Source organism: Mustela lutreola, chromosome 6 (assembly GCF_030435805.1).
Source record: "Mustela lutreola isolate mMusLut2 chromosome 6, mMusLut2.pri, whole genome shotgun sequence".
Lineage (NCBI taxonomy): Eukaryota > Metazoa > Chordata > Mammalia > Carnivora > Mustelidae > Mustela > Mustela lutreola.
Genome location: NC_081295.1, coordinates 9332223 through 9443200, shown reverse-complemented (window position 1 = coordinate 9443200; position 110978 = coordinate 9332223). Strand labels below are relative to the sequence as shown.

At 51.3% G+C, this 110978-nt stretch overlaps 1 protein-coding gene and 1 long non-coding RNA gene across 8 annotated transcripts; one reads left to right on the top strand and one right to left on the bottom strand.

Moving 5' to 3' along the window:
* Positions 1-268: 268 nt before the first annotated feature.
* Positions 269-5874, bottom strand: LOC131833424 (uncharacterized). 2 transcript variants are annotated; one of them, XR_009354456.1, is made up of 3 exons: positions 5603-5874; positions 3746-3970; positions 269-3268 (listed from the first exon to the last, which is right to left on the bottom strand). It is a non-coding gene; the product is annotated as an uncharacterized LOC131833424 (long non-coding RNA). The 2 variants fall into 2 exon arrangements; XR_009354457.1 differs by lacking the exon at positions 269-3268 and having other exon boundaries at positions 3712-3970.
* On the top strand, positions 4948-98962 carry SYNJ2 (synaptojanin 2). 6 transcript variants are annotated; one of them, XM_059176663.1, is made up of 28 exons: positions 4948-5166; positions 31111-31197; positions 39066-39336; positions 43933-44158; positions 51094-51177; positions 57611-57672; positions 61730-61826; positions 64299-64471; positions 65914-65995; positions 66728-66877; positions 66953-67118; positions 74151-74342; positions 75676-75757; positions 76512-76652; positions 78207-78399; positions 80565-80723; positions 82307-82463; positions 83455-83572; positions 87318-87536; positions 87652-87730; positions 88282-88450; positions 88894-89067; positions 91426-91560; positions 93325-93437; positions 94543-94651; positions 96455-96606; positions 96976-97126; positions 98095-98224. In XM_059176663.1, exons 1-27 carry the CDS (start codon positions 5040-5042, stop codon positions 97096-97098), a joined length of 3840 nt encoding a protein of 1279 aa, XP_059032646.1. In that variant the 5' UTR covers positions 4948-5039; the 3' UTR covers positions 97099-97126; positions 98095-98224. The 6 variants fall into 6 exon arrangements, with proteins under 6 accessions (XP_059032646.1, XP_059032644.1, XP_059032645.1 ...); XM_059176661.1 differs by lacking the exon at positions 96976-97126 and having other exon boundaries at positions 4953-5166; positions 98095-98962; XM_059176662.1 differs by lacking the exons at positions 91426-91560; positions 96976-97126 and having other exon boundaries at positions 4953-5166; positions 98095-98962.
* The last annotated feature ends 12016 nt before the right edge of the window (positions 98963-110978 follow it).

Below are 110978 nucleotides of genomic sequence, written 5' to 3'. Positions count from 1 at the left end.
GAGGCGCCCCAAACACGTGACCCAGCCACCTGCTCCTCCCTGTGCCGCCTCCATCCCACGCCAATGCCGTCCTTCCAATCGCTCTGGCCAAAAGCATAGGGTTGTCCAAACTCCTGTCTTTCCCCCATATTCTTATCTGCTCTAACAGCAAAACCCATTGGCGCCCCCCTCAAAAGCCTACACAGAATAAAACCGTTTCTCTCCAGCCCCCTCCCACCCTCGCTGCGGCACCCTGGCCACAGCAGCCTCCCTCTCTGCTCCCTGCTCTCCCTCCCTCTGCCCTGCGCTCAGGTTTCAGTATCCCAGACCTTGGGACGGTCTGATGAAAACCGCATCTGAGCTCGGCTCTGCTCTGCTCCCATCTCTCAGAGCAAAAGTCAGTGTAGCGAGGGCTCGCGCCTCCTCCAGCCCCTCCTCAGGGATTTGCACTGGCTGTTCCCGGCACCAGAAATGCCCTTCCCTGAGACACCCACGGGGCTCTTTCCCTCCATTGCTTCAGTTCCTAACTCAGACGTCACTTCTCAACGAGGCCCTCCCTGACCCCCGTTTAAAATTGTCCCTCCTCCCAGCATTCTCCTGTGCCCCGCAGCACTGTCACCATCTACCATGTTAATGGATTTTGTTTGTGGGATGTCCCCTCTGTGGCAGGGACGACTTTCCTCTGTTTTGTGTGCTGCTCTTTCCCCAGCGTCTAGAACAATCCTGGGCACACAGCAGGTGCTCAGAAAATATCTGTTCCCTAAATTCATCAGCCGGGGTCAGAATCACTGCCACGGGTGACCACAGAAGTTGTGACTCCTCTGCTCTCACGGGACGAGATGGAACTAAGGGGACTCATTTATTCACTGGGCAGGCTCTCTGGTTGCCACTAGGAATCAGCATTCCTGCTCCGTGAGCTTATAATACAGAAGGAGGAGGGTGACAGAGAAATAAGGAAATAAACAAAGGATTTCTTCTGTTGGAGAGGGAAGCATGCGAAGGAGAAAATCGGAGAAGGGAAGAAGACAGGACATGGCGAGCTGGTCTGCTCCAGGCCACTCGAACAAAGTTCCGCAGACAGCGGGCTTCAACAACAGAAGTTTATTTCTCACAGTTCTGGAGACTGGAGGTCAGAGAACCCTGCGCTGGCAAGTTGGAGTCTCCAAAGGCCTTTTTCCTTGGTCTATAGGCGACCAGCCGTCTTCTCTCTGGGGTTTCACCAGTCTTCCCTCTGCACCTGTTTGGGTCCTGATCTCTGCTTCTTACAGGGACATAGATTGGATGAGGGTCCATCCACGTGGCCTCCTTTTAGCCCAATCGCTTCTTTATAGGGCCTGACCCTAAACACAGCCACATGCTGAGTGTGAATTTGGAGAGACACAATTTAGCCCATAACCGGGGGTGAGGTGGGTGGAGAAAATTGAGGCAGAGACTGGCCAATGCTTTGAGGACACCTCCAGGGGCCACCCCACTCTAGAGGTCCTAGGGGTCAGCAAGGCCCACAGGGCAGTTCAACTTCATTCTCTCTTCCCCTGGCCCGAGAGCCCCCCCAGTCCACCTCCCACTCGCAGCTCCCCGTGAGCTCCGAGTGTATCAGAGAGAACCAAACTCAGCCCATGGGGAATCTAACACTGGTCAGACCCTGGATATATTTTTAAGGCATTGCTGACAGGATTGAGACATTCTACTCCTTTGGCAAAGAGCCCAAGAGAAGACCAGCTGAGGCTGTCCCCGGTTTTAGGATCCCAAGATCTCCTCAAGCCCAGGGGACTTGGAACACACTTTCTAGGGACAACTGTGCTACAGCAAATGTTCTGGGCCTTTCTCGCTTTCCTCAGTTCCCGTTCCCAACCCCCTTTTTTGCTTATTGTGGGTTCAGCCGGGTCCAGGTCCTTGAAAGGATGAGGTCTCTCACCCTCCTCCTCGACCCTGCCCTCCCACTGTCCTCTCTCTCCCTGCAAAGGGCCCATCATTCCACCTGCCCTGGGGGCCTGACCATCCTTTTCATCTCTCGAGGGAAGGGATGCATCCTCTCCACACAGGGGCTCTAATTCCCCCCCCACCTCCTGTCTGCTGCCTGCAAAGGCCTGGCCCGTCTCAGAAAGCCTCTACTTTCCCCGCGGGCTGCATCGCATCGGTGTTTCTCGCAGCTGAGCTCCTAGAGCCTGCCACTACCCTTCCTGCCTGCATTTCTTCCTTAATTCTTCGCAAGCTGACTTTTTCCCAGCCCTCTAATAAAACTAAGCACTCGAAGGTCATCAAGCCAAGGGTCTCTTCTGAGTCCTCATTCTTGAATTTTTTTAAAAGTTCTTAAAGTACGATCCACAACCCCAGGGCTTGGACAGATGACCCTGAGATCAAAAGTCAGATGCTTAACCGAATGAGCCACCCAGGCGCCCCTGAATCCCTCTTCATACAGACCCTTCCGAGGTTTACAACCACTGGCCACTCCCGCCTTCCTCCGCTCCTCTCTAATCTCTCGGGCTGCTGCGTTGGGGCTTTCCTCCATCCCTCCCAGGCTCAGAAGCCCGTCTCCACTCCCCTCCAGAGACAGCCTCTCCACCACCTCCACTGCTCATGTCTGGCCTTTTCTACTGGCTGACCTTGCTCATCTTGAGCTCAGCTCAACCCCAACCACCCCCACCAGCCGGCTCCCTGGTTCTCCTGTCTCTGTCGATGGTGCTGCTCTGTCCCTGGCTTCCTTTCTGCCTCCTCGCTGCCTTTTCGCCTCTCATGCCATCAGGCCCCACGGACACAGACGTTTATTTCTTCCAAAGCTCTTCCCTCTTTCTCACTCTACTTTGAGATTTCCCTGGACTCCAGACTCCCCAGGTCCTGCTTGCCTCCCCCCAGCACAGCCAGCATGAATTTCCTACAGGGGAGTTGGGGAGGACCCATGGCCCAGCAAGGCAGTGTGCATGTAAGACTGACTGTTTGTCCCCTATCCCTGTAGATGGCGCACTCCAAACCTGGGGGGAGTGACCTGAAAACCCAGCAGGCTCCTGGCTCATTCAGCCACTTGTCAGAGATGAGGGGGGCGGCCACTATAGTTCACTGAGTCTAAGATGCACACAGTACCATTGCTGCAGTCTGGGCACAGCCAACAATTTACACAGGTGAGCAGGCAGCATTGCTCCTTTCTTAGTGGTTCCTAAAACCATGGTTCGTCTTACCCCTGATCATGTCTTAGATTCTATAAGCTGTAAAGCTCAGGTGCTGGACTTCACGGTGGGAAAGTTTCTACAATATGTACAGCATGGCGCTAGGCAGAGCTTCGAATGATGTGATGCTAGAGAAGGAACAAAAGAGCGTGAGAGTTAAAATTTTAAAAGCCTGGTCCTCCCTGAGATCTTACCCCTAAATTGTGAAACAGAGCTAAGAGGAAAGAAATATAAAAACAAGTCTCAAACAACCCATGAGCGCATGAGAGCTGAAATGTACATCTGTGAATCTGAGGACCTACATATAAACACTACTTCCTGGGACCTCATCATTCCAGGAGGGCTTCCTGGAGGAAGCGAGCTTCAAATTTAAAAGAAAAGGAAAGTGGGCCGGAGGGCACTTTGTATCATTTCGTGGGTACACTGTTCTCAGGAGGATTATATCTCCATTTCACAGAGGAAGAAATTATGTGGGCAGATTCTGAGCATCCTACCTGGGACAGCCACACTTCATAACTGAATTTGTGAGCAAAAGGACAAAAGCCCAAGGAATGATATGAGTCTCTGCCAGTTGTTTGCATTTACTTTATTCCCCGGTTCATCACCTGGGGGGTTGTCCACAGTGGATTGAATATCTGGTCATTCCCAGTCTTTCATGAATGTCTGTAAGGGGCACCACAGTGTCCCGCTGGCCACTGGGGACGACTCCTTCCAGAACATGCTCCAGAGACAGCCTGACCCATAGCCTTCTCAAGGTGAGCAGGTTGGGGTGAGAAGAGTCGGGTTGGTTTGGGAGCCTGATGGAGGTCTCCGGGGTTGTGCATACACACCTGTGACAGGAGAAGGAAACAAAACCTTCAACCCCACCCAAGGCTCCATTCTGGGTAAGCCGTCCCCCCAACTCCCCTCTCCAGTGGAGGAAGCAGGGATATGTGCTGGGGGCCATATGTTGTGAGTACAAACAGGCTAACTGCAGTGTCTGCCCTGATGTCAAGGACTATACCCCAAAATGGGGGGAGGGGCCGCAAGCTGGAGGGGAGAAGGCAGCTGCCTCCACCAGCACCTGACAGCCGCCCTGACCCCTGACTCAGCATCGGTAAGCGGGTGGGACAGGTACTGCCTCTATCTGACAGGTGAGGCAAGCTGGTTCTGAGAGTCAAGGTCACATAAGGGGCCCGCGTCATAGTCTCCGTTCTCTCCGGGGCATCACGCCTTGGATCCCCCCAGATTCCCCCGGTGTGGAAGTGGGCCACAATATCCTCACGTATAGAAAGCTAATAAAAGGCTGAGCCCCTTTGGGGAGTTAACTCGATGCTCAGTGCCTCCTTAAACCCGCTACACCCGCAGGGCAACTGAGGCACAGAGCGTTGAAGTGACCGGCCCAGGGTCGGGCACCGCCCGGGCGGGGACTGGGGGGAGGCAGGCGGCGGACTCCCGCCTCGCGGCCCCGCGGGCCAGGCCCGGGCTGCCCATATAAGGCCGCGGCGCCCTGCAGCGTTTCCAGGCCCCAGGGGGCACCCCGCGCCCCCGGCCTCCTGCGCGTCCAGGAATGTGTGGAATCTTCCTCCCCGGCTGCCGCCCTCCGCAGGGAGGGCTTCCCCTCCCGCGCGGGGCCCGCGATCAGCCCCCGAGCCAAGCCCCGCGCCCGCCCGGCCGCCCGCAGCAGCCGCCTGGCCGCTGGGGGGAGCGCGGCGCCTTCGGCAGCGGGACGCGGGGGCGGGCGGCGGGGCGCCCTCACCTGCCCCGGGCCGGGCCGGGCGGGGAAGGCCGGGGAGGAGGCGGGGGAGGAGCTTGCGCGGGGCCGGCAGTCCCGGCCCAAAGTGAAACTCCCGGCACTTGCGGGAGCGCGGGGAGCGGGGACGGGCTGCGCGCCCTCGGGCCGGACGCGCCCCGGCGCCCATGGCGCTGAGCAAAGGGCTGCGGCTCCTCGGGCGGCTGGACGCCTCGGGGGAGTGCAGCGTCCTGCTGGAGGCGCGCGGCCGCGGGGACTGCCTGCTCTTCGAGGCCGGCACGGTGGCCACGCTCGGTGAGTACGACCCCGCCGCCGACCCGCGGCTGGGGCTGCGCTCCCCTGCTCTCCCGTCCCGGGGGAGCGACGCCCGAGGCGAGGGCGCCTGCCGCGCCCAGAGAAAGGGGCACCTCCCGTCCCCGAGGTGTCCAGCCCCGGCGGCGTGGGGGGCGCGCCGAGACAGCTGGGGCGTGGGGGGCGCGCGCGGGCTGCGGGAAGCCTGTTTGAGTGAGGTGACCCCTGGGGACGCCGGAGTGGCCCTCGGGCTCGGCCCAGGGCGCGGCGGTCCCCAGCTCCTCCTGGGGGGCTGCCCTCGCCGCGCCCGCGGGTCGTTGGGTTCTTGGAGAGCGGGTGTGGCCCTTAACGCCCCGCGCTCCGCGGGGACACATTCGAGATTCACCGCGATCCCAGGGGATTGACTTAACCCCCGCCCCCCCCCCCCCCGACCCTGTACCTGGTGCTCGTTTTCCTTTGCATCTGTAGATAAAACCACTGATCGCCTGATTGCCGGTTGGTTTGTGCTGGCTAGCTTCTGTTCCGGAGGGACTGGGGGACACAAACACGGGAACATAGACGCCGGAGAAACCTCTGATCGTAGATATTTGGGCGAGAAGCGTCAGTTCTGCAAAGTGCGGAACTCGTAAGCAAACGTGCTAGCCGGTGACCCTACCTTTATGCTGGATGTATTTGACGTTAGACGACACCAAGCCAGTACATTTCATGTCGGAGCTTCAGGAAGTGTGGATACAGGCCTTGTGCCAAGGACTTTAGTGATGATCTCATTTAACTTTCACAATTGCGCCAAAGAGCTACTATTATCCGCATGTTATAGATGAGTAGACTGGGGCCTGGAGAGACCGTGAGACTTGCTTGCCCCAAGGTGACACACCTCTACCTGAGTCCTGTGCTGCGTTTTCAAAGATTTATTTATGGGGGCCGGGGCAGAAGGGGAGAGAGAGAATCTCAAGTCGACTCCCAACCCCTGGTGGGACTTGTTCTCACACCCGGGGATCATGACCTGAGCTGAAACCAAGAACCAGGGGCTTAACCCGCTGAGTATGTTGTGTTTCATACAATGCATGGCTTCCTTGGTGTCACCAACCAGTCACCCTAACCCCTGTTTTGTGGCTAACTTCACCGGGAAGGCCAAAGTGAGCAAAAGCAGGTGAGATTGTTAGAACTTTGAACTTGAACTTGAACTTAAACAAACTTAAGTGAGGAAGGTCACTGTCCTTTAGGTTCTGGATGACCAGTGCCCTCACTCCCACAACACTTAACAAATATTTCCAAGTCTTTTTGCGCCCGGCATCGGTATGCATGGATTCTTCAATTAGGATATACATCCTGGAAGAAGCCTCTCTTCTACTGCAGTTTCCCTATAATCATTTCATTAGCATATAGTTATCGGGCTTGTTTTCAGTGGCCTGGTTACCGAAACAATGTCTCCAGTATTGTCAGTACCATAGTGTGCCTCTGATCCTTGATTAAATTATTATCAGATTTCTCTGGTGTGTGCTCTGTCCTGAAAAAATCCAAGTTTGGTCATTTGCTAAGGTCTTGAAAGAAAACCACAGAAATTTCCATTCCATTTTAGATGTCTACTTCATACCACATTTATCAGAACCGAGAGATTCATTTCATGGTACAAAAATACTCCTTCATCAAAGAGATTAAAATGTCCATCACTTGGATTACGGCGATGCGAAACAAGGTTCCTGCACATTTAAGAGTTCTTTTGAAGTCACTTGGAGAAAAAGACTTTATTTTTTCAGAAGAGGAGATTTTAAAATGATGGATGAAAAGAATAAAATGCACATTTTCCATTTGGAAATTCAGTTCGGGCTGCGGATGCGTGTATTTCTGGGGGGTTTTCAGAGCCCTGGATTCCAGTAGAGGGTAGCATGGAAGGCGTTGGCTGGTCTTCAACTCATGTGCAGCTCACATTTGTCACTTAACCTTGCATTCATTTTTCGGTAGAACTTAGGCTCGGATACTTAATTCTTCAAGTCTGCTTTTCTTCAGTGAAGTGAAACTATTTTTAAAAAGCAGCTGTCCTGCCCTTGGTGGCGTTGCTATCCCGGTGGGGGCGGGGCGGGGATTATCCAAGCCTCCTGTTACTAGAAAGTTGTTGTTTGAGGCTTTTCAAGTATCCGAAATGCGCTGCATTTGGACAGAATGGTGCTGAATTTGAAATCCCGTCTGTGCTTCAGAGGGCTGGCTTCTTGGCTTGCCTTCCTTGACAAGGAAAAGTGGACTTTCATTTTTTCCCCCCAGAAGATTCTAGTGTCTGCTCTTGCCAGCGGCCAGATATCTGTGGAAGCCAGCGTAGCTGGTGTGGGGATCCTGACCGCTCACCCTTTCCATGAGGTTCGAGGAGAGGGGTGGGGATGGGGGGGGGCGGCTTCCTCTCCCTTGAGCTGCCGTCTCCTCTGATGGATGTCCCCCGGAGGAATGAGAGGCCAGGGTCACTTACGTGGACTGTTTATGACCATGTGGGTGGGGTGGTTCCCCCCAGCCCGGGAATGTTCCTCCCTCTCCGTCCTGCTCTGAGGCTGATTTATGCTGCTGCTTTTAGGGGGAGCCACGGGAGAACGGCTGCAGGACAGCTCTTCAAGGGACACGTTAGCCCATAAGGATCCACACTTGCAAGGGCCTCTCCCAGCTGGTCGGGGGCTCACAAACAACGGCTTTGCCTGGCTTTGCATTTGCAGGCGGTGCTCAGAGAGGCTTGAGCTGGGCTGTGAGTTCAGCAGAAGCTGGTGATGCTTGGCTGGGCTGTGGCTGGGCGCGGTCCCTCTGTTGGTTCTGCGGTGACTCTGGGGACCATCTCCACGCCATGCCATGGAGCCTGCCAGCGGGAAGGTTGCTGAGGGGATACTTCTAAATTCCTGCTCCTGAAGGAATTAGGTTGAGAGTCTATCTTCAGAGTAGTTCAGTGAGAACAGGGATTCGGAAACAGAAAAGCCAAACACGGTGGCACCAATTACAAAAGGTTTGTTACGTTTTCTCGTTTTCTCGGAGACTTGATTCCAAGGCAGGAGGCTTCCCAAGCACAGGTGTAAAGAAAGCCATGGCATAGCATAGCTGGGGAACAGCTCCCCGTGGCCGGCAACCCACAGTTAGCGCAGATGTTCTTTTATTTGCACATCTGGAGGAAAAGTGCCTGCTGGCTTTCCTTTCGTCTCTCTCGGACTCGGTGTGGACCAGGGGACGGGAACTGTGCCTGTTGTCCACGGGTTTCATTTTCAGAACCGAGCACGGGTCGTCCAAGTCCAGGCCTCTCCCAGCAGCCCCCAGGGCGGGCGTGCGTTGGCGCAGGTGTTTGAGAGCGAGGGCAGCCCGAGCGAGGGCAGCCCGGCCTCTTTCCCCAACTGCACGTGCTGTTGCGCAGGGAGCCGGGGCCATGGCGGGGCAGGGTGGGAAGGAGGCCTGGGAGACTTAATTAACTTAATTAGTGAGTGTCCCTAAATTACGCTGAGCTTCTGGGGGGAAAGTTTCTGTGTAAACACCGGGCCTGGGCTTTCCCAGCCGATGTTTATATAAAGGCCACAATATCCTGCTTTGTTTGATTTGCTGACATGGCCACGGAGCCCAGCAAGGCTTCTCGCTGTGGCCTTGCTCACTTTCCCTGGTTTTGCGGCCCAGAATCAGCAGTCGGGGTCATCACGTGTGACCTGCTTCAGGGCACCTGAGAGAATCCGAGAGTGGCCAGGTTATCTGCTCTTCTGGGTGGAGACTGCAGAGACACGTGGCGCCTGGCAGAGGCTCCGGGCTGCTGACTTGGGACACCTGGGCAGCCCCCGCATGTCGGCCTCCACGGCTCATGCACGGGTCCTTCTTCCTACTTGGGGGTAAGCTCGGCAAGGGAGTCACGAAAACGCACACGGGGTTACTGTGTACTTCTGCCTGTCGTTTGCGTACCCCGCCGGTGGGAGTGCCATGGCCTGTCTTGCCAGGCTCCTGTGACTCAGACACCTTTCCCGTAACCCTTAAGTGTGAACATTTCCCAGTGTAGGAAACTAGAAGGAAAAAAGAATTCCCCCGTACCTGTCATTCAACATTGGTATCTGTCAATAGATTTCAATTCTGTGGCACTTGTCCCTGTATTTTTTAAAGATTTTTAAAAATTTTTTATTTGAGAGAGAGAGAGAGAACATGGGTGGACAGGGGAGGGGCAGAGGGAGAGGGAGAAGCAGGCGCCCAGCTGAGCAGGGAATCCTATATGGGGCTTGATCCCAGGACCCTGGGATCATGACCTGAGCCAAAGGCAGATGCTTAACCAGCTGAGCCACCCGGGCACCTCTGTTCCTGTATTTTTTATGAGAAATGAATCTCCTAAAATTTAGTTGGTTCAATGCCAAGCAAGATTTTAATGTATTTGACTTGCCCCCCCCCCCCCCCCCCCCCACCGATTGCATTTGTGTCTATGTGTTTAAGTTCAAAGTTTACTTGACAGACTGAGATGTGGCCAGCAACCGAGATGGTGGTGTGAATTGATTCTGAGATTCTGGCCAAGATACTTTTTTTTTTTTTTTAAGATTTATTATTTATTTGTTTATTTATTTTGGAGAGGGGCAGGGGCAGCAGAAGCGGAGGGAGAGAAGCAGACCCCACTGAGCACAGAGCCTGATCCCACAATCCTGAGTTCCAGAGATCGTGACCTGAGGTCATGACCTGAGCCAAATCAAGAATTCCCAGGGTAACCAAATGTGCACGCAGATGCCCCCACTGGCCAGGCACATTTTTAAAAACAAAATGACCACATGGGATCAGTAAACCTTTGGCTGGAAGAGCCGGATGTCCCCACCTTGGGATGGCCCTGATGGGCTCATAAGGAGACAGTCTGAGCTCTTTGGTGGCACTGCCCTAGATCATGGCCGGAGGGGGCCTTGCCCTGTGCCTCTCATTTAAATGAGGAGTTGGGCTAAGGGGCCAGGTCTTCCTGTCATCTGCAGTCCCCTTTCTGGACCTCACTGCAGGTACCCAGGGCCCTAGAATCTCCTACCCAAGCAGTGCCCAGACTGCTTCCATCCTGCTCGTGTCTCTTCCCAGGGTCTGTGACAGACTGCAGCGCCCATGTCCCCTCTGTGTCCCGGGGAAGGGGGTGTGGCCGGGTTGCACCGTATGGAGCTGGACACAGGACACACTGGCTGGGGTGTCCCCAGGTGTGCGCATGAGGCCCCTGGCAGAGTGGCACGAAGCCCAGAGGCGGGAGGAGAGGGGGGTGGTGTCTGTGGAAAGAGAAGGGCCCAGGCTAAGGGCAGCCGCCACCACTGGCCACATTCTGGACTGATCTTCCAGTTAGCAGCAGGGGAGAACTTCCCAAGCTAAGAGGGTAGAACGTATTTTGTTGAACAGAACTGTGGCAAGGGTCCAGGGCACTGGGTCTCAACTCTGGGGTGTTCCTCGGGTACCCAGGTCCCACTTTGGGATTTTTTGGCTGCTCAGCATCTGTCGCGAGACTGGGTCAGCCTTTCTATCTGAGATGAGGAATATTTTCTGTTGTTGCTGGGTTTTCTGCCCACACCTGAAGTGTCCTTAAAGCCCTGGGAAACTGTCCCCGGCTCAAACTTGGGAATTAGATGGGGGTCCCCAAGCATTTCTGGGCACCACGAGTGGTGTGGTCACCAGCTGCCTCAATCTGAAAATCAGATCCATTTTGCAGGGTTGTCTGCTCCTGACCAAGCCGAGGGCTTGCAAGCAAAGCCCCCAGAGCTGCACTAGCATTTCCAGGCCGCATCTACAGCGGGCATCGCTTTCGTTTTCCATGCACTGGCGGGTATTGTGCAGATACTGGTAGATTTGTCTGGGCGCTGGTGGATGGGGGCTCTCAGTGGGCCGGCAAGGGTTCACCCTCGAGGCCAAGGCAAAACAGTCCAGTTATGGGCACTTCCTAACTGTGTTCAAGGAACGCTGGAAGGAGGCTTCGGGTACTGTTTTGTACATTAAGTCATTCTTGGGGACGATTTAATGCATACCTTGAGAAATACACATGTCCTTGGGGCGCCTGGGTGGCTCAGTCAGTTAAGTGTCAGACTCTTGGTTTTAGCTCAAGTCTGAGCTAAAGCCCTGCTGGGCTGTGAGCTCAGCGGGGAGTCTGCTTTCCTTCTGGCCCTCCTCCCACACTTGCTCAGGGGCACATGCACACATGCACAAGCTTTCTCAAGGAAATAAATAAATCTTAAAAAAAAAAAAAAAGAGGGGCGCCTGGGTGGCTCAGTGGGTTAAGCCGCTGCCTTCGGCTCAGGTCATGATCTCAGGGTCCTGGGATCGAGTCCCACATCGGGCTCTCTGCTCGGCGGGGAGCCTGCTTCCCTCTCTCTCTCTCTCTCTCTGGCTGCCTCTCCGTCTACTTGTGATTTCTCTCTGTCAAATTAATAAATAAAATCTTTAAAAAAAAAAAAAAAAAAAAAGAAATATGCATTAATCCTGTATTAAATGGATAGAAATTTATTTCAGGATATGTTCATATATCATATTCATATAACATTTTGCTTTGAGGATGTTCATTGCAAGCTGCTTTGAATTTTTAGCTGATCACACAAACCCTGGTCCAACTCGATAATTAATAGTGAACATTTAGGGGGAAAAAAGGGCTGACGTTTTTAGAGTACTTACCAGGTACCCGGCGTTGTTCTAAGTGGTTTACATGTATTGATTTATTTAATCCTCACTCCGAGGTCGGTATTAATTATCCATTTTACATCCAGAGAAAGTGAGGCACAGACCAGTATAAGAGCTCACATCGGGCTCCCAAGCTCCTAGGATCGAGCCCCACATCGGGCTCCCTGCTCAGTGGGAGGCCCGCTTCTCCCTTTGCCCAAGCTCATGCTCTCTTTCTCTCAAATAAATAAATAAAATCTTAAAAATCTTAAAAAAAAAAAAAGTTCAGTGTGTGTATGAAAAAGACTAGGTGTGTCCTGTTGTCTCTGTGAGTATTTTGAGCTTCAAAACACATGTGTCGGGGCGCCTGGGTGGCTCAGTGGGTTAAGCCTCTGCCTTCAGCTCAGGTCATGATCTCAGGGTCCTGGGATCGAGTCCCATATCAGGCTCACTGCTCAGGGGGGAGCCTGCTTCCTCCTCTCTCTCTCTCTCTCTCTCTGCCCGCCTCTCTGCCTACTTGTGATCTCTCTCTCTCAAATAAATAAATAAAATCTTTAAAAAAAGAAAAAAACATATATGTCATCAGTCGGTGAACATCAGGGGTGCTGGGGAGTTGAAGTAGGCAGAGCCTCCCCTTGGGGACTAGATTTTGACTCGATCCTTACATCAACAGGTGGGGTCAGGCTGGGGGAAGCATTTGCCTACTTTCCGCGCAGCGTGTGGTTATCAGGAAGGGGGCATCTTGCAGAGAAATGTGGGCTTTGGTCCTGCGTTCCAGCGAGCTGAGGCTTTGCGCTGGGTAGTGACCTTCCAAGAGGATGGCCCAGCACCTCCAACAGAACCTGATTAGGACTCCAAGCTCTGAAGAAACTGCTAGGGCCATAGGCGCAGCCACGAGCCATAAGGTTCCCTGAGGACATGCTTCTGGATGTGAGGCGTGTCAAACCGATGTCCTGTTGGACTGTTGTCTTCCGGAAGATGTTCTCAGAAGATGTCCTCAGTTGAGCGGAGAGAGATGCCTGAGGGCGTGACTGTGTCTTCCTGTCCCAAGTTCTCTCGTCCTGGAAGACTGGGGGTGGGGGACAGGAGGGTCTGGCAGCTGGGTGGACAGAGCTGCATTTTGCACCCAAGGTGGGCACCGGGCATTTGTCGTGGGCCTGGTGCTCAGCAAAGGGCCTGTCCAGGAAAGCTGGATGTGCCTGGCCAGGTCCTGGGGGAGCAGCTGTCCGCATGTACACGGTGGGAAGCGGGACAGTTGCCACCTGCTTGTAATGCTTCCTGGTTCAGAAAATGACTCTAGTGGGAGGAGTCACTTCGAGCGCATTAGCTAAGGAGGGCAGGCAGAGCAGCTCCTGGTGACCCAGTTCTTGGGAGCAGTTCCAAAGTATGAGTACGAAAGCCTGAACTTAATTTCATGACCGCATTTTGAGGTTCAGGGACTGTCCTGGAGAGCCTTCTGTGATACCACGGGAGCTGGTGCTTCCTTCTGTTCCTTCTGTTCCTGCATTCCTGTGCCTTTCTGGCACTTCTGTGAGACCCGGCCTGATGGGGCCCCCCTCCCCAACTTCCCTGTCCAGCACGACCACAAGCCACCGTGCCGGACACGTCCGCTCTTCGAGAACAGGCCTCATCTTCTGCAGCTTCTGCTCCTTGACAAGGTCTGAGGCGGCGCTCAGGGCAAAGCCAGTGATAAGAAATGGGTGGGGAGGGGACCTGGGTGGCTGGGGGGGGGGGGGGGTTCAGCGTCTGCCTTCTGCTTGGGTTGTGATCCCAGAGCCCTGCATCGGGCTCCCGGCTCCGCGGGGAGTCTGCTTCTCCCTCTGCCTCTGTGATGGCTTTCCCTCTCTCCCAGATAAATAAATAAAATCTTAAAAAAAAAAAAAAAAAGAAAGAAAGAAAGAAAAGAAATGGAAGGGTGACCTTCCTCTGTCCTTTAGAGCAGCGTAAGTTCTCAGAAAATGAATTTGGGCCACCAGAGCGCTCCTAGTTTTGAAATGGATGAGGGATTTGGGGGGTGAGGCGGGGAGAGGGCAGGGTGGTCACAGTGACGCTCAGACCAGCATGGAACTGGGGTGGTCTGGACACCCACCAAGCGCTAGGAAAACGGCCAGATTTAAGCAGGGCGTGAGGTACATTTCTTATCTCTGCTGGCCAGCTGCCTTTTTGTATTCAGCTTGTGTTGACTGTGTTACAGATTGATGGTGGTAATCTCTACTCAGAAAAAGCAAAAAGCAAATTACTTCCCTTTCCTCACCCTAGAATGTTCCAGTGAGACCTCCACTACACGCTTTACCTGTTTCCTCTGCAGCCTACCTGTGGGAGAGACAAGACCTGAATTCTAGCCCTGGCTCCTTCTGCGAGTCCTTATCTGTTCTTATCTGAGGGAACTAACCTCACAGGCCTCAGGGTCCACATCTGAAAACCAACAAATGACAAGCAGTGCTGCCTTTCCTGCTCTGGAATTCATGTGTCTTTTTTTTGATAGTGAGACAGATCACAAGTAGGCAGAGAGGCAGGCCGAGGGGGGGGCGGGCGGCGGGGGTGGGGAGCAGGCTCCCTGCTGAGCAGAGAGCCTATGCGCTATTGGATTCCAGGACCCTGAGATCCAATGACCTGAGTTGAAGGCAGAGGCTTAACCCACTGAGCCACCCAGGTGCCTTTCCATGTGTCTTAAAAAAAAAAAAAAAAAATCAAGCACTAAGCATGAGCAAATAAGCAACACCTTTGCCTTACACACCTAGTAAAAATAATAAACCACCCAGAAATTTGAGTCTTAGGAGAAATGATCCGGCAAGGTAAAATTGAAGATGGTTCAGATCTGAGCTAAGAATCTAATGCTACACTTTCTTTTTTTATTACAGACTTATGAATTAACTAAAAGGCATAAGATTCGTTCTCCTTGGTTCTGCCCCTTTCCCAATAGGCAGAGAAGATTTTCAAAAGGCGATAATAATTTAGCTTCAGTTAGGGACACAAAGTAAGGTATTTCTTAAAATACCATAAAATGTGCCAAAGTAGTAGCTCCTTTAGTTAGTTCTTACTAGCATCCCTTAACATTCCGAAGCTCCTGCTTTCAGTCATAATCATAACTTTGCTTTTCTAACCATCTGCTCTGCAAGGAGGAGTTTGTATGTCTGGGAGTGTGTGGTCTTCTTTCAGCGGCTTTACTGACTGTGGCGTGAACTTAGCTTTGCCTCAAACCTTATCCTGGCTGACAATCCAGTATGTGGGGAAAAAGCTCATCAAGCGGAGGAGACCGTTTTCTGCAGCTCCTGCTTCCCTGTTAGGCCACTCCGAGGTCGGGTGGAGCCAAGCCAGATCCTGCTGGCAGAAGGAGTGACAGAACGTGGTCCAATGTGGCAGTCCCCGGGCTCTGGCCCAGCGGAGCTGTGGCACTCCCATCCTGGCCTGCTTCAGTCATGGGCTCATTTTTATGTAAATGATGTAGATGAAGAAAGGAATATTGGAAAGCTTGGGCTAGAAATAACTTGCCAGCAGCCCAGGCCTGAGCCAAGCCCTTGTGATAAGGTCGATCATAGGGGTATCTGCTTCTCTTCTACGGGGACCACCAGCAGGGGTGAAGGTGGGTGCTGGGGTCCAGAGGGGCGGGGCCTGCGGCTCAGGAAGTGGGGGTGGCAGACCAGTCTCTGATACATTGCGCTCTGTTCCTCCACCACCTCCCTTGCTTTCCAAGCTGACCTGTCTAGAGGGGACACTTTTTCCCAATTAACAGAGAGGCACCCAGTGGGCTCTAGGCTGCCTTGGAGAAAGCAGACCAGAAAGGCCTTTTTCTAACTTGCATGGCGGTGATGAAATTTTAATCCAACCGTGGAGCTGGTATTTGCATCTCACCCCTGCGACACAGGGCGCATCGCATAGGAGCACACACCGGAAGGGAGGTATTGTACTGAAATGCCATTGCCTGCGGGCGCTGGCTGCGGACCTGGCAGGTTTCGGCGGTGCGTCTGGCTTCAGCACTCTCGGCTGTAGGTTTCTGGTTCGGCCTTGGTGTTAGGAAATTGAGGTTGCTAAGAGCTTATTAGAATTTTGTCTTAAAAAGAGAAAATAGACCCAGATCCGAGACCGGGGAGTGATCCTGGAAGAGAAGTTGTGAGCTTGAGAGGCCGAGTTTCGTGACTTTAGTTCGCCACCAGCTTTCTCCGGGCCTTGTAGGAGGGGCCTCAGTTTCGCGGCCTCTGTGTGCTCCCCTCCTGCGCACCCTTAAGTCTTTGGGGTGCAGAGGATACGATTGTGCCCTTAGAAGATTCAGGAGACAGAGCCTGAAGGATCTGTCAGTGGAATGGCAAAACTGAGGGAGGGGGACGGACGGACACGCGCAGGGGAGGAGAGGGAAGAGGAGGAATGAGACTGGGAAAATGTTGGTAGCACCTGGGGCTGGGTGATAGGTATGTGGAGGTTCGTGAGACTTAGTGAGTTAATACGCCGGCTGCTTTTCAAGCTCGGTAGATTAAAATTGATCGCTTTGCAATACACTATCATGAGTCAAATAGAAATTAGAGTATCACATGGGAAAAAAAAAAAAAAGATTCCACTCCCAGGGACAACAGTTTCCAAGAATAAACATCATAAAATATGCAACGCCTAAAAGAAGAAAGCTATAAAACTTCACTAAAGCACCAAATAATTGAAAAGGTTTACTGTGTTCTTTGATAGGAACATCGACATTGTAAAGATGTTCTTCTCCAAGTAATCTATAAATGCAAGTATCTGTGAGTAAAACCAATTAAATTCCAATAGGAGTTTGATGTAAAACATAGGGGACTGACTAAGAATATCTGGGACTCCCCCCATACTTAAATGGCAGCCCCATATGGGTAGGGTAGGGGCTTGGGGACAATCATGTCTGACTCACCCTGGTCCCGCTATCTTCCTCCGCTCCGCCCAATCCCCCAGCAAGTCCAGGCTTCTCTACCCCCACACTTCACAAGGATCTGGATGCCATACGGTGCTCCTCCAACCAGTCCCTCCTTCATTCGGACTCGAGGCCGCCACCTAACTGGTGTCCTAGCCACCACTCCCAGGGCTTCCCCAGCCCCCACGCAGGGAGGGACCTGCTTAAGCCTGCACTTCCTAAGGCCTCTGCCCTGGCCTCACCATTTCCTAAGCTCACTCCATTTGAGCAACCCTGGCTGGCTCCTGCCTTGGCAGCTTTTACGTGCTGTGCCTTCTGCCCGCAGTTCTCTCCCCCTCCCCCCAACTCTGGACCTCTGCCTGGCTGTGTCCTCCCCATGTGGCGCTATCTGGATGATTTGGGCGAGAATTTCCTGGCCACTCTAGCTGATCTGGCCCACGGCATCCACCCTCCCCACGCCCCCATTGTCACCGGTCTATCATCTGCTTTCTCTCTTTGTCTTACCAAAAGCACCTTTGTTGTTTGCTCGCCTGTGTCCTGTGTAATATTCATCTCAAGTGTGCAGGCTTTCTGGGAGCAAGAGGTTGCAGGTTACACCGTGTCCCGCAAAAAGATCTGTCCAAGTCCTACAGTACCATGATAACGGAATGTGACCTTATATGGAAATCAGGTCTTTACAGCCATAATTAAGTTGTAAACTAAGGTGAAGTCATATGGGAGTAGGGTGGGCCCTTAATCCAGTAGGACTTAGTGTCCGTAGAAAAAGAGAAGACACAGAAACAAACACACACACAGGGAAGATGGCCATGCGAAGACAGAGGCAGAGATCAGAGTGATGTGGCCACCGGCCAAGAACCCTGGGGGCCCCCAGAAGCTGGAAGAGCCAAGGAAAGATCCTACTCTGGAGGCTTCAGAGGGAGCATGGCCCTGCCAACACCTGAGTCTGGACTTCCAGCCTCCAGAACTGTGCGTAAAGTGTGGTTATTTCCAGCACCCCCCGTCTGTGGTACTTGGTCTTACGGCAGCCCCAGGAGACCACAACAAGGGGCATTTTCTGTCTTGCTCAGTTCTGTCTTCTCAGACCTGTCCGGGGTGAGGAGCAGCTCCAGAAACACTGCATAATGCTGAAGGAATGGCAAAAATAGCCAAGAAGATTTTGAAAAAGATCAGTGAAGATGCACTTGATCTAGCCGATAGTAAAGCATACTATAAAGCCGTAGGAATGTTATAATAGAGGGCGCCTGGGAGGCTCAGTCCACTAAGCGTCTGCCTTCTGCTCAGGTCATGATCCCCGGCTTGTGGGATCAGCCCCGCATCTGGCTGCCTGCTCAGTGGGGAGCCTGCCTCTCCTTCTTCCTCTGCCTGCTGCTCCCCCTGCTTGTGCACGCTCTCTGTCAAATAAATAAATAAGTCTTCAAGAAAAGAAGAATGATATAATAGACAAAAATCAATAGATTAGAAGAGAGGGCTCAGAAGAGACTTAGGTAAATGGATTTAGTTTATTATAATGGTGATGATTTAATGAGCCAGGGGAAGGGTGAAGGGTGACTCTTCAACAAATTGTCTTGATACAATTGACCAGTGCTGTGTTGGGGCGGGGGGGGGGGGGCGGGGGGCCCCTCCTTTACTCAGCCGGATATTCAGACCGGGACTGTCTAGTCTGAAAAGGAGGAGGGCAGAAAGCTCAGCTTGCCCCCGGGACCGTGCTGGCTGTCCCTGTCCAGGAGACCGAGTGTTCTTTGTAGGAGTTCTGGCAGGTGACTGCATAGCCACCCGGCTGGTAACTAGCTTTTCCTTTGTGTCCTGTTGGAAACTGCATCTCTTTAAAAAAAAAAAAAAAATTATTTATTTGAGAGGGAGAGAGAAAGAGAGAGCGAGCAAGCACAAGAGCAGGGAGAGCGGGGGGAAAGCAGACCCTCCGCTGAGCAGGGAGCCCAACGCAGGGCTTGATCCCAGGACCTGGGGTCATGACCTCAGCATAGGCAGACACTTAACTGACTGAGCCCCCAGGCGCCCCCGAGCCAGTATCTCTTATCAAACCCCCGGAAGTATAGATTCCAGGCTTCACCCAAGCCCAAGCCTGGTGTCCTCATCAGCAGGTGTCTTCCGTGTCCAGGAGCAATGGGTCACTCATGGTCATTTTTACCACAAGCAGTGTTCTCTAGTCACATAGTTGATGACTGACCGTTATGGGGTTCCTAGGTTTTGTTAAGCCCCTGGGGGTGCTAATTAAATTAGAGCCCTACATTATACCATGTATTAAAGCAAATTACAGAGGCCTTTATGGTGAACTCTAAAGAGCCCCACTTTTAAAGTATTAGAAGAACATAGAAGAGAAACTTTCACAGTTTTATGGTGTAGAAAGCCTTTCTAAACAAAGCATAAAACTCAGAAGTCAAAAAGATAAAGAAACCTGATAGACTTAAAGAAATATCTCTTTATTGAAGTACGACACACATAGAACAATGAGCAAACCCCACCGCCCAGCTCCTGAGTTGTCACAGAGCGAACACACCCCCATGACCAGGGAGAGATCTGGAAACAGAGCCCAGGTGGCACCCTGGGAACCCCTGCACAGCCTTTGCCCTGTGTCCGATCGATAGATGGGACTATATGAATATGTAAATCTCCAGGATATCAAAAGGCACCGTAAAAGTGCTTTAGAGATGAGCAACAGCCTGGAAAGAAATCCTGTACGCCGTGTGCAGCATATAAAAGGGTCAAAGACTGACAATCATGGGATGTGAGAGGGCGCTGTAGATCGTAAAGAAGGACAAATAGTTCACCAGGAAAGATGGCAAAGGATACCTAGGTCGTTCCCAAGAGGAAAACTGCAAGCGGCCCACGGAGCCGGCGCGGCCCACTCTGCTCTAGGCCAGAAGCCATCTCCTCCATTCTTCTCGCCCTCTGCCTCCCGTGACTCAGACGTAGAAGGCCCAGGACAGACACTGCGTTCCACCCAGGGTGACTCCTCCCTGCTGCTCGCCCAACCCCCTCTCACGCCCCCGCGGTGCCCCCCCACCTGTCTCTCCCTTAGGCCTTGACCCGTTTCCCAGGAGACATTGGGTTCTCTCCTGCACTGGCTCCCGGGCCTCCAGACAAGCCCAGATCTGACTTGTCCTCTAGGGACACACCTGCTCAGGTCCCCGCCAACCTCCGTGCGGGGAACATCAGGGCGGGGCTCAGGTGCTTGACACAGGAACAACAGCTGTGGCAAAAGGTAGGAGGGGGCCGTCATTGCTGGAGGTTGGGGCAGGCGGTAGGTTTGGCCTCCCATTTTTAAAGGCTAGCGTCGGGGGGGACCAGATCGGCCCCCAGAAAGGAGTGTGGGACAGGTACCAGCAGCAGCAAAGTGTTCGTTCCGTAAAGGTGAACTTCCTCAGGGAGAAGCTGCTGAACGAAGGGACATCACAGGAAAATGACTGGGGGAATCTAGACCTGGCCCCCCGAGGAAATGTGCAACTCAGGCCGTGGGGTCCGTTCAGCTCAGGGATCCCGGGTATGTTTGACCTCTGTTCGCAGAGTACACATCAGCCTCCTAGGGGACCCTGGGGTCTGTTGGGGACTCGCTGCTATGAAGTGATTAAGATTCTAAGGCCAGGTTCTGACCCTTCCACAGACTTTCCTGTTTCCAAGGCTGGAGCTAATTCCAGGTACAGAAAGCTTTTGGCCGGTTGGTAAGTCAGAGGAGGCAGTCCCCAGATTGAGGAAATGGGGTAGTAGGGCCCTTTGAGAAGGCCTTTTTGTAAAAATAGTGTGAATATCTTCCCTTTTGTTGTGTGGGGCCTCTGTGAGAAGCAGCCGTGTTTAATTAATAGACTAGACGCGTGTGGAGGGAGAGCCCAAACTTGTCACAAAAGATGCCCCCAGGTATTCCCTACATGTGGGGATGCGAATAACAAAGCACCATTCACAGAGTTGAACTTCCTTCATCTTCCGGGGCCTGTGCATCCTGTTTGCCCAAGGTCAGGGCCAGCCCTGCTACAGCGCTGTGTCTCTGTGGTCCGTCCAACACCAGTGACCACACTGGAGTTCTAATCACATCTCTAATGCCAGCTTTCCTGCTAAACAGCAACAGTAATTTTTTGTAACAATCAAAGAAGGCTGAGAAATGAATTATAGCCAGTTTTCTGGACTCTGGATTAAAATACAGAGTTGGAATTGGCTTTTGGTGAATGGAAGAAGTCTTACCTCAGATTTCTGGAACCGTGTCCTGTCCTCAACAAGTCCCTCCTGCACCAACCTCTGTGAACCCCGCCTTCCCCCGCATGCCCTCCCCCAACCTGAGGCTTGCTGGGAGTGGGGCAGGTGACCCCTGTTCACAGCCCCTCCCTCCCCCTGGCCAGGGTTCCTCCTTCTCCCCCAGAAGGACCGGTCCTGGGGACCCACACCCGTCCTCACTGAGATCTCTCTTCCTCCTGGCCACGCTCTGCATTCACAGAGGAGCTGCGTTCCTGGCTCCCTGGGTCCTTTCGCCACAACGCCTGTCCCCATCCTCGGTGAGCTCCTGGCCATCAGCACAAGCCACCTGCTCTGCGGGCCTCCCTCTGCCCTCACTGGCTCACTGCCAAGCCTTGCCTTCCCTTCACCCCGCTAGACCTTCTACTCACCAGGTACTAGGTGGTACTAGGCCACCCTGCAAGTTCAGCTCCGGGCACCCACTACTACCCCGACCCAGACAGCTCTGCAGCGACCAGGCCTTCGGTGTCTGAGCTCTGAAACCTTCCCGCCACCCTCACTGCCCGCCGCACACCCTCCTCCCTCGCCCTCCTCTGGCCGACAACGCACCCCATGCACTGACCACTCCTGCACGCACTGCCCCCCCACCCCCGCAAGCCCGGCAGCCCCCCAGCCCGGGACAAGGCCACACGCCCCCTTGCCCCACGCATGCACCCTGGTTGTCGGGTGTGGCAGGACACGGACTTCTCAGGGCAACTCCTCAAGGGGTTTTTGTGCTGGTCCGTAGTTTCATCACATTTTCCTTTTTTTAAGATTTTATTCATTTATTAGACAGAGGGAGAGTGCATAAGCAGGGGGAGGGGCAGAGGGAGAGGGAGAAGCAAAGTACCCACTTGAGCAGGCAGCCCCAAGCAGGGCTCCATCCCAGGGCCCCAGGATGGATCATGACCTGAGCTGAAGGCAGACAGTAGCTCCACCGACTGAGCCACCCAGGCACCCCGCCCCGCGTTTTCGTACTCTGGTTGCTCTTCTGCTCTCCAGGATGGCTGTTTCACACCTTCTCAGCCTTCAGCACCTTGGGCCTCTCAGCGAATGTTTTGCTTCCTATTGTCCCGACAAAATAAAAGGAATTTAAAGGAGAATTTCATGAGCCCCACCGGCTGACCTGTTTGCCCTGTGCACACGCTCTCACCACCTTCCCTCTGTTACAACGATGACACTGGTGTCCCTGGGGGTCCCCCTTTCCTTCCTAGCCCGGTGATTTCCACCATTAAACCCACAGACGGTCAGATCTCATTTTAAGGAACCTACTCCCGCCTGGGTGGCTCAGTGGGTTAAGCCTCTGCCTTCGGCTCAGGTCATGATCCCAGGGTCCTGGGATCGAGCCCCATATCCGGCTCTCTGCTCGTCAGGGAGCCTGCTTCTCCCTCTCTCTCTGCCTGCCTCTCTGCTTACTTGTGATCTCTGTCAAATAAATGAATAAAATCTTTAAAAAAAAAAAAAAAAGGAACCTACTCCCGGCCCCAGCCCCTCACCTCCTTCCTCCATTCGTGTGCATGAGGGGGTGGTGCACACACGTGCCATCTCCGCTCTCCCTCCCCCCATCCTCCCCGGCCAGGCTTTGGAACTCGCTGCTCCTCTGAAGCCCTTCATCAAGGCCACCATGACTTCCGGGTCCCGGGATCCCGCAAACGTCCCCGTCCAGCAGCACCAGCCCCCCAGCCCATCCCACCCTCCTGAAGCGCTGCGCCTTCCCAGGTCGCGTTCCTCGCTGCCGTCCTCTCCCTGCTGCTCCAAGCACCGCCCTCCCGCCCCCCACGGCAGAGGTGCGCATCTGGATCCCTTGCGGAGCAATGGAGTTGAAGCAGGACAGGGTGTGACTTTGCCCTGTTCTTCCCATGCCGGCGGGGCCTCTCGCGCAGCCCAAGAAGATAAACGTGGATGACACTACATGGCTTCTAAAGGGGTGCGTGTGTGCTTGCACGTGTGCACACGCACGTGCCCACACCCTTGCATGCAAATAGGGCTTCTCTGCAAGGGGGGAGGCTCTGAGGAGGGGCGGTTCAGCTGGACGGATAACTGAGGAAGGAAGAAGAAAGAGGGATGTTCGGGGGAGCTGGTTTGGCTTGTCCGAGACGAAACTGGGAAGGTGGCTCTCAGTAGAGCCTCCAGTGCCAGGCCAGGCCCGTGGACCTAATTTGTGAGTCACAGGAAGCAAAATGAAGGGCTTGCGGTAGGAGGAAGTGACACATCAGGACCCGCTCCAGGAGGAGAGCTTGGGGGAGGGGAGGGCAGGACCTCGGGAGAGTCTGGAGGCCCAGGATTGAGATCTGCGGTCGGGCCAGGAACACTGCCCCCGGGGAGCGGGCCTACGGGATCAGCCCCGCGTATACAGTGAATAGGCACAGATTTGGAGAGAAGTAGGTATCGTCAGGCTTTGCTCTGCCTCCCCTCCCGGTGCAGCGCCCCGCTGCCCCCCATCAGAAGCCTGCTCAGCGTGGGCGGAAGACTCCCCCTAAAGTCTCAGTGTCCAGCCCTGTGCTCCCGCCCCCTTGTCTGAGGAGCCGGCCTCCTCCTCCAGCTTGGTCACAGCCACGGCTGACCTCCGTGCAGGGAGCAGGGTGGGGAGGACCCACCCCAGCCCGCAGATGTTTTTCCAGCTGTGGCTGCAGGAGATCATACATTTCCCTTTTATTTTCTCTGGTCGGTTTGCACAAGCTAGCACAGCCTTGGTGGGAGGCCGTGCACTTGCTTAGGTCATGCGTTTCTGCGTGCCCGCCCCCGCTCGCCTCCCCTTCCCCCACTGGCTCTTTGGTGTGGTCTGGACTTTTGTGGTGAGAGAGAGAAGCAGTGGGGAGTACAGGAAAGTTTCTTCTTGGGGCTGACCTGGGTCTGCCCATTTGGCTTTCATCACGGCTCACAGGCTTCTGTTACAGACCGATGTTTTTGATTTGCACTTGGCTCAGCAGCCCTCCTGTGCCTTCCTCCGCTGGCCCCAGGAAAAGTCATTGTCTTTCGAAAGAGCGGCTCTGGCTCTAAGCTGGTGACTTTGGAAGAAACAGCCATAAGCCAGTCTGAACGGAACTCGCAAAGGCCAGGCTGACCTTGATCTGGCTTAGGCTGTCCGCTCCAGAGCCTGAAACACGAGGAGAGGGTTTGAAATCCTGCTCAAGAATATGCAGCTGCAAGTGGTACCTCGGTCTTGGGCTGTCTGCCGCGTTAAATTGACCTACTTGTGTTTGTGACATGTGGGCTGGGCTTCCCTGGAATTTCCCGATGGCGTGTTATTGTGGATTAGATTATGAAAGAAAGAAACGTGTGTGGTTGGTTTGATGACTGACCCGGACTGGCTGAGTGTGGCCCGGGAACACAGCCTGCGTGGCCTGGGTTTTAAGGAGCAGAGCGCGCTCGGGCTCCACGCGTGACTCTGACCCCTGGTGACACCAGCCCCACCTGCGGGACATTAGGCCAAGTTCGCGCTGCTTTAGGGCAAGCCGCCCCCTCCCTGGCAGCCTAAGTGGCGGCTGTTTCTCTTCCACTCCCTTGGCCCACTAGTCCTGGGGTGGGATGTGGGTCCCCTAGGCCCTCTTTGCCACCTCCGGACCCTCCTTCCCTTCTTCATAAAAGCACTCAACTCTGAACCGCCTAATGGGATCTTCCAAGGTCATCCAAACTTCTAGACTGTCAAGAGCCCCCTGGGGATTTAGGACAGGAGCCATAGCTCACCACCACAGGGTGGTGTGGGGTGTTCCCCGGAACCTTGACCCAGCCGTCAGGAGACCCCAGGCCCATTTCTCTCGCCGGGTGTGCGCGCCAGGGCTGTTTGCAAGCAAGGCTCACCCACAGGGTCCAGTGTTAGGTGGCTGAACTTCCAGGGTCCCCTCAAAGGACAGGCTCGTTTGTTCCAAGAGTGTCCACATGGCCCCGTCATAGTTCTTAGGTCACGCGTGGTTCCTCGCAACCCAGATGCCTTCTACCAGTCAGGACGATTTTGAATTGCAAGCCATGCTGCCTAGTAACATGGATAACTGACATCAGGTTACCAGGGACACAGAACTGGATGCTAACCCAAGGTCAGTTCTCTTGCAGGCTCTGTTAACCCTTTGCCCACACACACCAGGGACCCTGTCACCCGTTGCCCTGTGTTGGGATTACCTGGTGATTCTACCTTGTTTTCTGCCAATGTTGCTGGTGCGGAGGTTTGCCCTTGTTTTTGGTACCTTCTGCATCATGGTGAGCCTCCTGAAGCCCTTGGCCTTGGGCTCCTGTCCCTCTTTGCTTGGTCCTGCTCGCTTGGTAATACACCAGTGGGATCCTCTCCTCCTTGCCTGAATCCTTCTCTGTGTGGCTGGAAGTTTCCAGAAACCCACTGCCATGCTGATAGGGATCATGGCCACTTCTTGACCCCTAAGTGTGGGGGGTGGGGTCCTGCGGTGACTGTCCCAGTGGGCTCTGCCCACCTTCCCGCCTTCCAGCTCTGCCGCTCCCCCACCTCCTCCTCTTCCTCACTCTTAGCTGATGGACTTGCCTCTCACTGCACGGAAGCCCTGAAGCATTTGGGGGGGACGTCTGCACACTGCCTGCGCCCCAGTGGCCTGCCCACCCCCTTCCGCCTCTGTTCCCGCTGTCTGCTCCCGCGTCTCCTGGTAACTATTGGGCTGATGGACTGTTTTTGAGGGTGGTCCCCACTTAGACATCGGATTCCACTGACCTCCGGGGCCTCCCTCCAGCAGCTCCCCCCTCCTAGTACATGGTTTTTACTGTCCCAGAGTGTTTCCACCAGCACATGTGTGTGGGTGCATACGCACACACACACATGCACGTGTGTATGCACACATGTATGCACACAGTCATATATACATGCATATATACACTCACATACATACACATGTACAATATACACATACCTGTACACACATGTGCACACATACAGGCACACATACATGTGTATATACATACATGTATGTATGCACACAGCTGCATGTACATATACAGACACATACCTGCTTATACAGATATACACATGTGTGTATACATACATGCATGTACATGCATACACACGTGCACATAAATATATGTGCATGCATGCACACACACATACTCACATACACGGACATATACACACATGCATGAACACACACGCACATGCACACGCGCGCACACACACACACACACACACACAGAGTTCCTTGAAGAACCATCTGTTTCTCCCTCTGCAGTCAGCTGCCTGCCCCTCCTCTCCACCGACACTGCTCCTTGCTGGGCCCCAGTGCCTAACTGGGAGGACGGACACTCTGTCCTCATGTCACGGAACAGAGAGCAGCACCTGAACTTGCTGACCCTCCTGCCTCCTTCAAACACTTTCTTCTCCGACCTCCAGGACGCCACGCGTTTCACATTTCTGGTTTTCCTTACATCCTCTGGGATATTTCTCTTCATTCTCCTTGATTTCTGAAAAAGCTGTTTCCAGTACTCCAATCTCCAGGCTGTAAATACCTTCTGTTTGCTGGGACCCTGTTCGCACCTCCGGCTGGGCTTCTCTGCCGGACTCCAGGCTGGTACAGCGCCGCCCCCGATGTCTGTGCCGGGCCGCCCATGGGCACCGCAGGCTCGTCCTGAGCTCCTGATGCTCCAGCCAGGCCTGGCCCGTCAGTTTCCGCACCCCCGGGGCCAACTACTCCAGCCCTCCCGCTGTCCAGGAGGAAGACTTGGCCTCATGCTTAAACCCTGTCTTTCTCTCATATCCCACATCGAGTCTGTCCACAAATCCTTTTGGTCTGACCTTCCAAATATATGCAGATAACTTGTGATGTTAAGGAATTATGGTCAAGTTTTTTTAGATGGGATCATCGTATTGTGGCTATATTTTTATTTTATTTTATTTTAAATATTTTTATTTATTCATTTATTTGACAGAGAAAGAGAGAGAGCACAAGCAGGGGGAGTGGCAGGCAGAAGGAGAGGGAGAAGCAGGCTTCCCGCTGAGCAGGGAGCCTGCTGTAGGACTCAGTCCCAGGACTCTGGGATCATGACCTGAGCCAAAGGTCACCAACTTTGAGCCACCCAGGTGCCCTGTGGTTATTTTTTTAAAAGGAGCCTTTATCTTTGAGAGAGTCTTACAGTTTACATTTCTTTACATGCTAAGAAGGTTGGAATTTACTCATGGTAATCTAGGGCAATGATTTTCACTTGGAGGACTCGTTAAAACAGATTTCTGTCTGGAGGCCAGAGGTTCTGACTTTATAGGCTGCAGAGGACCCGATCATTTGTATTTCTAGTGCAGGTTGATGCCTATTATCTGAGACCCACTGAGGGAAGGTAGAGGAGAGTGGTGGGGAGTCTGAGTGGGCAGGGGTGTAGGAGAGCTGATAGCAGGGGAGTCGGTGGGATGTGGAAGTGTGCGTCCATAGTGTTGTTCCAGTACTCTGCTTTTCTCTGGAAGTGTCTGTAGTAAAAAAGTGTGTGTGTGTGTGTGTGTGTGTGTCCAGAATGACTATTTCTCACCACCTCCCCTGTTACCACCTTGGCCCAAGGTGGAATCATCTCTTGCCTGGATTGTTGTAGGGGTCTCCTTGATTTTCCCCTTGACCCTATGGGATCCGTTTTCAACAGAGCAGCCAGAACTATCCCCAAAACCCTGCAGTAAATCCCTGTCACTCAAAGTGAAACCCCAGGACTTTCTATGACCTACAAAGCTCTCTACAACATGTTCTCCACTCTGTTTTCTCTGTCAGACACGGAGCTCCTCGCTGGTCCTTAGAGATGTCAGGAATGCTTCTGCCTCAGGACCTTTACACATGATCTCCTGAGCCTATAGTGCCCTCCTCCCACCACCAAACTTCAGCTATCCCTGTCATTTCCTTCAAGCCTGTGTTTGAAGGTCACACTTGCAGTGAGGTATTTTACAGTATGTAAAATTTCACAGACACACAGACACACACACCCCCCACACACACACTTCACACCCCTTTCCCTGATCACTTTTTCTCCTTGGCTCCTCTCACTGTCTGTATCGTGCTTTTTTTTTTTTTTTAAAGATTTTATTTATTTATTTGACAGACAGAGATCACAAGTAGGCAGAGAGGCAGGCAGAGAGAGAGGAGGAAGCAGGCTCCCCGATGAGCAGAAAGCCTGATGTGGGGCTCGATCCCAGGACCCTGGGATCATGACCTGAGCTGAAGGCAGTGGCTTAACCCACTAAGCCACCCAGGCGCCCCCTGTATCGTGCTTATTGGTTTTGTCTGTCCCTCTTGGCAGGAAGCTTGCACGGTGGGTACCTGGCACTGAGTAGGGCCCTCCACTCCGCCTCTGTGGCTGTGCCTTGGCCGTGCCACGCTGTTCCCGGCTCCCACTCCCTCCCGACTCGGCCTCTGCCGTCATCTCACATCCATTCATGACACACGTTCCTTTTTTGCCACTGCCGAACGCCTGCCTTGGCCAGCTCTGCTGAAGACGGGTTTTTGTCGGTTCGGCTCACCCCTGTATTTGTGTCCGGGACCGTGCCAGGCGTGGCGGGCTCTCAGCACGGGCTCGCTGGGCACGTGGCTGCATCCCAGGGGCGAGAGGGGGACGAGGAAGAGGGTGGGAGAGCAAATGAGGGGACTTTCCCTAAAGGTCGGAAATCTGCGGCCAGCGGGAGGGAGGAGAAGCAAAGGCATTCTAACATGGAAAAACCTACAGGAAATGCAACAAAAGTGTGAGAGACAGGAATAGTCTATTTTCGGAGCATTAAGGAAGGGACGACAGAAGTTGCAAATGGGCAGGCCGAATGCAGTCTGCAGAGGTGTGTGCTCAGCCCACACGATGCTTAAAATAAATTTGGATTGGTTGCCAACGCTGAAAAATCAGGAGTGTCCTATTTCTCTCGAAAAACTGGAGAATCTCGCTGGCACCGGGCTGGCCTGGGACTGACCCTCGGTCCCCCGTCAGAGGGGGTGTGTGTCCTCGGGTCAGCTGTGCCCCCTCCAGCAGCTTCATTCATTCGTCACCTACCTGGTGCTTGGAGACATTCCATCTGCGAGCTCCCTTCTGAAGAGCAAAATGGATTTCTTCTTCCTTCACACCTAACTGAGGAGGTATCGTTGTCGGGGGCAAGCAGGGGGGTCGGGTGACCGGGGAACGGGCTGCTCGAGAGGCCAGGAGGAGGCAGGGAAGGACCATCCCCCAGAGCCTGCAGAGGGGGCTGGGCCCCGAGGACACCCGCTGCAGACTTCTGGACTTCCGCCGTATGACATGGTCGTGTGCTGTTTGAGGCCAGTAAGGTGGCGACTTGCTGGGGGCCCCCATGTGTCTGGCAGAAGGCGTTTCCACTTGGAAAGCGGTCAGTCGCTGGCTTCGAGGGGGACCTGGTGGCCCTGGGGTCTTGGGTTCGTTTGCTACATAAGAAGAGCCTTTCGTTGCTCATATTGGCCCCATGTTCCTGGGGACAGGCTGGGACATGCGCCCTTGTCACCTGTCCCCCATCAGGGCAAGTGGACAGTTGCGTTTCCAGAACTTCCCCTCGTGGGCACGTTCCCACCTCTGCGGCATGGGTCAGACCACATCACTTCAGAGAGCCGTTTCCCAGCGTCTTGCTTTGTTGGCTCAGGATGGTCGTGCGGAGGTAAAGGGACACACGAAGGCCTCCTTGCTGACTGAACACGGGCTGACGCTGAGGCTTACGGATTCTGTGTGAAGACTTTTGTAAAGCTCCGAGGGTCGGAATATATATTTCTGGGGTCAGAATCATTCTCGTGCTTTATCAGCTCGTGTCCTGAGAGGAGGGCCAGGATCCTGCTTCGGCTGCACGGGTCCCGGGTGCCGCCGCGCTGGCCGTGCCTGCGGTCCACGGGGGTGGAATTTCACAGGGTTTAGCTGTCCTCGATCAGGGCGCAGGCCCATTTCCCAGAGGGCTCTGTAGGCAGAGGACACTGCGCCTGGCCCTCAGCAGTGGGCTTGCCTTCGCCTCTGGAGGGGCCGGGGGATGTTGTTCCTCTCGGCCAGGAGCAGATGCAGGGAACAGTGAGGCTACCTCGCCCCCCTCACCCATCATCAACACGGGAGCGGGAAGCCTGTGGCCTCTGAGAAATGTGGGCCCTTAAGAGGATGGCAGCCTAGTCCTCAGCCCCTGTGACACCTTGCATGGCAAAAGGGACTTTGCAGATTTGATTAAGCTAAGGGCTTTGACATGGGGCAATTGTCCTGGGTTATCTGGGTGGGCCTAGCACACTCACAAAGGCCCTTCAAAGAAGGAAGAGGGGGCGCCTGGGTGGCTTATTTGGTTAAACGTCTGCCTTCAGCTCAGGTCGTGATCTCAGGGTCCTGGGATTGAGCCCCGTGCCGGGCTCCCTGCTCAGTGGGGAGCCTGCTTCCTCCTCTCCTGCCCCATGCCCCACTCATTCTCTCTCTCTCTCTCTCAAATAAATAAATAAAATTTATTTATTTATTTTTTTTTTTTTTAAAGATTTTATTTATTTATTTGACAGAGAGAAATTACAAGTAAGCAGAGAGGCAGGCAGAGAGAGGAGGAAGCAGGCTCCCTGCTGAGCAGAGCGCCCGATGCGGGACTCGATCCCAGGACCCTGAGATCATGACCCGAGCCGAAGGCAGCGGCTTAACCCACTGAGCCACCCAGGCGCCCAATATTTAAAAAAAAAAAAAAAAGAGGGAGGAGGGAAGCAGGAAAGGGAAAGAGAAGTAAAGTGGGAGGAGAGAGCCGAGTGTGGCTGTTGTGGGCTTTGAAAAGGGGGTGGGCAGGGGCCAGGAGGCCCGGAGCACGGAGCACCACCGGGCTCGAGATGCTGCGAAAGGCCAGGAAACAGGTTCTTTCCCAGAGTACCTGGGGTGCGTGGGCTTTCTGCACAGCCTCCTCGTCTGTTACTCAGCAGGTCCCCGCGGGCAGGTGGGCACTCGCGGGATGAGCCTGCAGGGGACCTCATTTAGGGAGGACGGTCCTTCCCACTGGGTCACAAGGACTCGAGCCTGTTCCTGAGCCTGCGGATGGGGCTGGGCCCCAGACACCTGTTCCTGCTCAAACCCCAGCACCTCCTCGCAGCCAGCCGGGGACTCTCCTCACCCTCCCCAGCCCCCCCCCTCCCCAGGGAGCTGTGGGCGCTCCCAGAGAGCAAGCTGTTTGTGGGAAGGTCTAAATGTGCAGCTCAGTGATTCGCTAGTCCTAAAACCTCCACCCGCATCCCTTGAGGCCGGGCTATTGTCTCTGCGTTTTCTTTTTCCAGTGGGTGGGGACCCAGATGGGAAGGCAGCCGTGAATGAACTCCGGCAGGCCGGAGACCCAGGCTGATGTTGTCTGTGATGTGTTTCTCTCCCAGCTCCGGAAGAGAAGGAGGTCATTAAAGGCCAGTATGGGAAGCTCACGGACGCTTACGGCTGCTTGGGGGAGCTCAGGTTAAGATCCGGTAAGTACCCGTTCAGACAGAACAGCAGCTGTCAGAGCGTCTCCTCCTGCATTCGTTTGGAAGGACTGCCGGGTTTAGACATTTTATTTTATCATCTTTTAAACTGTGTCTCTATTTGCCTGAGCCGCTGCTCCGTGCCGGGGAGGAGGTGAACGCAGCCTGATGCTCACCTGTCTGTGCCGGTGGCAGAGGAGGTGTGTGTGAAGGATGCTCACCTTCATGGTTTGCCCTCCAGGACCTGAGTTTTTCCAAAGTCGGGTGTAAGGGGGGGGGGTGGTCCCCCCCAGGGGGCTGTATGTTGTTGACAAGGGCTCCGTATCCAGAAGGCGTGGATGCAGAGAGTCTGACAACCCCGGACTCACGGGGTGGCTTGAAGAAGAGCAGGGACTGGGCGTGCGTGTCAGCGAGGAGAGAAGAGCCCCCCGCACCTGGGGCCATCCGATGCCGGCGGTGGGGGGCTGGGGAGAGGAAAAGAAAGTGCATCTGGAAAATGGAAAAGGCTGAGAACTCCCAGGAACCAGCCGGCATCCTTGTCCGTGTGAGACCCTCGGGGCTGAGCTGTCAGCTGGGCTGTTCCTGGAGGTCGCAGCCTTCCCCTGCATTGTCACCTCTGTGGCCCTGGACCTCACTTTGGGGTCTGCAGCCACCATGTCCCTCCTCCTCTCTCAGTCACCTCATTTATGCCGGCCCCACCCACAGGTCTCCAGGGATGTTTGGGGCCCCGGCCAGAGCACAGGTGACATCTCTCCTTCTCAGTCCAGCACCCCAGGATGAGAGTGGCTGGGAGTGGGTCAGATTGGGGCACACTCTTCCCCCGAGCCGAGCATGTTCCCTCGTTTCCCGCAGCAGCTGCGTTCACAGACGGGGAATTTTTTTTAAGGCAACAGAATGGCACGTTGTCTGTCACTACTTTTCTGGGTCTTTTCTTTCGGGGACGGGTTCTCCTGAGTTCGATTCCACCAGTCATTTCCAAATCGTGTGTAGGGAAAGTGCTCCGTAGCCCCACGACAACATGCATGCCTCTGATGTCTCTTTTGTTCCCTGGGGCTAGATGTGCGTTAACTTACTGAGTCCTAAAAATAAGCCAATATGATATTGCGTCTCTTCCACTATTCCCAGTCATGGAAACAGGCTCAGAGGGTTAGAGTGATTGCCTCGGGTGAGAAGTGTACCTGGGATTCAAACCCAGACGGAGTTGCCTCCAAACACTTGGGTTTTCCCTGAAAATGTGCTGCCTACTCCAGGTTTTCAGTGGGACTTTTCCCCTTAGTGATTTTAATGAGGTCACAAAAAAGTCCAGGGGCCCTTGCCTCCGCGACGGTGATGTGAGGACACCAGCTAACCTTCCATAGCGCACACTCCGTGCCGGGCACTGTTGTAATGTATTAACTCTGTTCTCCCAACACGCGAGGCGGGTGCCTGTTCCTGTCCTGCTTTACCCAGACAGAGAGGCTTGGAAAACTTAAGTGCTGTTTTTTTGTCTCTTCTGTGACTTTTTTTTTTTTTTTTTTTTAAACATATTAGAGCGTCTTGGCTCTTAGGATGTGTTAACCGTTGTTGACATCTTACAGTTATAACCGGCAGTGGTTTTCCGCTACATGAATCAGTGATCCGTTTTGCATCTGAGCCAGACCTGGATTTTGCACAGGGCTGTAACTTGGCCAAGGTCAGGCAGTTCTCCAGGGGTGACCTGGGTTTTAAACATGTGCCTTCTGGCGCCCGGGGCTGTTGTCAACCACCTGGGGCTGTTGTCAACCACCTGGGGCTGTTGTCAACCTACCGGGCTGTTTTGTCTTGAAAGGGGGCAGAGAAGGTTGCACTTCCAAGGTCAGAAGGAGCAGTACCTTTCCTTCATCCCAGAGGAGGGCGTCTTTTCCCTGGACTAGGATCTGAGATCGGCTACAGGGAGTTGCTCTCAACAGCCCCCACTCTGAATCCTGGCTGCACTTCTTGCCTGAAGCGATGACTTTAACCCTGAGAAATATTGTCAGAGTGGGCCAGGGTGTCTGTGGGGCTCCTGGCCCAGGGTCTGGACAGGCTTCTGTGGAATCACCCCAGGGCAAGGAAGTGGAGGGACAAGACCACCTGCTGGGGAGACCCCCCCCCCATCTTGCCCTTGCCTGAGGCAAGGCCCTGCTCCCTTCGAGCAGCCTGTGCTCCCCACCCGGCCCTCCCCCAGGAGTGAGTTTGCAGAGACCCTGGGGGCCTGGCATGAAGGTGGCTAAGATCCCCAGCACCTCCCCCCCCCCCACCCCGTTCTCCTGTCCTCTGTCCTCTGAATACCCCCAGCCCTTCCTGCCAGAGTTGCCCTCCTAGGTGGGCTGCCAAAGCTCTCTCCAAGGGGGTAAGAATGACTTCCAAGTTTTGGAATGTCAGCGTTCTTTGGCCTGTTTTCAACACATTCCTGAAAGGGCCCTCGGATATCTTTAGGATAGATAGAAGGATTGGGCCTTATTGTCCAGTGTTTAAAAATCCCCTTGGATTTCCTGAAGGAGACCGTGGCTTTAACTTGATTTTCTTTTCCTCCTGCAAGTCCCCAGCCCAGAGCTCTCCTGTTTTCTTCTCATCTGTTGAGGGTGTTGGGCAGTGCAGAGTGAAATCCCAGTTTGGGGTTGCCACCGAGACAACCAGCCCAAGCTGGGGATCGGCCTCCCTTTTGACTGACTTTTTTAGGCCAAGGGTCTCTGTACAAAAAAAGAGACTTCCTCTCAGGCTTATAACAGGGGGCAAGTTGTTGAATTTCAATCTGCCTCAGTGAAGATAGCTTTGTTCTGTTAGAAACTAAGAAATGTGCACAAAAATTGCTAAAAGCTTTATTCCAGGTTCCTAGGTTTTCATGGAGATGGTAAGTTCCTCCTTCTTCCCAGAAATGCCAGCAGGAAGGGGGCGGAGCCCCCACAATTAGTTGGAGAGTCAGGCTTCCTGATGTAGACATGATACAAAGCAAAGAAAGTGAGAGTACAGCAGCTGAAAGAATTGATCCCAACGATTACAGGATTTAACTCCCTTTTAACCTAAGCTCTCACAGCCTGCCTGTTTCATAGCCTCGAGGGTTGAATACAGTGAGATCTTTAACGAGCTCTGCAGTTGTGCAGTGCACAGCCTGTGAAACCCTACCGGACAGCCCTCCCAGATTCTAGTTCCAGCTTCACAACACACTCACCTTCTGTATTTATTCATCTCTCTAGGACTGTAGTCTGCAAAACCAGGAAAACTGCCTCACCTCTGTATTACATAATTGCTAAGAGATTTATAGGGGAGAGTAAACCTGGTTTGGAAATGGGTACTGAGCAGGAGGGAGCTGGCGTGCAGAAGGGTCCCTCTGGGAGAAGGGGGTGCGGGGTAGAGGTCAGGGCACTGAGTCCTGGTGGGTGGTTAGCCTGCAGAGGCTAGCGGAGGGCTCACTGCGGGGCAGTCACTACAAAAGGCAAAGTCTCTGGGGAGGGAAATGGGATCGTCTTTAGACTGGAGATTCGGCGTACACGGTGTTCTCTGGAAAGTCCTGAAATGATACGGCCTTTATCAGTCTTAGGATCATTTATGACCTACATCCAGTGGAGTGCTGGTGAATATTGGACGTCCAGCTCTCCGGGGGGAAAAAAGCCCTGCTAGGAAGCGTCTGCCAGTTTCCATGGTGCGACTAACCCACCCCTGGGTGGATTTCAGGCTACAGAGTGGGGCTGGAGAAGGAGGGGCAGGCGTAAGCTCCCGGCTCAGACACACGTGCCACCTGCACGTTCCAGAAAGGGAAGGTGAAAGAGATCCTTGCACCCTGTGCCATGTGGATGCAGGGTATTTAGAACTCAAGCTGGTTGGTACTGGGGGAGCCTTGGGGACCCCCACTCCATGAGTGGACAAGCCTAGAGCTCCTGAGTCCTGTGTCTACAGCTTTAAAGTGCGAGAGGGCCCTGTATAAGCAGGAGAGAGAAGGGGGTTTTTCGGCAACCTCAGGGTGGAGATTGGCACAACCTGGCCGGGGAGTGAACGCCAAGGCTGAGCCAACGGAGAAATGCGGACGCAGGGGAAGCAGGAGGCCCAGAGGCCAGAACACACCCAGCATTGTCCCCGCACAAACGGCATTGTGTCTGCCCATGACTCACCAAGCTCCCAGCGCCAGCCCTTCCCAGCCAGATGGCAGTGGCCTCAGCGAGACAAGACAGGGACCCCATCGCTGCCAGGCTCAGGGGCCTGAGGACAGCCGGGCCTTGGAGTTGGGTTTTAAAGTCAGCCCCCTCGAGGGAGAGCATTTCTGAATCAGCATGGAGGTCTCCGAGGTTTTTGTGCACGTGGCAAAATACAGAGACGATAAAAATGTACCATTGTGACCAAGTTAAAGTGGACAGTTCAGGGGCACTGAGGACATTTCCATTGTTGTACCCCCGTCTGTCTCTAGAAGTTTTTTCATCTTCTCAAACTGAAACCCTGGCCCTCCTAGACAGTATGTGGTGGGGTGGTTGCCTCCCGCTTTCGCACCCTGGTTGCCCAGCCTGCAAGACTCGCCTGAGAGTGGGCCTCCTGCCATCTGGAAGGGTGTACGTGTCCCTGTGTGCATGTGTGGTCCCTTCTGGCTGGCTCTGCTGTACCTTTGGGCCCGTGACCTGTTGCTTGTCCTTCCGGTCACCTCTCCCTGACTGTGGCCAGTGACCTCTGACCCAGGCGTGCTCTCTGCTAATAAATACTATTTTCCCGTGGATGTGCAGATCCAGAGGTCCCACCCACCTTCCCAACAAGTCTCGGTTTTTAACGTTCAATTACTCTTTAGCAAAGCACTTTGTTTATATCGTTTGACTCAAAATCATTGCAATGATGGCGCAAGTCCGAGTCTTCTAAACACGTCAAGTGTCGGGATCAGATTGCTGCCCGGTATGATCAAGAGACACAGAAGCACAAAATATGACATTAGGATGCAACTCCAGGGGGCGTGGAATAGAAACACGAGGGAAATCCCATCTGTTAAAGAACTGATTCACGCCTCCCCTGATCAAAGCAGGATCTAGATCCCGCTGCATCCCGGTAAAGAGGCCCACAATGGTTTTATTGTCATGCATCAATGTTTAGCCTATGCTGTAAAATGTATTATTCACAGCCATTTAATCTAATGATGAAAACTCGTGGTCTCCAGTGAGCGAATGGCACATTAGTCAGCCACAGCCCTTGTGGGACAGCGAGCCAGCAGGACTGGAGGCCGCCAGACCTGGGAGCCCGAGGGAGCCGGGGAGAGGAGACCCATGTGTGCATTGTGGGTCCAATGGCAGACTAGCCGTGCCTCGGGCGGACGATGTGACTTCCCCCTGGGGACAGTCCCTCGCATATGAAATGGCAGCCTTGTCAGGCACATGAGCTGTCCTTCAGCAAGGATCTAGGTAAAGAGTGCCGGCTCTGGAAGCAGACTTAGTCTGAGTCTCTTGCCCAGGTGGTAGAGCCCTAAAGTGGATTCGAATCCCAGCTGCCCCACTCTGTTACCTTGGGCAGGCTTCTTAACCTCTCTGTGCCTCCATCTGCCTCTCTGTGAAATGGGCTAAAAGTGGTACCTCCTCCCCAGCCCCCCATGGGCTTGTCCAGAGGAAGTTCAAGGAACAACACCTAGTGCCCAGGGAGCGCCAGAACTGAGAGTCCTCTGTTATCACAGTGCTTGGTTCCAGTGCGCTTCTGTGGTGGCTTTTCTTAAATTCACCTGTGCCCTCTCCTGAGCCCCTCATCCCGGACTCAGGAGCTCCAATTCTCATTTATTTTAAGAGCTTTTTCCTGCCTGCTGCAGCCACCCCTCCGTACCGCCGGGGGGGCCACTGCCCTGCACAGGAAATGCCTACTGTCTTCAAAGCCACCTGGGACTCTTGCCAGGGACTCGGTTCCCCCACGCAGAGGCTGTTGAGGAAGGACTGCTCGAAATCCACTTCACAGCTTGGCTGGAGAGACAAAGTTTTCTGTGCTTCTCCTTGACCCCACTCTCCACAGAATCCCTTCTCAGGCTCGCAGCCTAGACCGCAGGGGCTGTCCCCTGGTCACGCCTCTGAACGGTCTTGAACTCTGCTTTCCCTGCGCTGAGCACATGGAAGGAGGCAGCAGAGACGCCTGGGCATGGGTTCTAGCACAGGTTATGGGAACATTTGTGTTTGTGAGGCTGTGATTCGAGGACATCCAGCCCACATTAACCCCACCGGTCGCCCAGAAGTGATACTTATCCTGCTTAGGAAACCCAAGCCCCCCACCCCCTATCACTGTCCACAGCATAGCTGCCTTATTCTTATGTTGCTTTAAAGTAGTTTCCTGGTAATCGGCCTGGGGAGGTCGGAGGGGAGCTGATCCGGTTGCTCTGTGGTCCCCCAGCAGGCGTGCTAGGAGTGGTGACACAGGATGAAGGCAACTTTAAGAAAAATCCAGGCATGTCCTGGCCCCGAGCAGCACTCTTCCTCCTACCAGGTGTGAGGAGGGAGTAGGGGGACAGAATAAGCCCTGGGACTTAAGGGTCTTTTATCGGAGTGTCTGAAATATTGGTCACCATGGGCCCAGACAATGACCTCTGACCCCTGGGAGTAGCCCCTGCTGGCTACAGGTCCTTTAAATCTTAGCAGGGTGGGAAGACTGTCCTCCGGACCAGAACCACACCAGCGCCCCCCAGAGGCCAGCTGGTCACCCCAGTGATTGGGCCCTCTCCTGAAACGGGGCAAGGGCACCTGTCCCCGCTGTCCCCAGAGCAGAGCCTTGCCACGCACCCCTGGCTCCCATAGCGTGTGCCTGTCTGCCCCGTGCAGTGGGGGGTGCGGAAGACAAAGCAGGTTTGATGGGGTCCCAGGAGAGGTTCCCTCGTGCTCCTGGCAGCCCGGTGGGCAGTGGTATGGGGGATCATTTCACGGGGAGTGGGGAGACCTGAGCCCCCCTCTCCCTGGGTGATGTAGGAAGTATTCGTCTGTTAGCCGTGTGCCGTGCTGGGATGTTACAATGTAACGCCCCCCCCCCCCAAAGAAACCCCAACTTACTGGGAATACATTTGGGAACGAGGTTGTTAGCTTTGCATGTAATAGGGCTAACAGGGATGCTGTTGGCCAGTGGCAGGGGGCGGGCGGGGGGTGCGGCACACAGCCATGTCTTGAGAGAGCAGGGCAGGCTCCCTGAAGGGCAGAGAGAGAGGAGTTCTCCTGGAAAGGAGGGATGAGCTAGGGTGGCCCTAATGAACCCCAGAAAGGTTTGTGGCTCTTCTGGAGAGTGGAGACAGGGAAGGCGAGTGGGGAAGGCCTTGAAGGGCAGAATGTGGTAGGGTTTCCCGGGCAGAGACGGCATCTTGGGCAAAGGCCCAGGGGTGTGAGGGCATAAGGCGTATTTGCAGAGCCGAGGGACCATGGGTGTCCATAGGTGGGGAGGGATGGGTGCTCGGCCTGGGAGGAGTTCCCCTTTCAGTCCTGGGGGAGGTGGGAGCTGTGGAAGGATCTAAGCAGAGAGGGAGGTCTTCCATCAGGCATCTTCGAGAGGCTACTCCAGGGACTGAGCTTGGAGGACTGACCCCACTGGGGGTCCCTGAGCCAGGTGATGCCTGAGGCTTCGTGGAGATGGCAGATTTGCAAGGCTTTGGGGTGCAGATAGGGAGAGAGGCTGTGGGTCCAGGAAGGCTCCCGGCCGGAGACCCTCAGGCTGGTGGGCCGCAGAATGGCCTAAATGCATGTTTCCTCACAGGTGGCTGGCCCCTGGCCCCGCCCCACTGGATGGGGCCAAAAATTCGCATTTCCAGTAGGCTGCCAGGTGGTGGCGCTGCTGGCCAGAGGCGACCCTCCTAGAAGAGGCTTCAGGCTCTAGTGGGTTGCAGTGGCCACGCCTGCTTGCCCCTGGCGCCCACCCAGTGTGGTCCTAAGCCCCCTTGTCTATTTCCCTTCCAGGTGGCGCTTCCCAGAGCTTCCTGGTTTTGGTGACAGGCTGCACATCTGTGGGCAGAATCCCAGAGGCTGAAATCTACAAAATCACGGCCACCGACTTTTACCCTCTCCAGGAGGAGGTCAAGGAGGAAGACCGCCTCGTAGCCTTGAGGAAAATCCTCAACTCGGGGGTCTTCTACTTCTCATGGCCCAATGATGGGTCCAGCTTTGACCTCACCGTCCGGGCGCAGAAGCAGGGCCACGACAGCGACGAGTCGGGGAGCTCCTTCTTTTGGTGAGGGCCCTGGGTCATCGCCTACCACCCCATCCCCTCGCCCCTATCCCTCTTGGATCATATCCAGGGCAGGCTCTGATTGGCACCTGCGTCCTTGCTCTCTGCTTTATACCATCCCCAGGATCCTGGGGCACCTCTGAGAGCCCAGTCGCTCTCAACACAGTGAGAAGAAAGCTAAGCCCCCATCCGCACTCCTGGGCTCCGGGAAGGTGTCCAAAGCAGTCAAATTAGATTTAGAAAAGAAACTCTCCGTGAGCCCACACCCACTGGGTGCTTCCTAAGTGCCGGGCCATGCTCAGTGCCCCTGTGGTCCCCTCAGCGATCTGGGTTACCCTCTGGTGCACACACATTTATCACAAATGCTTATATTCAGTGTTCCTATTCTAGTAACTTCCTTGCTGGTAATAACTCAGAATCCTGGGATGCCTCATGGGTGGCTCAGTGAGTTAAGTGTCTGCCTTCGGCTCAGGTCATGATCCCAAGGTCCTGGGGTCAAGTCCCACATCAGGCTCCCTGGGAGCCTGCTTCTTCCTCTCCCTCTGCCACTCCCCCTGCTTGTGCTTGCTCTTTCTTTCTCTGACAAATAAATAAAATCTTTAAAAAAAAAAAATAACTCAAAATCCTCAAGTAACCTATGAGGTAGGGTCTATTTGTTATGCCCATTTTATAGATAAGGAGACTGAGGCTTGAACAAGTGAGGAAATTCAAACCAGGCATTCTGGCTCCAGATCCTATTCTGTTAGTCGCCAGGCCAGACCAGCTCTTCCAGCAATGGGGAAACTGCCAAGTCAACCTGCGAAGGTACTGAGCAGTCATGTGATAACATGTATCCTGAGGCCCAGACCAAGGCGCCTGGATTTCTGTATGTTTAGGGTTACTTGGGTGTTCCTCAACAGGCATAGCTAGGTGTGGCTGACTGTATAAATATGTAAATTATCTACGGCTCTTTCTGGATCCTGGGGGTCATGACCCTGGTAAGTCCTGGAAGGTAGGGCTGGTGCAATGATCTCCATGGACCGGTGCCAGGCCTAGGTAGTCAACCACACTGTACCCTTCGGATTTGCCAGGAGACAGGTGAGAAGTGGGTCAGAAGCCAGTGGGATGAGCATCAAGCCATAGAAATTGCTCTAATATGCCTTATATCCTGAATGTTCTTAGAATTCCAGGGCTGGAATTTGCAGCCGCCCCAGTTTCCCAGACTTAAGATAGAGTTGATGAGGCTTATTTACAGCCATAATTTATGCCTGCCTCCCTCCCTTTGCCCAAACCCAGGAACTCGGAGGTCTCCTTCAATGCATACATTTTTCTTCCCCTTGGTGCTTGGGGCCCCCCACCACTGCCTGACCTCTGCCTGGAAAAAGAGGCTTCACCATATTCTGCCGCAGGCCTTAGTGCTCCTCACCCCCAGGCCCTCTTGGACCGTCTGGTTTTGTTGAGTTCTTGGGGCCATCCTGTGCTCAAACTTGAAAATACCTGTGAGTCTCCTGCTACACTTGTTCCAATGCAGATTATGACTCAGCTAGTCTGGGCCCCGGGACCCAGACTCAGCATTTCCAGCCAGGTGATGATGGAGGCCCCTGTCCTGGGGTTGGAGGACCCTTCTCTGAGAAACAGGTCCAGACGAAGGTGTTTCTGGGAATCACTAAGTCCATTTTGCAGAGACGAGCTTGTACCCCTGAAGTCCAGGAAGTGAGGGGAGCGAAGGCTGGGGATTTGGAGGGCTGTCTGTGCTAAGGACATGGGGCCACCTCCAACAGGGATTGCCGGGCAGGGAGAGGTCTCAGAGGCTGTGATGTTTCTTGGCAACATCATAGGACCATAGGGGATGCTTAGGAAACCGGGTGGCCCTGGTGTCAGGCCTTCTGCCAGCTCTGGGGCTGGAGACGTGGGGTCCACAGAGAGCAGCAGGAAGGGTGCAGATCACGAGGTGGAGGCTGGGACTGGGCGGGTGGGGGGGTGGCTGGGAAAGGGACCAGATTGTATCTTGAGCTGAGAGGAAGCGGCCGTCTGGAGGGTGCCAGGTCGCTGGGTGTGGTTTTTGGGCGGTGCCCGTGGAGCTGACCGCAGCTGAGTCAGCCCCGACCCAGCAGTCACAGGCTTGATTGCCCGAAGCCCATTGAGGGTGCTGCGTTCCAGGTCTGGACGCACATCTGGAGTCAGATGGGGTCCACAGGGAACATGGCTGGTGAATGGGGGGGTGCAGGGCGGTGGGAAGTTCTTTTTCCAGTCTGGTTGATGGGCCGCGCCGAGAACTGCTTCCCGGTGGAGTGCGAGCCCGGGAGGAGACTCACAGCGGTTTTCCGTTGTGGATCTGGGTCTCTCCCCCTGAGGACCAGAGCTGTCCTTCAGCGTGCCAGGCCAGTGTGGCTATAAACAGGGACTCAGCGCTGACAATATTTAGCAAAAGGCTCCCTTGCCTGACCCCTGGTGACTGATGGCAGCCATAGCTGTGTGGCCGGAAGACTGGAATATTCGGGAGGCCTTGCTTTGATGCCATATGCGGATTTAATTTGTTACTAAAGCTGGTTCGTCATCTGAATTTTAGAGAGTGACTCAGAAGAAGAAAACGTGTTTTTGTGAAGGAGTACTCCATCATCATGATTTTTCCGGCAGACAAGCACAGTGGCTAGGAGAGCTCAGAAGGGGCCGGTGTCCTGCTCACGGTGGGAGAGGCTGGCCTGAGACCTCGGGAGCCTCTACGCTTGGAGAAGCCACCTGAGACATCGCAGGGCTCACAGGACCCTTCTGGAGAAATGAGAGAAGGCTGCTATCTGGGAAGAAGGCTCTCTCTCGGGCAGGGCAGGAACGGCGCTGCCTTTTTTAAACAAATAGGGCATTGTGATCTAGATTTGCTTAGCACCCCGTGGGAGAGAGCGTTCTGGGAAGGTTCCTGCCTCCTGGGGAGAGTCTGAGAGGACTCGGAGGGTGTGAGGTGCTGCTTGGGTCTCCTGAGCGCCCCAAACAGACCGTGGCCTGGAGTGTTGGGGGTCGTTGCACCCCTCCAAGGCCTCCCTTCTCAGAGTGGCCGCTGGGGCTGAGTAGGTCAAGTGGGAGTTGGGGAAGCTGAGTGAGGGCAAGAGGGGGCAGGTACTTGTGGGGCCTTTGGGGAGGGAGGAGGTAGGCCCGGGGCTGGCGGGGCCGGTGAAGAGCACAGGCTCCCAGCTCCTCGCTGCCGTTTAGTGGCTCCCAGACCTCGGACAGGTCTTTCACTTCTCTGTGCCTCAGTTTCTTTATCTGTAGGATGGGCTGAATGATAATACCTTTCAGGTATTTTGGAGGATGAAGTGACTTAATTCATCCCAAAGCACTCAGGATGATTCTCGGTGCACTTGATAAATGTTGGCTTTTATCCCCATCCTTATCATCAAGAACACCAGGGGTCCCCAGACCCCCAGAACAATCCATCCGATATGGGGACAAAATACTAGAACTTTTGTTGCTCTTATTTTCATCTTAAGTTTTTTTTAAGACTTTATTTGACAGAGACACAGCAAGAGAAGGAACAGGAGCAGGGGGAGTGGGAGAGGGAGAAGCAGGCTCTCCACAGAGCAGGGAGCCCTATGCAGGGCTCGATCCCAGGACCCTGGGATCATGACCTGAGCCGAAGGCAGACACGTAAGGACTGAGCCACCCAGGCGCCCCCATCTTATCCTTTAAAAAATAAATTATTGGGGCGCCTGGGTGGCTCAGTGGGTTAAGCCGCTGCCTTCGGCTCAGGTCATGATCTCAGAGTCCTGGGATCGAGTCCCGCATCGGGCTCTCTGCTCAGTGGAGAGCCTGCTTCCCTCTCTCTCTCTGTCTGCCTCTCCATCTACTTGTGATTTCTCTCTGTCAAATAAATAAATAAAATCTTTAAAAAAAAAAAAAAAAAAAAAAAAAAAAAAATAAATTATTTTACTTACTTGAGAGAGAGAGTCCAAGCAGGGGGGAAGGTCGGAGGGAGAAGCGGACTCCCCACTGAGCAAGGAGCCCCGCGCAGGCTCTATGGCAGGACTCCAGGATGCCGACTTGAGCCAAAGGCCGACGCTTAGCAGACTGAGCCCCCCAGGCGCTGCCCCTCTCATCCTTTTTTACTTGTTTTGATTCGCTTCCTAGTGCTCTCTCTGGGATAGGCTACACCTCATGGGATATGTATGTCATTTAAATGAGCATCCATATATTTAGTGATTATTTTTATCATTTATTATTTACTTACAAAGCCTATGATTAAATTTTTTTACTGATGGGATTTCTGATTTAAAAGTGGGGAGGACGGAGGTCTGGAGAAGGCTCCTCCCACGTTCGCTGGAAGGTGGGGGGTGGATCGCGCTCCGCTCAGGGACTTTCCATTCCCCGACACTGACGCCTTCTGTGGTTTAGGGAAGGAGTCCCGGGTTGAAGCTGCTTGGCCTCCGCTGCCCTGCAGCTTGTGGGGCGGGAGTCCCACAAGCTCGGGAACTTCCCGGCCCGGATCCCGAGCACCCAGCTCATCGGGAGCGCCTTCCCCCCATCCCTGGCAGGAGAGCTGGCCGTGCGCCTGCCCCTCCCCCTCTCGTTTGGGCGTGGTGTTACCTGGAGGATGCGTGACCCCAGTCGCTGTGGGGTTCCGTTTCGCAGGAACCAGCTGCTGCACGTGCCCCTGAGGCAGCACCAGGTGAGCTGCTGCGACTGGCTGCTGAAGGTCATCTGCGGCGTGGTGTCCATCCGCACGGTGTACGCCTCGCACAAGCAAGCCAAGGTCTGCCTCGTGTCCCGCATCAGCTGCGAGCGCGCCGGCGCTCGCTTCCACACCCGCGGTGTGAACGACGATGGCCACGTGTCCAACTTCGTGGAGACTGAGCAGGTCAGTGCCCCGGCCGGTCGGTGGAGCTCCGTGGCTCAGAGGGGACCCAGCGGTGCACATGCATTTCCGTTTGGCTCAGAAGTGGTCCGGGCATGTTGGCGGTCGTCTCTGGTCACTGTGGTTTCTTCCTCTGGAGAACAGAGCGTCACTGGGGCTCTGCCTGTACATGTGGCCTCAGGCTTGCCTGGGGTGGCTTTCTCGATCTACTTTTGCTGGGCTAAAACTGATCCCCAAGGTACTTCCAGCTATGAGGAAGCAGGAATTCTTGCCATGGCCATAAAGGGTGGTGGTTATTTGAGAGGACAGGTGACGGATGAACCCACAGGCTTGGAAAGTTTTCCTGAGACAAAAAGTAAATCAATAAAACAAGGATGAGAGGAGAAACCATTTTTCATCCTAAATCAGACAAGCCTGTCAGCACCTGGGAGTTGCGAAATTGGCGTGCTAGGCGGCACTTGGTTTCAGCTTCCATGAATATGACCATCTGCTTAATTTCGCACTGATTTTTCCCCCCTAGATTCTGTTCTCATTCCCAGAGATGCTGTCTTACATTGGTTTTTGGTTTTCAAGTTGTTGGTTTTTTTGTTTTGTTTTGTTTTTTCTCTCTAGGTTGAAAATCTGTAGGGTAAGGCTGCCTTGTAGACTAACAGGTGGAATAAATTGTAGGAAAGGCACGCCCCGTGAAAGGCACAGGTGTCCCATGGCTGCGGGTGTCACACGGCAAACAGCCCGTGTTTATTGCATCCGCTCCTTCCTGCAGCTGTGAATGGTGGTGTCTTCCAGGCCTTGAGCCAGTTTAATTCAGCACAGATCTGAGCACCTGCTTTCTGTGCGAGAGCCACCACCAGCTTGGGCTTAAGGTGAGGAGGTCCTCTTGGAGTCGGATGCTAAGTAGGAGGACTTTGGAATGGGAGCTTTCAGGTGATGGGCATGGGCACTTGCTTGCCTGTGACTTCTGTTCATTCTCTGCTCTCCTGGGTATAAATAAAATCTAGTTTAAAATGTCAGGAAAAAATGTGGCCCCGAGATGGAGGGCATTTTCGTATTTTCTTGCTCATGTCCACGCCATGAAGAGTACTTCCTATTCTTTGCACGGCCTCACGCCTTAGCACTGTCCTGTCCCCCTGCTTATCCTTGCGTGGTAAGGCTCTGAGTCAGGGCATTCAACAGAACTTTATTATTTCTCATCTGTCAGGGGCTGAGCACTGTGTCGGGAACTAGGGGCCGGCAGTGCAAAGCCTATTTGTACACATCAAAGTATCTGTGCCCCCGAATCTGGTAACTGAGCCAGATGGAAGAGGGTTTCACTGGCAGCACTGGAGCTTGGCCCCAGCCTTGCTCTCCATCTGGCTTTTCAGTAGATAGTCCCTTATATACTCTTTTTTTTTTTTTTTTTTTTTTTTTTTTTTTGGTGCTCTCCAGAGTTGTGAGTTTTAACCACATTTTTAAAAAATTGGGGTCTCATCTATTGTATCTTACCAAGTAAGTCATTGCAAAAGCACCTGCCCTCCTTTTGGGCTTTTTAACCCTGTAGATGTTGGCTGCTAAAACAAAGTGCCACGGACAGGGTTTAAAACAACCAGAACTTATTGTCTCATGATTCTGGAGGCCAAGGTCCAAAATCCGGGTGTTGGTGGGACCATGCTCCCTCTGAAGCCCCTAGAGGAGGATCCTTCCTGTCTCTTCCAGCCCTGGGGGCCCCCTCGTTACGGCCCTCCTGTCCCTGCCTCACCTCCCTGTGGTGGCCCTCTCCCCTTTAACGAGGAGGCCCGCCCTGTCCAGTATGTCCCATCTTAACTGCTTCTGCAGTAACGGTCTCTAAGGTGCTAGGGGTTAGGACTGCAACATCTCTTCTGGGGGCACATAGTTGATCCATGAAGACATCAGTGTTAAAGGACCGTACTTTTAATGCAGTACATTCAGCTTTATGGAAAATGTCGATACTGTACTGCTTTTCTTATTTTTCTTTCGATGGACCAGGGCTGAGAACGTTGCTCTGGTTATTTCATCTACGCAGACCTGGTGACTGGCTTTTGTCCCATGCCCTGATTGCTTGGGCTCAGAGACGGGGACCTTGTTGCCTTGCGGCTGGCCCGGCAAGGCCTTAGAGACACCCCCGGCCTGCCCTCTGGCTCCTGGAGCTCACAGCCCCGTGATTTAAATGGCCACCACCTGCCTCCCTTCTCAGGACAGAGGAGGGATTTCCTGGTTCACGCAGCCTGTCTGGTCTTCCTGCTCTGTGTTTTCTCTCCCATTTCCTCTTCTGGACTCTGGATCAGGCAGAGGTTGCCTTGATGAAACCCTCAACCCTGCCTTGCTCCCGTGGGCAAGCCGACAGGCAGCTGGACACCCCCACCCTCTGCTCTCCCAGAGATGGGCGGTGAGTGTGGACCTTCTCTGGGACTGGCATGGCTCCCTGGGCCCGTGGTGATTCTGTTTTTATGAGATGTGTAATGGGGCGAGGGGGGGGTCATGGTGGCTTTGCACCCAAAGTTCTTTGTGGGGCTACTCCCAGCAGCCCCTGTACTCTCCCAGGATGACTCATGCCTTCGGAGAGCCCCGACAGTGTGACCACCATGGTGGGGGGTGGGGCGTGGCGAAGAGTCGGTCCCCAGAGCCGACTCCAGGTGTGTCCTTGTCAACAGGGGAGCAAACTCTGAGCCCCTCGGCTGAGTGCGGTTGCGAGCCCATTCAGGCAGGGAGGCAGCAGGAGCAGGACAGGCCCCCTCATCGTCCTGGGAGTGCTCCCTACAGTCCTGCCTGCAGAGGGATGGGGAAAGCCGACAGAGCAAGGGAGGGCAGGGGCCCGTGGGGTGGCCCTGGATCGAGAGGAAGGCACAGAGGAGACTGCGGGCAGTGGTGAGGGCGTGCGCTTCCCGAGGAAAGCATCGGGCTCAGGGACACCCTGACCGTGCCTTGGGGAGCCGGCCCAGCCTGAATGGGGGGGGGGGGGTCAGGGGGGTCAGCCACTTCCTGAAGCGGGGAGCAGCTGCCCCTGGGGCTCGTCCCCTCTCCTGAAGTGTTTTCAGAATGAGCAGGCATGGCTGGAGGGAGGCAGCTGCTCCCCCCGAGACCAGAATCTCCCGTTGCTCCCACTTGAACAAGACAGCCACTTTCTCCGTCTCTGCAGTCCTGCAGTGGTTTTGTTTACGGCCCTTTGTAGCCATAGTTTGATCTAAGTTTGTTTTTAGCACAGAAATCTTTTCCTAAGTGGAATGTGCACGTCACCAGTGTTCCCGCCAAGCACAGCTCTGCCTCCCTCCCTCTGCTCCTGCTGCCCAAGGGGCTTCTGGGCACCGGTGCCTGGGGACACACGCAGCCTGCAGGCACCTGCGGCCCTCGGGGCGGCTTGGGACGGGGAGCGGCGCAGGAATGGGGTGGGGGGGCGCTGCTGAAGCCCATGTTGAACTTGGCCCATCAGGGCTGTGGTGATGTGCTGGGCACCTGGGGGAATCGCTCCCAGGGGCCCGCCTGGCCCAATGCCAGATGCTGGCGGAACCGAGATGGGCTGGCCAGGGTCAGGACTGTGCTGTGGGGTTGCGTGCACCTCCCTGCGGTCTTGCTGGCTTTGCTCAGGGGGATGGCAGAGTGCGGCTTGCATCCTGAGGCCTTCGAATCAAAGGGATGCCAGAGGCGGAGTGGGCTAGACTCGTTCCGGCTCATGGGGCTGCCTGCTTTGTGACCTACAAAGGGGCAGGCTTTGGGACATAGGCTTCCCGCTAGAGAGTGGCAGGCAACTTCTTGGAGGAAATGTGCTGAGCTGTGGCGGGGAAGGGTCTCAGCCGGGTCCACTCGGCTCCTCTTGGCTGTTGCCCACAGATCCCAGGCCCCTGCTGGGAAGTGAGGCTCTCCAGACCCCAGCCCATGGCCATATGCAAGTGGGGGTCCTCTGTTAAATGCTTGAGGGGGGCTGATGAATTGTGGCGCTGTGCTTCTTTGCAAATGGTGGGACTAGACAGAGAGAGGGTGAGTCCCCGAGGCAGGGTCTCTCCTAAACTAAACGCTCAGGGAGCCAGAAGAGGGAGAGGTTTTCGGCTCCACCAGCTCTGCCCTACTTCAACATTTTCCCTAAGAGGAAGGAATAATTTTCTTCTCTGAGGCGGACCATGTGTGTGCGCACGTGCATGTGTAGTGTGTAAGTGTGAATGGTTGGGGGGGGTTCGTGTATGTGCATGCACAGGTGTGTACATTGGTGTGAGTGCATGTGTGGGGGGTTGTTTTGTTTGTGTGTGTGTGCGTGTGTGTGTGTGTGTGTGTGGTGCATCCATGTGTGGACTCATCTCAGTCTTCCTGGGAAGAAGCCTAGAGTCCTTTCAGCCCTGTTGTGAGTCATACCTGGTAGGATTGCTTGACTCACCAGGCAGAAAAACAAACCTCCAAAAGTCCCTTTGCTCTACTAAAAGACAAAAAAAAAAAAAAAAAGAGGAAGAATATTTGGCCATTAAAGATAAGGGCACGGATCAGTCTGGACAGGTGAGGTCAGCGGCATGTCCTCCCAGGAATGCAGCCCGCTTGGAAAGCACTGGCTTACAAAGCCCTCGCCTGGAAATGGGAATTGAGCAAAAGCCTTTCAGATCAAAGAGTACCTGTTGGGTTGCAAGAGTCCCTGCCTTATCCCTTTGTTTTTAGGGTCCTTGGGTTTCTACTCCCACCACTCTGTAGAAAGGGGCTGCTCCCGAGTTGCCAAGACCAGGCAACGGGCCCTCCGGTCCATCAGTCCTCCGCAGGGCCTCATCCACACTCCTGGCTGGCGCTCTCCTGCCCTCAAGAGCCACGAACCACCACCAGGCACTGGGATCACCTTCCCTCATTATTCATTTACTCCTCCCTGTGGCTGGGTGACAGTAACTCCACTGAGAGAAGGAAACTGAGGCCCAAAGTGGTTAAAGAACGTGCCCAGGGTCACCCTGCAGGGCACCTGGGAGCTGGCAGGTGGAAGGTGCTGTCCCAGAGCCCACGTGCTGACCCACTTTCCCCCTCCACCCTCCTCTCCCCTCTCCCTGGACCCCGACACCCTCTGGGAAGACCACTTCTGGGAGGCGAGGCATCCAGGCTGCGGGGAGTATCCAGGCTGTGTTCTTCAGCTCAGGAAGGAAAGTGCCACAAACCCACTGCTAGTTTTTTCTTATCACCTTGGCAACAAAGAAGGTGGCCCCGATGATGAATGGGACGCAGCACTGGAATATCTTCCCGTGGGAGGGAGGAGTGGAGAGAGTGAGAGGCGGCTTTTCTTCCCATCCCGGGGTGGGGTCTGGAGTGTGGGGCCTCCTGGTGGGTGTTTTCTGAAACCCGTTCTGCCTGTGCAAGTTCTGGCTCAAGAGGAGTGTGGTCTGATGCTAGAAGCAGCTCATTTAGCGCACGTTTAAGTGCAGGGTAAGCGTTCCATAGCTTAAATCAGGTCCTGGCGCTGTTAAAGGCTATCCCGATAGAGAAATGTTGGCGAAATTGGTTTCTTTCTCAGTCATCTGGACCTGTGTGTTCCTGATCTCTCTGTAGTCAGTGAGGCCTGCGTGAGTTTAAGCAATCTGCTTCTTTCTTCTGTTTTTGGTGGTTTGCTTTCTTTTAAGATTTTATTTATGAGAGAAAGAGAGGGAGCATGAGCTGGGGGGGGGGAGAGTCAGAAACGGAGGGAGAAGCAGACTCTGCGCTGAGCAGGGAGCCCAACGTGGGCGTGGATCCCAGGACTCAGGGATCATGACCCGAGCCGATGTCTTAACAGACTGAGCCATCCCGATGCCACTGGTTTTGGTTTTTGGTTTTGGGTTTGTTTGTTTTTGTTCTTATTTTGAGCAGAATAATAGGGGGAAGTTAATTTGCTGCTAGTCCGGATCCAGAAACAGACTAGTTCTTAACCTGATGCGTTTCCCTTTGGAAAGAAGAGTTCAGCTCAACTCCATAGGTACCAGCCTCCCGTAATTCCTGTTGTCCCAGGGAGCTGCGGGTCCGATGCTCAGGTCTGCCAATGAATTACTAATGCATGTGTGATCTGAGCGTGATCTAGCTGCTCGGAAAGCTACCCTGTAAGGGAGCAGGCTGGTAAGAGATGGAAAGGATCGGCAGCGCTGCCCAGACTGGCCCTGCCAGGCCAGGGTAGAATTACTCAGATAAAGGGCCGTGTGTCTGATCAGCCCAGCAGCTTCCCCTCGTGATGCTCTCAGCACTGCACTTCTTGTCCCTGTAATGCTCCCTTGCATACAGTGTTGGGGGGGACCTGCAGGCAGAGGAGCTGGTACCCCCCAAAATAACGGTGTGTGGTGGGGGGGGGGGCAGGAGATCCGTTCTTTAGCCGGTGAGTATCCCCTGCTTCCAGGCAGGAGCCCGCTGCGCTCCCCGCCCCCTGGAACCCTATGAAAGCTGTGCTGTATATGTTGACTTCGTGGCGGGTTTAAGAACACGGCGGCACACGGCCAGCAGCGACTGCTAGTTCAAGTCAAGTCCTGGCCTGCAGTGTCCAGGGCAGACTCCGGGACTCGTGGGGTCACCCAGGTCTTTTGGCCATCGCTTGTTGGTTTCATCCAACCCTTTCCAGTTGTTCTCTGCTGCTCAGCTAGTTGACGAGGTGAAAACAGAAGGCTCTGAGGAAGGTCTTAGTTAAATTCCAGAGCACATTTGCCTCCGTCCCTGCGCGGCAGCGGGGAGGTGTTGCTGGCCTTCCTTAGTCCCGGGCAGCTGCGGCTCCCCCCGAGGCCCCGTGCCCGCCGCAGACTCCTCGGAGGCTGGTCAGTCGCCAGCACGCCCATGAGCACACGGGGCTGGCCTGTGGGTCAGGGAGCAGCGAGGCCAGGCTGGCCAGGGGAGCAGAGGGCGCAGAAGTCTGCTGCCTGCTCTTCATTCGGGCTGGTGTCGGGTCTCAGGCGGCCAGATCCCGTTACCTGGCCCCAGGACATTCGGTTTCATTGAGAAATACTTTCCCTTTATGTTTCCTTGCGGTGCAGACGATTTACATGGATGACGGAGTGTCATCTTTTGTCCAGATCAGAGGCTCCGTTCCGCTGTTTTGGGAGCAGCCAGGGCTTCAGGTAGGTAATGAGAAAAGTAAGTTACCTGCTTCTCTCTTCTGAACAACTGTGGTTTGTTGCTTTTAACCGTGTTTCCTTCAATTTCTCAGTTCATTGCTCCGGCCCCGCTGGGTTGAGCTGAGCTGCCTAAGTGTGCACATGTGTGTGTGTGTGTGTGTGTGTGTACGTGTGTTTAGATACTGAAATGTATACGTTGTATCTGATTTTCTGACCCTGAACTTGCTGTTGATGCCCGTGACTTGGGAAGGGGGGCCGTTGCTGAGAAGCGAGCCACATCGTATAATTGAGTAGAATGACTTTGTTAGCCCCCAAGTTCAGTGTATTGGGAACACGGCCAAAGATGTGTTTTGAGAGCTGTGACTGTCCCACGGGGCTTTGAGAGGTTTTCGGGCCCTAGGGGCCATACAGCAGGTCCGATGGCCAGAGGTCCCTGCTGTGGGGACACGTGAGAATGGCATGGAACTTTCCCCTGATTTCTAAAAATACACCTTGCGGTCTAAAACAGGACTCTGGCCTGTGCCAGAGTATTTGACATTTTTTCTCCCGGGGAGCATTCAGGGCGTGGTACCACGTTCCAAGGACACGTTTGTTGTCCGTGAACCCAGGCACTGTCTTGTTTGCAAGCTCCTTCCCCGCAGGTCATGGGCCGAGTGGGTCTGAGGTTCCTCAGCGTTGACCCCAGATCTTCCCCTCTGGCCCAAGCGGTTGTCTGTGCGCCCGGGAGGCCTCCCCGCCTAGGCCTCTGTGGCTTGGGCTTCTCTTATGCTGTGTGATGGCAGTTGGAGGCTCAGGGCCGTCTGCCGGGGTTTGGGGGGGTGTTTGACACCACCGGGTCTTTCCCTGGCCCTTGACTTGACCCCGTGGCCATCGTTGTGCCATGGGCAGGCTTGATAAGGAAACATACCAGCTCTTGGAGAGAAATGGAGGCGTACGGGTCTCCTGGGGGTCTCACTTCTGGGGGAGGGAGAAGCTTCTCTGGGCTTCAGTCTTCCCATCAGAAAGGAATGACTAAGATGTGTGAGGACGGTTGGTGGCATTACGTGATGGCATAGACACCCCGAGCCTGATTAGGAGGGCGAAGATGATTCTGGAGCTCATCCCAAGACAGTTTTTCTAAATGGCTTTATTGTGATCTAATTTACATACCATAACCTACACCCATTTAAAGGTACAGTTCAGCGTTTTTGGTGCATTTACAGAGTCATGGAACCATCACTGTGACTAACTTTACAGGGTTTATCACCGCTAAGAACCCTGTCCCCACTGGCTGTCACCCCTCCCCGGGCCCTCCCAGCTCTCCTGGAGGCCAAAGCAACTGTCATTCTACTTTCTGTCTCTATAGTATGATTTACCCATTGGAGACATTCCAAAGAGGGTTTCTGAAACTTGATTTTCTTTAGGTTTGGAGTTTTCCTTCTGGAAGTTCTGGAGCTGTGTATTTAGAAGAATAAAAAGCAAACATCAAGTAAGGAGGGGATAAAAAGGAAGCAGGAAACAAAGGTTTCACATGAAGATTTTAAGAAATCCAGAAATGGGGGTGGTCCTGATAGTCTTGGAATTGGGAAGGAGCCTTTGAAATTCATCCCCTTTGCCCCTGCGTCCAGTTCCGGGTCCCTCTAACCCCCGACACTGACCTTGAGATTGCCCACGGGCTCCTCTTTGCCTTACAGGCTGGCTGTCTGCGGGGTGTGACGGGGGATGCGTCAGAGTGACTCTGATTCCCCAGACCTTCAAGAAGGTTCTTCTCTCCCTTGTGTCTTGTCCGAGGCCTTGCAGCCCTTTGTCATCTTCCACCCCATTCCTAGGACTTCCCGTGTTCTGGTCTCCCTCTTCCCAAAACAAAGCAAAACTGGTCTGTCGTTCCCCTCTTTAATTTCAGTCCCCAGCTTGACCCACTTGATGCCGCCTGACCCTGCCTTGCAACAGCTGCCCTTCAACCCGACACGGGCAGCCTCCGTGGGGGTCCTGGGGGCTCGCTTTTTGACAGCTGTGGCACCTTCTAGATTCATCACACTCGCTTCCCTAGAACCACCGTGGTTTCTTCAAAATAAGCTTGCAAAGGCTTTGGTGTTCATTAATCTTACAAAGGATTTGCTAACCTTTGGGTCTCGTACCCATGCTTATCCTCTGAAACCGTATCCACCATCAAAGAGAGATTGGGTCCTCTTCACAGGGTGACCAGGAGGGCAGCTCTCGGGGACGGTGTGCAGTCCCCCTCCTCCTGGAACTATGCATGGCAAGCCTGAGGACTGATTCGGTGGCCTTCCTCCCCTCCTCCTTTACTTACGTTAAATGAAAAATGCCCAGATTTTTAGGCCGATAGCTAGCATCTTAAGTTGCAGTGTTGCACCCTTTGGGGGCTCCCCCGGGAACCAAGGTGCCCTGCTGGAGATAGGGCATAGGAGTGGGGACAGGCAGAGAGGACTTGGGACGATGACTTGTCTGCACGTTTCCACGGCAGCGATGCCTTCCCTACGGGCTCCTGGATCCTGACGCCATTTCGAGCCACCATGGACCTTCCACAATTTCCTCTTTACCATGTAAACAGCTTTGCAGTTTATAAATAGCCACACTGAAATCTTACACTTAAAGCTAATTGCTCTCCTGGTATGGTTAGCGAGAGTGTATTTTCTGTATACTTGTGGTCCGTGGAATCTTCCTCGCCTGTCACATGTGTGTGCAGATGGGTCTTGCCAAGGTGATTGAGGTCTCTGAAGCGTCCTATGACGTCAGCAGCCGGAGGAGGTTGCAAGGTAGACTAGTCCCTCCGCTGCTCCCACCTTGTCCACACTCGCCCCCTCCCTGTCGCACTGTTACCAGGCTCTTGGGTACAAGGCCCTTGATGTGCTCCTTTGTGTGGGCATGATTTTTTTTTTGTCCCCCAAAACTGTAGCACAACAGTTTCAAAAATAAGACTTTGGGGTGAGGGAAAGATCCTTCTAAGACAAGTGACCCGAATCTGGAATAGAGCCGCGCACGCACCGTGGGTCCAGGTCTGTGTTCGCGCCCGCTCCCGTGTTTACCCGCAGCCGCTGCCAGAAGGATCCCGATCGCCAGGAAGCTTCTCCTGTGACTCAGAGCACAAGCTTCGCGGTGACAGGACCTGGTTCTAGTTCAAGTTCCGGCTCCCTCACTTAGGAACCATATTCTTTTGACAAGTTTTTATCTCAGTAAAAGGTTCTTATCAAAACAAAAAACAAAACAAAACCCCACAAGTCTGAGAAGTTCCTATCTTTGCTAAGCCTTAGTTGATTCTTCTGACGTTAACAGTTAACAGTCGACCTCCTGGGGTTATGGGGAAGATGAGCTGTCACGGCGCATAGTCGAATTCAGCGCAGTTTCCAGAACCTGGAGGGCACACAAATGGTAGCTGTTAATGTTATCAATGTACATTCTACCATCTAGGAGACGAGAACACAGGTTGCATTGGGAAAGCATGGCTTTCCGGAGTGAGCGTTGCTGTCTCCACGAGGCCTGTGAGGTGGGACAGTGTCCGCGTTCTCTCTGTCAAGATGAGGCCCGAGGACCAGGCTCCCAGGTGTCCCGTCACCCCACCCTCAGAGCAAGCCTTTTTTCGGTCCCACAGACACTCACTGAGCACCTGTGGGTACATGGGGGCACTTTACGTCACAGCCCGTGCCTTCGGGAGGAGGGGACAGGTCACGGCGGGGTGGTGTGAGGAGAGCCCCAGAGGGAGGAGGCCCAGATCCCTGGGGCAGCTGTGGGGAGGCCCAGCTTGCCCAGACTCCCAGTTGGGAGGGATGGGGCTGCATCAGGCAGGGAAGGAAGCCACAGAGGGGACCCCACACGCAGGCATCACCAGTGTGACCCGGGAGTGGCGAGGCTAAGCTGCTTGCAGCCCGAGGCATGGCGGTTGTGGGCAGACATCAGACCGGAAGGCCAGGCAAGGGACAGATGGAGACCGGGCTTTGTGTGTGAGGCTGAGGAGTTTGCATTTTACTGTGGGAGCTGCTGGGGGGGAGGCACCCCATCTTGGCTGCACTGGGTAGCTTACAAAACACCTGATACCGGGGTTGCCTGCTCTCCCAATTAAATCGCAGCGTCCAGTCGTCTGTGACTGGGATGTGAGATGGCTTGTAGCACAACAGTTTCAAAAATAAGATGTTGGGGTGAGGGAAAGATCATTCTAAGGCAAGTGACCTGAATCCAGAATCTGACTGGGATCTCTTCCTGCTTGTGGAAGAAGCAGCTCTGGGTTGTGATCCGGGGGGAGGCTGACGTGTCCAGTCATAGAACTTGTCACGACTAAACACCAGGCTCTGAGCCCTGACCCGCTGTCTGTCCACTCTCCCCTTATGCCTTCTCCTGGGAAGGTTCCAGGACAGACTGTCACTGACGGACGGGCTGACCGCAGCAAGCAGCCCCCTATCTTGGGCTTCAGCCCTCGGGGATCTCACACATGGTGGCTCAGAGGAACGAGGGCCACTTCCTGCCAGCGCCCGCCTCGTGAGCTCAGAAGACAGGAACTGACGGGGCGCTGAGTGCGGGGAACAGCAGTCTTCGCGGGGCGCGGCCCCGGTCTGGGTGGTGAAGTTTCGCATGTCCTCAGCCAGGGGTCCGTGCCTTTGGGAGCAGGAGCCCAGAGTAAGCCCGGCAGCGGGCTAAAGACGACTGCTGGAGCTTCTCCTAGGGATTACCAAGGCATCTTAGGACCTAAAAGGACGTGGGACTTTGTGGAATTATTTAGATGGACATGCCTAACCCCAGGATCTCTAAGTCTGTTGCTGAGAAGCCCGTCGTCTAGACTGGCTTTTTCCCAGGCATGAAGATGGACGGATGTGTGACGTGTGGTGGGAAGACTTGTAGATAACACTCGGTCCACACCCAGCAGGGACGCTCGATGGTGTGGACGAGCCCCATGACGCCGCGTTTATGATGCCCCATAACCAGCAGAGCTGAACAATACTCTTCAAGAACGTTCTTTCTTAAAATCATTCCAGACCTGCAGAGAAGTTGTAGGAACATAGGGGAACTCCCATGCGTCCTGTCCCAAGATTCATGGGACATGAACCCCTTGCTGCCCACACACATGCCATCCGCTCCTTCCTAAACTCCTGATGGTTGGGCTGTGTGTATCATGCGTCCTTACTTAATATGTCAGGACGTTTTTCCTGAAAGCAGGTGTGTTCTCTTGCATCAGCACGGGACAGGTGCACGGTCAGCAGGTGTGGCACGGTGCTCCAAACTCACCTGCGGTCCACAGGCCGGATTTATCCATTGACCCCATGCTGCCCGTCACCTTTCCCCCTTCGGTCAGGGATCCAGGATGCAATCCTGCCCTGCCTCTCGTTATCACATCTCTAGTCTGCTTTGATCCGGAGCCTTTCCTCTGCCTTCTGGCTCTTGGGCATTGACATTTTTGGAGGATGCTGGTCTTCTCTTTCTTTAAATCGAAGGTGCCTCATGTGAGGGTTTCCAGGTGTTTTATTACGATCAGGTTCAGGGTGTGGATCTTTGACACAACCCCATTCTTGTCGGGGTGTCCCATCTCTGTCCCACGTGTTCCCTCATTAATGATGTTAATTTTCATCACTCAGGACGGAGCTGCTCTGTTTCTTTCTTTATAGTTAATATGTCTTCCTTTTCAACTGATAAGCGTCTACGGAAGACCCAGACCATCAAACTCTCTCTGAATGTTTATGATCAACAGGTGATTTTTGCTGAACCGTTCTTTACTATGATGGTTGTAACATGGTGATTTTTCCACCACCGTCTCCACATTTATCGATCAGTGTTCCGCAAGGAAGAACCTCTCCCTTTGCCCCGTCCACCAGCCCACCTCTGTGCCACTCATCTGTCCATTCATGCACCAGCCGGCTCTCGTCTGTAGAGGTTTATGAGTTCCTATCTCATTTATCTGAATCATAATCCATTACTGTCCCTTACAGTTCAGTGTTCACACTGTCCCAGATTCATCCAGGGAGAGCCTTTTCGAGCTAGCCCCAATACCACCATGTAGTTTTGTCTTTTAAACTTTTGATGTTCAATAGGTAGTTTGAAACATAAGGCAGATTAGTTTGCAGGTAGCCATAACTCAGATTTTAGGGGTGGTCAAGGTCCCCAGACTTTCAGAGGAGGCTGAGAAGTGGTTCCTCTCCCCCTGGTTGGCTGGCGTTCACCTCTGCACTGTGGAAAAGTCTCCCGATCTGACGTGGACCTCGTGGACTGACCCTGAAGTTTCTCTTCTGCCTTTGGAAGAATTCCAGCCAGCACGGGACCCACACAGCTGTTAGGAAAGCCTGCTTCAGAGCCAGACTCAGGCTTTGGGACCTGAGTTCAAAGCCAGCCTTCCAGATCTGTGAATGTGCCACAGAAGGGGAGCCTGGCTGGCAGCAAAGGGGGTGGAGAGCACCATCCCTTCCTGGGTTCACGGAGCAGGAGGAATCACTAGTGCTATTTCTCTTTGCTTTAGGTTGGCTCTCATCATCTGAGACTCAACAGAGGCCTCGAAGCCAATGCCCCTGCTTTCGACAGGTAGGGTTGTCTGACACCACCCTAAGCCCCCCATCCTTTTAGGAGTCTTCCGCCAACCAGATGGGACAGTGGGAGGGGGAGGACCCCAAATCCTGGCCCTGCCTCTGCCTTTTACTTTGGTTCTTTGGGCAAGAGGGGAATTTACAAAATGGAATTTTTTAGTGGCTCTCAGGTTTTCCTGAGGTCACTGAGGTGACACTTGGCAGTTATTTTATCTTACCAGCCTGTTCTTTAATGAAGCTTTATTCCTTTGTCCTAGTTAACAAGGGATAACGTAAATCATAGGATATTTGTGACTGCTTATTTTTCTTTTAAAAGCAATATACTCCCAGACTTAAAAAGTCATAGTCTAGAAAGGTATAAAGTGAGAAGTAAAAGTAGTGTTAACTTCCAATTCCCACTACTAAAGATTTCACTGCTAGATTTTCATGTATCATTCTAGAAGACCATTTGGCAGATACACAGTTCATTTTCTGAACCACAAACTAGACCATTATGCATTTCCTGTTACAGAACTTTCTTAAGAAAAGCCATTGGTCAACTAAACAGTAACTCGTATTTGACATAGTTAATCGCTTCTTAAAATATTTGCATGTTTAACCTGAATACTAATTTTAAAAATTAGTGAATGTCGTAAAAATTTCAAGAGTGATTTTTTTTTAAAGGGTATTAGTCATTTTGCCTGAAGCTTGATTTGGACGTTAAATCCACACGCGTCCTTCCTTTGTGTCGCAGACTAGCAGTGGCAGCGTGTGACGGTGAATTAGCACATCATCATTAGTGGGCTGTCACTCTAAAGAGGGTTGTGTGTGCACTTGAACATGCTCTTGCCTGTGTTCAGGACTGTTCATGTGTTCTGTGCATTATGTATATGGAGTTGTTGAAGGAGACTTTGAGCTGCCTTGAATGTCCTTAGGAAATTGAAAACAAGATTCCTCCCCAGCTGACCGCAGTGGAAGGGAAGGACATGCATGCTTGGCTGGTTTCAAAAGCTTCATGATGAGCTTTTTAAAAATACACACATTTTAAGAATGTTTACACCGATGTAAACATTTTTGAATCCTGTTAGTGCACAGTGCGTGCCCAGAGAGGATAGGCTCTCTCTCCTGGGGCCGCAGCTGCCCGGCCTCACGTTGGGTGCTGCCCCAGTGCGCTCATTTCACTGACGGGTGGGAATGCGGGCACGTGCTTCTCCAGCAGACCCACTGAGGGGGTGCCCACCCCTGGAGGGGTGCCCCCATCTCTGGGACATCAGGGGACTCTCAGGAATTTCTCCCTTCTTTGATGTGTTTGGTCTAAAATAAATCCCTCAACCCATCCCCACAAAACCGCTTTCCCTGGGTAGTTCGTGTGCACACAGAACACCTGTGGCCAGGGCTGTTCCGTTCCCTGGGTTGTTCCCTGGGTTGTTCCCTGTTTCCTCTCCTCCACCTGCTGTGCGGGGTGTGGGGCGGGGAGGAGATGCCCTGAGCAGGCCTTGGCTGTGCTGACCTGAGGAGGACCTCGTCTCGCTGGTAGTGTTAACCTTTGGATGGCAGTGTTAACCTTTCATGGGGGGCGGCGCCTGGGTCTCACTTGGGCAGGATCCTGCCCTCCCCTTCCTCCCTCTTTGTGCGGAGCTGCTTGCCTCTGCGGTCCCAGGGTGGACGCTAGGGTGCCTTTCCCTGCTGGCTGCTCTGTTACGCCCTGCCTGCCCGACTCCACATGCCCTAGAAAGCCCCTCCCTGGTTCTCCAGGGAGCTCTGCACCACAGTAATAGATGGACAGGCAGGAGAAGGACCCAGATACCCAGAGCACGGAGACTCGGCTTGGTCTCGCCGGCTTCAGGGTGGGCTCCGACATCCCCCCGGGAGCCCTGAGGTGAGTCTTAGTGTGTCACTAGTAAGTGTATTATCTCATTTTAATTAAAAGGAAGGAAAGTGGGGCACCTGGGTGGCTCAGTCAGGTAAGTGCCTGCCTTCAGCTCAGGTCATGATCCCGGGGTCCTGGGATTGAGCCCCAGTCAGGCTCCCTGCTCAGTGGGGAGCCTGCTTGTCCCTCTGCCTCTGTGCACTCTCTCTCTCTCTCTCTCTCTCTCTCTCTCAAGGAAATAAAAATTTTTTAAAAGAAAGGAAAGGAAAACCAGCTCTCCTGTACCAAGCCCTGACTTGTCCCTTTTGTCTTTTTAGCCCTCAAAACTGTCTTTTACAGGAGGAGCATTAGCTTTATGGTACAGACAAAGGAGTAGCTCAGAAGGGATGGAAAATCTGGTCAAGGGTGCTTGGGGCTGGTGTGATGGGCCACATTGTTTCTCGTCCAGCTCTGGGTTTGGAACCCGTTGAGACGCAGGGTCACGCATCAGCCTTATTTCTAATAAGCTTCATTGTGGCAGGTGGCTTGCATTTCACCCCCAAGTCATAGGGCTCACTCAGTGACCGGTAGAGCTGGGCAGCTCAGACTTGCCCCAGAGCAGAGCCTGCCCTCCGGCTCCCTCTGTCTGACCTCTGGGCAGGACATACCTTCCCCGGGGCAGGCAGACCCAGAAGAGCCCTGCGCACACTCCGTTTGTTGTCGGACCTTCCCCCAGAGCACAGGCTTGTGCAGAAGCCCTATGGCATGAGTCAGATGGAGCCCTACCTCCTCCCTGGTCGGGATACCATGGTCGGGGCGGCCAGGAGCTCACCCTAAAGGAGCCAGCAGAGGACCTCAATTCAAATTTGGCTAAAACTGGTTCCTTAGCGCTAATTAACTTAAAAAAAAATGTCAGCCTAGAAATTTGGAAAACGCAAAATGTATAAAGAAGAAAACGATTTTGAGTCACATACAATTCTACCATTTTTAATACTGTGGCATGCTCTCTTCTCTTTTTTCTATCTCCAGGCATGAAAATTGCATGATGAAAATGTGGTTTACATCTCTTTTTTGTATTGTCTTCCACTGTATTTTTTTTTAAATTACATTTAAGTAGTCTTAGTGTTAGTGAAGTTATCAAGTTAGCTTTTCTTTTTTTTTTTTTTTTTAAAGATTTTATTTATTTATTTGTCAGACAGACAGAGGGAGAGAGAGCGAGTGAGCACAGGCAGACAGAGAGGCAGGCAGAGGCAGAGGGAGAAGCAGGCTCCATGCCGATCAAGGAGCCCGATGCGGGACTCGATCCCAGAACCCTGGGATCATGACCTGAGCTGAAGGCAGCTGCTTAACCAACTGAGCCACCCAGGCGTCCCTCAAGTTAGCTTTTCAAAAGCTAGTGATAAAAGATAAATATTAGTCTTTCCCTAATATTTCAACATATGTTTTTTTTTTTTAAAGATTTCATTTATTTATTTATTTATTTGAGAGAGTGGGCAGGTGGAGGAGAGGGAGGGAGAGAGAATCTCAAGCAGACTCCCTGATCGGACACGGGGCTCGATCTTAGGACCCCACGATTGTGACTTGAGCCAAAACCAAGAGTCAGACGCTCAAACAACTGAGCCATCCAGGCACCTCACAACATATGTATTTTTTAAAGTCTCTGATCTATGAATGTTTTCCTAAAGTCTGAAATTTTACCGTGCCTTCTTGCCTGGATCACATGTAATTACACATAATGAAATACGGCACTTAGATAACAGACACTGAGGTTAACAATCCTCCTACAAGCTTTTCTAGCTTCAAGAAAGAAGGTCCCAAGTGAAATTAGAGATGTATTTCAGAAACACGCGTGTTGCGCTTCTTGGACCCCGTTAATAAAGGGCCAGGTTAGCTGTTCTGGATTTAACGGTGGTATTTTACAGAAAGTCTGGCATGTCCGTCATCTGATGTTACACTTATGTAGAAGTCCGATGTGCTGTGAATTATTCTTGACCTGAGCCTTGCATGCAAACAAGCTGTTGCCACGCTTGTCCCTGACCTTGGGGTTGGTGGCTGGGAGAGAGTGGTGGTCTCCCCTCCACCCGCAACCAATTTTGGGTCTCAGGGAACATCTCCACCTGGACCTCTGGTGCCAAACAGGTCCTTCCTGTGCCCCATGCCCTCAAGGGTGGAGTGGCAGTCTGTGCGCTGGCAACAAGGGGTCACGTGCTGGCCTGTGCCTTTGCAGGCATATGGTGCTGCTGAAGGAACAGTATGGGAAGCAAGTGGTCGTGAACCTGCTGGGGAGCAGAGGCGGAGAGGAGGTGCTCAACAGAGCCTTCAAGGTAAACGCTGCTGTGCTGCTTTTCAGGTCCGGTGGGGCGGGTGGCGGTGGGTGAGGGGCAGGACGGCCCCGCACAGAGGCACGCTTCCCTGCAGGACTGGGAAGGGCACTGCTGTCACCGCGCCTGGGGGGCTCTTTCCCACCAGCTCTGTTGCATGAGGTGATTTGGGCTCCTGAGGTACAAAATTTAATTTTTGTGAGCTGACGGAGAATGTGCTCCAACACAGCATCCCCCACCTCCAGGGCTCCCTCTGGGGCTTGCAGGGCTCAGGAGAGCCAGGCTCCCTCCCTGGTTGTCTTGGGGACACACACACACACACACACGCGCACATGCACACACACACGTGGGCTTCGCCCCGCGGTCCTGACCGCTCAGGGAGCCTGAGCTCTCTTCCTTCCTTGGTCTGGCTCTGCCTCCTGGCGCACTCACCGAAACACCTGCAGCGCCCTTGGCCTGGCGCCGTCCCTCAGAGCTCCTGCTCAGTTTAAGGCAGGAACCTTAACGAGGTTTCCTCCCGCTGACGTCAGCCTTCAAATCTCCATCCCTGTCTGGGCTGCCCCAGGGAGCAGCTCCCTGTGCCCAGCTCCCCGTGGGCTCCCTGTGGCCTCTCTGGGCACTTTCAGGGGTTGGGGGTGTGCAGAGGCGGTGGGGGGGCAGACAGGGAAGGAGCCGGGGAGCTGAGGGGACAGCTCCGCCCACCTCACCTGGGCCTCTCCCTGATCTCCCAAGGGTCTCCGCTAGATGCACGGCTCCAGAAGGAGCTATGGGCAATGTCCAAGTTCCTTTCCCAGGGGCCCGTGTCTCCCGCTTAATGGAGAGGAGCCCTCTGGTGGTTCTACAGTCCAGGAAGCCCCTCCCGGGGAGAGTGCAGGCAGACCTTGGCTCTCGGGGAGCAGTGCTTGCTGCCCCCCTGACTACTGACCTCCGGCCGGCCGGAGCTGAGCCCACCAGGTGCCCCTTCCGCTCTGCGCAGAGAGGCCATGTGCGCAGAGCAGACTCCCTGGTGGCCAAGTTCGTCTGGCCAGACCTGCTTTCCCTGTTGGGTTTGTTGCTGTTGGCAGGCAGCTTGCTGAGTCTCTCCCTCCCAACCATCTTGGCAGCAACGCTGACGGCTTATATTAAGGGAAAAGAAGGAAAGAACAGAACCTCTTTTCCCTTTATGTCTTGAGTGCTGGAGAGGGCATGTCCTCAGCCCCCGTCAGCCAGCAGTGGTGCACCCTGTGGACGGGCTCTTTGTCACGAGGGGGCCAGGAGGCGACAGGGGTCCTGTGACCCAGGGGAAGGGCAAGCTGCTGGGCAGGGAGGCGGCGGGTGCCACCTAGAAGAAACCCGCTGAGGTCCCACCGAGCGGCGGCTCCCTCGGCCCTGAGCTCCCTGCCCCAGCAGCCCACCCACGGACCTCAGTCACAGCCCGACAAGGTGCTCCCTCCAAACTGTGTCATCACGAAGGGGCGAAGGGGACCCCACTCAGCTCGGCTGGCTGCTTTTATCTGGCAAGGCTCTCCGACGGCCACCTCCAGGCACTGGCTGGTGTTCTGGCTCCCAGTGGCGGGCACTTTGAGTTGCAGGGACCAGAGGGCCCAACGCTCTTCCAGTTTTTCAAGTTCATGGACTCTCTGGACAAGTCGAACCTGAAGCTATGTGGGAGGATCAGGGTGGGTTGGGCCTGAGGCTGGGTGCCCGGGGAGGCCGCTGGCCCAGTTTCGACCCCAGAGCTCCTGAGAGCGCTCTGGAGTGCCCCAGAGGTTCCTTGTGTTGGGGGGAGGCCTCCGTCAGGATCCCCAAGCTGCCTGGAGCCCCTGCCATGCACCCCCATCCCTGGCCTCGCTTCCCCTCAGGTCTTGCGCCGGCCTGGGCCTGCTGGCCCTGACCCCGCGTCACCCCTTCCTGCCATCTCACGGGGCCGTGTGTCCGGCACCTCCCCTCGTGGGGCCCCAGAGGACCCTGGTGGGAGGATGGGGCACCCAGGAGCACACCCGCCTGAGGCTGACGCTTGCCTGGGTGGCACCGGTTACCTGGCAACGGGGAGCTGGATTATGAGCCCCCACCCTCTGGGCTGCCCCGTCCCTGAGAGGCCCATGGCATTTGGGGGTCTGTGAACACTGTGACTGTGGTCCTTCCCTCCTTGGCGCCCTCCCAGGAGCCCCGCGGGGGCGGGGGTGATGTCAGTTCAGAGCTGCGAGCCGGGGAGCCACGGCCGCCCCGGCTGTCTTCGGCCCGGGCTGGCCCCCTGCCCTGCTGCGGGCAGGATGCTCTTTGCAGTGCTGCGCTCCGAGGCTCTGTCCTTCCGTTTCAGGGTCGGGGCGCGTGAACAGCTCGGTCCCCCACGTGACTTCAACCCGGAGCTTGGGCCCTAGGCGGCGCGGTTGGCCCCCCACACGCCCCCCCCCCCCGCCCCCCCCCGCCGACTCCGGCCACCAGAGGTTTGCCGCGTCCCCGCTCCCTGGCCACCCTCTCCCTCTCCACTTTCAGAAGTTGCTCTGGGCCTCTTGCCACGCCAGCGACACGCCTATGATCAACTTCGACTTCCATCAGTTTGCCAAAGGTGGGAAGCTAGAGAAACTGGAGAACTTGTTGAGGCCGCAGCTGAAGCTGCACTGGGATGACTTTGACGTGTTCGCCAAGGGCGAGAATGTAAGTCCACGGTGAGTCTCCCTCCGCCTGGCTCCTCCCCGCTCCCCTGCTGTGCAGCTGCACTTGTGGTCTCTGGGGCCACAGGGTCAGGCATGGGGGGGATCCCGGCTTCCAGTGCCTTCTTCCCCTTCCTGCCTTCAGACCATGCTCGTGAATTTGGTGACTGGATGGCCAAGTGTAGTTTTCTGGCAAAATAAATGATAAATACAGGGACCAGGTGAAACCGTGGAGCTCTGGGAACCATAGAACTTACTGTCCAAACTGGTGAAAGCCCATGAGAGCGAAGAGGGACAGCTAGCGCCAGCCCCGTGGCCCGAGGAGCCTGGGGTCGGGATTTTCCTGCTCAGCGCTGAGCAGAGAAAGGAACCCGCTTCTCTCAAATCACAATGCAGTCAATTCTTGTTCTTCAGATTCTATGTTTGCAAATTGGCCCATCGCTAACACCGATTTGTCACCCCAAATCAACACTCATGGCCCTTTCAGGGTCATGGACAGACGAGCTCCGAACTGTGAGAAATTTGAGTCCCTGAGTTCACCCTGTTCCCAGCCGAGGGGGAGCAAAGCAACGCCTGCCTTTTGGTTTCGACTCTCCTAGATCGAGTGTCCTTTTTGTGGTCTGTGTGGTGCTCCGGGGTCATAGCTTTGTGCATTTTATTGGTTATTTCACTGTTTAAAATGCCCCCTCCCCCCCCAGTGTAGTGCCACGAGCTGGCCGGTGTTCCCAAGCACGAGGCGGCCGTGCTGTGTCCGACGGGGACGGAGAAGCTTGGCGCAGCTCTCAGCGCAGCTGGCTCGGAGTCCGCGTTAAGCAGCGATCTGTGTTAAAGTGCCTTTGAATAGAATCGCCCATATAACAGGGTTATGTGTCGTGCAGTTGGGGAAAATGTGAGAGAGCAGAGGCTTGTAGGAACCCGACCCTCAGTTTCCCCTGGGAGCAGTAGTTCAGTCTGTGCTAATCTGCTAATGGTTCAGGTCGCTAATTGTTTTTTTCTTTTTTAAGATTTACTTATTTATTTGCGACATAGAGCAGGGAGGGAAGGGCAGAAGGAGAGGATCTCACACGAGATCCCTGCTGAACAGGGAGCCCAGCGCGGGGTTCAGTCTCACGACCCTGAGGTCATGATCTCATGACCTCATCTGAAACCAAGAGTCGGATGTTTCACCGACTGAGCCACCCAGGTGCCCCTCAACTCGCTGATTGGTCGTGGCCCCTGTGTAGACATAACTATGGCGAACAATGAGAATCGGCATGTTTTATAACGACCCGGGTGTGCGTGCCGCTCCAGCCGTGCTGGGGTCCCTCAGGTGTGTACGGAGGATCCTGGCCGGCTACCAGAGTAAGCAAGGGTCGGCCCCAGTTTTCCCAGAGACCTGCAGTCAAACGTAGGCCATCGTGCTGTGGGCTTTGTTCCTTCAACAGCTTGTAACCATTTGCATTTCTTGTCCCCCTAAGTTTTCAGAAAGGCACTCTGCGGATGAACTGTCTTGACTGCCTGGACCGAACCAACACAGTGCAGAGCTTCATAGCACTCGAGGTCTGTCCCTACCGTGCGAGGGCCCTTGGGCCACCTGGGTCACGTCCCATGCCTCCATCGGCAAGATGAGGGGACATCACTGGGCTAGCCTATTAACGGGGGGAACGTGGGGCAGATGCCAGGGCAGCTGCCTTGCCCGTACCGTGCGATGCCTTTGCCTTATTTGTACGCACACTTTGTGGAATGCACTCCGGACATGGTCGCCCAGGGGAGCCTGGTGCCACCTTGAGAAACAGTGGTTCTGTGTAGTGATTGCTGTGAATATCCAGCTGGGCGAGGGCAGTGTGAGGCGGGCTCAGATGTGGCAGAATTTGATGCCCAGGAGGGAGACCTGAGTCTGCCTACCGGCCCAGTGCCTGGCTGACCTCTCCTGGCTCACGGCTGGGGGGAGGGGTGGGGTCACCGCCGGCTCCCAGGCTGTCCCTGATTGCTCTCATTCATCCCTCTGGTGGTCGGGGCTGGGCATGGGGGAGGAGGTCAGGAGGAAGGGGCGCAGAGGAGGTCTGCCGGCACGGTGAAGACCAGGTTGCCTCCGGTTGGGTGAGTGGTGGTTGGAAGCCCCACTCTTTGCTGCCAGGAGGCTCGTTCTCTGGAGGAGCACAGGGTGATCCACGGTCTGCCAAACAAGGGATTCACGGGGATGGTGCCTGGTGACACAGACCTGAAGCAGCTGTGGGTGGTGGGAGCTTCCAGGTGGGAAGATGGTGACATCTGTCCCTGCCTTGTCATCAGGTCCTTCATCTGCAGCTCGAGAGCCTGGGTCTGAACTCAAAGCCCATCGCGGACCGCTTCGTGGAGTCCTTCAAAGCCATGTGGTCTCTGAACGGGCACAGCCTTAGCAAGATGTTCACGGGCAGCCGGGCCCTGGAAGGGAAGGCCAAGGTAGGGGGAGACCGCAGGGAGAGAGGGAGGGCCTGCGTGGATCCCTCTCATGGCCTCTGGTCTGGCCCGTGGCAGGTGGGGAAGCTGAAGGATGGGGCTCGGTCCGTGTCTCGCACTATCCAGTCCAACTTCTTTGATGGGCTGAAGCAGGAGGCCATCGAGCTGCTGCTGGTTGGGGATGTCTGCACCGAGGAGTCCGCAGACAAGGGAAGGATGCTCTTGGACAACACGGCCCTGCTGGGTAAGGGGGCTCCCGCTCCACGTGCATGGTGCCCAGCCACCCAGAGGGAGTGTTGGGGGTGGGGGGAGGTGCCAGCCAGCCCTTCCCTCTCCTCCTCACATAACCCCAAACAGCAGGTAGCAGACACTCCCCTGAGCGGGGCGTCCGTGCTCTGCCCTCTGGCCCATGACTTCAGCTGGACCGCGTGCCCTGAGCGGCCGACAGGTGTGGTTTGCGTTCTTTTATGAGACGACCAGTCGTGTGCAGCCACAAGAGGAGGCTCAGGACAAAACAGTTTATTCTTCAGACGGAAGGACATACAGGAGCGCCTGGGTGGCTCAGTCAGTTCAGTGTCTGTATCTTGACCTCGGGTCAGGTCATGATCTCAGGGTCATGAGATCGAACCCCACATCTGGCATCAGGCTCCACGCTCAGCTTATGGAGCTTAAGATTCTCTCTCTCCCTCCAGCCCTCCCACTCTCACTCGTGCTGTCTCTCTCTCAAGAAAAAAAAAAAAATGTACAGACCAAAGATGAAAGGATGGAAAAAGAAGTTTTATGCAAATGAAAATAAAAAGAAAGCTGGTGTAGCTATGCTCCTAGCCGACAAAAAGAGACTTTAAAACAAAGACTAAAAAGAGACAAAGAAGGGCATTATATAATGATAAAGGGGTCCATTAAGCAAGATGACATAACGTATATAAGTTTATATGCACCCAAAGTACGAGCACTAAGATACTTAAATATTAATGGGGCTAAAGGGAGAAATTTACAGCAATACAATAGTCAGGGACTTTAATATCCCACTTACATCAATGGATATCGTCCAGACAGAAAACGAATAAGGAGACACATTAGCCTTAAGCAACACATTAGACCAGATGGGCTTAACAGACATAAGCAGAACATTCCACCCAAAAGCCAGCAGAATACACATTCTTCTTAAGTAAGTGCACATGGAACATTGTTCCGGAGAGGTCATATGTTAGACCACGAAACAAGTCCTGATAAATTTAAGAAGACGGAAATCCTATTGGGCATTTTCTCTGACTGCAGTGGGATGAAACTAGAAATTATAAGAAAACTGGAAAAACAAAAACGTAGAGATTAAACAATTGCTACCGAACAACGAGTGGGTCATCAGAGAAGCAAGGGAGCAATTTTTTAAAAGTACCTAGAGATGAACAAAAATAGAAATAAAACAGGCCATAATCTTTAGGATGCAGCAAAAGCACTTTGGTGGGGAAAGGGCCTAGCAACCGAGGCCTGCCTCAAGAAACCAGAGAGAGGGGCGCCTGGGTGGCTCAGTGGGTTAAGCCGCTGCCTTCGGCTCAGGTCATGATCTCAGGGTCCTGGGATCGAGGCCCGCATCGGGCTCTCTGCTCAGCAGGGAGCCTGCTTCCTCCTCTCTCTCTGCCTGCCTCTCTGCCTGCTTGTGATCTCTCTCTGTCAAATAAATAAATAAAATCTTTAAAAAAAAAAAAAAAAAAAAAAAAAAAAAAAAAAAAAGAAACCAGAGAGAGCTCAGTCTGACTGTACAACTGAAGGAACTAGAAAAAGAAGAGCAAATGAAGCCCAAAGTCAGGTGAAGGAAAGAAGTAATAGAGATCAGAGTGGAAAATAAATAAAGATTTAAAAACAGCAGAAAAGATCTACAAGTTGGTTCTTTGAAAAAAATAAAACAATAAAACTTTAGCTAGACTAAACAAGAAAAGGGAGACGTCGCTAATCAGAAATGAAAAAGGAGAAATTACAGCAGACACCACAGAAATACAAAGGCTCATAGGAGACTACTACACGTAATTCAGACAGCCTGTAAGAGATACGTAAATACCATTCTTCCAAGACCGGATCATGAAGAAATAAAAACTCTGGGTAGACCGATTATTAGGAGATTGAATCAGAAACCAAAAACCTCCCAAGCCCAGAACCTGGCTTTCTCAGTTAGTAGAACACAGAACACTTTGATCTCTCTTGGTTGTGAATTTGAGCCCCCTGTTGGGCAAAAAGATTAAAAAAAAATAAAATAGAGTGGTTACAAATCAAAACCAAAACCAATACACGTTAAGTCCCATGTCCCGAAAGCATCACTCGTGAATTCTGCCAAACATTCGAAGATGAAATACTTGTCCTACTCCTCTCTTCCAAAAAATTCAAAAGTAGGGACTACTTCCAAACTCATTCTATGAGACCATCACTACCCTGATCTCAAAACCAGACAAGGATGCCACGCATCCACACTAAAAATTGCAGGCCAGTGTCGCTGATGAACACTGACACAAAAAATCTACAGTGCAATATTAACAAACCAAATTCAACAACACATCCAAAGGATCAGTTACGACAATCAGGAGGGATTTATTCCAGTGATGCAAGAATGGTTCGACATCCACAAATCAATCAACTAATACACCACATTAACGAAATGAAACATAAAAATCCTGCTGATCGGGGGTCTGGGTGGCTCAGTCAATTAAGTGTCTGCCTTTGGCTTGGGTCATGATCTCAGGGTCCTGGGATCGACCCTCCAAGTCAGGCCCCCTGCTCAGTGGGGAGTCTGCTGCTCACTCTTTCTCTGCCCCACCCCCCCCACACACACACATATGCTCTCACGCTCTATCGTTCAAATCTTTTTAAAAATCCTGTTGAAAATAAATAAAAATTTAAAATCTTGTTGATCATCTCAATAGATGTAGAAAATGCACTTGACAAAATTCAACTGATAAAAATTCTCAACCGAGTGGGTAGAGAGAATTTGCCTAAACGTAATGATGGTGGTTGTCTATGACAAGTCCACAGCCAACATTACACTCAGTGGTGAAAAGCTGGAAGCTTCTCATCTGAGATCAGGAGCAAGACAGGGATGCCTAGTCTGGCCACTTTTATTCAGTGTATATTAGAAGTCTAGCCCACAGGAATTAGGCAAGAAAAAGAAAAATTTTCTTTTTCTAATTCCAATTAAAAAGAAAGAATTAGAAATTAGAAAGAATTAGAAAGGATAAAACTGTCATTATTTGCAAATGACATACTATATATAGACAACTCAAAAGACCACGCACAAACTGTTAGAACTGATACATGAGTGAAGTAGCAGGATACAAAATCAAAAGACAGAAATCTGTGGTATTTCTATACATTAATGATCTGTACTCTGGAAACTGTAAGGCACTGATGAACAAAACTGAGAAAGAGGCAAATAAATGGAAAGCCCTCCTGTGTTCCTGGTTTGGAAGAATTAATATTGTTGAAATGTGCATACCACCAAAATAATGTACAGATTCAGTGTAATCCCTATCAAAATTCCAGTGGCATTTTTCACAGAACTAAAACAAATAATGTTAAAATCTGTACAGAATCACAAAGGCCCTGAACAGCCAAGGCAATCTTGAGTAAAAACAACAAAGCTGGAGGTATCCAGCTCCCTGATTTCAAACTAAACTATAAAGTTATATTAAAACCATATAATATTCAGGTAAAAACACAGGACAATGGAACAAAATTGAGAGCCCATATTTAAACTCATACTCGTATGGACAGGAAATTCATGACAAAGCAGCCAAGAATATACAATGAAGGAAAGACTGTCCCTTCAGTAAATGATGTTGGGAAAACTCGACAGTGGTACACAAAAGCCAAATCACAGAAAAATGGATTAAAGACTTGAATGTAAGACTTAAAACCATAAAACCTCTAGAGGAAAATACAAGTGGTGAGCTCCCCAGCCTTGCTCTAAGCCATGTTTTTTGGGATCTGTCTCTAAAGGGAAGGAAACAAAAGCACACATAAACAGATGGAGTTACAGCAAATAGTAAAGCTTCTGTGTGGCGGAAGAGATCATCAGAACAAAAAAGCCAGGGGCGCTTGAGTGGCACAGTCGGATTAGCATCTGACTCTTGGTTTTAGCTCAGGTTGAGATCTCAGGGTTGTGAGATCAAGGCCCACGTCAGGCTTCATGCTGCGTGTGGAGTCTGCTTAGGATTCTCTCTCCACCTCCCTAAAAAAAAAAAAAAAAAAAAAGAAAGGCAGCCTACTGAATGGGAGAAGATTTTTGCAAAGCCTAATTGGATAAGGGGTAAATATCAAAATATGTGAAGAACTCCTGCAACTCAACAGCAACAACAAAAAATCAAGCAACCTGATTTAAAAAAAAAAAAAAAATGGGCCGAGGATCTGAATAAACCTGAATATTTACAAAGAAAATATATGGGCAGTGGAGTGGCCCATGAGAAGATGTTAGCATCACTTGTCATAGGGATGCAAATCAGAAGGAAATAAGGTCTCACCTCACCCCAGGCGGAAAGACCACAAGCACCGGAGAAGGCTGTGAAGATAAGGGAGTCGTTGTGCACTGTTTGTGGGGAAGTAAATTGGCACAGTCACTCTGGAAAGCAGTACGGAGATTTTTCAGAAAGTTAAGAATAGAACTACCATATGCTCCAACTCTCCCACTTGTGCGGATTTATCCGAAGAATGGGAAAACATTGATTCAAAAAGATATGCACACCCGTCTGTTTGTAGTGGTGTGCCGTGGTGCAGCTGAGTTCCCATCAGTAGATGGATAAAGAAGGTGTGTGCGTGTGCGTGCATGCACACACATACACACACACACACGCACACGCACTACCTGGCCAGGTAAAGGAATGAAATCCAGCCATTTGTAGCTACCTGGATGGACCTTAAAGGTAGTAGCTAAGTGAAATATGTCAGGTGGGCAAAGACAGTTACCTTGTAATTTCACTCCTGTGGAATCCAAAACAAAACAAAAGCAAACTTACAGATACAAACAGAAACTTACAGATACAAACAGATTTGTTGTTACTGGGGAGGTGAGGGGGTGGGGTGGGCAGCTGGGTAAAGGGGTCAGAAGCATGGTGATCGATGATAACAAGGCTTCTGGGGGTGATCCTTCCGTAGTGCAGACAGATGGAGAGCTGTAATAATACAACTCAGTTTCTACCTGAGACGTATAGTGTTATATACCAGTTTTACCTGTTTAAAAAATCTATCAGACTTGCAGGTCCTAGGCATGGGGAGCGTGCCACAGGGGGGCTTATTGGGGTTTTCTTTATTGGGGTTTTTGCAGGAAAGAGAGGACAGAGTAAACAGTTCAGGCTTGGCCAGTTTGAATAATTCTGCTAGGCTTTGGGTGAGAGGCGTGGACATCCCCCTGGTCCTGGCATGACTGAGGCAGAGGAATATACACAGTAGCAGCTATCACTGTAGCTCCTGGGGGCCTGGGCTTTAGGCCTTGAGTGTGAGCCCGCTCTTACACGTTCTTGTGTATCTCCAAACCGAAAGAAGGGGGAAAGTCGAGAAGATGCTTCAGGAGACCCTGTACTGTTCTCCGTGTCCGTTTCTCGGAGTGCTGGCTCGGACTGAAACCCTTTCTCAGCTCCGGTGGGTTCTGGTTCCCATCACCAGTCATCATTCATCCCTGGGAGTCACCTGTGAGAGTTGCCTCCTTTTGTTAAGCCCCCAGGACCCTGTAGAGCTGAAAAAGGGAGAAGAAATGCTTGTCTCTGAAGATCAGGACGCCTCCTGCTCTCGGGGGCCAAGACTTGTGCTTCTGTCAACAGCTAAAGGTTTCTTCTTGTTACTTGAAATACAGTTGACATATGACATTGTGACTCTCATGGGCACAACATAATGATTTAATATGTGTGAACGTTGTGAAATGATCACAGCAAGTCTAGTTAATATCTATGCACACATAGTTACGAAAAATTTGTTTGTTTGTTTTTTTCTTGTAAGACCATTTCAGAGCGACTCTCTTAGCAACTTTGAAATACACAACACAGGATCATAAAAGTCTGGTGTTGCTGCTGTACGTTCATCCCAGGACTTATAATTGTACCTTTTGACTCCCTTCACCTTTTCCTCCCCTAACCCCGTCACCCCCCAGTCTGTTCTCTGTATCTGTAAGTTCATGGTTTTGGGGGGGGGGGGTTGGTTTTTGTCTTCCACCTGTGAATGAGCTGGGCAGGTGTCTTTGAGGGAATTTTAATGGCACTTTATCCCCTAGACCCTATAAATGCTATAGAGCTCTCAGTGGAGAAGAAGAGGGGAACCCAGCATTTTTCCTTATAAGAATATGTAAGCATTAAGTGATTTTTGAAAAATGAATCTGCCCATGCTCACCATGGTTTCACAGCCACTTTGCTGCTCTCATTCTTCCACGGGGTCTGACTCTCACTTGGCTTCCGGTAGCCACCGTGGTTATTTGTGTCGACCGCAGACAAGGCCAGCTCGGTCAAAGCTGCGGGAGGGTCTGCGTAGCACAGCACATTGTTGAGTAGACGGGTAGGCGTGACTTCTATTCGGGGTAAGTCGCTAGTTTAAAAAATGGACTGTATTTTGGATATCCAGAGCATGGACCTGGTTCAGGGCAATGATTTTTTAAAGGCTTGAGTCCAGTATAAAGCCAACGAAACATCCCCTGAGGGATGGAGGGTGAAAAAAGGCAAAGATAGGGTAGGCTGTAGGCTGTTTCAGGTTTCAGATAAGGATGTTTAAACTGTGGTAGGTCGCAGTGTCCCCTCGCTGATGCCCCCCTGGATCGTGGAGGAAATGCCATGGCAGAGGCTCCCTGTGGGGTCTGGTCGGCTAACGCCTGTGGAGGAAGAACATCTGTCTGGTCCTGTGTTTTCAGGACTTTGTCGCAAAAATGCCCCAGGGAAGTGTACTGGTTATGGTGGCTTTAGCCGCCTTTTTTTTTTTTTTTTTTTTTTTTTAAGATTTTACTTATTCATTTGAGAAAGAGAGAGAGCACAAGCAGGGGGAGGCACAAAGGGAGAAGCAGGCTCCCCACTGAGCAAAGAGCCTGATAATGGGGCCCGATCCCAGGACCCTGGGATAATGACCCGAGCCGAAGGCAGATGCTTAACCAACTGAGCCACCCAGGGGCTTCTGGCTTTAGCCCCTTCCCAGCTTCTCGCGGAACACCCCTGACCCCGTCTGTAGGATCGCAGCCCCCTCTCCGACAGGGAGCCCCCTCCGTGGTTTTGCACGTGGCAGTGCAGCGCGGACACGCGGGCCCTCTCCTGCCTCCTCGCAGTGACGCCCAGGATCCTGAGAGCCATGGCGGAGCGCCAGTCAGAATTCACGACTTTCAAGCGGATCCGCATTGCCACGGGGACCTGGAACGTGAACGGAGGCAAGCAGTTCCGGAGCAACCTCCTGGGCACGGCCGAGCTGGCCGACTGGCTGCTCGACTCCCCCAGGCTCGCCGGCCTCACGGGCTCCCAGGGTGAGCACAGCGGCCTTGACCGGCCCATGCAGCGTCCGGGGGGCCCTCGGCTTGACCTTTCCCCGCAGCCCATGACTCCCGCGATTTGGTAGTGGGTGTTCTCACCCAGAGCATTCAGGAAGGTCCCGGGGCTTCCAGAACACATCTGGAAAATCGTGGGACACCTTGTCTCTTCCGAACGTGTGGCAGGGTGGTCGGGGTGGGGAGTCTCCTGGAAGGTAACACGGAATGGCCTCAGAACAAGGGTTTGAAGCAGGAATGCTCTTCTGCAGGTAGCATGGCTCTGGGGCCGCTGTTTCCAGCTCCCTTAGATCCTGCAAGAGAGCCCTGATCCGCCTCTCGGCCATATCCATTCTCAGCAGCGGCCCCGAGCCTTGCCCAGAGCCCATCCCTCACTGTCCCGGACGGTCTGTACCCCCACCTCTGCTGCCTTGTGGCACATGGTGGCTCGAGTCCATGGCCCAGGGTTCCTGGGGTTCCTGTGGTGGCAGTGACTATTCATGGTGTCCCCGGGGCAAGCCCTACATGTGCAGAGAACGTGAGAGCAGCCCCCGTTGAAGGAGCTTCCCTCCCCTTTCTCGGGTCTCCCTTTCTGCAGTGCTGGGAGCCACGGCCTGGCTTGAGGGCTCAGGGGCCGAGTAGCAGAGCGTGGGGAGGCACTGGGAGATGTGGCCAGTGGCTGGGGGGACGGGTCCTATTAATTCCTCCGCTTCCCTGTTAAAGGGGACATGGAGAAGAGGGGTGCGCAATGCCTCGGCTTGCTGTGCTCCCCATAAAACACATGTCCACAGCAGACCTCCGTGGTCCCCAGCTGGACAGGGTTTCCCCTCCTCCAGCCACCAGGAATGGCAGTCCCCCGGGGCCAGGACCCCATCAGTCCGTCATGAACCAGGCAAGGCCCGGCCCCGCACTGTGCAGAGTATAGAGGGACACGGGCAAGCGTGGAACATGCCTTTGGGTCTGATGCCCGTGTTGGTGGCCAGGAAGGAAGAAGGACCCACAGGGCAGTGCCCTTACTACCCGCAGGGTGGGGTGGGGACTTCACACATGTCCTCTGATGGATGCTTCATGACGTCCTTGGGAGATGGCAGCTCCTGTCCCTTCTGAAGACAAAGGAACAGGTTTAGAGAGGTCACTGATGCCCCAGGATGGACACCGGGAAAGGCTGTGGGCGCCGGGAAGGTGAGGATCAGCACGGAGCCTCTCGGAGCCACCTGGACAAGTGCACCCACGCAGCGGCACACCCGGGCTCAAATGGGTCACACGGGGCACCCCACGAGTCCACAAACGCAGGTCTTGTGCTGATTTCCCTCAACTCCTGCCTTTCCCCCAGATGAGGACAGCCCGGCTGACATATTTGCCGTGGGGTTTGAAGAGATGGTGGAACTGAGCGCGGGGAATATCGTCAATGCCAGGTGAGCGTCCGGGCACGGGGGTGCAGGGTCACACCCGCAAACTCACCCGAGGTTCCCCAAGCCAGGTGCCAGGCCGGGAGTGGGACACTGGGTCTGTCCTGCTTCCGCCTCTCCTGCCCTGTGGCCCTCGGTGTGTGGATTCTCCTGATGGCACTCCTGCCCCGCCCATACACTGGCAGATGTGCAGCTCCCGTTCCTCTTTCTTCACAAATTAAGGAAATCGAAGGAAGGGCGGGCTCGGCTGCGTGCGGAGGCTGAGTCACACTGTGAGCTGGCGTGCGCACACCTGGAGGGCGTGGCTGACGGCCGGGCTGGGGGGCGGGTGTTGACTCACCTTTCCCGGGGAAGGTGAGAAGCAGAAGTGTGGGGAAAAGGTGCATCTCTTCTCAACACCAGATACAAAGGAAAGGAAACCGCTGCATTGACATTTTGTATAGGGTCAACTGGACTTTTTCTTTCTTGTTTAATCTCAAGGAACTTTCTGAACCAATAACACCTGATCTCAGCAGCTCCTAGGAGCGAGGTGCTGTGATGGGTTTTAGTGGCAGGGGTGGGGTGCGGTATGAGCGATGATGTGTACGACACAGCCAGAAATACACGGACAGCCCGCTGCGGAGATGAAAGCATGGCACTCACACGGGAGAGGGGACAGTGTGACAGCAGCCCTATGAGAAGAATAGGAGTTGAAGGAGTGTGTCAGTGGGAGAGCCCATCTCCAGCAGAACGTGAAGCGTCATTTCTTTCTCGTCTCCAGTACCACCAACAGGAAGATGTGGGGTGAGCAGCTCCAGAAAGCCATCTCACGCTCTCATAGGTACATTCTCTTGACTTCGGCACAGCTGGTGGGCGTCTGTCTGTATATCTTTGTACGTCCATACCATGTCCCATTCATCAGGTAAGAACATTCGGTTTACGAACATCTGGGGGACGCGGGGTTGTTCGTCTCGGTGTTTTGTTCAGACTTCCTCTCCCTCCTCCCCTCCTGCAACAGGAATCAGGACTCGCCATTATTCTAGATAAATGTAGCAGCCCCCCGAGGAAAAAGCAGGCTGAATAGAATATTGTCTGGAGATTAAAATGCCACAGCGGGAAGGAACCTTGCGGGCCAGGAAGCTGAACTCCTTCAGAAGGAGTGATTGTTCTCCTCCCAGGCTCAGTCTTGTGCAAGGAAAGGGATTCCTTGTTGAAGTTTTAGGCAGGAAACCTGTGACCAAGAGCTGAGTAACCCGGCGGGAAATGCCAATGCTTTTGTTTCTTTTTAAAAGCGTTCTGAATAAGACGTGTGCGCAGAACGCCTCTACCGCTGTCACCCCACCGTAGCGCTGCTCTAGTGGCTGCTGTGTGTGTGTGTCAGAAAGGGAGCCCTCAGCACATGGGTGCCCTCTTAGGAAAGAGTGTGCGCGTGTGTATGCGTGTGTGTGCGTGTGTGTGTACATGTGTCTGTGTGCATTGCGTGTTTTAAGGTTTGGGAAGAATTCACCTTTTCCCTCAATGACTCATGACCTCCCACTGCTACCTTCTCACTCATGTCCCTAGAATCTCCGCCCATGCCCAGCTAAACTCACTGCCTATGCCAGGCTAGACCTTGCCCCCTCCTGGTTAAACACCTCTGAACATTTAGAGGACCAGAGGCATGCCAGGGCCCGTGCTGGGAGAGCGGGACTATGCTCCCTGTTCACAGTCCTCACCTATGACTTTGGGAAATTCCTTAAGTCCGTGTCTCCCCGACTGTTTGTTCTGGCAGTTGGGTGGTGTCCAGAGTGCATGAGTGGAAGTCGGCAAAGGTCAGGGTCAGGGTAAAGGTTAGAGTTGAACCGTGAGTGAGGAAGCTATACTCAGGAGCTCCAGATTTCCCTGCAGCCGCCCTGGGACCCCAGCCTCTCCTCCAGTCTTAGCTGGCTTAGCTCGTAGGCTTCTGGGCCGGTTACCCCCCCGCCTCATCTGCCCACTGATAGTCCCAGGGAGCAGGTGTCAGCCTCCGAGTGCCTCAGGCTCCGTCCTGTAGACCCGTGCACTCACACATGTGCGTTGTCACCTGGCATCATGTGTGAGCAGGTGTCTGCGAGGAGGCTGCCTAGGCACCAGGTAGCCCAGCACCAGTCACTAGATGTTTCCTGTTTCTTAATGCAGCCGTGATGGGTGGGCAGGGGACAGGGCTGTCCACACGGCCTCCGGGGGACGGGGACTTGGGAGAACTTGGGAGCGCAAAGCAGGGCTAGGGTGGGAAGCTTCCCAGGTGCCTTTGTGAGCGCGGGGCTCTTGAGAGCTGGGGTAGTGGAGAGGGTCCTCTGGGCTGCCACAGGGAGAGGAGAGAGGTCCGGAGTCACTGGGTGGCCTGGCTGCCCAGAAGGCCGTCCCAACAGCGCAGCCCCCCGCTGCCACAAGCTGGTTCACACTCTTCCTTTTTAGCCGCTAAGGAGCCGCTGCGTGTGCACCTTGTGTGTTGCAGGGACGTGGCCATCGACACGGTGAAGACGGGCATGGGGGGAAAGGCCGGGAACAAAGGGGCCGTGGGCATCCGCTTCCAGTTCCACAGCACCAGCTTCTGCTTCGTGTGCAGCCACCTGACGGCCGGGCAGTCCCAGGTGAAGGAGAGGAACGAAGACTACAGGGAGATCACCCAGAAGCTGAGTTTCCCAATGGTGAGAGCACACGGTGGCCTGGGATGTGCCCCGGGCACGCGTGCTAGCTGCCTGCTTGCGGCCGCCACACACGTGGTTTCCGGAGCTGCTGATAGAGGCCGGCATGGGGTGGGGGACAGGAAGCCACTCTAGGAGGGTCCCTGCTACCCCCGCCAGGGGGCTCAGCTCCCGGGGAGGGGACGTGACCTAGGATGGGGCAGTAGAGCGAAGCCCCGGGGATGTCCCTGGAGTATTCTGTGCCCTGTCTCTATTATATGTTTCCCGAATGTCCTTATGCACCCCACATTTCTCTTGGCATTTTTGTGCGTTTTCTGGTTTTCTTGTTCACTGTCCCTGCTTTGTCCAAGTTAGTGAAGAACATCTGAATCCAAACAGTAGGAGACTTGTCTTTCTTAAGAGTCATGGTCTTCAGACCTACCTACTCTTGCAGCTCAGATAAGAATGCCCATTTTTTTGAAATCTGTGTGTTCATGACCAAGGGGTCTGCATCCTCCCTCCTGGGCGCCGGGTTGCAGACAGCCTGCGCCACGCTGCCCTCTAGCCCTGGCAGGCGTTTCTATCCCAGAGCCAGAGCATCTCTCCAGACTCCGATTGTTCCCCTGCCTGCGACGCTTGCCTGCACACCTTCAGCCTGGTGCAGTCCCCAGTCTCCCTGCAGTGAGCGGAGGCCAGCTCTTTCCATCACGTGTTCTGCCAGTGTCTGTGACTCCGCTGGCTGGGTGGTGGAGCTCCTCCCTGTGAGGCCAGATAGACCCGTAAACCTGACATCCTGTGTACTGGGCTACACGAGTACTCGAGGTAGAACGCCTTCATTTTCACTAATAAGTGCTGTAATCTCTGCCGTGGTTGTTATTTCTTGGATTAAAGAAGAAACACGTAGAGTTGGGAAATTTACGACATGAAGTCTTCCAGACCACAGAGGACATGATGCATGTTTTCTTTGTGTGTTCCTTTAGTTAAAAAAAAAAAAAAAAAAAAAAAAAAGTCCAGCCTTTCTCACTTAAAGTGCTATTTGAAATAGGAAACTTTGGACACATGCAAAATATTCAAAGGGCTTAAAATAGAGCTTTTTTTTTTTCCAGTAGAAATATTGAGGATACCTGTATAAGTTAATACTTTACACCTGAGCTGCCCAGCAGACTAGCCTCAAGCAGGGATTTAAATAAAATGAAAAGTTCTTTGGTTACGTGGGCCATGTTTCCTGATGGCCACTCGGTGGCTGCTGGTGGCCGCTTGAGGCTGGTGGCTCCTGTTTTGGACAGCGTGGACGGAGAACATTTCCATCACTGTGGAATGTTCTGTCGGGCAAGCAGTGCTCTACGCACTTATTGATTTGGTTGTGGTCATGTTAATCTTCTGTCCCGATTAGACTGGAGATGCCACATGAGGATAGTAGAAACAGATTTTGGAGTTAGGCAGATCTGAGTCCAAAGTTGCCTTTATTATACATTGGTGTAACTGCAGCAGGTTCTTTTGAACTTTTTATTTTTATCTAAAGGAGAACCAACAGTGCGTGCCTCACAGGGTTGCTGTGAGGGCAGTGTGCCCCCAGAACAGAGCCCAGCACAGGTGCATGGGCGATAGGGGTGGTGTGTTGTGGCTGCTGTTGTTGGCGCTGTGATTCATGGCAGGGAGGGAAGGGCGAGGGTCCCACGCTCTCCAGGGTTGTGCTGGGGACCACAGGCTCAGGGTGAGCCAGACAGGGCAGGGGGAGGGAAGAAAGGGATAGAGTGTCACAGGCGGAAAATGGATAAAATCCGTGACATTTTACAAAGTTGCACATTCTGGACCTTTTGATGTCTGTAAGCCTCATAACACTGAATGTTTGGACAACTCGTCTTTGGATGTAGATGTAAGGAAAGCAGGAACACAGCCTGGTCTCAGAGCTGGGACCGGCGCAGTGAAGACGGGCAGTCGTGGTTCCCCATTAGATAGGAACTTTCCCTAAACCACTCAGAAACACCGTCATTTAAAATGAAGATAGCTAGAAAAGCTCCCCAGCAGGTGTACAGGATTAAGGAAAGATGAGGTACTCTCTGTGAAGTCTTTCGTTAAGTAGCTTTTTAGGGAGAAAGACATCTTTGTCATCTGCCTGGTGAGCTTTCCTCCCCCTCTCCCACTCCTTTGCAAGGTGGGCCGGAGTGACTGTGATTTTCTTGAAACAGGGAAGAAACATTTTTTCTCACGATTATGTGTTTTGGTGCGGCGATTTCAACTACCGCATCGACCTCACTTATGAGGAAGTCTTCTATTTTGTCAAACGCCAAGACTGGAAGAAACTTCTGGAATTTGATCAGCTGCAGCTACAGAAATCAAGTGGGAAAGTAAGTTGGACTCTTGAGCCTATAGCTGTGCTCCATTGGAGTCAGAGCTCCTGGGGGTGAGGGGTACATGTCTGCAATGACCACAGTGTGGTGAGGCTGCTGAACACCGGTGCGGGCAAGCCCACCCCACCCCATGTCCAGGCCAGCCTCACAGGGCTGGCTGTCCTTACATATACTTGGCCATCAAGTGACATTCCAGTACTCTGTTTTCATGAGATCTCTGTTTCTCATTGGCAAGCACACTAACATGTTAGAACAATACTTGATATACTTTATACACCAATTTGGGCGGATAATCCTCAGAGCCATCCTATAAATTCAGTATTGTACCCATTTTATAGACAAGAAGACTGAGGCCCAGGTCCCATGAGCCCAAGGTCACACAGTACACAGAGTCACAATGCCGCCCACAGCTGTCAAGCTACAGAGCTCACGTTTAATCCCCTATATGATCCATGTGTGGTTTCTTTTTTAAAGATTTATTGATTTCTTGTAGAGAGATGGAACATGAGTGGGGGGAGGGGCAGAGGGAAAGAATCTCAAGCAGACTTCCCACCGAGCATGGAGCCCGAGAGGGATTGATCTCATGACCCTGAGATTATGACCTGAGCAGAAATCAAGAGTCAGATGCTCAATCGAGTGAGCCACCAGGTGCCCCCCCCCCCACCATGTGCTTTTTTTTTAGTGACGTGATAGGAAAGATTCAAGTATGGATCTGCTCTTAGTTCCTCCAGGTCACCCTGGCCAACCTCCAGGTGATCCAGAACATCTTCTCCAGCTAATACTGTTGCTCGTTTGGTTGCCTGTTAGCTTCGTAGCCGGCGGGGGAGTTGACGGGAGCACAGCTGCGCTCCGTTTACCTTTTGAAAATCAAGCAGCTGGTCCCGTGTCCGGAGGCGTTGAGGTCTCCCCTACAGCAAGAGTCAGACATTCTTTGCGGTTTCCTGTTCACTCCCGGCTCAGCCTGCCACGGACGTGGATTGCTGAGGGGTGGCCCGACGGAAAAGGAACCACACCTTCCCTGTCTAGAGCAGGTTTTTCTTTCTCCCCTCTACTGGTGCTGTCCACACCGTCCCGCAGGTGCCCGGAGAGAAGTAGTGAGGTCTTTCCAGGGTCGTCTCACAGTGCTGGGGCTAGATCTAGAGCCAAACAGAAACAGAATTCAGTTTCAGGTCTGGGCTTCCGTTGACGCAACTCACTGAGTTAGCGAATGTCAACGAAGGCCTTGTCGGGTCGGGTCGGGCCGGGCATTGCGCTGACGCTGAGCAGATGGACAGCTGGGATCCTCGCCTCGCGCCTTCCCCTGTCTCCCAGGCACTGACGTGGACGGTGGTACCTCGGGTACCCGAGCTGGGTGGGAGATCCCGGGGTGGTGTGTAAGTCAGCGGAATGAGCAGCCACCCCTCTCCTGCTAATGAAATAGCACGCCCGTGTTCAGTTGTAAACATACTTACAACTACAAGGCAGATTCTGTCTTTTTTAGGACTAGAGCACTCCGGAACGTGCTTTATTATTTTGGGTTTTTGCGTGTGACGTACAGAATCTAGAAGAGCTAAGGTGGTCTTGGTCTTTTCACCCGATAGATTTTTAAAGACTTTCATGAAGGCACCATTAATTTTGGACCCACCTACAAGTATGATGTTGGCTCGGCCGCCTACGACACGAGTGACAAGTGCCGCACCCCTGCCTGGACAGACAGGGTCCTGTGGTGGAGGAAGAGGCACTCTTTTGACAGGACAGGTGCGTGAGATGTGCGAGCGTTCGGAGGTGGTTGAGGCTGCGCGCTCGATAGTGCAGAGGGGAAGTCGGTCCCATTCATTCAGCGCGGCGCGCTTTGCTGTATAAATGACAACTGTCTGGAGCCAGAACTATAGGAAACTCATTCCAGATGGGAGCCCCTAAGCTTTGGGAGTTGTGTTTTGGGGAACCCCCTGGCTTTCCCCGTCCTGCACCATGGCTGTCCCCTTCCCCCTGCCTGACACACACACCCCGCGCCGTCTGCCTTCTGTTCTGGGCGGACAGCAAGGAGAGAGGCCTCGGCTCTTCCCCTCCAGCGACTGTCCCTCTTACACACATGCACGTCATCCCTCACATTTAATTCAACCAAACGCTGACCTGCTTCAGGCCCCAGCTCTGCGTTGAACGTGAGCCGGACGCAGGAAAGGAGCGTTTTCTCTCAGTCCATTGTCGAGGACGTCTTGAATTGCTAGCGACGCCACACCAGGAAGGGTGGTGGATTAGGGCACCGGGAGGTGAAACAGCTCTGCTTTTCTGGCAAGATGGGTGCAGGGATTTCAAAGCCAGGGAATCCCGTCATTCAGATCAGTCTCTGGACGTCTGTGGACATCGTCCAGGCATCAAAAAGCAGGCATACTGTGATGTCCTTGGCCTTGGCTTTGCCTACACACAGGGCTGCAGACTTCCTGTGCTCCTGTAGCCCCTGGGAGGGAACCCCACAGCTACGTCTGCACACCCGCTCGGGTTGTCCCCTGGGAAGGGCGTAGCAGCGCTGGATCATCTACAGACATTCTCTCCCCCAGACCCCCTCTCCCCGACCCTGACCTCCTTCCCTCCCCACCCCCGCCCAAGCCAGCTCAGGTTAGAGCAAACGGGTCTGAGACAGGCATGTCCGTGCGGTAGACCCCTGGCGCGAGCTTCCTGTCGGCATTCTCGTATGTTGATACCGTTTTGTGTTGTGTGTGGGTCTCTTGATTGGAACCTCTGCGAGCAGCTGGAGAACTCAACCTTCTAGACAACGACGTAGAGGCTGACAGCACCGTCAGACATTCCTGGTCTCCAGGTGCCCTCAAGTATTACGGCCGAGCCGAGCTCCAAGCATCTGATCACAGGTACAGTCCTCGCTGCCGCCGGCATGTTGTCCTGGGCTGTGGAAAGCGGCGTCTGCTGCTCCCTGCAGTGAACGGACACGCTGTCCCCTGCGGAATGCGTGTGTGCACGCGTGTGAAAGATATCAAAGAACGAAGAAGAGGGTGACCACTAGCTGTGTCCCCTCCACCAAGATTTAATCCGTGTTAGCATGGCAATTGCTCACATCATAAATGACTTCAGGGATAAAAATTGCAAAGGTGCAGCCTATTTTGTCATTGAAATTCCCATAAATGATGTCACTGCACAACTTGCTTTTTTTTTTTCTTTTGTCACTTAATGGCACAGTAGAGACACAGTCACGTTGATATTACAGACCTGGCTCATTCCCTCGTAATTGCTGTCCAGTATTCTACTGAATATGTTCATGGAATGTTCTCATTCACCTGCTGGTAATTTTTTTTTTTTCTGATTTTTTTTCTAATTTTTAAATTTTTTTTAAATTTTTTTTCTCTAATATTTTATCATTGCAAATGTCAAAGGGTTTTTAAGTGTTGGATCTGAGTTCTTTGATGCTTTGAGCTGTCGGTGTGTGCTGGGACCAGCCACGGAGGGCGATTAGTCTCGTGGAGTATCTTGAAAGAGACCGAGGATGGCTGCGGGGTGGAAATAGGAAGGATTTGCTCTTCCCGTGGCTGCTACCAAAACTAGCCTGTCGTTTTCACCTTCTACAAGGAAAGAAATTAGGAGAGATTTGGTAGTGAAGAGCTGGTCAGCCAGGAGGTGCAAATCTTTAGATACTCTAAATTCTTAAGAAACCTGTTGTTGCAAATACATACCTAGAAACAAACCTTGGGGAATCTCCGGTTATGGGACTTTCTACAGAGAACTATAGGTTTGCTAGTTCAGTGAGTGTCTTTAGAAGCAACGCCTTTAACCACTATTCCCTGAAAGACCTTGAATACTGGGCCCTATTGCTGGCCCAGTATTCCCAGGAAGTTGTCTAGTGAGGACAGACAGACAGTAAACAAACGTGAAAGGAAAAATGGTAATGATGAGACTCAGAAAAAGGGTTGGCGTTCAAGGAAGGCCTTTCAGATAGGATGACCATAGAGGCCAGACCTGAAAGAAGAGAGAGTGTGAGCCATAGCGGTGTCAGGGAGAGAGCATTTCAGGGTGAGGAGCGAGGCTGTGAACCTTCAGGGATCCAGAGAATCGAGGGGGAATGGAAAGAGTAGAGGAAGTCCTAGAAGCTGGGGAGCAGCGCAGGCCGTGTGGAAGCCTATGGACCCAAAAACGTGGGGTTCGGGTTTTCCTCGGACTGAGAAGTGGCCTCATCTGACAAGGTGTTGACAGAGTCAGCCAAAGAGAGTGCAGTGGGTCCAAGGAAGAAGCTGGCACAGTAGGCAAGGGAAGAAACAGTGACAGCCTTGGACCAGGTGGTCACGGGTCGCCATGGTGAGATGTGGATGGGTTCTGGATAGACTTTGAAAGTGGAGCCCACAGAATTGCGTAAGGGTTGGATAGTGTGTCGCATGCATGTGTGTGTGTGGGGGGGGGGGCGGGGGGACTTGAGGAGGCTCCCAGAGCTGGGTCTGAGCAGCCAGAAGGACGGAGCTGCCTTCGCTCAGCTGGGATGCCAGGAGCTGGTTTGAAGAGCGTCTTCAACATTTGCAGATCTTTCTGATGACAAAAGCAGAGCCCTCAGTTACTGGCCGTTAAGGGAGAAATACGGGCGCAAACAAACCCTCCGTAGTTCCTCTGAGACAATGTCTATAATGGTCTGTTAGGTGTCTTCTGCATTTTCCACGCATGTTAGAAGCTTTTACACCAAAATGTTAGCCTGTGTGTGATGTGTGCCCAGTGCCGACACCTTTTTACACACACACACACACATGCATAGAGAACATTAGGATTATATCTTGCAGACTTACCATGTTGCCTTACTGCATTTATTTTATTTTTTTTAAGATTTTTTTTTTTTTTTTATTTGACAGAGATCACAAGTAGGCAGAGAGGCAGGCAGAGAGAGAGGAGGAAGGGAAGCAGGCTCCCTGATGCAGGACTCAATCCCAGGACCCTGGAATCATGACCTAAGCTGAAGGCAGAGGCTTAACCCACTGAGCCACCGGGGCGCCCCTGCATGTATATTTTTAAGTTAAACGTTTTATGTTGAGATAATTCTAGACTGGCGTGCGGTTGTAAGGAATAATATGGGGAGCGTGCATGCGCTTTCCCCAGGCCCCACGGTGAGGAGGTCCTGTCACTCTGTAGCAACAAAGTCACTGTCAAGATACGGAACATCTCCTTCAGCACAGGGTGCCTCCTGGCGCCTTTCCACAGCCGTCTGCTCCCTAACCCCTGTCCGCCACTGCTCTTTTCCTCTCTTTCCCTAATTTCATCATTCTAAGCATCAATGGGATCAAAATGAGGGGGACTGGCTTTTCCCGGCCAGCCTCATCTTCTGCAGATTCGCCCAGTCGGCCCACTTCTCCGTAGCCCATTTGCATTCCTGCTGGGGGCGTGGCCTGCAGGCACCTGCACCTGCTTCCTCAGTCACGGCGCTTCCCATCTGCACGCGCGGCCCGTGGGAAAAGGTTTTCTGCCTCTCACTTAGTGCCTATCCCGGCATCAGATTTTCCCCATCTTTTTTCTTCTAGATGCCCCCCCAAAAAACCCCGAAACCAAAAATCTAACAATTGCAACATAAATGTGTGAGAGACACACTGATTATCATTCACATCTCCTCATTTTTGCCATGTCCCTGGTTTTCAGGGTCACCATCATATGATTTACTATTGTCTCTTATGTTTTGTTTCCTCTTAACACTGTATTGTAAATGTCTTCAAGAAGATTACATAATCGGGGCACCCGGGTGGCTCAGATGGTTGGGTGTTTGCCTTTGTCTGTGGTCATGATCCCAGGGGCTCTGGGATCAAGTCCCGGGTCGGGCTCCTTGCTCAGTGAGGATCCTGTTTCTCCCTCTGACTGCTTCTCACTCTGCTTGTGCACTCTCTCTCTCTCTCTCTCTCAATCTGACAAATAAAAATCTTTAAAAAAAAATTATGTAATCTTCATAATAGAGGATTTCCTAAATTTTTGCAAAGGGAGTAAATCCACCCCTGTATCACAATGGCAATAAACAATGACTGCATTATTTCTTGCTGATCTATTTTCCTGGGTATGTCAACTTGGCTTCTCTGACATTATTCTTATTAATTGTATAAAATATTATCAGATGGCTGCACCATCACCGTTTCCCTATTATGGCACAGTTCGTGTTTCCCCTTTCCACTTCCATCAACAGTGCTGTAACAATTATCCTTGTGTACAAATCTTTGTATGCCTCTCTGATCACTTTCTTAGAAAAAAGGCCTAGAATTAAAATTAGTAGGTTGAAAGAGATGAACATTATTGAGATTCTTAACAGCAATTGCCAAATAGCCCTCCAAAAACTTGGACCCCTAGCCAAGAGGGAATTCCCACTTCTCTCCATCCTCGGCAGTGCTGAGTAATACCACGTAGAAAAATCTCAGCTAAGAGCCAGTGCTGTTTTCTCCAAGTCATCCTTAAGCAAGAATGTCAAGGCAATGCTAAGGTTGGCCAAAGACAGAGTCGGAAAGCCTAGGACAGGACAGCCAGGCTCCGTGCCGGGCTGGGGCCACACCCACGGGCCATGGATGTTCACTCTCGACAGTGGATCTCTGGGGACTGGGCCCTCCTCGGCCCCGTCACCCATCACCTGTCTTCCCTCCCTATCTAACACAGACCTGTGCTGGCAGTCGTGGAGGTGGAAGTTCAAGAAGTTGATGTGGGTGCTCGGGAGACAGTGTTCCGGGAAGTGTCTTCTTTCCAGGGCCCCCTGGATGCCACCGTCGTAGTCAACCTTCAGTCACCGACCTTAGAGGAGAAAAACGAGTTTCCTGAAGACGTGCGCGCAGAGCTCATGCAGACCCTGGGCAATTACGGGACCATCGTTCTCGTCAGGTACTAGCGCCTGGCTGGGATGGGTCCCGTGTGCCTCTTAGATATATCACCAGCCAGAACCACGAGAGCTGCCGATCGTTCTTGCCATTGACTTGGTACATCTCATTTATTCCAGGATCAACCAGGGGCAGATGCTGGTGACTTTTGCAGACAGTCACTCAGCTCTCAGCGTCCTGGATGTGGATGGTATGAAGGTGAGTCATGCTCGGTCCCCCATGGCACAGGGGCTGCTTAACTCCCCAGAGTTTTCTGGGGCACCACATGAGGGCAGGAGCTAACTAGCACCCTTCCTTCTGGTGTCTGTTCCTGGTCTCCTCGTTGAGGTCTCTAATGTCCAACCCTAGCCATTTGCAGAATCTGGAAGGAAGAGCAAATGTTAGAGGGTAGATCCCCCTGAATCACTGGATCTGTCGCGGCTCATACTTGCACGTGGGAGGACATTTGCTATTCTTCTCATTAGACGGTGTATTTTGGAATCTACAGGGTACAGGTAGTTTCCATTTTGATAATATCCTGGCTTTACGTTCACATGGGATGAAAAGCTGGAGATGATGATTCAACTTTTAGTTAGACCAAATGTGAGCTCTGCTGATCTTGCCTGAGGTCTAAGCCCTCAACTTTTCTTGCAAAACAGGAAGATTGGCCTACTCCTTATGCATGAGTTTGAGCAGGATGCTCTTTGAGAGTAAAGGAGGTGGTTCTAAGGTCTGTACTCCCTTCTCAGATGGCCACTCTGTCCTCGCAGGTGAAAGGCAGAGCCGTGAAGATCAGACCAAAGACCAAGGACTGGCTGAAAGGTTTGCAAGAGGAGATCATCCGAAAACGGGATAGCATGGCCTCCATGTCTCCCACTGCCAATTCCTGTTTGCTGGAGGAAAACTTCGACTTCACAACTCTGGACTACGAGTCAGAGGGTGAGTACCTCTGCAAGGACCTCTTCTTGGTCATTGTGGCAAGGCCAGCAGGCAAGAAGTTCCCACAACCAGCATGAGATTTTCAAGACCCCTTCTCACACCTAAAGGTGACAGAGGGTCCTTGGGGCACACGCACTGTATTCCCAAGCTAAGCTGGGCACTGTGCACATCTGAGGGAGATGCCTGTAGCGGTCAGTAAGCCCTGGAGCCGTCTGAAATGACAGTGAGGACAGTGGCTTTGAGGCTCTCTGGGCTGGGCTCACTCCGTGTCTCAGGCCTGAATGGAACTGGGGTTCTGTACCAGTTGATGCGGACAATTCTGTACCAGTTGATGCGTACCCATTGAAGCTGGGCCACAGGCCTCCTGACGCCGAGCAGCAAGCCCAGACGGTGACAGACGTGCTATTTACCCTCATTGTGCACTGTGACATTTCCTCCCCAAGGGGATATCCTGGAAGATGACGAAGACTATTTGGTGGATGAGCTAAGTCAGCCTGTGGTCTCCGACGGGGAGATGGGCGGGGACAGCCTCTCTGAAGCCCCCAGCCCCACAGCCGCGGTGCCTGCCAGCAAGTCACCTGCGCTCAACAAGAAGAAGCAGCACCCGACCTACAAAGGTAGCTTGGCCCTTCCCTTTCCTAAAGAGCCTCGGGCATCGAATCCGCTCTCTCTCTCAGTGCCAGGGCTTTGCACGAGGCCACAATTATGTGTTCACGGCCCACGCCAGTGCTGAAACCACAAGACCTAGCAAGTGGGTGGAAAACGGGCTCTGGGCCCATGTCCAGCTACACCACATTGACTTTCTCCAGTGCTTTTTATTTACTTTTTTTTTTTTTAAACCGCTGGTACCGCTATAGCACACCAGATCCATGGTAATTCCTGTTTCCTCCGGATGTTTAAATGGCCACAGCCCTGAACTGGCTTCACATTTGTAATTCCGTTTTTCCTCCTCACGATGTTTGTTTCCCATAAGAGACATAATTATTTTTTAATTGAAATATAATTGACATGCCATGTTATATTGGTTTCAGGTGTACAACTTAGTGAATTCTGTACATTACACTGTGTGCAGTTACCATCTGTCCCCATATAATATTGAAACAGTGTTACTGACTGTTATGCTATACTTTTCACCCCTGTAACTGACTTATTTTAAATTGGAAGTTTGTGTCTCTTAATCCCCTTGACCTACCCACATCTCACCCCCTAGTGCACCACCAGTCCTCTGTAGGTATGAGTCTCTTTCTGGGTTTGGATTTTGTTTTTGTTTTTGTTCTTGGCTGTTGTTTGTTTTATTTTTTTAGATTCCACATGTAAGTGAAATCATGCTTGTCTTTCTACATCTGATGTATTTCACTCTAGCACACCCCCTGGGGTCCAGCATCTATGTCCTGAGTGCTGGGGTCTTGTTACATTCCTGTAACATGTTATTACACAGTAATATGACACATTAGCATCATTCTATCATTTGAGACTTAAGCAAAGAGGGTCAGAAAGTCCCGCAGATTAAAAACTGCAAAGCCCTAGGTTACATAGTGTAACGGCCCTTTGGAATAAGTTGTAAAGCCTGCTGGCCTTTCCTGGGCTGGAAAGGGGGGCTGTCTGTGCTCCAGCCCCAGACTCTGCCACGGCTACAAGAGCCTTCCCGCTGCTGCTCATGGTGCCTCCCCCGTTGGAGGAAAGCTTTGTCTAGTAGGTTCGGAAAGTTGCCATGAGCTGCAGCTGAGAATACAGAATAGGCTGAAAGTGAATTGAGAGGTTTCCCAGGGAAGGTAATTTGCTGGGGGAGGTGCAGACACCCCAAGTCCCTTTGTGCCATGGTCCCAAGGGTGGTTAGGAGCCTGGCTGCACTGAGCCATCGGGACCTCTTAAAGGTACACTTGCAGAGCTCGGTCATGGAGATGTGGGTTTGACGGGGGGTGGGGCTGGGACGCTGGAAATCTGGTATGTCATGAAGCTCCCCAGGTGACTGAGACGCAGGGCTGGGTTTGGGGACGGCCGCCCAACCGAGGTGGTTCTGTGCCTTGCACATCCAGAGGGCTCCTGCCCGGATAGAAGGGCCCGAAGGGAATGCCCTTCAGACAGCCGGAGGTCCTTTTCTGTGGGAGTGGCCGTCGTTCAGGAAGCCCCTTGAGGGGAGGGCACATATGGGCACCAAAGCCTCTTGGAATGAAAAATTAGGAGAGCACGGGGCTATGTGGGTGACCTTGCCACCTGGCGGGTGTGAAGGCATGTTCTCGATGCTTCCTATTAGAAGGAGAAGCCCTGCCTCTTCCCAGCTCCAACCTCAGAATTACATGGGTTTGAGCTGGTGGAAATGTGAGGGGTGGAGTGTCTGAGTGAAAATAAAATGCATCAGGCTACGTCTTAGTGTGGGAGAGGGACCTGCTGTGTTCCTGAACTTACATGTCATAAATGTATAATAAAAATCAGAGTGGTCACCTCCTCACGTGCCTCCTAGCCTTAGACGGTATTTGCAGGACAAGGCAGGAGGTCGATCACCTGTGCAGGAGCTGGCAGTGGGTGACAGTACTTGGGGCTTGATGCGTGAGCAGGGACCCCCCATTCCAGGAGCTTGCCCCGGGATGGCAGGGGCAGAGGCGGTGACCGTTCTCAGCCTCCAAAGCAGCTGTCCTGTGTTAGAGTGAGGAATTCAAACCGAGGGGCTCTGGTCTTCCAACTGTCTCCTCTTCTCCGTGTGAGTCTCCTTCGTTATTTCAGAAGGAAATAACCCTCACCCTACGCTTGGACACATCTCCGTGTGTCTCATGCCTGGACAGAAAGCCTTGTCTACAGTTCATCTCCTGTTCCAAGCAGGCACTGGGCACCGCCCCGCCCTCCCATGTCAGCAGAGGCAGAGAGGGGGGACCCCTGCTCTGCGGGAGGGAGGGGGACCCTCCTGCACAGTCGGTTCCGCGCAGACAAAAATCTGAGCCCTGCCTCACGCCTCACTCGCGTTCCGCCGTGTCCTCCAGATGGCGCTGAGCTGGTGGCAGTAAAGCAGGAGCTGGAAGCAGGTGGAGATTTCCGGCACCGTTCTCCAAGCAGGTCTCTGTCGGTGCCCACTCGGCCTCGGCCGCCTCACCCACCGCAGAGACCCCCCCCTCCAAGTAAGACTCTGTTGCTTTCGGCTTGCCGCCGTGCCTGCTGGGAATAACCACCCCTTTCCCGCTACTCAGCACCTGCCTCTGAGTCGCTGCTGCCTCACCCGGGTCCCCAGCATCTTCTCCTCAGGCTCCTTTCTGGGTCGATTCCAGAAATAGTTGTGTTTCTCACGGCGAACTATGTGGCTCTTTTTACCCAGCTGTTGGCCTTCCCGTAGCTGTGGTTTGCTCTGGGCTTTCTGTTGGAGATGGTAGAGAATGGAAAATTGAGGGGCAGGGGCAGCAAGCAAAGACCTTCTAGCACCTTCCTCGGCAGCCCCACAGAAGTAACCTTCTGTCTGCACCTGCTGTCCCTCCCCATTTCCCAGGGCTCCAGTGAACCCTTATATCCGACACCCCAGGCATCCTGGCTTCTGTGGGCCCACGCTTGCTGTCCCTGACATTTGGTGGCCTGAAGATGAGCCCTTCTCAGCCCAGCTCCGAGGACAGCACTCCTCTTCCTGTCTCCTCCACAGCTGTCCTTGGCCCCTCAAGCTTCCCTTAATGACCTGAAAAGACACTGGTGACGTGCTTTGGAGCACTTTCTGTTTTACCTCTATTGTTTACTTCCCTCCCCGCCCCGCACCCCAAAAGCATGGCAGTCAGACACACGGATTTTCCCTCAGGCTTTACCTTCTCATTGGGTTCATCTTGGTTTATGTCACAATAGTCCTCGATGGCAAGCTGGAAGCATGTGACTTCTTAAGCATATTCTTTCCTTTTCTGAGTTAACACTCAGACAATAGAACAATAAATAAAAAGAAAAAATTTATATTATATTGTGGAAATTTATAAAAGTAGGTAAATACAAAAAATAAAATTTTTAAATTCACTTGATTGTCTACAAATAGCAATTGTTAACCACAAGACTTCTAGCCTTTTTCTAATTAAATACATCTGTATCTGCACGTAGTTATTTATTTTTTTTTACAAAACTGGTATCCATTGTTTGGTCCTTTGTCTTTCATCTAATGTCTGTGTCTTCACATGTTCTTTTTTTTTTAAGATTCCTTTATTTATTTATTTATTTATTAAAGATTTTATTCATTTGTTTGACAGAGAGAGATGGCAAGTATGCAGAGAGGCAGGCAGAGAGAGAGGGGGAAGCAGGCTCCCTGCTGAGCACAGAGCCCGATGCGGGGCTCGATCCCAGGACCCTGAGATTGTGACCTGAGCCGAAAGCAGAGGCTTAACCCACTGAGCCACCCAGGCGCCCAAGATTCCTTTATTTAGTTTTAGAGAGAGAGCATGCAGTACTGGTCAGCCCCAAGCAGACTTTGCGCTGAGTGTAGAGTCTCACAATCTGAGCCAAAACCAACACGCCCCTGAATGTTAGAAATCATAAAATGATTTCTCAATGACTGCAAGTGTCATTTCATATCATTTATTCTCCTGCTTTGGGATTTTTTAGATTTTGCCCACGAACCATTTTTAAAATGGGGTCCGAATAATAGGAGTATATTTTGAAATTGACTTTTGTGTCAGATTTTTTAATTCCTACCCCTCCAGGATGTTAGATTAAAACTTGCACTCAAATAATACTTCTTGAGAGAATAGGCACAAACTGAGAATCAAAAGCGAAAACATCGACCCTGTTGGTGCCCACCTGCCCGCACGGGCTCAGACCCTAAGCGCGTCCGCAGTTGGCCTGGCTCTCGGCTGGCTGGGAATGGGCCTCAAAGCAGCCGTGACTCACTGAGATTGAGACTCTGCCCTCCTTGGTTTTCACAGCTGGTTTAATGGTGAAAAAGTCGGCGTCGGACGTGTCCATCTCGTCGGGCACCCATGGGCAGTACTCGATCTTGCAGACGGCCAGACTCCTGCCGGGAGCGCCCCAGCAGGCAGTGAGTTTCCCTGTGTTCGGCTCAAAGTGAAACAGACCAGCATTTCAGACCTGAGGGACCTGCCCCATGGTTCATCTTCAGCCCCTGAGACCTTGTGGGATGCCTCTTCTCAGTGAACACAGAGATCTACACCTCTTTACCCTCTGCCTGACTACCAGCTCATTCCCAGACCCAGAACTCAGGAGCAGATGTGTTATCGGGTTTCTACGTGGTTGTACAGGGTGTTAGAGAGAAAATCTTATTTGATGAAAAATCCCACATGTCCCTGTGTGGTGGAACTGTTAGTTTCCAGACCCTTCTCTCCTTTCCAAGGCTTGCCTTTGACCTTGGTGTATGGAGCAGGGCTCGGTAGAGGGCAAAATAGGACAAATTCAGATCAGTTGTTTTGAGGGAAGAAGCTAAGAAGAGGAGGGGTGTATGGCACAGTAGGGGAGCCCTAGTAATGACTAGTAATGAGTGAGGGGGGATTTTAGAGATGGAAATTTCCAGAGGACGGCTGTGAGCAGCTCAGGAGGACAGGAGGTGGCAGTCAGTGGAATGGAGGTGAGGGAGGTGAAGCCAGGGTGCTAGGTGGGGGTGAACTGTCCCGGAAGGCTGTACCGGATGCCACGTGTGACAGCAGGAGGAGGGAATGACTCAGGAATGGTTGGTTGATGGTAGTGAAGGCAGGTCATCAGTGGCAACCTGGAGGTTTAGGTTAAGAGGGAGAAAGGTGAAGAGGTAGAAAAAGCACTTTCAAGAAGAGAGTGGAAAGGGTTTTAATAACTATGTTGAGCTGTGGAAAAGTGGCTTCTGATGATGCTTTCTCGGTATGACCTGGAAATAGATAGTGGTTTATCCACATTGCAAAGACCTGTAACCACCCGGTTTGGGAGAGGAGGCTTGTCAGCTAGGAATTACTGCATTCCGCTTCTTGGTATGAGAGTACTTCCTGGAGGAAGAGCCTGGAGGGATGTGGTCTCGATTGGAGTTTGTGTTTAACTCGGGCCCGATGGAGCCCCGTGCCCCCCACCCCTGCAAGCTGATCAGTAGGCAGTGAGTGCACCAGGCGAGCCTGTTTTCCTGCTTCTGTTCATATGCTTTTCTTCTTGATTCTGTCCTGAAGCCCAAAGCCAGGATGGGGATAAGTAAACCCTACAACGTGAAGCAGATCAAAACTACCAATGCTCAGGAGGCAGAAGCAGCCATCCGATGTCTCCTGGAAGCCAGGGGCGGTGAGTGTTCTGCTGGCTTCTCCTTCTGGTCTTTTCTATGCATCTTCCTACTCAAAGGGGCTTAGAAGAGAAAGTAACTCCCCTCCCCTCCAACCCCCCCACCTACCAGAGGCAGTATTAAATTAGAAGCACCTTTTAGCAACATTTTATAAAATTCCACTACAAATGTTACTGTCCATTTAAAATTCAGCAAGAATATGGAAATAAACCCTGGATTATTAAGAAGCACGTTAAGGTAGAGATTGAAATAAATGAAAATGAAGTTTAGAAAAGGATAATGCTCCAGGCATGAACTCATTCTGCCAGCTCCAAAAAAAGAGACAATTTGGGACCCATCCCTATTTCAGGCACAAAACCTTTTGAAATCACCAGCAAGTACAGATTCTTTACTGTCAGGCAGGGACCTCTTCCCCACTATGCCGCCTGTTAAATTTTTGGTGCTGTTACTTCTCAACCCATGTTAATATTACTCATAATCAAATTCAAAATTGCTGGTATGAATATTTTTGAGGCTTTGTGGAGGTTTTTTTGTTTTGTTTCGATTTTGTACAAGTATCTTTTTTGGAGAGGAGAGATCATGCGCTCTGAAGAACCCTTCACAGCAGTCTACTTGCTTTTAGACAGGACATGTAACTTATTTGGAATCCCAAGTAACATTGAAGGAGGACATGAATTAAGAGTTCCAGAAACACCATGGTAGGATAACAGTATCATGAATGGTTTCTTTTTTTATTAAAAAAAATAATAATACAATGGTATGGATGTAACCAGCCATGTGACCACCAACTGATTAATGAATAAAAGGTTGTATAACCATAGAATGGAATATTATTCAGCCATGAAAAGGAATGTATTCATATATATGTTTTACCATGGGTGAATCTTGACCATACTATGCGGAGTAAAAGAAGGTAAACACCAAAGGTTATTTATTATATGATTTCATTTGTTTATTTATTTATTTATTTATTTGAGCACATCAGCAGGGTGGGGAGCGGAGAGAGAGAATCGTAAGCAGGCTCCATGCCTGAAGAGCCTACTACGGGACTCAGTCTGACAACCCTGAAATTATGACCTGAGCATAGATCAAGAGTCGGATGCTTAAACAACGGAGCCACTTAGGCACCCCTGTCTGATTCCATTTATAGGAAGTGTCCAGAATAGGCAAATCTATACAGAGAGAAAATTACTAGTAGTTTCCAGGGCTTGGGGGAGGAGGGAATGGAGGGGTGACTGCTAATAGGAACAGGGTTCCTTTTTGTGGTGATGAGGATGTTCTAGAATCAGATAGTGGTGATGGTTGGTAAAACTCTAGGAATATACTAAAAGAACACTGAATCATAACCTTAAAAAGAGTGACTTTCATGGCATGTGAATTATATCTCAGTAAAGCTACTTGTTAAAAGTGTTCTGCGAATGTAGAGGTTAGGAGAGGTTTGAGATCTGAGATCTACCCAGGATCCCAGCCTAGCATTTGCTTGGTCAGAACCCCTGCTGAGATTTTGAGACATTTCGGATTATCTCCCCTGAGAAATGCACACGGCCATAAAACGTTGCACATGATGTCTGGGCCTCACTGATGCCCTATGAAGACCATCCTCGTTGAGAAGGGGAATGTGAAAGGCGGGGCCTGAACCCAGCTGGCTGGACCTGACAGCACTCAGATTTTTTGGTTTTTAGAAAAAAAGGAACTATGTTGATTTAGCAAATTACTCATAGGATGTGGACTGCCTGAAGATTAAATCAGACCGCGAATTTCCCTGTCCTGCCCACTTCAGCTGTCCGTACACCTGTGTGTTTCAGGCGCCCCAGGAGACGCCCTAAATGCCACAGCCCTGAGGGACCCAGGCCCTTCCAAACCCGAGCCCTCAGCAGGGGTGGCCCCGCTCCTGCCCCGGCGGCCTGCGCCCAGAGTCCCTGCCATCAAGAAGCCAACCTTGAGGAGGACAGGGAAGGTAAGAAGCTGTGGCAAAGCCTCTTGCTGCCGAGGTGCTCCCGTATCTGGAGAGAGGAGGCCCAGACACGGCCCCGTCTGTGGGGACACTGCGTGGCCATCGCTTCCTCTTTCGCATCCCTGCCATGTCCTTGGCTCTCGCTGAGCAGAAAAACCAGGAGTCTCTCCCAGCTGGAGGTATCAGGCCTCCCGAATGTTCTATTGGAGCCTCCAAACGGAGCCCCTGTGGGATGGCGTGTGTCTGTGCCGTGTGCATGTGGTTGCACGGGTACAGATTTTGTTCGCCACTCGGTGGATTCGCAGGGTGGACGCACTCTGCGTGGCCTCTGGTACTGGGGCCTGGACACTTCTCTTGCCACTTTTCTTGCAGATTGTGTTTTGCTCTCGCTCTCAAGCTTCTCAGCCTTGCTTGCTGCTTCAGAGACATGAGTTTGTCAGGACAGTGGCAGCCCAAAGACTGGCACCTCTAGAGACATCTGGATCTTCCGTTTGATCTCGGTGTTCTAGTAACGGGACCCTCGGTAATCCGCCGGCTGGCCCTGCCCCAGCGGCTGCCGCTTTTCCACCTGTACCGCGTGTGTGATGAGGCTCTGGGCTTGCTCCGTGTTCTCGCACTGGTCTGCCCTGCGTTTGCACCTCGTGTCTGTCCGTCTGCCCTGCCTCCTTCCAGAGCAGACCTCCTTCCTCCTCCTCTTCCCTGGGCCCGCTCTGTCTTGTCTTTTAAAAGCCGGGACAGAAATGGTTCCTTTTCCCAGGCGGTGGAGCAGGAGTTCACAGTCAGAGGCTGGTGGGGAAGGATTGTGTCTGCGGTTCGTTTGTTCAAGGATCAGAGGGAATGTGGAGATGCTGCTGCTTTAGGATAGAACAGCTCCTTTGGTGCAAAAGCTCCCTTTTGCCCCGTGCCATTTTTTAAAGATCCTTTTGAGTCAGAACCGAGGAAGTGACGTTCCTGGGTGAAATTTGCCCTTTACTGTAGTGAAATATCAAAGATTTAAGGAGCCAGCGGCTCTGTTAGCCTTTCAATGAGCCTAACGCCCTCACATTAGGGCATTAATGTGGAGGCTGGAGGAACTTATGGCCCTCAAGTAAGTTCCTCCAGCCTCACATGGCACACGTTGAGTTGTCAAAGCTGGCGCCCCAGAGAAGATAGTTTTTGCAGGTTTGATTTTCATAAAGGAAGAGCATAACCCCATTTCCTCGGTAACAGAGGGTAAACTAGTTTGAGAATATTGACCGCGCGGCCCTGGGGTTCAGGTTTGCTCTCCTCTGTCGTTGGATCTGCTGCACTTGACAGAAGTGTGTCCCTCCTGTGTTCTCTCATATCTGCTCACACTTCTGAATCCCAGACATTCTCAAATCTCGAATTTGCTAGAATGTTCGCTGAGCCCCGTCTCTGAAACCCTGCAGACCCCGTCTGGGTGCTGCCTCCGCGCCCCCAGTGCTGGCTGCTGACCGACTGACTGACCCTCTCTGTCCTGCCTTTCCTCAGCCCGAGTCACCGGAAGACCAGTGTGGGCCGCAGACGGTCCATTTTACCATCGGGCCCCCAGAGACGAGCCCCGAAACCTCTCCTCTAGCAGCCGCCCCTCCCGTGCCCAAACCGAGATCGCTGCAGCCCGGGAAGGGCGCCGAGAGGAAGCCGAGCGGGGGGCCGCTGGCCCCGGACGATGCCCCCGCCGCGGCCGCCCCGCCGCCCCCGCGGGAGGAGCCGCCCCCCGCGCCCCGGGCGCCCCCGAGGAGGAAGAAGTCCGCCCCCGCCGCCTTCCACCTGCAGGTGCTGCAGAGCAGCGACGGCCTCCAGGCGCTCGTCCTCGGCAGCCCCGACGGCCACCGGACCCCCGCTCGCCCACCCGACGACGACAGTCCCCTGTCCCCTCCAGCCGCTGGCCTCGGCCCTTTCCCCGCGGCGAGCCCCGACACCCACGGCGCCACGGAGCCCCGGGCCGAGACGGCCTCCCTTCTTGGGGACTGTCGGGATCCCTTCTGGAGCCTTCTCCACCACCCGAGCCTGCCGAAGAACGCCTGGCTTTCCCAGAACAACAACCCGCCAGACTCGGGGACCCGGGGCCCACCAGGAACACCCACCGCCCCCGCGGCCCAAGAGCTGCCATCGGGGCACGGGCGGGGGGACGTAGGCGGCGGCGACAAGGACCAGAGGACGGTACTGCAGGTGTTTGACCCGCTCGCGAACACATGAGGAGGGAGCCGGGGCAGCGGCGGCCGTGCGAAGTGTGCCCTCTTCCCGGGGCGGCCCTCCGCAGGGAAGCCCGGCCTCGGCCCCCACCCCCACCCCTACCTCCACCCCCATCCGACACCCCCAGACACCCCCGCCCCCATCCGACACCCCCCCACACCCCCAGCCCCACCTGACCCCACCCCCACCGACACCCCCACCCCCACCGACACCCCCCCACCCCCGCAAGAGACCTCTGTTTAAAGGCGCACTGAGAAAACACTTGTACTTCTATCACTCTGGTGTCGTTTACAGAACTTGTGTCCCATTTTCAATCCGATGGGGGTTTTCCAGCCCCCAAGACGGGTTTTAGTCCAGACTCGTGCATCTTAGTTTCCTCTCCGGGGTCTGAGAAACCTCCGGTCAGGTTCGCCCGTGTGGCTCTGAGGACGGGGAATCCAGCTGATAATGGCCGACAAGTTCTGTCCATGTTTTTGGGGTTTATGCGCGTCTGTGGTGTTTTTAAAATGTTGTTTGTACTTCGCAGATTGGGGATGACTTTTTGGCGGGCCACCTGCAGACGCGGTAGCACCTGCAAGGGGGCCGGGCTCGCCGTACGTGGCCTGCTGACCCCGGGATTTAAAAAGAAAAAAAAAAAAAAAAAAAAAAAAAAAAAAAAAAAAAAAAATCAGAGTTGAAAGCAGCCGCAGATCAACCAAATGACCAGATGACACATTCCCGTGAGCCCTGGTCTGTATGTACAGGTGCAGGAAGCTTGATTGCGTGGGCGATGACGTCATGCCCTGTTTGGGGCTGGAAGCCTCTAGTGTTAACTAGCCGGGCGGCAGCTGGCTGAAGACCCCTCCCCACGCGTGTCAGCGGCTTTGTGCCCCGCAGCGTGCCGCAGTCTTGAGCCCAGGTGTGCGAGTTAAACCCGTTTTTATACACTGGCTCTTCCCTCTTAAAGAATGCCTCTCGGCTTCTTTCTCCCCTTGCATTCCAAACCGAAAAAGCACCAACCTGCAGACTCCAGCTGGCCTGTAATACTGGTCCTCATCGTTAGGGTCAGAAGACTATTTCATTTAGTCTGGGCTGCCTGGCTGTGGCTTCAGGAGGGAAAGTTCCACCTGTAGGTAAGAGATCCCAGAGCAGCATTTTGGGGTTTGCTTATCCATATGTTCACTAGGTTTTGTGTTTTTTGTTTCTTGGGTTTTTTTGTCTGTACATTTGCGACACCACTTCTTGCCTAGTCAGTCTTTTAGAAAGACATCACCAGATGATTTTACATTTTAAGAATAATGTTGTAAGGCCTAGAATCCGTTTGGAGCAGATACCATGTTTTTGCTCACCAGTTCATAGGTGAAATCTGAGGGTGCCACATGCCGCATTTAAGGGATTTAATATCCTAGAATCATACAGCAGGGACTCTGTCTTATCCCTCATGTGACCGGACAAGTGGTTAGGATGGCACTAACTGCTGATGGTTGGGATGGCAGTAATCGTCCTGCCTGGGGTGGGGGAGGTTACCACTCTCTTTCCTCCTCTGGGATTTCCGGATGATCTCTCATTGCCACTCTCAAGGTACGCTGCAGATTATTTAAATCTGGCACGCAACACACAAAGAACTATAACATGCATCGCATTTCATTTGAAAACTGATTTTAAAAAATATATATTGGTGACCCACAGAGATAAACAGATAATATATGCAGTTGACCAGTCTTAAAAAGAGGGTGTTTCTGGCCTTAGCTGATTAGCATTCTTTCTGGAGTGTGTAAGTAATTTATATCCTGTTTACCTCTAACGAACACGAGTAAACAACGTAATTCTTGAACAGCTAGGGGGAGAAAGAACACAAGATGGGTAAATGGCTTGGAGAAGTTAAATAATTTGCCAGGATTCACAGTGCTACTAAAAGTACTTCGAAGATTTGCTCATTCAGATGTTCCTTCCTTCTGTCACCTCTTTTTCCCACCAGAAGGAGGTGAACTTTGAAAGAAGATAGAAAAAAAAAAAAAAAAAGAAGATAGATGCAACACAGCGGTTGCTTGCAAAGCTGGAAATAGGACTAATTTTCAGGTTTCTTCTTTGTTTTAGATGCAAGTAGCCAATAAATGGGACAGAGAACAGAATTTTAATGAAGAAAAGTGCTCATCACACAGGAGGCTCTTAAGGATCTGACATTCAGTATTAACTCAGAATTGTGGTGACCTCAGGAGGCAGGTCGCAAGAAAAAGTCTAAGTCATTTAGCGTAAAGAATCAAACAAGAATTTGATCAGGGCTGTTCAAATTTTGTGAACAACAAACTGGATTTTGAAGTGATCATATGTAAGGTTCATGCACCAATGTTCTCTTAAAAAAGACAATTGGAATTGCCTTACTTCGTTTTTAGATCAGTATTTTAAGAGGCAGTAGTTTCCTAGGTTAGCAGAGTTGGTTAAATATCCTGAACAACCAGCAGCTGCCACCCTGGGGATTTCTCTGTGTGGGTTTTTTATTTTTGGTTTTTCTGTGCCCCCACACAGACCTTGCAGTGTCTTTCATTACCGCTCTGTAAGACAGTGTACTTCACCATGGAGAATTTGAGGCACAGAACTTTACAATTCAGCATTGTCTCCGTGACCCCAATTATATTCCCTTTTCCAACCTAATCTTCTCCGACTTCTTGCCTATTTTTAAAATACGTTCCAGTAAATGACTGAAATTAGGACATCTGCTCAAGCAGTTCCTGTAAAAGTTGACAGTTGTTGAATTTCAAGATATAATAGAATTTTCCAGACACATAGAAGTACAAGGAAAGTAATGCATTAAAACGTTCGCTTTGTAATGAAATAACTTTATCAGAAAGCTGCAAAAATTATTTATTGGGTGACTAGTAATTAAAGCCCTGTCATGTTTATTTGAAGTGATAATTTGTACTGCAGTTGTAAAAAATGCTTATTAAATATTTTTTCTCTTTTTTAAAATATGGTTTGTTTCTTTTTGGATATGAAAGAATGTTGGTATATCTTCTTTATCTTGCCTTCTATTCCGAATGAAATGTGATTACTAGTTATTCCTCTGAGTTCCTCTTTTTTTTCAATGGTGTGAAGTGGAGCCAACATCACCTTGCCGAAGGATAGTTACACTATACAATTCATTAAACAATAAACCGTTGCTCTTCCTTCCTTTTAATTAGGTTTCTCAAGGGGTTTTTCAATTTCATTGGCACTTTCAAATAACACTAGGATTTATATAGCCTATTTTTTTTTCTGTTGATTTTTAAAACATTTTCATTAACTTCAACTTTAATTCACATCTTTTTTTCTTTTTAATTTTCTAAATTTCTTCTTAATTCCTTAATTAAAAGTAGCACTAGATTCCATTATCTTTAGACTTTCTCACTTAACAGTAAAAATATTTAAAGTTCTATATTTTCCCCAGATTATAGCTTTAATTCCACCCCATGCATTTTGGTATGAAATATGCTCCTTTTCATTACGTTCTAGATTAATTTGCTTTTATTTTCTCTCTCATCCAAGGGAGACTAATTTTCCAACAGTTCAGGGTTTGACATTTAAAAATTGTTTACTCCTCATATTTTGGATTTTGACCTGAGAATATGGCCTAGATAAACCTACTTTTTAAAATGTGTTAAAGTTTGCTCTGTGGCCAAAGGCAGGATTGATTTTTGAAGTGTGTTCATCAATATAGAATAATTTTTTTTTTTTTTTTTTTTTACTGAAGGATACAAAATTGTGTGTGTGTGTGTGTGTATGAGAGAGAGAGAGAGAGAGAGAGAGAGAGTGCACAAGAGACATATTTGATGTTTCAGTTCCTCTCTACCCCAAATGGAAGGGTCTTTCTATAAGGCAGACCTCAAGCGGGGGCGGGGGGGGGGGGGGTACACAGTTCTCCAATGTAACAGCCTCCTACCTCCTCCCATTATTCTTACCAAGATTCCTTGGGTTTTGTTGAATTAACACTAATCAGTTTGTTTAAGCCTTTGGTCAATCTAACCTTTGCTAATTTTGACCTATTTTATAGACGCCTCTCTGAGGGAGAGATACCCTGCATTCCTCACCTGCCATTCTAGACTTTGTCCCCTGAGCAGTCTGTTCTGTGCCACTGGATTTCTTGTCAATACCTGTGCCAATCCTACATTGTCTTTTTTATGCTAATTTTTAATAAGTTTGAATTTTCTTTAACTTTGGTATCTGGTAAAACAAGCCCTCCTACCTCATTCTTGTCCTTAAGAGGAACTTGGCTTCTCTTGACTCTTCGAAATTGCATATAAATTTCAGAAGCAATTCATCAATTCCATTAAAAAAATAAAACCTTTTGGGAATTGTTTACTGGGAATGCATGGAATAGAATAGACATCTTTATAAGATTGACTCTTCAATCTATGACCGTAATATATTTCTTCCTTTAAGGATGTCATCATTTCTCCAAGTTTTAAGCATAATTTCTAAATACATATGAAATCAGAGGGAATAGTTTGAACCCTCATATGTCCCTCACCAAAATTTAACAGTAATTAACATTTTGCTATATTTGCTTTATATTTTTCCTTTAAAATATTTTAAATGAAGGAATTCTGCTATCATGACATTTGAATTCTATACTAAGCACTTCTATTATGTACCTCTAAATAACATATTTATAATCTTAATACCATAAGTATATCTACCAATTCTTACTTTAAAATTCATTTGCTATTTTTTGCTGGTGTACTTAAATATGAGTTTGTTGTGTATGGACTGTATCAATCTCGTTAAACTCATAAAATTCTAACAATTTACTCTTTCAGTATGCCTACACCACCATGCATATACCACATTATACCATACCATTAGAAGATATGTCATATATATTCTATTATTCTTGAGAAGGTGCTCTAGCCTGAAAGTTTGTGTGCCCCCCAAATTCATATGTTGAAATCTTAACCCCCAGAGATGACTGGTGTTAGGAGGTGAGGACTTTGGGAGGTGCTTAGGTCATGAGGGAGGAGCCTTCACAAATGTGATTAGAGTTTTTGTAAAGGAGACTTCACAGAGACCTCTTGCGCTCTCCACATGTGAGGACACAGCAAAAAGGTGCCAGTTTATGAGCTAGGGAAACATGCCCGTGTTAGTGCCATGACCATGGACATCCAGCATCCAGAATTGTGATTATTAGATGTTTGTGTTTATAAGCCACCCAGTCTGTGGTATTTTTGATACAGCCGCCTGAAGAAACTAAGAGAGGCTTCTAACTTAATTATGACTATCTATTGTGAAATGCAGCCCAATTGCAAAGCTGTTAAAATAATTTTTAATGTGTCTTAAAATTGATAAAATATGGTCTCTGTAGATTCTTTTGGATTTTCTATGTAGATAAGCATATCCTCTGCAAACAAGTTTTATTTCTTGCTTTCCCATCCCTGTACCTTTGTATACCTTTTTTTTTTTTTCCTTCTAGAAGTAGATAGGACAATTAGTACAAGGTTAAATAAAAGTGTTGGTAACAGACATTCTCCTCAAATGGAAAGTATTAATATTTTTGCCACTAAGTATGATGTCTATTGTTTTTTCTTCTCTAGACATCCTCTTAATTAGGCCAAGGAAATTCTTTTCGTGGATTGCTAAATTCACCTTCTTCATGAATAGTTTGAGTTTTATCAGACATTTTTACATGAATTGAAATGGTTATGATTTTTCCCCTTTTGTTCATTGATAGGGTGAATTATGTTTATCAGTTTTCCAATGCTGAACAACCTTGCATTCTTGATATAAATCCAACTTAAACAGATCATATTGTCTTTTTTAAAAAGATTTTATTTTAGAGAGAGAGGCAGATAGCAACAGAGAGCAGAGGTGGGGAGGAATGGGAGAAAAGCAAGCTCCCCGCTGAGTAGGGAGCCCAGGGGAGGGGCTCCATCCCAGGACCCTGGCATCATGACCTGAGCCAAAGGCAGATGCTTAACTGACTGAGCCACCCAGGTACCCTGTTCTTTGTTTAAACTGTTACTGGAGTTAGGTTGTCAATATTTTTGCTTAGGGCTTTTGCAACTATATTCATAATTGAGATTGTCTTTTTTGTACTGTTCTTGGTATCAAAGTTACACTAACCTCCTAAGTTGGGGAGTATGCTCTTTTAACTGGAAGAATTCAATATTGAAATTACTTTATCCTTAAATTTTTGGTAGAATACACCAGTAAAGTCAACTGGGTCTATAGCTGCTTTGTGAGAAGATTTTTTAAAATCACTGATTCTGTTTCTGTGATAGTCATAGGAATGGTTTCTACTTCACAGACAAGTTCTCTACATCATGGACAAGTTGGGTAAGTTTATTTTTCTTGGAATTTTTTATTCTAAAATTTAATAATATTGACCTAAAAGCATTCATAATATCCTCTTTTGATGTTTACATTATAGCGATAACTCCTTTTCATTTTAATATTGGTAAATTGTGCCTTTTTTCTTAACTGGTCCACTAGAGGTTTATTGATTTTATTAGCCTTTTCAAAGAATCAAGTTTTTTTGAGATTCTATTTTGTGTTTGTTTTCTGTTTAACTAATTTGTGTTCTCTTAAGATTCCTTCTATTTTTGTATTTTGTTCATTTTTCTAATTTCTTGAGATCAGTGCTTACCTCATTCAACTATTTGGTCAAATTTGAAAAGAATGCATATTCTCCATCCCTTCAGTACAGTGCTGTAAATATTATTTCAGTGGCTCAAGTCTGGAAAGCATGTAATTCAAATCTTGTATTCGCCCCATAATTTTCTGGTCTGTTTGTTTTACAAGCCATAGGTTTAAATCTCCAATGGTGTCTATTCTTGTAGTTTTCTCTGTATTTGAATTATATAATTTTAGGTCATATACTTATATTATATGCAATTAAAATTTACTATTTTCCAGGTGAATTTAATCTTTTATAAAATTTATGAAATGACCCTCTTTTTCTCAAATAATTCTTGTCTTAAAGTATGTTTTATCTGATATCACTAATCATCTTTCTTTTGGTATTTGCAATACATGTCTTTTTCTGTCTTTTAAATTTTGAACCTCTCTGTGCTGTCATGATTCAGATGGTTCTATTATAAATGACATATAATTGAGTGTTGTTTTCTTACCTAGCCTGACATATTTATCTTTTAACTGGGATATTTAGTCCATTTACATTTAATGTAATAATTGCTATATTTGGGTTTAAATTTTTCCATGCTGTCTATATTTTCTCTTTGTATTATCTGTTCTTTGTTTCTTTTCCCTTCCTTCCGTGCCTGCTTTTGGATTTTTATCATGCTTCTTTTTCTTCTAATTTATATGTCCTTGTATCCTATTTTTGCTGATTATATTTTTTATTTTTTTATTTTTAAAGATTTTTTTAAATTTATTTATCTGACAGACAGAGATCACAAGTAGGCAGAGAGGCAGGCAGAGAGAGAGGAGGAAGCAGGCTCCTTGCCGAGCAGAGAGCCCGATGAGGGACTCAATCCCAAGACCCTGAGATCATGACCTGAGCCGAAGGCAGACGCCCAACCCACTGAGCCACCCAGGCACCCCCCCCTATATTCTCATTCTTAACACAAAAATAAAACACATAGGTTACTACTGCTGAGCCACCCAGGTGCCCCTGTTGACTATATTTTTATTGGTTATCTTAGAAATTACAACATGGGCTATTAAATTCACCAAGTCTAATGTTAACCATTACTTTACCTTCCTCTTGAATAGGGCAGTGACCTTGGAACACTTTAACTCTGTATGTACCATCCTAAATATTGTTGCTATGTATTTTAATTTTATATATTTTAACAACCACTCAAGTCATTATTGTTTTGCACAATCAATTTTCATTTAATTTATCCAAATAGTTGCCTCTTTTCTTGCTCTGCATTTCTTCTAGAATCCCAGCACCTCTGGAAAATCACTTCTTTATCTTCTATCTGAAGTACATCCTTTAATATTTTAATTATTGAAAGTCATTTTGTGGTAAACTGTTAATTTATATAAAATGTCCATTTCATCTTAATATTTTAAATGTCATCATTTGGGACGCCTGTGTGGCTCAGTGGGTTAAGCCTCTGCCTTCGGCTCAGGTCATGATCTCAGGGTCCTGGGATGGAGTCCCACATCAGGCTCTCTGCTCAGCAGGGAGCCTGCTTCCACCTCTCTCTCTGCCTCTCTGCCTACTTGTGATCTCTCTCTCTGTCAAATAAATACATAAATTAATAAAATAAATCTTTAAATGTCATCATTTTTTCTGAATGTATAATTCTAGGATGGGATGGTTTTCTTTCAGCACACGGACAATACCATTGCAATGTCTTCAAGCTTCCATTGACTGATGATTTAGTAACAATCTTAAGTGTTGTTCCTTTAAAGTTTTTGCCTCTTGTCTTGGCTCTTCTGCAGTTTCACTGTGCTGTGTATAGATGTGGATTCATTTTTATTTGCTTACTCTGGAACTGTTGAACTTCTAGAATCTGTGGGTAGGTTGGTGTCTTTCATTAGTTCTGGGAATCTTTCAATCATTTTTTCTCCTTCCTTTCTGGAACTCTCATGAAACATTGGATAGAATTTGTTATCTTTTTATTTGCCTATACATTTATCCTCTCTTCTATATTTTCCATCTTCTGGTGTCTGTTGAATTCTGAATAATTTTTCTGACCTCTCTTCCAGTTCACTAATTTTCTTTGGTTATATCTAATGTAATTTCAGCTTTCTTTTTTAGAAGCTACTTTTGGTATTTTTTAAAAATCTAAGTCACGGGTGCCTGGATGGCTCAGTCGGCTCAGCATCTGCCTTCAGCTCAGGTCATGATGCCAGGGTCCTGGGATTGAGCCCCAAATTGGGCTCCCTGCTCAGTAGGGAGTCTGCTTCTCCCTCTGCCTCTCCCACTCCCCCTGCTTGTGTTCCCTCTCTCACTGTCAAATAAAATCTTTAAAAAATTTTTTTTTTAAATCAAAGTCATTATATAGTTCCTTGTTACTAGAAAACTTTCAACCTTTTATTCTTAAAATAGTAACCATAGTTATTTTATCATCTATATCTGATATTTCCAATATCTCTAAAATTTTTGGAGGAGGGGATTTTTCTATTTGTTCCTATTTGTGGCATCTTATTTCCTTGTATGCCAGTTATCTTTGTTTAGTGATTATGCCATTTGGAAAAATATTTGTAGGAATAATTTAAGTGCTGGTATGAATGTGTCTTCCTCCTTTCTCAGATGTCTGGGGATACCACCACTATGGGATCTCTGATTTAAACTGTCAGCTTGTGATTCCCTGGATCACTCAAGAGTCATGAACATGGGATGTTTACTTCCAGGTCACCCTTATTTCATATATATAGCCCTTGGCAGTCCCAACTTAATGAATGTGTTTGATTATCAGACTGCCTTGGCCAGTCCTAGTCTTTGACTTCTGTCCCCTTTACCTTGCAAAACCACAACTCAGTCTCTCAGTTGTCTGTTTTGGCTTTAGAAATGACCACAGAGTGAGGCCTTGCACAAAAATGCCCAGCTAAGAACGTTAAGTGGGATCAGAAATAAAACCCTGCCCTATGTCACAAGCCATGTGCTGGAAGATGAAGGGCCTTTTAAAAATTATCTGGCCACGGGGAACATTTTTTTTTGTAAATACCTAGGCAGAGGGGCTGCCAGATATGCCGGTGCCGTCCTTTCCTCAAGCAAAAGTAGTTTCAACTGCTGGTTTCCTCTCTGGTTTCTTGCCTTTTCCTACATTTTTGTCAATAATTTTTTTGGTAGCACTTTGATCGGTTAAAAACATTTCATCTAGATTTGTTGGTTGTCCTCAATGGGAGGTGGTTCTAAATTCTCTAGCCTGCTATTACTGAAGCAGAAGTTTAGAGTTTAACTTTGTAAATGGTTCTATTTGGGGTAATCTCATTTACAGAGAAAAATCTATAAGAACAGAATTACTATTCTATTCAAGAGTCATTTTTTTATTCGTTTCAGAGGTAGTATTTAGCCATTCATCAGTTGCAGATAAACCCAGTGCTCATCTCATCGAGTGCCCTCCTTAATGCCCGCCACCCAGTTATCCCTTCCCCCCTGCCAGCGCCTCTCCAGCACCCCTCAGTTTGCTTCCTAGAGTTCAGTGTCTCTTATGGTTGACCTCCCTCTCAATTTTTATCTTATTTTATTTTGCCTTCCCTTCCCCAGTGTTCATCTGTTTTGTTTCTTAGTTCCACATGTAAATGAAATCATATAATATTTGTCTTTCTCTGACTTATTTGCTTAGCATAATACCCTGTAGTTGCATCCACATCATTGTAAATAGCAAGATTTCATTCTTTTTAATAATATATTTTATTAATATATAATATTATATTACTAATATAATATTAATATTATAATTATATTCCTATGTAATTATATATTAATATATTTTAATAATTAATATAATAGAATATATTATATATTGTATATTTCTTTATACACACATATATATATACATACATACATGCATGCATACCACATCTTCTTTTTCTATTCATCTGTCAATAGACTTCTGGGTCCTTTCCATACTTTAACTATTTGGACATTGCTGCTATAAACATTCGGGTACGTGTTCTCCTTCCAATCACTATGTTTGTATCATTTGGATAATACCCAGTAGTGCAATTGCTGGGTCATAGGGTAGATTTATTTCAACTTTTTGAGGAACCTCCATACTGTTTTTCGGAGTGGCTGTACCAGTTTGCATTCTGGTGCATTGCACCAACAGTGCAAGAGGATTCCCCTTTCTCCACATTCTCGCCAACATCTCTTGTTTCCTGAGTTGTTAATTTCAGCCATTCTGACCAGTGTGATGTGGTATCTCATTGTGATTTTGATTTGTACTTCTCTGATGCCAAGTGATGTTGAGCATCTTTTCATGTGTCTGTTGGCTGTTTGTATGTTTTCTTTGGAGAAATATCTGTTCATGTCTTCTGCCCATTTCTTTTTTTTTTTTTTTTTTTTTTTTTTTTTTTTTTTTCCTAAAGATTTTATTTATTTATTTGTCAGAGAGAGAGTGAGCGAGAGCGAGCACAGGCAGACAGAATGGCAGGCAGAGTCAGAGGGAGAAGCAGGCTCCCTGCAGAGGGCAAGGAGCCCGATGTGGGACTCGATCCCAGGACCCTGGGATCATGACCTGAGCCGAAGGCAGCTGCTTAACCAACTGAGCCACCCAGGCGTCCCTTTCTGCCCATTTCTTGACTGGATTTTTTGTTTTGGGGCTGTTGAGTTTGATAAGTTCCTTATAAATTTTGGATAATAGCAAATATCTTCTGCCATTGTTGTCTTTTGATTTGTTGACTGTTTCCTTTTCTGTCCAAAAGCTTTTTATCTTGATGAAGTCCCAATACTTAAGATTCCCTTTTCACTGATATTTTAACTTACCTTTTTTCTTCTAAAATATATTCTAGCTTATGTATGTTGCAATAACTTGACTAATAGAGGCTATGATTTGAATTCTGACTTCTGTCGAGCTACCTTTTTAGAATAGTGTATCAAAACATACTCATAAAAATTCAGCATTATAGAAAAGTATGAAGAGCTAAAAGTTCACCAAAAATCTACCTAGAAATAATTATCTTTAACATTATCATTCTGGAAATTTTCTCTGTGTAATGTACAGTAACATCAGATTATTAATATTTTAACATCACACTATATGTCATTGTATAATAGTAATAAAATTAATTTATTTGAAGTTAACCTAAGAGGATCAAACTATGAGAACCGATTAACAATATTTCCTGGGCTCCTTACCCTTGAGCATGTTTTTTCATTACCTGGCACTATTTAGCTGAGTACATAATTCTTTCTTTCCAAACTTAGTATTTTCTAACACAGGGAGGTTTTGTATTTAGGCTATTTGTTTGCATTTTAAAGTGCAGTATTTTCATCCTTCCCTCCCCCGCCTTTGCAAGCCTGGATTTAACCAATAAGCAAATTTTTCAGAAGGGGCACATGGGTCCCTATTGCCTGAGTTTATACTGGCAATGTAAGTCTTTTACCTATATTTATAGTTGAATGATGACTTTTTATCTATTCCAATTATTTTCCTTCTATTTCTATTGTGGTTCTGCATCCATTAAGCCACCACTCTGTTGAGAGGATTTTCATCTATGTCTTTCATTCTTTAACATGGTCTCTACTTTATTCTGTAATTGTACTAATGTGGTTTTCATTTTGTTTCCATATCGCCACCTTTTTCTCT

Excerpts from the sequence above, each read along its gene's own strand:
- SYNJ2 (XM_059176661.1), top strand. The coding sequence starts at position 5,040 with ATGGCGCTGAGCAAAGGGCTGCGGCTCCTCGGGCGGCTGGACGCCTCG. Across the intron at positions 44,159-51,093 it reads ACTTCGTGGAGACTGAGCAG|ACGATTTACATGGATGACGG; the intron begins GTCAGTGCCCCG and ends CTTGCGGTGCAG. Across the intron at positions 83,573-87,317 it reads CTCCAAGCATCTGATCACAG|ACCTGTGCTGGCAGTCGTGG; the intron begins GTACAGTCCTCG and ends TATCTAACACAG.